This window comes from Mesoplodon bidens (genome assembly GCF_964165515.1).
Source record: "Mesoplodon bidens genome assembly, chromosome: 12".
Classification (NCBI taxonomy): domain Eukaryota; kingdom Metazoa; phylum Chordata; class Mammalia; order Artiodactyla; family Ziphiidae; genus Mesoplodon; species Mesoplodon bidens.
Window position 1 is genome coordinate 48,230,334 of NC_138168.1, and position 144,179 is coordinate 48,374,512.

At 39.9% G+C, this 144,179-nt stretch overlaps 2 protein-coding genes across 2 annotated transcripts; one reads left to right on the forward strand and one right to left on the reverse strand.

Moving 5' to 3' along the window:
* Window positions 1-2,586: 2,586 nt before the first annotated feature.
* MARCKS (myristoylated alanine rich protein kinase C substrate) lies at window positions 2,587-8,711 on the forward strand. Its single transcript, XM_081250664.1, has 2 exons — window positions 2,587-3,112; window positions 4,920-8,711. The coding sequence occupies exons 1-2, from the start codon at window positions 3,011-3,013 to the stop codon at window positions 5,820-5,822; spliced, it is 1,005 nt and encodes a 334-aa protein (XP_081106790.1). The 5' UTR covers window positions 2,587-3,010; the 3' UTR covers window positions 5,823-8,711.
* Window positions 8,712-69,180: 60,469 nt separating this feature from the next.
* Window positions 69,181-108,772, reverse strand: HDAC2 (histone deacetylase 2). Its single transcript, XM_081251131.1, has 14 exons — window positions 108,462-108,772; window positions 97,768-97,880; window positions 88,774-88,891; window positions 86,805-86,879; window positions 86,188-86,326; window positions 83,222-83,363; window positions 79,631-79,723; window positions 79,443-79,551; window positions 75,384-75,524; window positions 75,030-75,138; window positions 74,239-74,369; window positions 73,113-73,268; window positions 70,628-70,685; window positions 69,181-69,539 (listed from the first exon to the last, which is right to left on the reverse strand). Exons 1-14 carry the CDS (start codon window positions 108,511-108,513, stop codon window positions 69,509-69,511), a joined length of 1,467 nt encoding a protein of 488 aa, XP_081107257.1. The 5' UTR covers window positions 108,514-108,772; the 3' UTR covers window positions 69,181-69,508.
* Between the last annotated feature and the right edge of the window lie 35,407 nt (window positions 108,773-144,179).

Below are 144,179 nucleotides of genomic sequence, written 5' to 3' on the forward strand. Positions count from 1 at the left end.
AGTGACCTCTTCCCATTTCCCAGCCCCTTCCTTCCTCACCCATCCTCCGCCTTCACCCGCCTCACGCATTCGCGGCTTCCCCCCGGCTGGCTCGACGCCGGGAGAGTTTGAGGAGAGGTTGAACCAGCGCCCCCCGCCCCCGCTCCCACCCCCCGGCAGAGCCCCGCAAACCGCCTCCCCCTGCCAATTACTGGGGACTGTCGGCTTTCCAACCTACGCTAAAAATGCGCTCTCTTATCGAAAGAAAACCAACTTTACTACCCTAAACTAAGGACCGCTCGTTGGTAGTCAATCTAAGCGTTCACACTTGTTTTCTAGCCCCTGAGGAGCTGAGGGAATTGATTGGCTCCGTCGAGCTCGCGACGTCCACGCCCCGCCGGGACTCCGCCCCCTCGCGCGGCCATCTGCTTCGCTGTCTGTCTCCCTGTCTCTCGCTCTGCGTCTCTTTCCCTTCCACCACCTCCCTGCCCACCCCCCGTCGGCTCCGCCCCTTCCCGCTCCCCCCGGCCTGGGGCTCCGAATCGTCCCTGGCCGTTGCCAAGGAGACAAGCCGATACCAGGCAAATAGGCATTCGAGAAAGAAAAAGACGGGAAAGCTACACCGCAGCCTGGTAACAAAGGAGCAATAAAAGCAGCCCCCAAATGGAGGGCTAAGATCACGTCAGGAGAAAATCCAAAAGCGAGCTAGCAATCACCCCAAGTTTAACCGGGAGGGGGATGCAAAGGAAGGGGCATGATTCACGTTGGGGGTAGGGGGAAATCAACAGCTTAAAAGAGCTTCTGAGAATCGCCTGGATGGTGGTTTTGGATCAGCCCAGTTGGCTTTTCAAGTTGGAACGACGCTAATACAAGGGATTCGTAACCATCGCGGCGGCTGGGGTCTTGGGCCAGGCCAACGGGCTCCCTTAGGGTGATAACAAGTTTGGCAAGATACACTTCTACGGAAACGTCTTAACGTCGGCTCTGGGGAATATGACTTCGTGATTGAATAATGACGCATCTGAAGAAGTGGACAGTGAGAAGACGAAGCTTCATGTAACGATCTGCAGCTTGGTGATATTCAAAGCAGTACTTGAACAAAGAGTTATTGGCTTGAATCAACCGTCTTTTTCACTCAGAGTGTGACCCATTTCCCTACAATGAGCAGGAAAATAAAACTTTGAGAATTCAGAGCCAGCACCGGGAGAAGTGAACCATTCCTCCGACTGCTTCTCACCTCCATAAGCTAAAGATTATTCATTTGAGGATCACTAAATGTAAACGAGAAAAGGTAGTCTGATTTGGACACGAGTGAAAACTTCGGGAGGAAAAATGTAGGTGGTAGGAGAATGCTTATAAGGGTGTATCCTTGATTTTTGCCTCTCCCCCCTCCCCCTCCATTCTTTAAATCAGTGCGCTGTCTTTCACGCACAAGTAGCGTCTGGTACTTCGGTGGCAAGGGGTGCAGATGGAGGTACCCTGGGTTCCCTTATAGAAGCCTTTTCTCTAACCCAAGTTAGACTTGGAGCGTTCAGGGATGTTCTTGCTATCTCTCAATATGTAATTTCTCCTTAGAACCGTAATAGTCAATCCAGTTGTTCAGAGTTTCGTCGCGGCTGCCTCCCTCCCTTCCAGGAGCGCACTCGATTGCGTGCACATTCACACATGTTCAGGAAGAAAAGAGTCCCTCCGATCCTGGCAGTAGGCTGAAAAAGATTCATATCGACGCGAATTGCATCCCAACTGTAAATATGGATTCGTACACTCTAGGCTGTGTCTCATTTCACCACAGAGGAAAAACTGTCATTTCATACAATGATAAAATGCAGACCTTTTCGATCTTTTGTACATGGCCCTCACTTTATATTGTTGGGGGCAAAATCACTAATTGGGAATGGGGAGGGCGGGGGGTTGATGAGCGCCGCAGGACAATCTCGAAATATTTTATTTCATGCCAGTGTGGGATAGAGAAGGGAGTGTGGCTTCGTCTGCTTGCTGCTTTTGCATTTTCTACATCTGGCCTACAGACCTAATTCTAACTCGCGATCTCGTTTGATGAAATTCGATCTTCTTGGTTTAAATACCTTTCAATTTGGGGCTAATTCACATTTGCAACCGTTAGAAAAACAAACCCTGTGCAGTATCTGTGAAACCAATATGGAACACAGAGACAGAAAACATGCTGCACACATATCCCCACCATTGTCTTAAAAACTCGCATACATACACACATACACAGAAACACACGGGAAAGATGGGGGAGGGGAGGGAGACAGACACGGATATAGACCGACCAGAGTCAAAGCGAGTCAAGTTAATGCTTTCTCCGCCCCCATCCACAAGTACCACCCCTCCCGCGTTAATTAATTACAAACAAAGCAAGCCAATCAAGTAATGCACTATTATTTTCAAGCAGAGGGAGGCGAGAGGCATGTATTTTTTAATTGATTTATTTATTTGGAGGACATTAATTCTCGGTCTGAGGCTGATTTTCAAACCGTTTGCAAAGCGCGGCTCCATTGTTCGCCGGGCGCGCAGGCCCCGCCCCCTGCTTTGTGTGCGGCGCGCGGATTGGCCGGCGCGCGCGGGGGCCGCGTCAGCGCCCGCGAGCCCATTCATCTGTGCACTTGGGCGTTGGACCCCGCATCTTATTAGCAACCAGGGAGATTTCTCCATTTTCCTCTTGTCTACAGTGCGGCTACAAATCTGGGATTTTTTTATTACTTCTTTTTTTAAAAAACTACACTTGGGCTCCTTTTTTTGTGCTCGACTTTTCCACCCTTTTCCCCTCCCTCCTGCGCTGCTGCTTTTTGATCTCTTCGACTAAAATTTTTTTATCCGGAGTGTATTTAATCGGTTCTGTTCTGTCCTCTTCACCACCCCCACTCCCCCCTCCCTCCGGTGTGTGTGCCGCTGCTGTTGCCGCCGCTGCTGCTGCCGCCGCCGCTACTGCTTGCCCCGTCGTTACACCAACCCGAAGCTCTTTGTTCCCCCCTTGGATCTGTTGAGTTTCTTTGTTGAAGAAGCCAGCATGGGTGCCCAATTCTCCAAGACCGCTGCGAAGGGAGAAGCCGCCGCGGAGAGGCCTGGAGAGGCGGCTGTGGCCTCGTCGCCTTCTAAAGCAAATGGGCAGGTAAATTCTACCTGTGGTTCTGGTCATTTCTTTGGTGTCTTTCTCTAGTCCCGACTCTTCCCCTTCCCTTCTGGTCGTGCCCGAAGCGCCTTCGGCGGAGAGGACCGTGACCAGATTCCAGTCTGAAAGTTGAATGGAAATCGATAGCTTAAATTGTCAATTTCTCATAGGTGGGGTCTTCCCCCACCCCAAAGTAGTGGTTCCCGGAGAATCCTGGTGAATTCTTGTGTAGACGGGAGGAATGAAGGATAAATCGTCTAAAATGGCGTGTTTGGAGCTTGGCAGAACGTGACTAGCTAGGTGCTACCCCACACCCCTGCACCCAGCCAGGTTGCATTTGTGTTTAGTGGGCACAAAGGTATTTGAGAGTCTCTCGTGTTTGTTGTCGAGACTGGGTCGCCTTCAAGATTTCTGAACTGGTGTGATTGTGTATGTGGGTAGGGAAGGGCGGGGGAAGGGCGAATAGGGATGGCGGTGGAGAAAGGCGAGGAGGGAAGAAGGGCTGTCTTATTGTATGCCGAGGCGGCGTGCCCTGGGTTCTTGGAAAGGTTGCTGGCTGGCTGGCTGGCTGGCTGGAGCTGGGCAGAAGGGTTCACTACCTTTCGGTGGGCTTTTCCCACTGTTCTAAATCTTTATTCGTAGTTGTCTCTGGAATTACACACCCATCTGACTTTTAAATGGTCTCCCTAGGGTGGGAAGACTCTGTGGGTCCTTGAAGAACCTGTCCAGATGGTCAACAAGAGGCAGTTCTTGCGTTTCGGTCGAGATTGTTGCTGTGCGTGCCGCCTGGACCACTGCGGGGGCTGCCCCTGCGGTGCCCGAACCCAGGCGGATGGCTACGGTTGGGTGGGCCCGAGAGGTCGGCCAAGGGTGGCTGCTTCACAAACACCGGGCACCCACCACGCCTCTTTTCCTAGAGCAGAGGCCGTGTTGCTTCGGCGGCAAGCTCTGCCAAGAGGCTTTGAACCCGTTAAAAATGCAAAATGAGCCGCCTGGGCGCGCCCGGGCTTCGCAGAATCACTGGCGAAGGTGGGCGTGGAAGCAGAGGCGAGACCTCTGAAATAATCGGTTTCCCCCTGCCTTGTTAGTTTTATCCAGACCAGGATGCCACCTGAGCTTTGTTTGCGGACTCCGGGCTGCGCTATCCGGGCTTGGGGGCGCCTTGGCTAGCGGGCAGGGCTCGACCCGGCAGGGCGGGGTGGCCCGGCCGCCCCGCCCCTCCGCGCCCGCCTGCGCCCCGCTCCGCGCCGTGGAGCCGCAGCGCCCCCTGCCGACCCCAGGCCCTTGGCGGGCGTAGGGCCTTTGCGCGCGCAGCCCAGGCGCTTCTGGCTGGAACGCTGGGATCCCCGTGGGAGTTCTTGGTGCTTTGAAGGCGCCTTTAGAGTTTAGGGAGAAAGGGGGATGTGTAACCTAGGCGCAGATCACCCGCTCTGGCTTTGTGCCTCCTTCCAAAGGGCGTTTGGCGTATCATATATTACGTGACTCCTTTATCCCAAAGCCCTTGAGGCGAAGGTTGGAATGGGTTACCCTTTGCTTTCCACGTTTCAGACTCGGCCGTTTTAAGGCCTCTGGGGCATTTATTGCGTAGTCGAGGCTTCCTCAGTGCCTTTAGACATCCCAAACGGCACTGCCTCCAGGTCTTCGAGGAACTCCCCTCTGGGCATCCAATCCCGCCTCCCCATGAAGGAGAAGGTCTCCAAAACCAGAGGGCCCCCGGGGGACGCTAGTCCCTCCCGGTCCAGGAGTGGAGGCGGGGATGACAGGCCCAGGCCCCCTTCAGTGACCTCCCGCTTTCTCTGCCCCGCAGGAAAATGGCCATGTGAAGGTAAACGGCGACGCTTCTCCCGCGGCCGCCGAGCCCGGCGCCAAGGAGGAGCTGCAGGCTAACGGCAGCGCCCCGGCCGCCGAAAAGGAGGAGCCCGCGGCCGCCGGGAGCGGGGCGGCGTCGCCCGCCGTGGCCGAGAAAGATGAGCTGGCCGCGGCTGCCCCCGAGGCCGGGGCCAGCCCTGCAGAGAAGGAGGCCCCCGCGGAGGGCGAGGCCGCCGAGCCCGGCTCGCCCACGGCCGCGGAGGGGGAGGCCGCGTCAGCCGCCTCCTCGACGTCTTCGCCCAAGGCCGAGGACGGGGCCACGCCCTCGCCCAGCAACGAGACCCCGAAAAAAAAAAAGAAGCGCTTTTCCTTCAAGAAGTCTTTTAAGCTGAGCGGCTTCTCCTTCAAGAAGAACAAGAAGGAAGCGGGAGAGGGCGGTGAAGCCGAAGGCACCGCCGGCGCCTCCGCCGAAGGCGGCAAGGACGAGGCCGCCGGGGGCGCCGCTGCGGCCGCCGGCGAGGCTGCGGGCGCGGCCTCCGGGGAGCCGGCGGCGGCGCCAAGCGAGGAGGCGGCCGCGGGCGAGCAGGGGGCGGCGGGGGGCGACCCGCAGGAGGCCAAGCCCGAGGAGGCCGCCGTCGCGCCCGAGAAGCCGTCCGCTAGCGAGGAGGCCAAGGCTGCCGAGGAGCCCAGTAAGGCCGAGGAGAAGACCGAGGAGGCGGGGGCCAGCGCGGCCACCTGCGAGGCGCCCTCTGCCGCGGGGCCCGGCGCACCCCCGGAGCAGGAGGCGGCCCCCGCGGAGGAGGCGGCCCCCGCCGCGGCGTCTTCAGCCTGCGCAGCTCCCTCACAGGAGGCCCAGCCCGAGTGCAGTCCAGAAGCCCCCCCAGCGGAGGCGGCAGAGTAAAAGGGCAAGATTTTTTGAGATAATCGAAGAACTTTTCTCCCCCCCCGTTTGTTTGTTGGAGTGGTGCCAGGTACTGGTTTTGGAGAACTTGTCTACAACCAGGGATTGATTTTAAAGATGTCTTTTCTTATTTTACTTTTTTTTAAAGCAGCAAATTTTGATTTTAACCACCTACCCACAGATCCCATCTCAGATCATTCTGTTACCACCATTCCAACAGGTCGAGGAGAGCTTAGTTACCTTCCTCTGCCTTGTTTCTCTTTTATTTTTATTTTTTGCATCAGTATTAATGTTTTTTGCATACTTTGCATCTTTATTCAAAAATGTAAACTTTCTTTGTCAATCTATGGACATGCCCATATATGAAGGAGATGGGTGGGTCAAAAAGGGATATCCGATGAAGTGATAGGAGCCACGATGGAGAAATTTAGTGGTGCATAACATTGCCAAGATAATGTACCACTAGAAAGGATGGTGTAAAGGCTTAGTCTTTTTTTTTTTTAAAGAAAAGTTATTACGATGTATTTTGTGAGGCAGGTTTACAACACTACAAGTCTTGATTAAGAAGGAAAGAGAAAAAAAAAAAACACCAATACCCAGATTTTTAAAAAGATCATAGTCTTAGGAGTTCATTTAAACCATAGGAACTTTTCACTTATCTCATGTTAGCTGTACCAGTCAGTGATTAAGTAGAACTACAAGTTGTATAGGCTTTATTGTTTATTGCTGGTTTATGACCTTAATAAAGTGTAATTATGTATTACCAGCAGGGTGTTTTTAACTGTGACTATTGTATAAAAACAAATCTTGATATCCAGAAGCACATGAAGTTTGCAACTTTCCACCCTGCCCATTTTTGTAAAACTGCAGTCATCTTGGACCTTTTAAACACAAATTTTAAACTCAACCAAGCTGTGATAAGTGGAATGGTTACTGTTTATACTGTGGTATGTTTTTGATTACAGCAGACAATGCTTTCTTTTCCAGTCGTCTTTGAGAATAAGGAAAAAATCTTCAGATGCAATGGTTTTGTGTAGCATCTTGTCTATCATGTTTTGTAAATACTGGAGAAGCTTTGACCAATTTGACTTAGAGATGGAATGTAACTTTGCTTACAAAAATTGCTATTAAACTCCTGCTTAAGGTGTTCTAATTTTCTGTGAGCACACTAAAAGCGAAAAATAAATGTGAATAAAATGTACAAATTTGTTGTGTTTCTTTATGTTTTGATAAAATACTGAGACTTTGAGGTTCTAGTTTCATTTTGAAGAAGATCTCGCATGCCATCAAGAGTAAATTTTCTTGTGGTTTTTAATCTGAAGTTTTCAAACTCGGAAATTTGTAATCAGTAGTATCAGATTACGTACAGGAATATTTTACAACATTCCATGTCAAATCTGTTACCATTTATCTGCATTTAGTTTTCATTTAAAAATTGAACAATTATTTTTATTGTAGTTAATAGCATTTCAGGATGAATCACTTAATACAAAAGTGGTATGACCCAAAGACTCTTTAAATGTCTTATGTGAAAATGTCATAAAACTACATTTTTTTTTTGTCATGCAGATCCCAAAACAAATTTATACTGAGTGAGAGTCTATTTAATCCAAACTGCAGGTGGGTCATGAAAAGTGACCGAATGTGTTTCAAAAACCGATGGTGTATTACCTGCCATTGTAATTGCTTAGTGCTTGGCTAATTTCCAAATTATAGCTTAGAGTACGCATTATACTTAGGAAAACAAGCTTATGTAAAGAAGTAATGGTGGTGAATGGACGACTTTGTCAGTTTATGGGCCTTTAGTACTTGCCTCAATTCAATAGTTGCAAGCATTTTTTTGGTAATGAAAGTAGTGTGTTAGCATCTTGTTATTCAAAGGAAAAGATAGAGAATAAATTTCCTTGTATAGTAATAATCCTTACTAGTTTCCCTTCTTTGCTCTTTACCATCCGTAACTGGATTTATTTTCTTCACTGGACCCTAAACTGAATGGAATTTTAAGATAAAGATGGGTATCAAATATTATTTCACTAAATGCAAAGAAAAGCATTTATGCACACCTGCTTTGCTGTTTTTGAGCAGTGTGCCTTGTAGGGTTCACAATAAGTCAGTAGTGAACCACGTTTGTAATAACTGAATGTCAAATCTTAAACTCATTAGAAAAATAAATTAGCTTTTGACATACGGTTTTAATTGGAATAATGGATTATAAATAATAGTTCATGACCTCATTACCCTCCCCACTAATAAAATCAAATAACACTTGGAGGAGTGTGTAATTTTAGTTGGTGTTTCTTGATCTTGGAGGATGTTTGAAAGTTAAAAGTCAAATCTGGTAACCAAAGGACTGCTTTATGGGGTCTTCCACCTTACCAACTTCTCAAATACCCACTTGGACAAGTATAGCATTTGGTATGTGGTAGGGCTCAGAAAAAAAATAGATTTTAAAAAGTAACTCCTGAGTAGTCAAAAATACTATGTAGCAAACTATATTACTAGGTTTGTTTTTTTAACAGCTGGAATTTATTAAGATGCTTACTTTGACTTTAATCATTGCCTAAAACACTTTGGGTGGTATCGATGGAGTGGTGGGTTTTCCACCAAATGATTAAGTGAAATTTGACATATATCTTTTCATCCAAAGTTTTGTACATCACATTGTTTTCTAATGGAAAAATGTTAATATGGCTTTTTGTATTACTAAAATAGCTTTGAGATTAAGGAAAAATAAATAACTCTTGTACAGTTCAGTATTGTCTATTAAATCTGTTTTGGCAGTATGTATAATGGCATTTGCTATGGTTATAAAATAATTCCTCTGGATTATAATAATCATTTGATCCAATTCCTATTGCTTGTAAAATAAAGTTTTACCAGTTGATATAATCAAGCTTGCTAAAATAGGATTTTTTACAAATTTAATTTTAAAATGCAAGTTTTAGAGAAATTTTTAAAATCTTAAGTGTTGATGGTAAGTATAACTTACTCAATTTAAGGAATTTAGAAGGTATGCTTGACATCATACTTAGAATATAAAATTATATCCATTGAAGGTGAGTTACAATGCTCAAAAGTCAAATAAAAATTTTAATGATAGAAATTGATAATGTGTTTGAGAAACAATGTAATTTATTTATATTTCCCCTCATATGAATATAAACTTAATAAAACTCTGCAGTTAAGGTTAAGGATTTGGGGGAAGGGTGCTTTTTGCTTTTATATATTTTAGGTAGGTCCAACTGGGAGGGGCATGTAGTTTAACATAGCCCAAGTTAGCTTTGAAAATTAAAAAATTAGTTAAGTAACAGGGCTATTAGCTTTTATCTTTCCTTTAATCATTCACTGTGCAAATTGAGCATTTTTTTCCCTCTCCACTTCCCAGCTATATGAAAGTGCTTAAAGCACGGTGTAGCAAACAGGAATTTTAAAATGTTTTCAAATGCTCCAGTCCCTGCTGGGTATTCAAGTTCTAGCACTCCTTTAAATTACACCCAACAATGCTATTTTAAAAATGGAAAATAAATACTTCTAAAAGATGTGAATGTTAACCATGTTTTATGTTCCTGAAAAAGTGATAAATTCCTGATCCTGAAATACTCCTATCTATAGTTCTTCCTCTCAACTGTTCAACATCAACTTTAAAACAAACCAAAATTTCTATTCCATCATAAGATCTAGCAGCTGAAAGTATGTAAAATAACTCCTTCAAAATTTTTAGAAACCCTGATAATCTCAATTCTAGTTTTTTTTTTTCTTTTCTTTTAATAAATTTATTTATTTTACTTTTGGCTGCGTTGGGTCTTTGTTGCTGCGCGGGCTTTCTCTAGTTGCAGAGAGCGGGGGCTACTCTTTGTTGCGCTGCGCGGGCTTCTCTTATTGCAGTGGCTTCTCTCGTTGCAGAGCATGGGTTGTGGCACGAGGCTCAGTAGTTGTGGTTCGTGGGCTCTAGAGCGCAGTCTCAGTAGTTGTGGTGCACAGGCTTAGCTGCTCCGCGGCATGTGGGATCTTCCTGGACCAGGGCTCGAATCCGTGTCCCCTGCATTGGCAGGTGGATTCCTAACCACTGCGCCACCAGGGAAGTCCTCAGTTCTAGTGTTTTGATAAAATTAGAGCATAACACTTTTTCGTACTACTAGTAAATGCGAAATGAGAATATCTTTGTCAATTGATCCTTTTACAATTTCTCTCATTTCCAGGGAAAGGTGAAAGGCAACAGGATTACTCATCACTTAAAATTTCAATGACTAACATTTCAGTTGAATTTGTTAAGTTGGCATTACAGATTGTCTTCCTAACAAGTGGGCAAGTGTTCCTTAGGTTTGAAATGTGTGTTATGGACTGGATAAAGTGCTAGAATTCTGTACCTGTGTAAATTAGTGGGGGTGAGAAAAGGAAAGGGATCCTTGGGGAGAGTTATAACTCAGAAGTCTAAAAAAGCCCTCAAGTCTTAATTCAAATGACACATACCTGAATTTTGGGAAAGCACCATCCAATAAAAATATAATTCTAGCCACATATGTAATTTTAAACTTTTTCAGTAACCATAATTTTTTAAAAATGAGGAACAGATTAAATTAACTTCAATAATCTATATATCCAAGATATATGAACATGTAATAAATATAAAAATTACTGAGATAGTTTATATATTTTTTCTTACTGAGTCTGAAATTCAGTGATTTTAGATTAATAGCACATTTCAATTTGGACCAGCCACATTCCAAATGCTTACTGGCCACATGTGGCTACCATATTGGAGGGCACATGTCTGGAGAATTAAGGTGTGAGAGTCAAGGAATGATTAGAAGTGTTGGACTACAGACTATTTGCAAAGTGTAGCTTTGTAATTAATTCCATGAGTTTCAAGGGCTTAGCTTTTGAGTCAACATTTGTTTCTCTACTCAACATCAAGTTTTTTCTAGATTTCAAATCATTTTAAGCAGTTAATATGGCATTGATGTTACAAATAAACATGGTTAGATTTTTGAAAGAACTTGTTATGGGCTATATTGTCCCCCCAAAATTCATGTTGAAGCTCTAACCTCCAGTACCTTAGAATGTGACTGTATTTGGCGATAGGGTCTTTAAAGAGGTGATTAAGTTCAAATAAGGGTGTTAGGGTCAGCCCTAATTTAATGTGACTGATGTCCTTATAAGAAGAAAATAATTGGACATACTGAGAGACACCAGAGGTGCATGTGTATAGAAAAAAGACCGTGTGAGGACACAACAAAAGGTGGCCATCTGCAAGTCAAGGAGAGGGGCTTCAGAAGACGCCAGACCTCTCAGCTTCTTGATTTCAGACTTCTAGCCTCCAGAACTGTGAGAAAATAAATTTCTGTTGTTAAAACCACCCAGTCTGGTATTTGTTATGGCAGCCCTAGCAAACTAATACAGGACTCCAGGGTAAGAATGGAAAGATTGTCTGTCCTTAGCTGAAGTTGTAAAGAATTTTACAGGCTTGCTTTTTCTCCTCCTTCAGTGGAAGAGAGACTACTTTCTAGCTTGAGATTTTTATCATTATTATTATTGTTTTACCCTAGAAAAGAGAAACAATAGTTTCAAAATTAGAAAGATAGATTACATCTCTATGTTAATTCTTTATTAATAAGTTGATGGGAAAAATCTCTGAAACACGAATAGTAAAAAAAATATTGTCTAAAAATACAATGTAATGTTATGTCTGAATTTATCCATCTCTTTGTATTTTCCTTGCAATTTATTTGTGCAAGAAACTGAGTTATTTGTCCTATAATTTCCCGTGTGAATTTTGCCAATTGCACCTCATGCTGTCATTTAATACATTCCTTCCTCTTTTCTGTACTTCTTGTATTTTCTGTAAATTGATCAATAGATCTAGAGGCTTGATCAGATTCAGGTTCAAAGGACTATATCATAGGTGATGGTATACATTTCTATCAGAAGGCACATATGCCTGGTTGTTTCTCTTTTTGTGATGTTTGAAGTCATTGATCTTTGCTTAAATCCATTAATTTAACTTAGAGTTGTAAAATGGCATTACTCTAATTGTCTTTCCTTTTTCTATTATTTGTGCAGCTACTCTATAAAAAGAAACTTTCCTTCATCAACCATTTTGTTGTTCTGAGGTACATTTCTTTATGGAAAGGCAAAATAAATGTTTGATTCTTTCCCTCTATTTACCGATTTTCGGAATAATGAGTTGGTTCCTTAATATCCTCCAAAGGTGACCAATGATGGTATTTGTTGTTTAGTATCCTTACACATCCATCGATTTAAGCTTACTTGATATAAGCAATGTAAATGATGCTCTGATTGATTGACCCGTGGTAGATTATCTTTTAAATATCTTATCTTTTACAGAATTCAATAAATGAAATCAGTTTAAATTTTATTAAGATGCTACTTGGGAATGTGCAGAAAACAAATGGAACTCGATATTTACTCAAATGAATTGGATTTACATATTTAAATGTGGGCATGCCCCTAAATTTTAGCTGAGGTGTCAAGTCGAGAAGGCTTCTATAATTTCAAAGAAATAGGAAGCATTGCAATTTTTTCTCTTACCCAATAATTACTGCTGGGTAATCATTTTAAATGTCATCAAAATCTATGAACTTAACACTTTACTCCATGTAGTAAGAAAAATGTTCTGGAAATTTACAAGCTTGAGGAGCCTCAGCAATCACTAGTCACGGAGACATACATTTTAGCACTTGATGAAGCGGTACACTAAATAGAACATGTTGGTCAGCAGGAATTACTAATTTCCCTGGCAGAATACTAAAACATCTGTGATGGAGCATAGGTCAGTGAAACTGGCAATTTTCAAAGAAAAATTATACTCACTGTAGAGCCCAGAGCCCCCTATGGCAGGATTAATTGGCTGCTTTTATACAGAAGTTTTGAGGAAGTTGAATTTAAGTACCGTAAAGTAATATTCTCTTTTAAGGAAACTACCAACTAGAGCTACTTATTTTAAAGTTTTTAAAAAATTGGCAAGCGCTGGATGAAGCAATTGAGTATTTAAAATACATAACATTTCAACAGATATGAGAACAAGTGAAATTATAAAGGAAAAGAAGCCTATGGACTTGGTCAGGTCATATTACCAAATATTAATTTTTAACTAGAAAAATTAATTATCTTGACAATGTCATTTTCCTCCCATTTCTGGGGCACTATCATAGTTTAAGTATTGGAATAAACTGGTACAAATAATGTTATTTTCTTTTTAACATATATGTTTTGATATGTTAAAAACATAAGTTATTGGTGGAAATTTTGGAATGAGAATTTTTAAAAATTTTAATGAGTATTTAAAAAAATTATTGGTATATACCTTCTAAATTTAAAATTTCATTTGATCCAGAAGTGAAATTTATTAGTACTCCAATGATGTATTTATTTCAAACAAAAAAAAAATATGCAAATACTAGAGTTTCTTCTCAAAACTATAATGAAAGTTGTCATTCATATCTCTTGAGAAAATCTATATTTTCAACATTCTTACACAGAGCACAATGATTTTTCATGCTTATTTTTTAATTATTTTTTTATACAGCTGTTTCTGATTACTTATCTATTTTATACATATTAGTGTATATATGTCAACCCAATCTCCCAATTCATCCCACCACCACCCATCCACCCCCACTTTCCCCGCTTGGTGTTCATACATTTGTTCTCTACATCTGTGTCTATATTTCTGCTTTGTTCATCTGTACCATTTTTCTAGGTTCCACATATATGCATTAATATACGATATTTGTTTTTCTTTCTGACTTAGTTCACTCTGTATGACAGTCTCTAGGTCCATCCACATCCCTACAAATGACCCAATTTCATTCCTTTTTATGGCTGAGTAATATTCCATTGTATATATGTACCACATCTTCTTCATTCATTTGTCTGTCAATGGACATTTAGGTTGCTTCCATGACCTGACTATTGTAAATACTGCTGCAATGAACATTGGGGTGCATGTATCTTTTTGAATTATGGTTTTCTCTGGGTATATGCCCAGTAGTGGGATTGCTGGGTCATATGGTAATTCTATTTATAGATTTTTAAGGAATCTCCATACTGTTCTCCATAGTCCCTGTATCAATTTACATTACCACCAACAGTGCAAGAGGGTTCCCTTTTCTCCACACCCTCTCCAGCATTTGTTGTTTGTAGATTTTCTGATAATGCCCATTCTAACCAGTGTGAGGTGATACCTCATTGTAGTTTTGATTTGCACTTCTCTAATGATTAGTGATTCTGAGCAGCTTTTCATGTGCCTCTTGGCCATCTGTATGTCTTCTTTGGAGAGAAGTCTATTTAGGTCTTCTGCCCATTTTTTGATTGGGTTGTTTGTTTTTTTAATATTGAGCTGCATGAGCTGTTTATATATTTTGGAGATTAATCCTTTGTCCATCGATTTGTTTACAAATATTTTCTCCCATTCTGAGGGTTGTCTTTTCATCTGGTTTATAGTTTCCTTTGCTGTGCAAAAGCTTTTAAGTTTCATTAGGTCCCATTTGTTTATTTTTGTTTTTATTTCCATTACTCTAGGAGGTGGGTAAAATAACAATCTTGCTGTGGTTTATTGCAAAGTGTGTTCTTCCTATGTTTTATTCCAAGAGTTTTATAGTGCCAGGTCTTACATTTAGGTCTTTAATCTGTTTTGAGTTTCTTTTTGTGTATGGTGTTAGAGAGTATTTTAATTTCAGTCTTTTACATGTAGCTGTCCAGTTTTCCCAACATCACTTATTGAAGAGACTATCTTCTCTCCATTGTATATCCTTGCCTTCTCTGTCATAGATTAGCTAAGAATAGGTGCGTGGGTTTATCTTTGGGCTTTCTATCCTGTTCCATTGATCTATATTTCTGTTTTTTGTGCCAGTATCATATTGTCTTGATTACTGTAGCTTTGTAGTATAGTCTGATGTCAGGGAGTCTGATTCCTCCAGCTCCGTTTTTTCTCTCGATTGCTCTGCTATTCGGGGTCTTTTGTGTCTCCATACAAATTTTAAGATTTTTTGTTCTAGTTCTGTAAAAAATGCCATTGGTAATTTGATAGGGATTGCATTGAATCTGTAGATTGCTTTGAGTAGTAGAGTCATTTTCACAATATTGATACTTCCAATCCAAGAACATGGTATATCTCTCCATCTGTTTGTGTCATCTTTGATTTCTTTCGTCAGTGCCTTATAGTTTTCTGAGTATAGGTCTTTTACCTCCTTAGGTAGGTTTATTCCTAGGTATTTTATTCTTCTTGTTGCAATGGTGAATGGGATTGTTTCCTTAATTTCTCCTTCTGATCTTTCATTGTTAGTTTATAGGAATGCAAGAGATTTCTGTGCATTAGTTTTGTATCCTGCAAATTTACCAAATTCATTGATTAGCTCTAGTAGTTGACTGGTGGCATCTTAGGATTCTCTACGTATAGTATCATGTCATCTGCAAACAGTGATAGTTTTATGTCTTCTTTTCCAATTCGGATTCCTTTTTTTTCTTTCTTCTCTGAATGCTGTGGCTAGGACTTCCAAATCTATGTTGAATAATAGTGGCAAGAGTGGACATCCTTGTTTTGTTCCTGATCTTAGAGGTACTGCTTTCAAGTTTTCACCATTGAGAATGATGTTTGCTGTGGGTTTGTCATATATGGCCTTTATTATGTTGAAATAAGTTCCCTCTATGCCCACTTTTTGGATAGTTTTTACCATAAATAGGTGTTGGATTTTGTCAAAAGCTTTTTCTGCATCTATTGAGTTGATCATATGATTTTTATTCTTCAGTTTGTTAATATGGTGTATCACATTGATTGATTTGCATATATTGAAGAATCCTTGCATCCCTGGGATAAATCCCACTTGATCATGGTGTATGAGCCTCTTAATGTGTTGTTGGACTCTGTTTGCTAGTATTTTGTTGAGGGTTTTTTCATCTATATTCATCAGTGATATTGCTCTAATTTTCTTTTTTTGTAGTATCTTTGTCTGGTTTTGGTATCAGGGTGATGGTAGCCTTGTAGAATGAGTTTGGAAGTGTTCTTTCTGCTGCAATTTTTTGGAAGAGTTTGAGAAGGATGGGTGTTAGCTCTTCTCTAAAGTTTAGATAGAATTCACCTGTGAAGCCATCTGGTCCTGGACTTTTGTTTTTTGGAAAAATTTTAATCACAGTTCCAACTTCATTACTTGTGATTGGTCTGTTCATATTTTCTATTTCTTCCTGGTTCAGTCTTGGAAGGTTACACCTTTCTAAGAATTTGTCCATTTATTCCAGGTTGTCCATTTTATTGGCATAGAGTTGCTTGTAGTAGTCTCTTAGGATGCTTTGTATTTCTGCTGTAACTTCTCCTTTTTCATTTCTAATTTTATTGATTTGAGTCCTCTCCTTCTTTTTCTTGATGAGTCTGGCTAAAGGTTTATCAAATTTATTTATCTTCTCAAAGAACCAGCTTTTAGTTTTATTGATCTTTGCTATTGTTTTCTTTGTTTCTATTTCATTTATTTCTGCTCTGATCTTTATGATTTCTTTCCTTCTACTAACTTTGGATTTTGTTCTCCTTTCTCTAGCTCCTTTAGGTGTAAGGTTAGATTGTTTATTTGAGATTTTTCTTGTTTCTTGAGGTAGGATTGTATTGCTATAAAATTCCCTCTGAGAACTGCTTTTGCTGTATACCATAGGTTTTGGATCGTCATGCTTTTGTTGTCGTGTGTCTCTAGGTGTTTTTTTATTTCCTCTTTAATTTCTTCAGTGATCTTTTGATTATTTAGTAACATATTGTTTAGCCTCCATGTGTTTGTGTTTTTTAGGTTTTTTTCCTTGTCATTTATTTCTAATATCATAGTGTTGTGGTCGGAAAAGATGCTTGATATGATTTCAATATTCTTAAATTTACCAAGGCTTGATTTGTGACCCAAGATGTGATCTGTCCTGGAGAATGTTCCATGTGCACTTGAGAAGAAAGTGTAATCTGCTGTTTTTGAATGGAGTGTCCTATAAATATCAGTTAAGTCCATCTTGTTTAATGTGTCAGTTAAAGCTTGTGTTTCCTTATTAATTTTCCATCTGGATAATCTGTCCATTGGTGTAGGTGAGGTGTTAAAGTCCCCCACTATTACTGTGTTACTGTCTATTTCCTCTTTTATAGCTGTTAGCATTTGTCTTTTGTATTAAGGTGCTCCTATGTTGGTTGCATATATATTTATAATTGTTATATCTTCTTCTTGGATTGATCCCTTGATCATTATGTGGTGTCCTTCCTTGTCTCTTATAACATTCTTTATTTTAAAGTCCATTTTATCTGATATGAGTATTGCTACTCCAGCTTCCTTTTGATTTCCATTTGCATGGAATATCTTTTTCCATCCCCTCACTTTCAGTCTATATGTGTCCCTTGGTCTGAAGTGGGTCTCTTGTAGACAGCATATATATGGGTCTTGTTTTTGTATCCATTCAGCAAACGTGTGTCTTTTGGTTGGAGTGTTTAATCCATTCACATTTAAGGTAATTATTGATATGTATGTTCCTGTATTGTATATTACAATTTCCTTAATTGTTTTGGTTTTGTCTATGTATGTCTTTTTCTTCTCTTGTGTTTCCCACTTACAGAAGTTCCTTTAGCATTTGTTGTAGAGCTGGTTTGGTGATGCTGAATTCTCTTAGCTTTTGCTTATCTGAAAAGCTTTTGATTTCTCCATCAAATCTGAATGAGATCCTTGCTGAGTAGAGTAATGTTGGTTGTAGGTTCTTCCCTTTCATCACTTTAAATATATCATGCCAGTCCCTTCTGGCTTGTAGAGTTGCTGCTGAGAAATCAGCTGTTAACCTTATGGGAGTTCCCCTGTATATTATTTGTCATTTTTCCCTTGTTGCTTTTTTTTTTTTTAAATATTAAGTTTCCTAGTTCATACTCTTATTTATTTATGTATTTATTTTTGGCTGTGTTGGGTCTTCATTTCTGTGCGAGGGCTTTCTCTAGTTGCGGTGAGCGGGGGCCACTCTTCATCGTGGTGCGCGGGCCTCTCACTGTCGAGACCTCTCCCATTGCGGAGCACAGGCTCCACATGCACATAGTCGCTCTGCAGTATGTGGGATCTTCCCAGACCAGGGCTCGAACCCATGTCCCCCGCATTGGCAGGCAGATTCTTAACCACTGCACCACCAGGGAAGTCCCTCCCTTGTTGCTTTTAATAACTTTTCTTTGCCTTTAATTTTTGTCAGTTTGATTACTATGTGTCTTGGCATGTTTCTTCTCTGGGTTTATCCTGCGTGGGACTCTCTGCACTTCCTGGCCTTGGGTGGCTATTTCCTTTCCCATGTTAGGGAAGTTTTCAACTATAATCTCTTCAAATATTTTCTCAGACCCTTTCTCTCTCTCTCTTCTCCTTCTGGGACCCCTATAATGTGAATGTTGGTGTATTTAATGTTGTCACAGAGGTCTCTTAGGCTGTCTTCATTTCTTTTCATTCTTTTTTCTTTATTCTCTTCTGTGGCAGTGAACTCTACCATTCTGTCTTCCAGGTCACTTATCCATTCTTCTTCCTCAGTTATTCTGTTATTGATTCCTTCTAGAGTATTTTTCATTTCAGTTATTGTATTATTCATCTCTGTTTGTTTGTTCTTTAATTCTTCTAGGTCTTTGTTAAACATGTCTTACATCTTCTCGATCTTTGCCTCCATTCTTTTTCCGAGGTCCTGGATCATCTTCACTACCATTATTCTGAATTCTTTTTCTGGAAGGTTGCCTATCTCCACTTCATTTAATTGTTTTTATGGAGTTTTATCTTGTTCCTTCATCTGGTACATAGTCCTCTGCCTTTTCATTTTGTCTGTCTTTCTGTGAATGTGGTTTTCATTCCACAGGCTACAGGATTGTAGTTCTTCTTGCTTCTGATGTCTGCCCTCTGGTGGATGAGGCTATCTAAGAGGCTTGTGCAAGCTTCCTGATGGGAGGGACTGGTGATGGGTAGAGCTGAGCGTTGCTCTGGTGGGCACAGCTCAGTAAAACTTTAATCCATGGACTTCCCTGGTGGCACAGAGGTTAAGAATCTGCCTGCCAATGCAGGGGACATGGATTTGATCCCTGCTCTGATCCCACATGCTGTGGAGCAACTAAGCCTGTGCTCCACAACTACTGAGCCTGTGCTCTAGAGCCCAGAAGCCACAACTACTGAGTATGCTCGCTTAGAGCCCATGCTCCGCAACAAGAGAAGCCACCACAATGTGAAGCCCGCACACTGCAACAAAGAGTAGCCCCTGTTCGCCGCAACTAACGAAAGCCTGCGCACAACAAAAAAGACCCAACACAGGCAAAAATAAATAATAAGTAAATTAATTTAAAAAAAAAACTTTAATCCGCTTGTCTGCTGATGGGTGGGGCTGAGTTCTCTCCCTGTTGGTTGTTTGGCCTGAGGTGACCCAGCACTCAACCCTAGAAGCTCTTTGGTGGGGCTAATGGTGGACTCCAGGAGGGCTCAGGCCAAGGAGTATTTCCTAGAACTTCTGCTGCCAGTGTCCTTGTCCCTGTGGTGAGCCACAGCTGCCCACCCCGCCCCACTTCTGCAGGAGACCTTCCAACACTAGCAGGTAGGTCTGGTTCAGTCTCTTATGGCGTCACTGCTTCTTCCCCCTGGGTTGGTGCATGCACTACTTTGTGTGTGCCCTCCAAGAGTGGAGTCTCTGTTTCTCCCAGTCCTATCAAATCCTGCAACCAAATCCTGCTAGCCTTCACAGTCTGATTCTCTGGAAATTCCTCCTCCTGTTGCCGGACCCCCAGGTTGGGAAGCCTTATGTGGGGCTCAGAACCTTCAGTCCAGTGGGTGGACTTCTGTGGTATAGTTGTTCTCCAATTTGTGAGTCACCCACCCAGCAGTTATGGGATTTGATTTTATTGTGATCACACCCCTCCTACCATCTCATTGCAGCTTCTCCTTTGTCGTTGGATGTGGGGTATCTTCCTTTTGATGATTGTTCAGCAGTTAGTTGTGATTCCAGTGCTCTCGCAAGAGGGAGTGAGCGCACGTCCTTCTACTCTGCCATCTTGAACCAATCTGATTTTTCATGCTTATGAATGTTTAGTGGACAAAGAAGTATTTAGTACAGTTAGTAAAAAATATAGTCATAGTAACAGCAAATGAAGAATAGCTCTTTTGAAACATTTCTGCCATAACTTAAAACAAAGAATAAACATTTATTGAGAAAATAAAAAGTTTTGATATTTTTTGGTTGAAATCAAGAAGGCTCATTACAACTAGTTGCTCATAAAGCATACTTCCTCCCTAATTTCTTACTGTCCTGGATACCCATTTTGTTATCAAAAGTATATTTACAAGTAATACATATGTAGTCAATATATTAATTTATATACATATAATAAATTAATAATAGCAAGCATACAAATATGCTCACTATTATTAATAAGTCTAATATACATCTAATATATATATAAATCAGGCATGAATCTGAAAGTGTGCTTGCTAATATTAATATTAAATTTTTTAAACAAAATATCTCCTCTATATTTAATTTTTCATCTCCCTCATTTGCTACCTGAGGTCTTTGGAAAATATTATCATATCTTCTGAATGCTTCCTAAGATTATAGAGAACAATGATGGAATGAGGTTTAAGATTTGGTTAAAGGAAGACTTTTTTTCACCAGAAGTTGATTTCTCTAAAAATTCTTTGTGTGAGAATCTTTAATTTGGTTTTTACCATTGAGTAATCTTTCATAACATGCAATTGCAATAACCATCATGCACATCTGGCCTACAATAAAAAAGAAATGGGCAGAATAAAGATTATTGACTTTTCTTTCTTTTGTGTTCTTCTATAGGTCTTATCTTGTTGGTTAGACTTGTGGTCATAATGTTATTTTCTAATGAAGCACAAGAATGAAGTAGTGATTAGGCACTTAGGTTCTGGAGTCAAAAGGATCTGCCTTGGCCTCCCCTGGTGGTGCAGTGGTTGAGAGTCCGCCTGCCAATGCAGGGGACACGGGTTTGTGCCCTGGTCCGGGAAGATCCCACATGCCGCAGAGCGGCTGGGTCCATGAGCCATGGCCGCTGAGCCTGCGCACCTGGAGCCTGTGCTCCGCAACAGCAGAGGCCACAACAGTGAGAGGCCCACATACCTCAAAAATAAAAAAAATGTTAGTCACTTGGGGAGGGTACATGCAATCAATCACATCTTGGTAGAAGCTTGCTGATCTTTGTGAGGAACAGCTATATTAGTTAATGGTTTTAGAGCTTTTCTACGTATGGAACGATGCAAGAAACTGAGTTCTTAAAGTTTTCTCCTGAAAATCTCTTGCTGTCTGAAGGCCAGTTCTGCCAGTTTTCCCAGAGCACAGAGTGCCTCATCCTGATTGTCACTCTGAATTCTTTTCAGGGTGTATTATAGGTCAGCATCTGCAGTGGCTAATGACTTGATTCTTATAGAACTGGATAGTGGGCAACATTATTTTACAATTCCCTCCCTTTCAGTCTTAATTTCATCCAGGTTTGGGAGGCATTTCATGAGATGCTAGGAATGCTCGTTCCCACATCAGGTGAGGAGTTCATTGATAGGTAACTCAATGTGCTATTACTGGACTTGGCCCTGTTAACAGCAGCCAAAAGCCTCTGGACCGACTGTCTTATTAGTCTGTTATGGTTCAGGAGATGTTTCCCTTTTGTTGCCTCTTCTCATATCTCGAGTTTTACTATCATCATTGATCTCATAGAACTAAATATTTGCTCAATCATTTCAAGTCACCTAATTATGATTAATTTTATCAGAGGCTCAGTCACACATTTGGTAGTGCAAGAAACAATAAGCTTGTAAAATAGGCAGAATACAAGCAATATAGCAAGTATCACTAATAAGGACATAAATAAGAATTTAAGCTAAGAATTCCATTAGGTGAGGCCCAGTATCTCCCCAGGTCATCTGACCCAGTCTGTTCTGCACCAGTCACTAACTTTAAGGGAAATGATATATTGGGATTGTATATAAAAGTCACCAAAGACATCTGCATGTTTGAGGCAACTGTTGGGTCATCATAACCCCTCACAGGGGGGCTTCCCTGGTGGCGCAGTGGTTGGGAGTCCGCCTGCCGATGCAGGGGACACGGGTTCGTGCCCCGGTCCAGGAAGATCCCACATGCTGTGGAGCGGCTGGGCCCGTGAGCCATGGCTGCTGAGCCTGGGCGTCCGGAGCCTGTGCTCCACAACGGGAGAGGCCACAACAGTGAGAGGCCCGTGTACTGCAAAAAAATTAAAAAAATAAAATAAATAAAAAAATAACCCCTCACAGGATTGAGAAAGGAAGGTTACCTTTTAAGGAGTGACATGGCTGGCGCCAGAAGAAGAAAAATTGATCTTTATGGTTGAGCAGGTATCTCTGCCATTGGGGAGGTCTGGTTTATCATAATGCAGATGGACAATGCACACCAGAAGGGAGGGAGGAGGTCCAAATGGGCAGAGAAAAAAATTTCATGTTTAAATTTTTCTTGTCTTTCCTTAAAATATGATTTTTATTTCATCAGATATATTTAGTGGAGAGCAGGAAATTTAAAATCTATTCCTAAAAATCTATCATTTTGATAGTGATTATATTTGTAATGTGATTGAAGCTCAGAAAACAGAACTGACCACCTGCACTGAGAGAGAATGATCCGGGGTGGCTTTTATGCTAAGGCTTGAAGAGTGAAAAGGTGGCCTGAAAATATTGGTAGGCTGCAGTAAGAAGAAATTGAGAGGGGTCAATCCTGATGGTTTCTATTTTTTATGTGAAAGAGGAGGCAAGGTCATCTCTTGAATATGAATTTTTCAAGGTAAGAGGGAAGGCTTAGAGAGAATGAAAAAGTTTGGCAGCATTTCCATAGGAAATGAGTAGGACAAGCAAGAACAAGTGGATGAGCCAGGTCAAAAAAAGATCTGAGCTTGCAATCCTGCCATCAACACAGCGATGAGATTTTTCTCTGCTGACTCAGATACAGAGAAAACAGATAATGAACTGATCCAGGATTGAAGATGGATGAGACAGGTGTGGGAGAAGGACAAGAGAATATGGAAGGACTCTGGTGTGAGAGATGTAAAAGCAATGGACCCTGCAATCCTGGACAGGAATTCAGAAGAAATGGGAGACAATGAGAAATGAACAGCATGGAGAGGACCCAGAATGGGAGTAAGGGTGGTGAAATTAGACAAATAGAAGACAATTTGATTCATGGTTTGAAGTCAAAGATTTCAAACACAGGACGATTCTGGATAAAGGTACAATCCAAGGAATGACGGACTGTGGGGTTCTGCTTCTACTGTTGGTTGTTAGAAATGTATTGCCACTGTTTTATTTGGGGGTATTACTATGTGACTGATAAGTGTAAATTGGATAAGTCCACTTAGGACACTGATGCATGGTTAGAGTGACCATATTTTTTAAACTAAAAACCATATCTTTTAAACTAAAAACAAATGGTTTAACAATGGCCCCTACTTTTTGGTAATTTGTTAATAATATATTTACATGAAAAGACAACACAGTATACAACATACACAGTATTTGGGTACCATGTTAGAAAACCCAGGAATCACAGTTTATGTAGACACTACAGATGTAACGTTTATTTTTTTTAAAAAAATTATTGAATTATTTATTTACTTACTTATTTTTAGCTCTGTTGGGTCTTAGTTGCTGTGCATGGGCTTTCTCTAGTTGTGGCGAGTGAGGGCTACTCTTTGCTGCAGTGGATGTGCTTCTCATTGCGGTGGCTTCTCTTGCTGTGGAACACGGGCTCTAGGTGCGCGGACTTCAGTAGTTGTGGCACATGGGCTCAGTAGTTGTGGCTCGCGGGCTCTGGAGCACAGGCTCAGTAGTTGTGGCGCATGGGCTTAGTTGCTCCTTGGCATGTGAGATCTTCCCGGGCCAGGGCTCAAACCCATGTCCCCTGCATTGGCAGGTGGATTCTTCACCACTGTGCCACCAGGGAAGCCCTACAGATGTAACTTTTAAAATGACAAATGACGATGCAAGAAAATTAAATACTTCCAAACATGTTTAAAATGCAAAATTTTTGAGTTAAACTGTAAAAACTTCTTGAGAGAAGAGACCCTTTATTAACTCAGTGTATACTAATACTTCTTTTGAAACCTTGTTCCCCTCAAGCTCTACCACTGTGTAGAACTGTGCTGGTCAATAGTAAGAGATAAATAATACTTCTTGTTTATGGGTGTATTCTTTCTTGTTCTATGTCTAAAGAACAAGACTACTTCCCTGCTCAAATTCCAAATTCCTTAGGAAAACAGAAGCTGCAACAAAACCACACCAGTAACTTCCACTCACATGTCAGTTTAAAAACAACTTGGGAAAGGTCAGCCTATTCGACTTCCTTCTATTGTTGAGTTTACCCAGTTCCTGATTATATTACAGTGTGGTGGTGATTTTTAAAAGTGATTCCTTTATCTGTTTCAGTTTTCTGAGCAACATAAATTAGCCAGGAACATTCTTTTCATCCCGAATACTATATGTCTTGGAAAGAGATTCGCTGTGATAAAAGCCATTATCTCCAGTGGCCTTTGCAAGAACATCTATGGCATTTGAGTGGAAACCCATTCAAGAGGTGAGGTGCAAGGGGGCCCAGGAAAGGTCACCAGTGACACAAAGAGGCCACTGGTGTGCACTGTATCTCAATTCAAAGGCCAAAGACACTCCTGGGCAGTTTAAGCACTAACATTTAGACTTATTGTAAATATGGTTTTAGCCTTCAAACTGTGGTTTCAGTTTGTTCAGACTTCTATCACTTTGAAGTTATTAGCTTTGCCCAATTATCTGAAAATACACATTTATACCATGTAGTGGTTGAGTGAGAATGACATGTAGAAAATTGTTTCTAAGGAAGTCTTTTAGCCTATCTTACGAAAAATTCAGAATACTATATTATTTTTATATTTGTAATTTTATCGATTTTTTTTTTACTTTTCAACTACCAATTCTAGTCTAACATTTTCTATGCAATCTCTATGTTTTTAGTTCCTTTTAAAATGCTGCACAGACGATATCTCAGAGTTAAAGTGAAATTCAAAGTATTCAACATGAAAAAGGAATATCAAGGGCACCATTTGCAAAACAGACAATCAAACAAAAAAACAGGGTGGGAGCGGTCTGGGAGGCTGGTGCCAGTCTAGGAACGTTTAGAGCATCATTTCTTTCTCTGTTGATGAGTGTGTTAACAAGCCTGCTTTTAGACTTGCAATAACACTGCTTACCAGGAGAATGTTCTGAAGGCAATTAAGTTACATGCATCATCAGTGTTTAGAAATTTGGCTACCAAACAAGTAAGCTCAAATTGGGGATAGGAGTGGGGACCAGTGGTTAAGAGCACATGTTCTGTTCTGCTGAATTCTAATGGCATGACCTTGGGTAACCTACTAACCTCTCCGGGCCTCAGGTTCCTCACCTGTAAAATGAGAATAATGGAATTACCTCTTAGGGTTGTTGTGAGGATTAAATGAGGTAATAAAATATGTAAAAGTACAATATTACAAACAGTGCCTGGTACAGAGCAAGTGCTCAGATATCATGGGGAATTCTCTACCCAGTTTTAAAGTCAGGTTTGGTTTCTAGGCAAGCCCTTAAAATGGCGGAAGTTTTTTAAAAATGTCCTTTTCTAGAGGTAAAAAAAATAAGAAGACCAAAGAGTCTTGAATACTATGAAAGGATGGTGAAAAAGGAGAGTGATAATTAAGCATTTTGTTTTTAACAATAAGGAAACAGGTTTAATTTATATCAGGAATGGCTAGGCTTCCAGTATGTAGACTTCCTGGCACATTGCACTGTAAGATACTGCTGAGCTGGAAATTACAAAGCAACGCTACTTGATTTTAGTCATCATGGTATTAATACACTTTGAAGCTTCCCTGCATCCTTTTGATTGGATGTAGAGTATAGTGATTTGACATAAACATACTACTACCTGCAGGAAAAGAGCTCGATTCTAACACTGTTAGGACCGTTTAACGGGGAGAATCATTTCATCAAGGGAGTTTTGTTAGCAATTCAGTAACTAAACTCCCTTGGTTGGGTTCCAAGACCAATGATAAGGATAGGGAGGTTGGCTTTAGAGCACAGTGTTCATGGTGATGTTTAAGGCCTAGGAATATTCCATTTGAATTACAGTGGACAGCAACAGTATTTGACATCTAATAATCCATTTAATTTGTTAGCAATCTCAGTTTAAATCACTGTACAGATGACCTCTGTGGCATGCTATTTTTATTACAGAATTTTGTTTTTTATGGAGTTTGTAAAGTTTTAAGACATTAATTTTTTTTAATATTTACTAATTTCATTTTTTTACACAAAATATTACAAAACTTAAAACTATTTTCTAAACCAAATTTAGTCCAGAACATATGTTAAAAAGCACCGGTAAAAAATGATATTTTAAAAAGCAAACATGGGGCTTCCCTGGTGGCGCAGTGGTTGAGAGTCTGCCTGCCGATGCAGGGGACGCGGGTTTGTGCCCCGGTCCGGGAAGATCCCACATGCCGCGGAGCGGCTGGGCCCATGAGCCATGGCCGCTGAGCCTGTGAGTCCGGAGCCTGTGCTCCGCAATGGGAGAGGCCACAGCAGTTAGAGGCCCGCATACCGGAAAAAAAAAAAAAAAAAAAAAAGCAAACATGAAGAAAATCTAGAGAAAAGCTGGAATACCACATTGTCATAATGATTGTTTTAGCTCAAAGGGATTTTAAAGACCATTTAATTTGCTCACCCCTCCTCCTGTTATAGACAGACTGTCTTGCTGCTCAGTCATGATGTGAATGGTCTCCTTGAATTGTACGATGCAGACCTGTATGGCCATAGTGGTACCCTGGTAACAGATAAGAAAATAGAAGTGAAAGTACCCGTCCAGGTTCTTGAGAAGCTTGGTTTCTTATTGGCTTCTAGGGCTCTTTCCAAACTCTATAGTGTTGAAATAAAATTTGACCTGCGAACTCCAAATTCACATAATATATCAGGACACATTGTTCAGTTAAAATCAGTAGAGATAACAAACCTGATCTAAATCTTTACAAACTCATGTTTCACAGGCAGGGGACTGAATTTTTTGGAAACAATTGAAAAATGTACCCACAGGAAGAAGTTTGAACAGAGTAGAGAAAATAGTGTATAACTGTTTGGATAGCAGCAGTGTCAAACCTATTTAAAAAAATTAACAGTCCCCTCTGGGTAGAAGGTGGGCAGGGAATCACATGGCAGAAGCCCAGGCCTGGACCCCTTTGGCAGCACAAAGCTCCACTCAACTGCTAGGTGTCGTGGTGCATCGTGATGCTCTACGTGGTTTTCCATCTCACCATTTTAATTTTATGGGGTCATGGTTTAGGTGGTCTCACAGAAGCAGGGATTCTTCGGAGATCCTATAAAATATAGAAAAGAGAAGTCACTGAGGGAGAGCTGCAGGAATTGGGGGGAATTGGGAGAGTGTGTAGCCCAAGCAAGAATAAGACTAAGACGATCACTTTTGCATTGGGGGAAATGTATCTAACTCAGATGTTATGTCACTCACATCCTCTGGATATCAAAAGAGATAAAAGCACATGTGAGTAGACACTTTCAGCTTAATTTTTTTCTATCCTGGTAAATGATTCAAACCATAGTCATTGTGATTCAACCTTCTTATATTTGCCCTTGAAGGACAGGAAGTGTCACTTACTTCTTAGGTATTCCTCACAACATATAGCGTATGACAGGGGTAAGACAGAGTTTTATTAAATTTGTCCTGGATTACTAAGGGAAGGGAAGGAAGAAGAAGATCCCTAGTTTTCTAGGTTGTTATTCATTCTTGCCAATATGCCATGTATGTGCCTTCTGATTTGTCAAAGCATGTTAACTGGGTGTGAGCCTATATTTTCATTCAGTCCACAAAGACTCACTCTAAATCACAACGTATTCCAGTAGAAAAAAAAAACAAAACCAAAAAAACCCAAAACAAAACAAGCCCCCAGGCTGGCTGGCATTGAAAGTGCTGGCAGACAGAAGCAGTAATCTGTTGGTAATTTTATAAGGTTTCTGTGCTGATTGCCATTTGGGCGGTGTCCACAGTCACTGATGAGGCATTCACATACTCACAGCTGCCCTGGGCGCAAGACAACATCTGCACAAAAACAGACAAGGATTATTCTGACAATTAAAAGAGCTGTTTACTGCTAATGCTATTGTCACGATCTACTACAAGAATTTCAATTAAATGAAAATCAAATGCGGCTCTCAGAGGCCATATGGCGCAGTGAGGGAAGGACCCCACTCCCACAGTCAAGAAGCCCCCGTTCCTGCCCTGGCACTGCCAATGCCTCGCTATGAAAGACAATGCTCAGCTGACACGTGCCCAGGCCTAAGCCAGGGTCTTTAGACTCAGAAAGAAAGGACCTGCTGCTTCAGGAATGCAAGGAAACTGAGAAAAATAAAGCCCATCTTAGATGGAGAAGAACAGACACACCAGATAGGACAGAAAGGAAACACCAGGCTCAAAGAGAAAACTGCTAAAAATGGTGCCAAGTAAGGTAATAATAATTCTTATTATTTAGTGCCTACAGTATGCCAAGCACTTAAAAAAAAATTCTTCATATATTTATGGGAATGTGAAATGAGTTGACCACAATCCTTTCAAACTTCTTTCATGTACATCACTCAGCAGTTGCATTGCAATGCCAATGGGCGAAGCACTTTTCAAATATTATTTCCAGCTTATAAAACAAGCTTTAACCAGAAAGTATAAGTTGTGTTTGTTGAAGAAACTGACACTCAGAGGTTGAGTTACCTGGGGCCACACAGCTCGTGTGGCTCTTCCCTGTTATGAGAGATTTAGGCAAAGCTTTCAGATGACTCAAGCTGCCCAGGGTAAAAGGGGCCTAGGAAGTGGGGAGATTCCTAGTCTGCATTATAGTCTGAGATGTTCTCACTTGGTGGAAAACTGCCTCATAGTCTTAAAAAAGCTCACAGTGAGAAGAGTGCAAAAGAAAAGAAAGAAGAGAGGAGAAAAAGCAGGAATCTGAGAGAAGAAAGGTAACAAAGAAGGGGAAAGGTAGAAAGAAAAATATAAGAAAGTAAGAAATAAAGGGAAAAGCTAAGTGGGATCATCATAGTAAATGGGATCTGGATAAGGACTCTATTTTCTGCAAAGTCATAAAATGTCGATTCCCTATGTTTTGACACCAAGTACAGGGGCCTGTTTTCACCAGATGTGACAATTGCTTCAAAGAGAGCCTCAGACTGGGAGCAAGTGACTTTGCCAAGTCAAGGAAAATCAAAATGGACACTCCCCATGGCAGAAAACACATTTTTTTTTAAAGGCATAGATCTACTCTATATAGTTATTTTAACAAGTTCAGGCTAGTTTTGATCATACATTATTATAACCTTGACACTAGATGTATTATAAAATTTCATGTAAAACAAGTGTTTAATGGCAGGGGGGCCATAAAACAATTCTAGGATATTAAATTATTTGCAGAGAAGCAGGATGAGCATGTGAGTGTATGATTATCTTCTGTGTTTGCCATTAAGAGTGTCAGATTCATCCGCCTACTCACAAAGACTTGCAAATGGGATAAGTGAATGTGGAGTAATACGTTACAATTATAATAATAACTAATATTTAGTAAACCCATTCTTTCTTAGCATAGCCTTCCCTAATCAATTTACTTAAAATTGTACCCCTAATATTCTCTCCTCTATCCCCATTATTTTTTTCAATAGCATTCTTGGACACTCTAAAATTTCACCTTATTTGTTACTTCCTGTCTCCCCTCAGAGAACGTAAAATTCATGGGGCAAGGGTTGCTGTTTTGTTCACTGCTGTATCTCCAGTGCTGGGTTCAGGGCCTGCACAAGATACAGCCTGATTAGTATTAGTTGAATGGATGCATGAACAAACCAGTGTTATATTTCAAGAAGTATACTTTTGCTTTAAATTCATTATCTTGCTTGATTGTCATATAATTCTAAGGTAGGAAATGAGTCTTCAGAGAGTTTGAGTTAGTTGCCCAAAGTCCCACAGGTAGGAATTATCAGGTCAGAGCTTGAGCAAGGCCTTCTGATTCTAAAATCCTTAAACAAATACACTATGGAATGATAGCTCGTGTGTGTGTGTGTGTGTATGTGTGTGTTTGATCCCTGCAGTTAGATTGTTAAACAAGACTTTCTCATTTAAAAACTCAGTTGTATTCAACCAAAAGATGATGACAAGACAAAATGGAACAGTTAAACGATATAAATAAATGTTAAGCTTTCTCCAGTTTCTGCCAAAAAGAGAATTGCTTGTGGGAGCGAAAAAAAAAAAAAAAAGACCATAAATTTCAACATCAGTGAAATTCTCCTTTCTTCACATTTTTCATAGTATGTTATACACATAAAAATCCAACTCACCATCTTCCCTTAAATTAAGCTAAATATGTAGGCATCATCTTTTCTCAGAGTGCTACATAGCATCTTACATTATGAATCTTCGTTCATCACGCCCTTCTGAGTAAGAGAACATTTGATTTTCATTTCCCATCCAGACCAACTATTTTCAGCTCTCTGCTCCTAACTCCTTTCAAAGTTGGGACACACTATAAATATGTCCACTCTGGATTCTGAGATGGTGTCAAGCGTTCCTGGGCCACATACTGGAGACCTAAGGGTAGAGAAATGGAAACAATAAAGTGTAAAATACAGCATGTTCGAATTATGATGGTGTTGTCCATAGGGTAGTTATTTAAGTTTTTCTTTTCTTTTTCTAGTCTCTCAAGCTGAATTTAAACTTTCCATGTATGAATTCTGCCCTGAAATTAGAGGAAACATTATGGCACCATTCAGAGCCAGGAGAACTGGATTCAAATCCCAATTCTGCCACTGGCTGGCTCTGTGGCCTTGAACAAGTCAGAACTCATTTCCTCAGCTGGGAAGTGAAGAATTGTGCCTGGCTGCTTCTGTGAAGATTATAATTAGATAGAGCATGTGAAGGACTTTGCAAACATTAAAGTGCTTTATAAATGTTCACAGTTTACTCAAGAAATTTTTATTACACATTGGATGGAATAAGAAAGGATAATTGAAGGGATACAGTTCTTTGTTTATTGCTTTATTCTATAATGCAGATACGATACAACTCATATTTATGGTCATTTCAGTAAAAAGGAAAACTGATTTGTTGAAATTAACCTACATTAAACAAAATAAACCTATTATAATATTTTCTCTATGGTAAAGTCAGATTTAATTAGCAAGAAGTAATTTTTTTCCTGCAGATATATTTCTTATTTATTTTTGTATTATATTTTTATTGAATGGTTCAAAAACTAGAAGTTCAAAAATATATGCAACAAAGAGTATCCTTCCTATCTTTGTCCCCAAATTGTCCAGTGCCTACACCCCTCTAATAGGTAACCTCTATATGAGTGCCTCATATGTCATTTTGGACTGTCTTTATGAATATGTAAGCTTTAGGTCTTTTTTTTTTTTTTTGCAATAACATGAACTTCTTTTGGCTTAGGGTGGGAGGAGAGGCAATAGGAACTAACCCTTCTAAGCAATGCCATAATCTGCTCAGGGTTTCAGTGGCAGAGTCAGGTTAGATTTAATCTGTTTGATTACAAAGTTGGTATGTGGCCCAGTGTATCAGACTGGAGAGGGCTGGAGTTAGAGGTCACAGAAAAACAAAGTGAAGGTAGAAAAAAATTAAAAGGGGAGCAGGAAGAAGGTAGGAATCTATTTTGTCTCTATCCAGGGAAAGGGTCCCAGTCCAGGGGTGCCAGGAAGTGACTAATGAGTGTGTGCTCACCTGCAAAGAGGCTCCCATCCTCAGCCTGAGCTGAGGCACTATGTGTCCTGGGCTCCCCTAATATGCATCACTAGGGCTCACAATGAAGGCCCAAGGTCAGCAGGGGGGTGTGAGCTCACTGGACCATGTTTATTCACCTGAAGGCCAGGAGAGCAAGTGCTGCTTCCAGGAGAATTTTTCTTCCGGGTGAAACCGCACAGTCTATCTGACCCCTTTACTGTGCATGGCCTGAGACTGGAGAAAGGTCAGTAAGTGACCCTCAAATGAGAGGCCTCCTCTGCTATGGTTGCATTTTTGAGGAACCTGCTAAGGGGTGAACACCCAGAGGAGTGCAGAACACTGGGTGTTCAGACATCTATTTCCATCACTTTGCAATGCGCATTGGAAACACTTGGCCTACTGAGTAACCTCTGAGGTCAGCCTTCAGCTAATTAGCTTGGTCTTTGAGATTCTGAGATGACATATTTTGTCAGAAAGTTCTTGGAACTTGGGAAAATTTGTTTATAAATGGTTGGCCTGACTTTTTTTTTTTTCAAACACTGTATTTTATAAACACACACTTACAAATCACACACACACACACACAAACTATCTATTACAAACCAGCAACAGAATTGGAGGGGGGATTTGCATCTGAGATGTGTGATTCTTCCCATCGGCCCTCAGCCACTCCAAAATAACTCAAGAAATCTAGTTTGAATTTCAAAGACGTTTCTAAAGTTGTGTTTTTGCTGCATTTTGTTATCCTAAAATTTCTTTTAACTTTTCTTGATTTTTTTCCTGTGTAATTGTTTTCATGTGCTTCTATTGTCTTAAACCTGCAAAGTAACACTCAGAAAGCTCCATGTGGTTGATCTGTCCCAGAAGAGCTGCTCAACTGGAAATGCCTTGGAGTCACAGAGTCATGGCTTTATGTTTTCTCTTCTTTTCTTTCTTCGTTAATTTTATGCTGAGCTTCACTGCGTATCCTCACCAAAAATTGGATAAAGAGAAACGTCCACGGACGTTCAACTTGTTTGTATCTATCAAAGATATTTTAGGATTTAAACAATTAGTTCTATGAGGCATACATATGCAAAAGAAGAAAGAAAAATGCTAGAGTGTGCTACATAGTGAGAATTCAAAAGTTTATGATGTCTCAGCAAAACATAGAGCTTGAACAGAATCTCAGATATGATTCTTCCTTGCCTCTGAATTGTTGATCAAATATTCAATTCATGTGCAAAGTGATGTCAACACAATGATAATCATTGCAGCACCATCTTTCCAGCAAAAGATTAGAAAAACTTAAACACCTCTAGGTGACTGTTCAACAAACTATGGTACATCAGTAAAATGGAATAGCTTAGATAGCTGAAAAGAAGAAGCAACGATGTCCAAAGTACCTTGTTGAGAGGAAATTCAAGGTATCTACTGTGTGCCAGATACTCAGCAGAGGCCTGAAGAAGTGGAAGAAACGTGCTTGTGAGCTAGAGGATATCACGGTTTACTGGCGAGACGCAAAATGGTCGTGAAGAGGACGTGTGAGATATCGGGATGCCACAGTGGAAGGATGAAAAACCCTTCTGGACACAGGGAAAGGGGCTGGGTCTTTGTCTTAGCCAGTTCGAGCTGCAATAACAAAAATACCACAGACTGATGGCTTAAACAACAGAAATGGATATTCTCCTGGTTCTGGAGGCCAGAAAGTCAAGGCGCTGCGGATTGGGTTCTGGTGAGAGCCTTCTTCCTGGTTTCCTCATACCGCAGAGGGGAGAGAAGAAAGCTCGCTCGTGTCTCTTCTTATAGGAGCGCTAGTCTCATTCATAAGGGCTCCGTTCTTCTCCTGACCTAATCGTCTTCCGAAGACCCCGCATCCCAGGGAGTTAGGATTTCAACACAGGAATTTTGGAGGGACAAAACCATTCAGTCTCAACAGTAGTCAAAGAAGGCTTCACGGAGCAGAGGGCCCTTGAGCTGGATCCAGAAGAGCGAGAGGCACACCAGGTCGGCAAGGTGAGGCAGGACTTGGTCACGGCGCTGTTGAATGGCAGGCCAGGCAGATTTGCGAGCTGCATGGAGCGCACGGGGTTAGAGAGCGTGGTGTTCGGTGCAGTTCTCTGTTGCCTCAACAGCTCAAAGCTGCAGAGCAATGCCACAGATGGCACTGCTCCTACATCCTAGATCAGCTGTGAAGGATGAGATAGCTCATTGATCATAGGCTTTCCGCAATCATTTCTATTTTCTAAAACATTCCACTAAGATATTGTTTTTATCTTGATTATTGCATTTTAGGGGCACCCCTTTAAACTTTGTGCAGAGGGGAGTACCTCACTCTCCTCACCCTAGTCTTTCCCCGCCTCTGAGACAATCAGTGCTGAATGTTCATGGGGCCCAGAGAGCCCCGCTCCACACCAGACGGGAACTTCTTCCTACTAACCCCTTCTCCCCGCAGGCTAGACTCAGTCGAGGGCAGCCAGGGAGAGAAAAGCCAGCTAGCCTTGCCCCCGTCTTTCCCTGAAGGCTTCCAAGCCTAAAGCAGGCCTTAGCCAAGGGAAGGGTAAAGCTCTAAGTGTGAACTGAGTTTGGAGGTATTTCTGTTGCCTGGACTTTTTTTTTTTCTTTTCTTCTTTTTCTTTTTTTTTTTTCCATGATCATGGGAAGCCTGGACATTCTATTTACTGAAACTAGGCTCTGCTTGCATCTCAAAGTATGTGAGCTGCTCAGATCCCTCTTCCAGAAGGACTTTGAGCTCAGCTGTGGGGAGTGGGCTGCCCAGACAGCCTCCATCTGCTGAGTTCACCAGAGTCTACCTCAGGTTTCCAGTCTCTTCTCAGTGGCCCTGCCAAGGACTAAGGCGGTGGCCTGGGGGTTCCACCATTTTCGACCCACCTCTGACCACTCTAGATCCCGATGGGGCCGGAGAGACCCTGCCAGACCTGTTTCGTGGTCTGAACCCCTCCCCGCCCACCTTCCATCCCTTGCCCCTTCTCACCCCCATCCAGACCCACGGCCCTCTTGGTGTTCTCTAGCACCTCAGGGAAGCTGTTACCTCAGGGCCTTGGACTCACTGTTCTCCACCCGGAATCCTTTCCCCGGAGGTCTGCCTGCTCACAGGTCTCTTCTCCACTGAGCCCTTTTCTGAGTTCTCTTTACAAAAACAACAACGTCCTCCCCTGCAACTCCTGTACTCCCTGCTCCGTCCTGCTTTATTTTGTTCCTCAACACATACATCTCTAACTTCTATCATGTTTACTGTCTGACTCTTTCCATTAGGACATGAGATTCATGAAGGCGAGAACTTGCTTACATTGTTTCTGGGTTTTCCAGCTCCCAGAGCGGGGCCTGGAGCAGCGTAAGCATCCAGTAAACACCAGTAGCAGAAGTACCACAAAGTACCCCAAGTCCAGATGTTCCAAAACACCAAAATCGATTACAATTTAAACTTTCCATCAGGTATTTGTTATTGTGTGGATACTCTCATAAGCCCCAGTTCTTCATATACTCTGTGTTTACGGAATCACTTGACATAAACACTTGTATTAAACATATGGCCTGTGTGCGCACCGGGTGAGAGCACTTACAGCACAGCCACTTGACCGCTCAGCCCCGCTTCCCCATTCCATAAGTAGTATTGTTTGTCTTGTATCTACAGTCTCAATTCACGGAGTGTTTTCATTTCTCCACGGACACCAAATGTTCAAGTTGGCTCTAAAAACATTTTTGTTTATTTTCCTCCCAAATTAGTTAAATGACTGAGACATTATAGGTTTTTCTTTTCTTTCTCTCTCTTAGTTATCTAATTTTTTTCAAGAACATCACCCTCAAGGCTATTACACATAAAATGTTTTTATAAAGTCCATTGATTTGACTCATAAAATCGCACTGGCATTTCACTCAGAGGGTTGAAAACACTGTTGAAGGACTGTTGTGGCAGAATTCTTATTCTGTGGATTGAATTCATCTGTCATTCACATTCTGATTCTAAGCACTCAAGGAAGTCATGTAATATTTTATATATTTTATGTTAGGTATATTACATATTATATGCCATATATACATTAGATATATTAGATTCTTCTATATGTCATATGATAGTTTAAAAAGTGTTTTATTATAGAAAGTTACAGATATATATAAAGTAGACAAAATATCAATAGTGTAAGTAATGCCAGGGCTTCCCTGGTGGCGCAGTGGTTAAGACTCTGCCTGCCAATGCAGGTGACACGGGTTCGAGCCCTGGTCCAGGAAGATCCCACATGCCATGGAGCAACGAAGCCCGTGCACCACAACTACTGAACCTGTGCTCAAGAGGCCGCAAGCCACAACTACTGAGCCCACGTGCCACAACTACTGAAGTCCATGCGCCTAGAGCCCATGCTCCACAACAAGAGAAGCCACTGCAATGAGAAGCCCGTGCACCACAACGAAGAGTAGCCCCTGCTCGCCGCAACTAGAGAAAGCCACGCACAGCAGCAAAGAGCCAAAAAAAGCAGCCCAAAATAAATAAATAAATATATATATATATATATATATACATATATATATATATAAAAAGTAATGCCATGTATGCATCACCTAACTTTCATAATTATCAACTCCTGGCTAATCCTATTTCATCTATACCCTCACATACTTTCTCTCCTCCAGATTATTTTGAAGAAAATGCCAGACATCACATTATTTCATCTGTAAATACTTAAGTCTATATATTTAAAAGACAAAGCCTCTTATAAGGTAATTAGAAACCTTTAAACAAATTCAATTCCTGAAGGCCAAAGGGAAATTATTGATGGTCAGATTTTAACATTGAGAAAATCACAGCTTTACTGGATTTCTTTTTGTTTGCTATCTATATTAAAAAAATTTTTTTTTGGACAAAACCATGTAATATCTGACTGGAAATGTCTAGAAAGGGGTAATAATCATAACTTCCTTCTATGAAAATAAAAACATAGAAGCATCAGAGAAATAGGATTTTTGTTCTTTCTTTAGTTAATCTTCTGATTTTATCCTAGGATGAAAAATGTCTTACATTTCAAGTATCTATTCCTACTTCAGTAATGCACAGGCCTGAGAAAAGACATGGGAAGAGAATCAACCAAACAGGTCTTCCTTGGCTCACTTGTGTTTCCCTAGCTGTTATATATGCCATGTGCCTGGCAGGTAGCGGAGGCTTAATAAATATTTGTTGAATGAATAAATTACTTTAAAAGTGTAAGTTAAGGGCTGCTTATCATAGTTGCAACGCTTTAATAAAAGGTCCAAACCACTTGAGGGTGGCAGTATCGGTAGGTCTAACTGGGTGTCTACTCCAGCGGACGCCAGCCCCAGCTTCCTCTCCTCTTTCCTCCTTTCTCTTTGTTCTCTCCTCTCTTTTCTTTCAGCAATTTCACATCTCCTCATTAACATTGTCTTAGTCTTTTGAAATCTTTAATATTTTGCCTGACTTGGTATTTTGCATTCATTTTCTTATTTAAAAAACAGTTGAAAATAATAAGAAATTGCCACTTTATTGCCACTCATGTTTATTCCCATCAAAAGTCGAAGCAGGGCTTCCCTGGTGGTGCAGTGGTTGAGAGTCCGCCTGCCGATGCAGGGGACACGGGTTCGTGCCCCAGTCCGGGAAGATCCGACATGCCGTGGAGTGGCTGGGCCCGTGAGCCATGGTCGCTGAGCCTGCGCGTCTGGAGCCTGTGCTCCGCAACGGGAGAGGCCACAACAGTGAGAGGCCTGTGTACCTCAAAAAAAAAAAAAAAAAAAAGTGGAGGCAACAGTTTGATATAATTTTCTCTCAGAATAGCCAGCTGGAAATCCATGAACTTGAGCTTGAGCTGGCTAGTTACCTTCCCTTCCTAACTGCTTATCCTGTGGACTTGGGGCTTGCTTAGACAGCTCCCACAATTGTGTAAGGCAATTCTCTTTCTGTAGGCATACATATCCTACTGGTTCTGCTTCTCTGGATGAACCCTGACTGATACAGGCAGTTTCCACAACATAGGTCTTAACTGGAATATTCTGTATCCCTTCTCCTTTTAAAGTTCTGTTCACTCGGTGCTTTCTTGCTTTCTTCTTTGCAATTTCTGGGGCAAATCAACCCATAGCTGTCTGATGACCCTTCGTATTCTAGCTGTACATTAGATACCATAGTCCTGTTAAGTCTGAAAATCATGGGAATTTAGCCCATGTCTTTTAGTTATCCCAATATTGGCATCTTCATAACTAATATTTTCTAGCAAATGAGATTTCTGGTCATTCTTTAAATAACTCTCTTGTAGGCAGTGGTCTCACTTGTAGGGTCTCCTCCTCGTTAATCTGCAGTCCTTAACGCTGCCGGTTGGGTTTTTTTGACATGTGCACTTGACCATGTAACCCCCTGGCTTGCAAAAGCACCAAATACCTTTCACAGAATCAAACATGCAGGCCAGAATGGCATTCCAGAACCTTGTTTTTGAGACTCAGGTACCAGCATAATAATGAGGCACAGCACTAAACATAGGTCAAATTGAGTACTTCTATTAAATAATAAAAATGTTTGTTTTTCTGCACTTTCTCTCTCCCTGTAGAAGGTAAGGAATCTATACATTTTCCTTAAGTCAGTGTTCAACTCTTCTGCTTTTGTCTAAGGTGAGGTCTGCTGTTGAAGAGTTTACTTTCATTAGGAAGTCAGGAAGGCATATATACCTGGACAGAGGAAAAGACGGATTGATGGTGGGGTTCAGATTTATCAATAAATGAGACCAGGTAGCAAGAGGAAATTCTACCAAATTGCTCCTCACGGCTCCCAGGTCTCCAGGCTTAAAACCCTGTGAATCACTGCTCTCTCCCAAACTGCAATATTGCAGATACCGCAAGGTTTGAGATGAAGCTGACCAGAATGTTTGCTCCAAAGGAGATTTCCATTTTTTGCATTTCAGGCCTCTGCTGTTATCCAAAGTTGGCTAGAAGTTTTGGAGTCATGGTTACCCCTCTGCACAGCTGTTCTTTATTTTTTTTTATTACCACCATAGATTCAATCACAAGAGAAAAAGGAAGTTTATTATTTCAAATAGTTTCTTTAAATCTGAAAAACCAGGAAATAAGCCTGCAGTCAAAAAAAAAACATGTAAATTCAATCATAGCACCTCAGTCAGGCAAAACATTAGGCTTGTGAGCCAAGCAATCTTAGCCCCAGTCCCTGCTCAGCCACCCTCACCGAACACCCCATAGTATCCATGATTTAAAGCCAAACCGAGCTGAATCACTTACTTAGCTCTGCGCGCCAGAGTGAAGAGGAATTAGTGGTGGGTGGGCCGCGGAGGGTTTCAGCTGAGAGCAAAAACCCTTTCTCACATATGAATGCCAGCAAGATGGCTGCAGATCTTAGTTTTCAGACAAACTTTCTACCTGAAACAAAAAAGCGGGAAAATATTTTGGCTTCTAAAACTGACTGTTTTGTTTTGTTTTATTTTGTTTGGGTCGCCCCAGGCCACATGCGGGATCTTACTTCCCCCACCAGGGATGAACCCGTGCCCCCTGCAGTGGGAGTGCAGAGTTCTAATCACTGGACTGCCAGGGAAGGCCCAAAATTGATTGATTTTAATAATAAAGCCCTATGCTTAGATTTTTCTATAATAATATGAGATTCTCAGGGTAACTGACTTCAATTTCCTGGATGTCAATGCTCCTAACTCTGATTTCCCGGGTCACAGCATCAGGAGCAAGACCACATGGAGAAGAACGTCCTGTGGTTGCCGGTCTCCATCAGTCCCCGCTGGACCCCAACCCTGCAGCGCCCTGCTCCGCCTCCTGTGCGCTGACCTGGCTCCAGCGTGGCGTGCATCCTCTGGAAGCAACCCGAATGCTGCTGCCGCTGTGCCCGTGCCCATCCCCATCCCTGCTCTGCTGCTTTGTGGCTGTCACTGACGTGGTCACACTGCTGCCCCTAACCAGTTACGCAACCCTTTGCCTGTCCTTGGGATTTGTTACTGCCACCCTGACGGCCATTCCTAGGGGACTCCTTTTTTTTGATAAACTCATAGATTTAAACAGAGTTAATGTGCTTCCATTTTATTTCAGTTACTATTTTTATTGATATTCAAACGAGAGCCCCTGCAAGTTAGTTCCTGACTCCTTTTGACACAGTCATAGAGGTTGTCAATAGTGTCCCTCTTTTCCCATATGACCAGATGTTAAAGATTCATCTTGAGCAGACCTGCATCCAGGTATTTCTCTAAGGAGCCCTCCTCCTTCAGGGTTCCTAATCTCGGCGTTAGGGATGCATGTTCCTAATGGGTTGTTCATTGTTTCTAGGCCTCTTCAGGGAACAAAGCTAGGAGATTACAGATGGACAGATGATAGATGATAGGTAGATAAACAGGTAGATGTAGACGAAATATTGCAAGTTGATACTAATGTTTCCAATGCAAATTCTAGTTCAGGACCATAGGGCTTTGATCTGGTCTTGTCTATCTTACATCTGTATCTCCTTTCATACCCCAAATCCTGGTTCCCAGCAACACCTACATAATTACTCATTTGTTTTACCCCACAAAACATATCCAACAGTCTCAGAATAAAAATAGCAACAATATAATTGAAAATTTTGAAGTATTTTTTGTCTTTGTTTTTTCCGTAGTTCCTTCTGATCTAAGGATATATATATCCCACTTGGGATCTAGAGTTAATTCCCATGTTTTAAAGTCACTTGAAATATTTCCTCCCTGAGGGGATGTGCCATCAACCCCCAATACATAAGTTCAAATTTTCATACTGTTTTGTTTTAGTGATCATGTCTTAACATTTAATTCACTGACAATATATCCTGGAGATCTTCTCATAGGGTTATATAGAGATAATATTCTTCATTTCTTTTTATAGCTGTATAATATTCCATCGTATGGATGTAACCATAGCTGATTGTCCCCTTTCGATCAACATCTGAGTTGTTTCCAAAAAATAAATAGTGATCCAGTGAATAATCTTGTGCATACATCTTCCCATACTTGCCAGGGCATCTTTGGGATAGATTAGAAACTGGAATACTAAGTCAAAAAATGGTCAGTAGAACATCTTTTGACCTGAATAATCACAGCAGTACTCCTATGCTTTAAGGATAGAATGATGCTACCTATTCCCCAAGCTCAGGGAATGGAGAGATGAGCCTTTGGCTTCTGATATAAGTCAACAGTTGTCTCTCCCAGAAGACTCATTAAGTCTTCAAACCAGTAGAAGTTCTGGAAGTACATCCAAACATGCCCTGCTGGAACTAAATTCCTATTACTAGTACTCAGAACAGGCCTGGAACATCATCATGTACCCAGGTGGAAACACATCTTATACATGTATAAAAGAAATCATGAAGAGTCAAAATAGATCTCAAAATGTCTTTCCACCATACAAGTTCTAAGTATGTCACATGAAGTGACCTTTTCCTCCAACATTAGAACATATCACTGTTGGTTGAGCACCAGGTGGACAGTCAGTCTCCTGTTGGAAGCTCAGTCTAAGTAATCTGCCATTGAGAGAACTAAAAGGTACAATTACCAGCTCTTATCACTAATGGTTGAATTTGGGTAGCTGAAATGCACATTTTATGAGATTCCAATGATGTCAAATATAGGCATTTTTGTTGTTGCAGCTGTTATACTTAAATAATCACAACAGTGAACTCCACTTCTCAGCTTCTTGTAAGCCAATCACTGGGCAATAGTTACAACTTCTTTAGACTACTTTCTGCTGCAAGCACACAGTCAAAAATAGAAGAGATGCAGGGGAGAAAGAGGAATATTTTATTATTACATTGGAGAGGGAAATGCAGTAACATTTGTCACATTAAAACTGCATCTCTCTTATGCAGCTTTCTTAAACAGATATGAATATATCATATGTAGAGAGAGGTAGATACGTATTTCCATTTTATAACTAGATAGATCTTAAATTGTCTTAAATTTCAGTTGTAACTTCTACCACTTTGAAAAAGCACTGCCTTGACCATCGTCTTTGTAACAAAGGCTTCTACTACAAATAGTTCACTGGATTCCCCAAGAATCATTTCAGGACACTCCATTTAAAAGACCCATTTCTGGGGCTTCCCTGAAGGTCCAGTGGTTAGGGCTCCCTGTTTCCACTGCAGGGGGCACGGGTTCGATCCCTGGTCAGGGAACTAAGGTCCTGCATGCCGCATGGTGAGGCCAAAAAAGACGATAAAATAAAATTTAAAAAATAATAAATAAATAGAAGACACCTTTCTACCAATGTAAGAATCCAGTTGTGCCTAGTGATCCCTGAGTGATTTCTAGGACTAATCCTTGCCAGGTGATTGTTTCCAGAAAAAAATTCAAGTTAGAGTACCAGGTGGAGAAAACAATGTAAAGGAAAATGTTAAGACAGGTGGGCCCAAGCCTGGGTCCTCTCTGCAGCACGTGCAAGGAGCCTGCAGAGAAATCACCTCATTGCATCTTATTTAGACCCAGAAGCAACCTGTAAATTCCCTGGGATATAAAATTACCTGTTTAGATTGGCCAGCTGCCCATTCCCTTTGCTTTCCCATCCTGGGGCCATTGTTTTATAAAGGTGTCCCCACCTTCCCTTCCAGGGTCACACAGGTGACATGTGAGCTCACATGGCTGGTGTGACTTGTCATAGCCCAGAGTAGAAAGTGCCAGAGCAGATAGTAGTTATCAGGTGAGAGCAGCTGAATCCATTTAAAAAGTCCTTAGGAGAGGCTTTTTTTTTTTTTTTTTTAATCTGAGCATTTGATCTCCCCACTCCCACTTGTTAATGAATTCTGCTTATTTGGAGCTCTGGAAAACATGAACAAAATGAGTTAAGTCAAAAGAAAGTTACCACCTTTTGTAAAACAGTGGGAAATACCACCCAAGAGTGAAGGAGTCTTTACTTCTTGAAAGACTGAGCTACTGACCTTTTTGGATTCTTGATCTACGCTATCTTTTCTTCTTTCTCTCTAATACCTAAACTTATTTAGCTTTTGGTATGGAAGACCATGTGATAAGGCCAGGCTGATATTCTTTCACACCCTAAAGGTCCTAAAGTTGTCTCTAGAAACAAATGTTGAGCAAAACAGTCCATGGGAAAGTTCTTATTATCTACTGTTCAGCCAAAGTAACACCATGCATAAAGTTGACCATGAAAGGTCATAAAGTAAAAGTGCACTGTAGAAATGACTCCAGAAAATCAGTACAATCTGTTCAGGGAATGGAATTTTCATAAAAAGGAAACTCACTGAATACATCTAAGAATTCGTAAAAAATATTCTGTGTGTGTGCAGTAATATTTCCCTAGATAAATGGTTTTATGTAGATTTCAATCATATTCTAACTCAAATATCTGCATAAATATCAGCTTCAATATGAATTGTCACTGAGGTATTATTTTTTGCTTTTATTGCGGATTAGTCTATTAATCATGTATTAACCTTATTTATACTTTTTAAAGATAAAATATTAGCTGTTACCTTTGAAAATTGAGTTGATAATTAGACTCTGGCAATAAAATTAACCTGCAGTTGTGTCATAAAAAAAATATATATATATATATTCGGATCACAAAAGTTCTCCTAGGAACTCTCACTACCTCCCCTTCACCCCGGCAGCTCCCCAGGAAAGTAACTCTTGGTGTCGATCTTGCGATTAGAGGGATAGTAATTTTTTAATGACCTTGACAGATTTGGCGAGGGCTGTACAGCTGAGTGCTCAGCGGGCAGGGATGGCTGCTCTGCAATGTGCTGTAGGCAGGGCGGCCCAGGATCTGGAAGCTCTGACCGAATTCTGCACATTCACGCCACGGCCCCTCCCCCTCCCCCCACCCTCTCCTACAAAACAAGTGACCTCGCTCGGAGCCTGTTTGTGCTTTACTTCCTTCCTGCACCAAAGCAGTTTGCCCCTGAGCTTTCCCGCTGATCCCTTTGGAGTTGCCTAGCTGGCTTTTCCTCCTTCTTGTCCTTTTCTCTTGTGCATTTGTTTTCTCAGAGTGAGCACTCACTGAGGTCCCGGCTCCACTGACTGAATTACAGGAAACTGGCCAAGGCATTCTCTCCCTTCTGTTCCTAGAGAGTTAGAAAGCCTGGGAATGGGTTTGGCAAGAAGGTTCCTTGTACCCTCAACCTTGCTTGCTTCCAGTGCTGCCCACTTCTTCCCAGTGACAAGCACAAAAACCTGCATTTATTGCCCTCTGGGGAACTTCAGATTCACCTACGTCCCCCAGGCCAGAGGGCATCACCAGGAGCCTTGTTTCAGAAGGAGGGACTCAAAGGTTGTTGAAGAGGAGACCCGGAGATCCCCAGCCCAGGCTTCTCTTCCAGCTGTCCCTGCTTTGGTGGGGCCTGCCAGCCCCCTCCTCTACCTTTAGCTTCCTTCCTGCCAGCGCCTTTGTTTATCGGAGGCATCAAGTTCCCACTGGGAAGCCTGAAAGAGTGACCAGTGGTTCTAGCTCTTTATCTCTCAATGTCGTCTTCTTTCCTTCTCAAAGATAACTGGATGTTTGTTTGTTACTGATTTTCTTGGGATGAGGTCAGTGGACTTTATTCTCCCCGAGAATGTTTGACTGTGCTACAGAAACACAGGTAGCAGGGCAGGAGGATGAAAGCAATCAGTTCGGGACCCCTGGCACTGGTGTCCCTCCAAACTTAGCTTCACCCAAACATGCCAAAACCATTTCCTTCCAGGCTTTTCACACTTACAGGACCCATCGTAAGTCTTTAACTTTTAGGTGAAATGACCTTTAAAGAAATAAAAGAGGGCTTCCCTGGTGGTGCAGCGTGTAAGACTCTGCCTGCCAATGCAAGGGACATGGGTTCGATCCCTGGTCTGGGAAGATCCCACATGCTGCTGAGCAACTAAGCCCGCGAGCCACAACTTCTGAAGCCCGCCTGCCTACAGCCCGCGAGCCACAACTAGAGAAAGCCCGCGTGCAGCAACGAAGACCCAACACAGCCAAAAATAAATAAATAAATAAAAATTAAAAACAACAACAACAACAACAACAAACATGTAGCACTGTGAAGTACATAATGTGATAGGAAAGTGGTACAGCTACACTGGGATGTGCTAGTGGTTTAAAAAAAAAAAAAAGAAATAAAAGAGCTTCAAAAGCTGACCTAAAGGAAAGAACAGCACACTAAACACTTGGCCTAAAATAGGAGTGAAAAAGCAGAAGGTCCAAAGTTATTTGATGGGTATTCTGTACCCTACCCGCTTACAACTTTATACTTGCCCACCCCAAGTCTTAAATCAGCCTCCAATCTCATTTTAAAAGGGTCATCAGGGTTACAAAACCATGTCCTCCAGTGCCCCCATCCAATTCCTATGGTCCTCTGTTAAGCATCTGAGAATTTAAACATCTCTCCAGAGCAAGTACATCAGGAATTCCCAGCCCCCACTTTATATGACATCTAAATGATGACAGTAAATGAATGACAGTATGTTCCATATCCCACATGGACTAGTTTGGACTTCCTCACAACACGGCAGCCTCAGGAAGGCAGGCTGCTTATATAGAAGCTGAAGTTTACAAGAGCAAGTATTCCAGCAAGCAAGTTGGAAATATCGTCACTGCCTTTTTTTTTTTTTTCGTCACTGCCTTTTTTGAACTTGCCTTGGAAGTTACATAGCATCACAGTCAGAAAAGCCTGCCCAGTTTTAGAGGAAGGGAGCATAGCTCCCACCTCTTGATGAGAAGAGGGTAAAAGGATTTGTGGATGTACTAAACAATATTGACTGACCATCCCTTTTGTCTTGCAATTAAGTTTTTGTTACCCTGATCTTTTCCAGTTCTTCTGATTGGTCTAGCTTCAGGCGTTTTCCACATTGAAAATGTTAGCAGGTGAGGTAGTTGGTCTCCAGAGATGGCCCCTGAACCACTCCTCCCAGTATTGTGCTCCTGTACAGCCCCCTCCCACACTGAATCTGGGCTGCAACTCTGGGTGTGATTTCCCAAGAAACCTTGCTGCTTCTACCAGGGTCTTTTGAAATGCCCATTCTGGGGAAAGTCAGCCACCATGTAGGAAGTCTAACCTGAGACCACCATGCTTTGAGGAAGTCCCATGTAGTCACATGGAGGAACCGCATGAAGAGAACACAATGCTTGGCGAGCCCCTAGAGATTTCAGCTGTTCCAGCCTGGATGGCCAGACACGTAAGTGAGGATACCATCTTGGACGTCCAGCCTGGTTGAGCATTCAGATGACTCCAGCTGAGCCACCATCTGACTGCAAACGCACCTGAGACTCCAAGCAAGAACCATCCAGCTAGGTCTAGTCAACCCCCAGAAGCTTGAGAGATAATAATAAATTGTCACTTTAAGCCACTAAGTTTGAGATGGCTTTTTACATAGCAATAGAACACCAGGTTCTATTCATGCTGCCTCAGAATGTCTCCCCATTCTGATTCTCTTAGGCAGACCTTCAGCTTCATATATTTGCTAAGGCAAAGCTTGCTGTCTGGTCAGAACAAGGACTCATGCCTTTAAAGAAGTTGCTCTTGGATGTGATACCAGACGTGCTCTCAAGGAACCATAAAATAAAGGTCAGTACAGAGAAAAAGTGCCATGAGAACTTAGGAAAGAGAGGGAGGGAATTATTCCAGACTGGGACTGGTGGGTCTGAAGAGGAGGTGGTATTGAATAGGATCTTGAATGCTGCGTGGGAATGTGTGGCTTTGTTTTGTAGAAATAGGGAGCTACTAAAGGTTTCTGAGCAGAAAGGTGATGTGATAAAAAAATTTGTTTCATGAAAATTAGTCTGAGAGCCATGTATAAAGTAAATTGCGTTTAGGAGACACTAGACAGGAGTGGCCTGTGACGGTGGGGAGGCCAAGAAAAAAACTATCATGACCATCCAGGGGAGAACGAGCTCTTGCACTTGCCTGTGGCACTGAGCACTGGTAAAAGAAGTAGTTTTAGGGGACATTCCAGAGGTTGATATGACCCTGAAACACTACATATTTCATACATGTATCATATGTGAAATGGTAAAATTATGACACCAATTCTCCCATCCGTGAAAAAATGAAAACAAAATAAATAATTCTAAAACTTTCCTTTTGAATAAATGTGGTATTTAAAAGAAAGTACCTTTAAAAAATAGTTTATGTTCTGGAAAAAAAAATAAGGTAAATTAGATCCATAACTTTATGTGTCATCAGAGATTACACTTTTGGACATTTCTAGACAACATTGCTAATATATTCACACGGATTTACAATTCTTGTCACGTATCCATCCTTTTGGAACGTTAGCAATGAAAGAAGCCTCAAAGAACAAAGAAAAAAAAATCAGTGCAACATCATTAGGAGTTTTAAAACCACATTGGAGGCCTCCCTGGTGGCGCAGTGGTTAAGAATCCACCTGTCAATGCAGGAAACACGAATTCCAGCCCTGGTCTGGGAAGATCCCACATACCACGGAGCAACTAAGCCCACGTGCTGCAACTACTGAGCCTGGGCGACCTGGAGCCCCGTGCTCTGTAACAAGAGAAGCCACCGCAATGAGAAGCCCAGGCACCGCAACAAAGATTAGCCCCACGGCTTCCCTGGTGGCGCAGTGGTTGAGAGTCCGCCTGCCGATGCAGGGGACACGGGTTCGTGCCCCGGTCCGGGAAGATCCCACATGCCGCGGAGCGGCTGGGCCCGTGAGCCATGGCCGCTGAGCCTGTGCATCTGGAGCCTGTGCTCCGCAACGGGAGAGGCCACAACAGTGAGAGGCCCGCATACCGCAAAAAAAAAAAAAAAAAAAAAAAAAAGATTAGCCCCAGCTCGACGCAACTAGAGAAAACCCGCGCGCAACAACGAAGAACCAACACAGCCAAAAATAAATAAATAAATAAAGAAGTTTATTTTAAAAAAAACAAAAAAAAAACCCACATTGGCTGTTGGTGGCACAATGTGGTTGCTCCACTTTTTTAAAAGTATGAGCTCCCTCTAGTGGCCAAAATAGTCTTTACTGCCTGATCAAATCTGCACCAGGCATTTATATTTAAACAATTTTAATGGTAAAGTTCAACTTCTAGAACTGAATTTGCACTTTAAAATTTTTCTTTGCTTTGTGCTGAGTAGGCTCCATAATATTAGCAGTGAATCTCAACATCTACTATTATTGTTACAATTTATAATTATCAGTTTTCAATAATGTGTTTATTGAGTTTCAGACCACACCAAAATGCAATTATCACCTAATTAATGTACAAGCTAATTTACTATACATATCACTCTATAAAATGTCCTCATAGATGAACCTATATCCTCTTAAAACTAGTTCAAGTTGAAACTATTCCAGAAATATACATTTCCCAACCAAATCCCATCATGCCTTACAGGGAAGGATCACCCTCCGTGGATTCCACGGAATCACCTCTCCCACTAGGGGACAGAGTCAGACAAAAGCCTCCAAGAAGAGGGATTTGGAGGGGTTGGGGGAGTGAAAAGAAAGACTAATACTGAGTGTCTACTGTGTATCAGGTGTCAGGTTATATGCTTTACATCTGCTGTCTCATTTGAAGCCCTAGAAGGATGTCATTCCATTCCTCTCCTATTTAACACAAATTTTCCAAATTCTTACGTCAGAATAATGCATAGAAGCAAAGTAGACATCATCTCTGCCTTTATTGTATGCAGAGCCAAGTGGGAGGACCAAGAAGGAGGCAGATGAGTGTACTCACTGGAGAATCCTGCCGAGATAAAAGTGAGGCCTTGGTGATGGCACTGCTGCCTGCAGTTCACCTCTACCTTATGTATTGGGGGAACGTGACAGCCCCGATCAAGGTGATGCCAGGAGAAGTTAACACCAACAAAAGTAATTATGAGGCCAGCTCTGCAAATGCCTCCCTCTTTGAAGCTAACAATGGCTGGAGTTGTGTGTTTGAAGCAAAAGTGTGAACGCAGAAGTGGTTTGGTAGCCAGTTATGATAAGCATAACACAGCTCGCTTTGGGAGCGAGCCTTGGGAATGGGCAGAGTGGGTGGCTTTCCCATTCACAGGCTGCCCAGCCTTAGATCCCAACCTTAAGATCCAACCCCACTGCCTATCCTGGCACTATTACTCAGTGCAATTGCATCTTCTAGCCAGCTAGGACCTAAAGTGAACAGGAAAGACAAAAACTGTGTGTAGTCAAAATTACTCTCGAAAAATACTTTAAATTATCCGCAAAATGATCCATATAAACATGGTTTTGTATATACAACCCAGTATAGTGAATCTTATAAACCCTGCAGTGTGAGACCCACTGAGCTAACCTAGGAAAAGCACAAAATTAGAGCCTATAAGCAGAGGTCTGGGTGTTCAACCCATTCCTCCTTTAAAGTCATCTGAGTCCGACCCTCTCCTCCTGATTTCCATGATGCTTATTCCTCTCATGCTGTCTTTAAAGCTACTTTGTTTTTCTCCAGTTTTATTGAGGTATAATTTACACATAATAAAATTCACCCATTTTACGTGTATAGTTGATGAATGTTGAAATTGTACAGTCTTATAATCACCACCACAATCAGATATAAAACACTTCTGTCATCCCAGAAGCTTTCCTTGTGTCCTTTGAAGTCAACCGCCTCCTCCAAACCCTGGCCAAAGGCAACCTCTGGTCCTTTTGTTGCTATAGCTTTGCCCTTTCTAGCATTTCACATAAGTGGAATCATAGAATATGTAGTCTTTTTTTTTTTTTTTTTCTGTGGTACGTGGGCCTCTCACTGTTGTGGCCTCTCCCACTGTGGAGCACAGGCTCCAGACGCACAGGCTCAGTGGCCATGGCTCACGGGCCTAGCCGCTCCACGGCATGTGGGATCTTCCCGGACCGGGGCACGAACCCGTGTCCCCTGCATCGGCAGGTGGACTCTCAACCACTGCGCCACCAGGGAAGCCCCAATATGTAGTCATTTTATATGGCTTCTTTCAATTAGGATAAAGTTTTTGAGGTTCCTCCATGCTGTTTGTGTGTATCAGCAGTTTGTTCCTTTTTTTGTACTTAGTGTTGATCACTGCCCAGCTTCACAGAAGGGCAAATGACAATGAATTTTCAAAGACTCCTCAGCAGTCAATGAAAACACAAGGTATAACAGACCTCACTGGCCTTAATGAGGAGGCCTGAGATGAGTTTAATTACTGCGCCATGCAATGCCTATCCCAAATGCTCTATGAGATTCACAGCTTGTAAGAGACAACGTGAATATAGGTGAGTGTGGACATGGCATCAATAAGACATGTTGAAGCTATTCATCACTCTGAAGTTTCATTAAAGCTGTAAAGAAACTGCACCCTCCCTCATGACTGGTCAGGTATCTTGCTGTGCTCCCGAAAAGGCAGCTTCTACTGACCTGAAAGAGTAGGTAAGAGAGTGGCAGTGCGTCTTTTCTTCTGCTTCCAGCTCCCTGGCTGCCTGGATCGCTGCCTGGGTCATCTGTGGACCGAAGGTGTCACTGTTCTCCAGGAGGCTGGAGCACAGGTGGATAATGCCAAAGCCGGTAGGGACTCCCCTAGAATGAGGAAGGTGGAGGTGAGCTAAGGAGGAAAGGGAGCTTGAGGAGTGGGCCTAGGAGGAAGGGTGGGGGTTATTTATATAGAAGGTATGGATAGTAAAGTCATGATTAATGATTCTGAGAGAGAGACAGCCAGAGAGAAGCTACTGCAAGCACACCACCCAGGACGACCCAGGACCTATGTTGTGAAGGGTGTCCTCCCCATGTGCAGTGCATTTGTCAATAGGAAACTTTGTGCAAAGATCCCAAAGCAATTCCTTAGAAGTACTGTCTCATCTTGCATTTAGAAAGATCTAGACATGGAAATGTGGCAGTGACTGTAGTCGGTATAATGAATCCCATTGGGAGGCCTGGGTCTTAGCTCTCTGCAGCAGTGGTTCTCTTCAAATAAGAAGCCTTGAGCAATTTTCTCTCCCCTTAAGTGTTTGTTATTATCTTATAAAAGAAATAATAGCTTGCACAGTACAGAAAAGAACAGTGAAAGATGAATGCCCATCAGTAGTACCTTGCAGTGATTAAGGGCCCAAGATCTGGTAAAAATCCCAGCTCTGTCACTTTCTACCTTTAAGGTGACAAGCAAGTCACTTAATCACTTTGTGCCTCAATCTATGGAAATAATAATGATAATAATAGTATTTGCCTCTATAATGTTGTTGTGGAGGAGAAAGAATGTAAGTATATGCCATGCTTAGCCTAATGCTGAGCAACAGGAAGCTTTCAGTAAACTATAGTTGTGATTACCATTGTTGTTTCTATTATTATTATTGTTGCTCTTGTTGTTATAATGACTCTAGCCTTATCTTCCACTTCCTATATTAAGTCTGTTAACAAATCTTCCAGTGTAAAATCTAATCTCCTCCTTGGCCCAGACCTTTCTCATCTTGATTGAAAATATATACACCTGTTGGTCCCCAGCCTCATTATTTTGCATCCCAGAGCTTTGACGAGGTATATCCAAAGGTAAGTTAAGTGTGTAGTAAATATACCTGTCATTTACATTATCAGACAGAGTATTTGTTTCCTAGAGTCCTGATACTGAAAACACATAGCATTGCTAAAAACGTTAAATGTAATCAAACTCAATATAGCTGCTCTAATCTGTGCTTTCTAAGTTTACTGACAGAAGTGCAGAAAGTAGGCTGGCATGGCTTTTGTACAATTTCCGTATCACACTAACCTAAATTCAAACAGCGCGTTTAGATAAAAATATTGTTCCCTCCAAAGAGGTTCGCAACTTTGCAGAGAAAAACACTTCTGTGTGGTACATTACTTATGCAATGAATGCCTTGCTTTCTGGAGGAGAACTGATGCACGTACATCACCGCCATATTCTCCAGAAGTAAAGATTCTCTGGCACCAAGTCACAGCCAAGGAGGGGTCCCCAAGCCATGGAACAAATGGCACCAGCAGTTTAGCACCACCAGCCGCCTTGGTGGGGTCAGAAGATAGAGGGGTCCTTGTGTGATGGGTGTTGACTCCCTGTTGTGGCCAGGCTGGCTGCAATGGAGTGGTAGAAGGCAGGAGAGAAACCAGAAGCACAAATAACAGATGGCTGGCCAAAGCGTCAGGGACTGCGAAGAAAATATTTGCCTAGGAGGCTCTTCCTTAGAAAGATATTGAGGGTTGTTAAATGTATCCTGTTGTTAGGGAAATTAGAATTGTTTCCTTCTCTTAGTTGGAAAGAACAACCAAGAAGAAAAGCAGTACTCTTAAGAAGTACAGTTTATTAGGCTTCCCTGGTGGCGCAGTGGTTGAGAGTCCGCCTGCCGTTGTAGGGGACGTGGGTTCGTGCCCTGGTCCAGGAGGATCCCACATGCCACAGAGCGGCTGGGCCCGTGAGCCATGGCCGCTGAGCCTGCGCGTCCGGAGCCTGTGCTCTGCAATGGGAGAGACCACAACGGTGACAGGCCCGCGTACCACAAAAAAAAAAAAAAAAAAGAAGTACAGTTTATCAACTATAAGATTAGAAAACATGCTTCTTTCCAAAATTTACATTGAATTTCCTTCCTCATCCCATATGCAGCCTTGTGGACTTAAGGTGGTGAGTCCTCAGGGTCACCTGTATACCTCTCTGTCTGCTCCCCCTGCTAAGTAGGAAGATATTTGAAGTCACATCTGTGTCTGCTTCATTTCTGGAGTGCACAGGCCAGTGTCACACACTTTGTAGGTAACCCAGTAGATACTGATTGGATTAATGTTTAATAAAATGAAGCCATCAGCTCTGGTGTTATCATCATCCTTATTTCAATTCACTGACTTTTGCACCAAGGCCAACTACATTATCATCTTTACGCTTTGTTAAAGCCATCTATGTAAAGTTGGCAGAAATTGAAATCTTACAATAAACTAGAGTTAGCAATAATAGTCTCTATGTGTATTTTGTGTTTTCAACCCCAGATCTCAAAGCATTTTAGGAAGAAACATTACTATTACACGTTTTTTTTGTTTTGGTTTGGTTTTTTTAGTAAAAAAAATAAAATGATCATGAAAAATGAATGCAATCTATATAATAGTCAATAAGAAGTTAGTAAATAAATTCTGGAAATTGATGAAAAGACATACTATGCAGTCATTAAAATTATAATGTAGCTCTATATTTATTAACAACGCTATCCTTGGAAAAATTTTTATTTAAAAAAAAGCAGTTTAAAGTATGTATGATGGAATACCTTTTGTGGGTAAACTATGTATGACTATATGTGTAAAAATATGTATGAGTGTGTGTTTGTAAATAGGAAAATAATTTCCTCTAGGGTGGGGGGGGTTACATTTTATATATTACTATATTTTCTGTTTTTGTAATGATGGAAAAGTATTACTTTACACTCACAAAATGCTAGTTTAAAAGGATATGTAGAAAAAAATATTTTTAAAGAAGATATTTTTAATTACTCAAAATCTTAAAGAAAATATTTTTAATTACTCAAAATCTCATCACCAATAATTATTCAAAAACGTTTTTATACCATTTGTATTGATTAGCTAATATTTTGTTACAAAGTACTTCAAAACTCAGTGCCTTAAAATGCTAATCTATTATTACAGCACGTGAGTCTGTTGGACACCTGAGGACTGCCTGATCTAGGCTGAGTTTGGCTGATATTATGAGCCAAATCGTGTCCTCCAAAAATTCATATTTTGAAGTGCTAACCCCTAGTGCCTCCGAATGTGACTGTATTTGGAGACAGGGCCTTTAAAGTAGTAATCAAGTTAAAATTAGGCCATTAGGGTCCTAACAAGAAGAGGCGATTTGGACATAGATACACATAGAGAGAGAACACCACGTGAACGTGAAGACAGCCATCTACAAGCCCAGGAGAGAGGCCTCAGAAGAAACCAACCCTGCCAGCATCTGATTTCAGACTTCCAGCTTCCAGAACTGTGGGAAAATAAATTTCTGTTTAAGCCACCTGGACTGTGGTACTTAGTTATGACAGCCCTGGAAACTAATACAGCAGGTATGAGTTGGGCTCTAGGTACAAGTGAGCTGGGAGCTGTGCCCTGGTGGGCTGGGTTTGACAAGGGTACTTTAGCTGGGGCGATTCACCTCCACATGCCTAAATTCCTACTTCTGGCACCTGTGGCTAGCCCTGGGCATATCTTTCTCGTGGATGGCAGGAACACAAGAGAGAAAATGGAAATATGCAAAATCTTTTGAGGTCTAATCTTGGAGCTAGCAAACTATTGATGCTGCTTCATCCATTGACCAAAGAAATCCAAATGACTAAGCCCAGAGTAGAGAATGAATGCAATCTAGATAACTGTCAATAAGAAGTATGCCTACTGTGGGAGAGAACTGAAAAGAGGCACAGCAAAGTGCTCGGATATGGAGGAGGGAAAGTGGGGCAGGGGCAACTGGGGCCAATGATATAATCTATGTTAGTATCTTAGATGTTCACATATGTTTATATTGCAGCAGTCTTAGACCGTGTACTATATCTATATATTTCTAATTTTACTTACATTTAATCTTATTCCACATTTTTAATAGGATTGTTAATTTTAAACTTTATTAGATGCAAATACACCATATTAAACCCACTCTTTTTTTTTTTTTTGCAGTACGCGGGCCTCTCACTGTTGTGGCCTCTCCCGTTGCGGAGCACAGGCTCCGGACGCGCAGACTCAGCGGCCATGGCTCACGGGCCCAGCCGCTCCGCGGCATGTGGGATCTTCCCGGACCGGGGCACGAACCCGCGTCCCCTGCATCAGCAGGCGGACTCTCAACCACTGCGCCACTAGGGAAGCCCCACCACTATTTTTATTAATTGAGACTACAGAGGTACATAGTCAATTGCACAGTACACTAGTGAGGAAGTAGTATAAAAAAATCAGGTTGAAAATTTGTTTCTAAAAAATCAGTCAATAAAATTAACACATAAATTAACCAATATAAAAGTTTAATCCAAATGGAAAGTTTATAACAGCACAGTATAATGTTTCATATATAGGGAGTACTCTATATATTTGTTGAATAGATTCTATGTAAATTTATTTTGAATGTGAAAACCGTTGCTAAAACAACACATTCAAAATGTTAGAACTCTCATTTGTTGAAACAAAGAAAAAAAATACATACAAAATACTGACAACAGTATTGACTCTAAAATGTTACAATTTGGTATCCACCATCATCTTTCTAGTTAGAAACACATGGAAGTATTTTACAGACATGTTAAAACTTTTTTATTCACTTGGATGGAAGACTGGCTAAAATTTAGCCATCCTGATAGCCATTTTTTAAAAACTATGATCCTATTTTTGCACTCCAAAAACAATTTTACGTTTATGCAAAAGGAATGAGAGAAATCTTCGAGAATTTTGTTTTCTGAAGAGTGATAAGCCTCATTTTCCTAAAAGGATCAAAGGACGAGAAAGCTTTATTGAAGTTTCCTTTCTAAGAGAAAGTAAATCTTGGCTCCAAGTTCATTTTCCAAATCAGGAAGCAGAAAATTTTTCTTAGGATAGCATTGAACTTGAGAAATAGAAAAAAAATATATTTTCCAGTGGTTAATTATTTTTATAATTTGGTTCTAAAAACATTACCACTACACATATTTCTGAAAAGATTTTAGTGTCTTATGTAATCAGGAATGCAGTCACTTAAAAAACATGTGGAAATTGCAGAGCTAAATAGCGGACATATATTTATTACATTTGGTACATGCCCATACTCTAGGGATAGCTAAATGTGTGTATAGTACTCCTTTGTCTCCTCTTAGAAACCCCTCCAGAGCTCTGTTATGAATTATATTGTTTAAATATGTCCACATTCAGTTTCGGGGAGTTAATTCCCAAGCCGGTTTCAAATTGAACACATGTTGCATCTGTTTTCTGTTTGTGAATACTGAATGCTTGGCACTTTAATTGGGATATTTTTCTTTAGAATGAAATAATTTCAAATATTTGCTGAATCAAAACATCAGTTTCCTTTTCCAGTTTCCATCGTGGATTGTTGGTAAGTTTCCCAGACCTGGTCTCCTGTGCAGTAGGGAGGGACCCACCTCCCCTTGGCATGTAAGAGGGAACAGAGGAGAGAGCAGGCAATATCCAGACCACTGGATCATCCCTTCTGCACGTCCCATGCCTCTCCAGATCCCACCTAACCTGAGGGCACATATTCAAGTACTCTGGAAGGTTTTAACCATCTCACCTTCTTCTAGTAATTTATAATCTTTTTTTCTTTGAAAACTTTAATGGGTACAGAAGAATTTTCCCCACAGATACATTTCTGTGAAGCTACTAGAACCTCAGCTCCCTCCCTGCTTTGATTCAATCAAAAGCCTTTGGGATGGGTTCCCCTGGTGGCGCAGCGGTTGAGAGTCAGCCTGCCGATGCAGGGGACATGGGTTCAGGCCCTGGTCTGGGAAGATTCCACATGCCGTGGAGCGGTTAGGCCCGTCAGCCATGGCCGCTAAGCCTGCGTGTCCGGAGCCTGTGCTCCGCAACAGGAGAGGCCACAACAGTGAGAGGCCCGCGTACTGCAAAAAAAAAAAAAAAGCCTTTGGGGACCTCGATTTTGGGGGTATATGTGTTTAGGATAAATTAACCTGGTTGCAGGGTAGAGTATGGGACAGTGTGGATTGAAGCAGAAAGAGATTGGAGGGAAGGAAGGCAAACTAGGAAGCTGTTGGTGTTGTCCATGGGGAAAACGAGGAAGGTCACTGCAGGAGAAGTGAAAGAAAACAGCAGGTACTCCTGGGAAAAGCACAGACTTCAAAGTTAAAAAGGACTGGGTTTGAACAAAAGCTCAATCACGTATGAGCTCCGTGACCCCAAGCAAGGTACCTGACCCCTCTAAACCTCAGTTTCTCTACTTAGAAAATGGATGTGAAGTTAACATATATAATTCTTGTGAAGACTAAATGATAGTTTTTTAAATGCCTAGTATATAATGTTAATATGTGATATTAAATAGACACATTTGAAAGATATTATGAAGGAAGAAACAAAGGCCAATGGATTGAATACAGGAAATGAAAGAGAAAGATGTTCAAAGATCAGAAAGTATCTAGTCCACCAATACACAATTTCTCTAATTTACTGACCACAGGACATGTTTTTTTTCCCACAAAAAATTAAGTAATTAATCAATTAAGGAATAATGAGGTTAAATAACTTGCCTTAAATCAGGTACTAACAGTGGCAGAGACAAGACTCCAGTTTTTGCCTTTTGCTCTCCCTCTTCCCTTCCTTTACCTTCTCTTTCTGAAAAAAATTTGATCTGAAAAACTGTATATTAGACAAGGCAGAGCCAAGGCAGGTGCCTACACCTTGAGGAGCCTCAAAGTGGAGTGTCAGAGTCTGAGCAGGCTGAGGGGCATCCACGTGGAGATGAGCGACTCTTCTGCTGCTCAAGGGACACACTGAAGCCACCCCGGGGCACTCACTGGGCCTGGGCTGGGCTAGTCTTTCCACTTCTTAAATGTACTAGCTCTTTTCTGCCTCAGGACACTAGACAAGGTGCCCTTTCTGTCTGGAGTCTGTAATACTCAACTCCTCACTAGGTTTAATTCCTACTCATTTTTTAGATCCCAGATGAAAAGTCACTTCCTCAGATAGACCTTCCTGACACCCCCCTCCCGTTGTCCCCACTCTCCCACATCCCGATCTAACTTAATTTCCTCACTGTTTTCTTCATGCCACTCCTTCTTCTCTTTTATATAGCTAACTGACCAAAATCATAGCTACATAATTGTCTGCTTGTTTGCTATGCCTGCCTCTTTCATGAGACTAGAAGGTAGATTAGATTAGATTTAGGGCCAGTGCTATGAACCCTACAATAAGTACATCATTCAGGAGAGAGCCTAACATAAACATACACATTTTTTTGAGGCGAAATTCACATAACATAAAATTGAGCATTTTAAAGTGAACAATTCAGTGGTGTTTAGTGCATTCACAGTGTTGTACAACCAACACTTGTATCTAGTTCCAAAACATTTTCAGCACCTTCAAAATGAAATCTCATACCCATTTAGCACTTACTCCCCAATTCCCCCTCTGCCCTAGCCCCTGGCAACCACCAATTTGCATTCTCTTGCTAACAATTTACCTATTCTTGATATTTTATATAAATGGAATCATACAATATGGGACCCCTTGTGTCGGGCTTCTTTCACTTAGTGTAATGGTTTCAGGGTTCATTGATGTTGTAGCATGTATCAGTATTTCATTCCTATAACATTTCACTATTATATATTAGTCTGTAGTTTTTTTCTTGTGTCTTCATCTGGCTTTGGTATCAGGGAAAGACCAGCTTCATAGGATGAGATAGTAAGTGTTCCTCTTCTATTTTTTGGAAGAGTTTGAGAAGTATTGGCATAAATTCTTCTTCACTGGAATTTGCCAGTGAAGCCATCTGATCCTGGACTTTTTTTCTTTGTTGGGAGGTTGGTTGTTTTTTTTTTTCTTTTTAACGGATTCAATCCCCGTTACTTGTTATGTCTATTGAGATTTTCTATTTCTTCTTAAGTCAGTTTTGATAATTTGTGTATTTCTAGGAATTTCTCCATTTCATCTACATTACTAAATTCTTGGCACATAATTCTTCATATTATTCTTTTATAATCCTTGTTATTTCTGTAAGTTTGTTAGCAATGTCTTCACTTCCATTGCTGATTTTAGTTATTTATGTATTCTCTCTTTCTCTTAGTCAGCCTAGCTAAAAGTCTGTCAATTTTGTTGATCTTTTCAAATTTGATGAAATATATGAATCTACACATCTAAGAAGCTCAATGAACGCCAAGAATTATAAACACAAAAAATATACATTGAGACACAGTAGGGTCTCACAATTTAGCATGAAGGCTTTCATTTTTTCAGGGTGTCACCTCAGGTCTTGTGTCTCCAAGCCCAGAGTCAATCTGGTTCATCTTCTGCAGATGGCAAAGCTCTTCTACTGGGGAGGAGGAGTGGGGTGACTGCCAGGCTTCTCAGGGTAGGGAAAGGTATTTAGAGATCTAGTTGATCCTCTTAAAGACATCACCAATCATCCCACTTTCACTTCCAATTAGCACTGCAGATTTCAGTGATGCCTCCCATTCTATGCCTTTCTGGAGTTCTGACAAGGAACTGACTGCTTCCTGACTTTTACCCTTGTAGGAGTTGGTTCCAATCATCACTTTCTGTAACTTTCCAAAATGATCATTTTTCTTTTCTGCTATAATATCCACTTCCATTCTCCTTCTGGATTTAGTTTTTGCTCCTTTTTAATATATTAGTGGTTTTAAGAAGGACCAGAGATAAACTCATATCTCATTTAATCTTTATATCTATCTGAAATTGATATTATTCCCATTTTATAGATGAGGAAACTGAGGTTCAGAGGGTTTAGGAAACTTGTAAAAGGCCACAAAGATAGTAAGTGGTGATCTTTATACTACCTTATATAGCTTTACTAAGCATAAGTAGTCACAATTACTCCAATGTTACCTGGCTTCAGCAAGTGATCTAAAACAAGTTTTGTTTATAGAGTTCCCTCTGTTCCCTATGGCATAAATCAAGAAGTTCATTTTCCTGGTACTCGTACCCCAAGACTACACAGGTTCATTATTTTAAACTTTACTCATACTCAATGCTCCTAGAGACACAGGAATCTGTGTTAGGCAATTACTAGCAAAGGTTCAAGAAGCAGTAAAGAGGAAATCAAGTGGTAGTGATAGTGGCTCAGAGAGATATGGATAGTTGTGCAGGAAGGAAGAGTGGATTTGCTTCTAGGTGGGCAAGGCGACAGTGACTCAAGTCTAGCCTACCTGAGCCCAGAGAGAGAACAGTTGATGATTTATTACTCCATTGCACAAAACAGCTAACACCAGAGAGTCCTCTGGGAAGAGGAACAGGCCAGTTGTGAGTTTATTTCCTCTCAGTTCCAAATAGAGCCTTCTTTGCCTGCACTGTAATATTAGAGCTGATTCTTCTAAATACCTCTGCTTGGTCAACTGGCACGATACCAGGCTTTGTCAGTAGAGGGTGCTAAAGGAGGAGGGGCTTCTCTTCTCCGGTTCTGGTGTGCTCTCCTCAGCAGGTCCTTGCAGTGTGAATGGCTTCTCCAGCACCTGGCTCCTGCATCACCAGTCAGTTCTCTAGCGCCTGGCCCCATCACACAATGGACAGCAGCATCTCCCTAGCACCTTAGAGGGAGAATTTCCGGCAGGTGTTGCAGAGTGGGTTTCCACCCAGACAATCCCCGATGACTTCTCTGCTACCCTGAGAGCCATGCATGTTTCCTCTCCAGAGTCTGGATCTCAGTCTTGGGTTGGGGTGGTGGGCTCTTTGGACACGCTCTCTCAGCCCTAGGGGTAGTGGACTCTCCTGATATCTGTTATTTATTGCTGTTTTTTGGGGTTTGTTTTTTTTTTTTAGCATTCTCTTTATTTTTCACTAGGCAGTCCCTCATTACTCCAATCCTGTTACAATTAATGATTATATTAAACTTGTCATGTGCAAATTGTGGTTTTTCTCTCCTGATTAGGCTCTGGCACAGGGAATCTTTGGTCTCTGTGACCTTTATGATATTTTTCCAATAGAAATTTTTGGTATAATGAACTGATGTAAAATTTTAAAAATTAACCTCTATGGGTAAATGTTTAGATATGAGGGAAAGATTAAAAAAAAGAATTTCTAGTAAGTATATTATATTCAACAACCACAAATATATTGCATACCTATTATGCAAAAAGACATAAAGGCATACTGTTAATTTTGGACTTGAAAGATCTTTCAACACAGGGATGGCAAAAGCATTTCATCTTTAATGCCAACTCTGATTAACTATAATGGCTATCTGGGTTGAGAAGGATTTTAAGGTCAGAAAACAATGATCAATTTATGATATCTGCCACAGGTAAAAGAAAAGTGGTGGAAAAGCATGGTTATTTGTCAGCTGTTACCTGACCAGTTTTACAGATTAGTAAACTGAGGCATAGAGATTTAAATGACTTGGTCAAAGCAAAGCTATATAATATAAAGGTTGGGGCTAACTCCATATTTATGATTTCCAGTGCACTGCTCTTTACCTGTTGCTGCTCTAAGTGATGATGGAATTTTGAGCAGGCCAAGTAAGAAGCACAAACAAGCTAAAGATGAGGCTGTTTACCCTTAAATCACTTTTAGGATCTGTGGTGCATATCTGGGAAATCAGATTTATTACCCACCATAGTAATAAATAGATCTGAAATAAAACGAACTTACAGAGCTTTCTGTCTAACTCTAGAAATAAGATGGCATTGAGTGTCATTAAATTAAGAAACCCTAATGCTTTACCATTTACTTAAAGAGATGTCATATGTTAATTTGGTTTTCAGACAGATTTTAAAAACGTACTCACCGGGCTTCCCTGGTGGCGCAGTGGTTGAGAGTTTGCCTGCCCATGCAGGGGACACAGGTTCGTGCCCCGGTCCGGGAAGATCCCACATGCTGCGGAGCGGCTGGGCCCGTGAGCCATGGCCACTGGGCCTGCGCATCCAGAGCCTGTGCTCCGCAACGGGAGAGGCCACAACTGTGAGAAGCCCGCGTACCGCAAAAAAAAAAAAAAAAAAAGAAAAAAAGAAAGTACTCACCATCAAAAGGGAATAGCACAGAAATTGCACCTAAGCCTAGTACATGTAAACATTAACTATACAAGTTAATATGTCTAAAAATAATATTTTTTTAATTCACCAAAAAGAAATTTTATTTGCAATTGACTGATGGGGAGGATGATAGCTAGTAATAGTTTGGACTTCGGATTGTAGAGAAAATATTTTCCTGGAAAATACTGTATGTCCACTTCAGGTAGATCCTATGGAAATTCGAATTCAGCCCATTTAAGAGTATAACTTCTGCAAGGCCGATGAGATGTAGCTCTCCAGTTCTTGTACCTGGAAGGCTGTTATCCACCACAGGAGCACACAAGAGTGCCCTTAAGCAGCTCAATCCCACCTAGAATCTAATCAAAGGCAACCCAAGTTTGAATTTTCCTGCTAGACTACAGAATAAGGAGATTTTTGAAGTGCTTTTCTCACCTAGGGACACAGCAAAAGTGCAATTAAAAAAGGCAAAAGGAGAAACTCTTGTCTCTTAAGTCAAACATTCAGTTTACTAGTTGCCAGAACCCAATGACCTTTTGTTGGTATTTATTAAGCAGAAGCAATATTGAGAACGTTTTCTCTTTTAACTTAGGAACTGCTTCTCTATATTTGCCTGTTTATTGAAAAGTTTTACCTGCACATCAGGCAATTAAGTATATGCCACGTGATTGGAGGTCACCCTTGAAATGTTGATTTCTGAAGAAACAAAAAAAGCTAATTAGTTAAAGGATACATGAGAGAAGCTAGAAACTTCTGCTTTATCAATAGAACCAAAACTCGTAACTCGAGAGAGACTAGAGTCCTAGATTTCACTCATTACTTTGTTGAACTCACTCCTGAACACATACCATTGGTTATAAGGTGGACCTGGCAAAAACACTGACCAATTTGGAATTTTATTATTCACGTTATTTTAGAAATAATTAATTTGTACATATTTCCTCAACCTTTAAACATTCGTAAATTATTAAATAAAGAGCAAATAACAATTTAATCAAGGACTCAGCTCTCCTTTATAATTTTTTCCACCAGCACTTACTAGTAATCCTAATCACAACTCTGCAAAGTTTCATAATTTCAAAGATCAAAGAGGTTAGGTTCTTAGTTTAGTAACAGAAGATGTGGAAGAAGAGTCCAATGTCCCTGCATATGAACTTCACTCTACTGAGATGCATTTCTTTTTTTCTTTTAAAAAAATATTTATTTATTTGGTTGCACCAGGTCTTAGTTGCAGCAGGCAGCCTCCTTAGTTGAGACTTGCCAGCTCCTCAGTTGCAGCACGCAGGCCCCTTAGTTGCGGCATGCAAACTCTTAGTTGCGGCATGCATGTGGGATCTAGTTCCCTGACCAGGGATTGAACCCAGAACCCCTGCATTGGGAGAGTGGAGGCTTATCCACTGCGCCACCAGGGAAGTCCCTGAGATGCATTTCTTAGAAATAAATTTCAATTCTCCTTTTCTATTGTGTATTTTAAATGATTCCATTCCCAGCCAAAATAGAAAACTACTCTGGCTGTAATATTCATTTCCATTCTACTTTTGACTAGACAAGTCACAAGTAACATTTACTACCAGATACACTCTACTGTGTTTTATGGATGTAAAGCACAGGAATCAGTGTTATAATTTTTCTACCTAAAGAAAAATCCAAATCAATAAAACACATTGTAGTTTAATTCAAATAGTATTGAGTCCAATATTGCATGCAGAAGAACCTGTTAATGAGTGTTACTCTGCTTGTTAAATGGATCACCAAGTGATTACAGGAGAAAATGCACAAAGGGTAGAAAAAATTTTTAAACAATGGAACATCTGCCATCTTGTGGTAAGATGGAGGAAATGCAGCTACTGTTGAGTAGCTTGTAAATATTGTAACCCTTCTGAGCATTTATTTCTTCACATGAACATTGCAACGCATGTAAATAGCCAATAACAATTTAATAGTTTCATTTTTTCCATAACCCATTCACAACCATTTTGCTTGACAGATTATCCATGAGTAAATTGCAAGGGCATTGAGATCCCCTTAAATTTGCCAAACGTTAATATCTTCCTTGCTAAAACCAGTTGTCAAAAGATTGCTTCTCTATCCACCATGGCCTAGTAGTTTGATGCTAATAGGCATCGAACTGCAACAGAAGGCTCAAAAGCAATTCATCTGATGTCTAAATAACACTTGAAGATTTAAGACTTCCCTCAATTCTGGCCCCATCTATCTCCCTTTACCTGACATAGCAACAACAGTAGTAGTAAACACTTGCTGAGCATTAACTGTTTATCGACTCAATCCTTACAACAACCTTAATGAGGTGAGGACTATTATCATCTTCCTCATTTTAAATTAAGAAGCAATTGAGGCACAGAGAAGTTAGTAACTTGCACAAGATTGTGGAGAAGAAAAGGATCTTTAAGCTGCTGAAACTTATTACTTGTGATAGCATACAAATTGAAGTTTTCACTTAAAACCTTGAAATCCATGTCCTTTATACCACAATGTAAATAAGAAATGCTATGAACTCCAGGTATAAGAGAAGCTTCAGTAGTAATTTTACTGAAGCCAGGGAAACCAGAAGATGCAGGTAAATTACTTCAATATAAGGACTTCAAAGAATCTCCTATTGACAGAATGCTAGTAGGTTTGGTAATTATACAACTACCTTATAGTACCAATGGGATTTGGAAGCTTTCACCCATGCCACAAGGAAAATGAGAAAAATTGAGAACACAGCATCTTCATTAACTTAAAGGACTGGCCCCCACCCCCTTGCTGAATTGAGGTCTTAGTTTTAAAGTGCCATTTTTTAAAGAATGAAATGATAGTGATGGTTGCTAGCTACTATACCCTCGTCAGGACCACATGATTGTTCCCGATGACTTACATACCTTATTTTTTTGTGTTAGGCTTTTAGCCACATGGCAAAATCTTCCTTCTCCTGGGAAGAAATGAAACTAAGATAGTCATTAATGTCCCAGCAACACTGAACTGCATGAATCTGCAAGTCACTGCAAAAGATAATTTGAGAAAAGGAAAAGAAAGCTGTAAGGTTGTATAAAATTTCCATCCCTTTGACCAGAAATGATCTGTTCATATTTTTTAGTTAATTAAAAATTTAAAAATTTACACATTAAAAAATTGAATAAAAACCCCATGATAACGTCAATAGATGCAGAAAAAAACTTTTGATAAAATTCAACATCCATTTATGATAAAAATTCTTCAGAAAGTGGGCATAGAGGGGACATACCTCAACATAATAAAGGCCATATATGACAAACCCACAACTAGCATCATACTCAATGGTGAAAAAGCTGAAAGCATTTCCTCTAAGATCAGGAACAAGACAAGGATGCCCACTCTCACCACTTTTATTCAACATAGTTTTGGAAGTCCTAACCACAGCAATCAGAGAAGAAAAGGAGTCCAAATTGGAAAAGAAGTAAAACTGCCACTGTTTGCAGATGACATGATACTATACATAGAAAATCCTAAAGACACCACCAGAAAACTACTAGAGTTCATCAATGAATTTGGTAAAGTTGCTGGACAGGAAATTAATATACAGAAACCTGTTGCATTTCTATACACTAACAATGAAATATTAGAAGGAGAAGTTAAGGAAATAATTCCATTTACCATTGCATCAAAAAGAATAAAATACCTAGGAATAAACCTACCTAAGGAGGCAAAAGACCTGTACTCTGAAAATTATAAGACACTGATGAAAGAAATCGAAGACGACACAAACAGATGGAAAGATATACCATGCTCTTGGGTTGGAAGAATCAATATTGTTAAAATGACCATACTATCCAAGGCAATCTACAGATTCAGTTCAATCTCTATCAAATTACCATTGGCATTTTTCACAGAACTAGAATAACTTTAAATTTTGTATGGAAACATTAAAGACCCCAAGTAGCCAAAACAATGTTGAGAAAGAAGAATGAAGCCAGAGGAGTCAGGCTCCCTGACTTCAGACTATACTACAAAGCTACAGTAATCAAAACAGTATAGTACCGGCACAAAAACAGACATATAGACCAATGGAACTGGATAGAAAGCTCAGAATAAAACTCACGTACTTATGGTCAATTAATCTAGGACAAAGGAGATAAGAATATACAATGGAGAAAAGACAGTCTCTTCAGTAAGTGATGGTGGGTAAACTGGACAGCTACATGTAAAAAAATGAAATTACAATATTCTCTAACACCATATACAAAAATAAACCCAAAATGGATTAAAGATCTAAATGTAAGACCAGAAACTATAAAACTTCTGGAGGAAAACATAGGCAGAACACTCTTTGACATAAATTGCAGCATCTGCCTTCTAGAATAATGGAAACAAAAACAAATGGGACCTAAATAAACTTAAAAGCTTTTGCACAGCAAAGGAAACCATAAACAAAAGACAACCTATGGACTGGGAGAAAATATTTGCAAATGATAGTACTGACAAGGTATTAATTTCTGAAATATATAAACAGCTGATACAGCTCAACATCAAAAAGAAAACAAACAACTCAATCAAAAAATGGGCAGAAAATCTAGATAGACATTTCTCCAAAGACATAGAGATAGCCAACAGGCTCATGAAAAAATGCTCAACATCACTAATTATTAGAGAATGCAAATCAAAACTACAATGAGGTATCACTTCACACCCATGAGAATGGCCATCCTTAAAAGTCTACAAATAACAAACGCTGGAGTGGGTGTAGAGAGAAGGGAACACTCCTACACTGTTGGTGGGTATGTAAATTGGTACAGCCACTATGGAGAACAGTATGGAGCTTCCTTAAAAAATTAAAAATAGTTACCATATGATTCTGCAATCCCACTCCCGGGCATATATCCGGAGAAAACTCTAATTCAAAAAGATACGTGCACCCAAATGTTCACTGCAGCACTATTTACAATAGCAAAGACATGGAAGTAACTTAAATATCCATCAACAGATGAATGGATAAAGATGTGGTACATATATACAATGGAATATTACTCAACCATAAGAATGAAATAATTCTGTTTGCAGTGGCATGGATGGACCTAGATATTATCATACTAAGTGAAGTCAGACTGAGAAAGACAAATATCATGATACTTACATGCAGAATCTTAAAAAAAAAGATACAAATGAACTTATTTACAAAACAGAAACACATAGACGATAAATTTATGGTTACCAAAGGGGATAGTGGGGAATTAGGAGTTTGGGATTAACATATACACATTACTATATATAAAAATAGATAAACAAGGTCCTACTGTACAGCACAGGGTACTATATTCAATATTATCTAATAACCTATAATGGAAAAGAATCTGGAAAAGGATATATATATCTGAATCACTTTGCTGTACACCTGAAACTAACACATTGTAAATCAACTATACTCCAATAAACATTTTTTTAAATTTGTATATTCACATAGTCCAGCATTCAAATCCCCATGAAAGCAGCCAATGCTTCAATGCTACGTTTCATGATCACCTTTCCTAGATATTTGTATAATCAAGTAATTTTGCCTATTTTTTTCATTTTACACAAAAGGTATGTCACATGTCCCAGGTCTTCCTCTTTTCACTTAATGATGTGACTTGAAGGTATTTCCATATATACAGTACATAATTCTCATTATTGTTAATTATGGCTCTATAGTATTCTTTCTTAAGTGTCATTCAACACATCCTATATTGAACATTTAGGCCATTTTAATCTTTTATTACTTTAAGCAATGTTTCATAACGAAGACTTCTTAAAGTCATATTGCACATAAAGTATATTTTCCAAAGTGGCATTTTAAATCAGATTATTTTTGATATAGAATGTCAAATTAAGCTCGAGGTTATACTGACTTACACAACCTACTGCAAAACACAACTTCCTTAAATTTTGCCAACAGTTGTTCTTTATGATAGGTTTAAAAAATTAGGTAAAAAAATTTTAAAGTAACTTCATAGCTTTTAACTTTCATTTCCTAAATTAAGGTTAAAGATCTTTTCATACTTATTTGCATTTTTTCCCAGTTAACTCTCCACATCCTTCATGCCTTAAAAAAACCCTTTTAGATATTAGCCTCTTGAACTGTGACAAGTTGCAGTTCTGCACACTGCCCACCCCAATTGTCATTTTTCTCAATTAGAAGTTGCTAGCCTACAGAATCTTTTAAATATCATTTTGTTTACAGTTTGGGTTCAGTGTCATACTTAGAAAGGCCTAGTACTTTCTGAAAAGTCCCTTATGGTTTCTAGTACTTTTCATTTTCCCTTTCCAACTAATCTGATTCTTCTGATAGAGGGCATAAAACTTTTTCCCATTTGGCTACCCCTTATCCCAATACCACTTAAGGAATGATCTCTCTTCCCTCATCAACTTGAAATATTTTTATCCAATATTAATTTCCAAATGTATTAGGGTATTTATACATCCTGTATTACGATCTTCTTCACTATATACCAGAACCATAGCTTCTTTACACTTTTATTTCTAGAAATTTTTGTTATTGCTCTTGTAAATGGGATCATCCTTTTTCCAACAGATCTTCTGGTTATTGTTCAGATATATTAACAGCTGCTGGTTTCTGTATATTAATGTCGTACTCAGTCACTTGGCTGAACTTTGTTTCATACTCTCTTGAGGCTTCAGTTTTATATAAATGCTTCTATTTGTAAATAGGAAAACAAAACCTAAATGTGACCAAGCAGGCTCACCTCAGTACTGAAACAAATTTTTGGTATACCCTTGTAATCAAACATTAATACAGAGCAGTTAAAATGAGCTGTACTTGTTAAACAGGGTTAGATAATTAAAATGTAAAGAAGCAAGTTACAGAAGTGTACACATGCAATACCATTTGTTTCGCAAACACTAAATGCATGTCACTATTTCACTAATGAAAGACTGAATTCTGTAATTCCTAATGTCATAAGGGTTTATATGCTGACAGATGTGCAGCAAGAGTGAAAACATGGATAAGATATGGTTACTTCTGAAGAGTGGGAGGGAAATTAAATGGCAAAGTGATAAGGAGGGCTTCTTATGTGTAATTTATTTAAAGGAAAAAAAAAAAAGCTTGAACCAAATATGGCTAAAGTGAAACATCTGTTAAATACAGGTGGGAGAATGGCTGTTCATTACAAAAGTCCAGGTGCTTTTGTGAATGTCTGATAACACAGGCTTTTAGAGAAACATTTTTGACTGACCTGTTGTCTAGCATTCTATAATTTTTATATCAAAATAATCAATTTGGGCTTTGTGAGAGATTTCACTGATTTTGGCAAGTTTCTGAAATGTTTTACTTTCTCCTTTGCATATTTTAGTAGAAATTACCCCATTTGTCTGCTTTCTACTGCTAGAATGTAAGCTATAGGAGCAGGCATTTTCCCCTTTATGTCCAGATGCATACTCAAAGCCTTAATGGGTAGACACTCAATAAATTGAACCATAAATGACTTTTAAGTGTTGATTTCCTTGATTTGGAAACCTGGGTGTAATTGTGGAACCTGGATACCATGTAAATGCGGTACAAGAACCAGGTTTTGTCTAAACAGCAGGTTTTATTTTAGCCTTAATATAAACACAGGAAAGTTCTGGTAAAACACAACCATACAATTTCTTGTCTACTTGGTTTATTGTGGGGGTTGGCAAAAGAGTCACATATAGCTCAGTATGGAAGCTATAGTTTCCTTTTCTGATTATGGATTTCTTCTTTCAACTCAGAATCTCCATTTCCAGTTTTTGAGAATCTTTGGTTCAGCTCAAAGATAATTCCTATATCTCAATTGCATAGCTTGTATCATTAATTTCAGAGATAAATTATGATAATGAGATATCAATCTTCACCAACATTGACTGGTTAACCTATAGAGGACAAGACTGTAGAACTCCTATTACATTAAGAAATAATAATTACTGTAAATACAGTAATTTCCTGAAGAAATAGTTTATGGATGTCTTTGAAGTTGCAAGTCGGTATCTTCCACCTCTAGTGTATTCTATTTCTACAGAAACAGTCATGTCATTAGCCTATGAAAAAAGACTCCATGATGTAATAAACAGACAAAAGACAATCCAAGTACAATTTTTTAATAAAGATAATTACAAAAGATGGAAAAATCAGCTCAGAACGGCCAATTACTTCTTTAATAGAGCAGTTTTTTGACATATAACACATCAGTTTTAAATACTATCACATAAAGCATGGTGGAGAAAAGAAATTTTGCTTCATAATTAGAAAACTCACAATAAAACTTGCCAAGAAAAACAAAACCAAAAAAAGCCATTTTGAAAATAAATACAGTCCATGCCAAAGTAGTATAAAATGAAGCCAGAAGTCTTCAAAAACAAAACATTTTTCTTCCCAATATTTTCTCACTGAAAGTGATGAGACTCTCAAATTCAAGGGTTGCTGAGCTGTTCTGATTTGGTTCTGTTAAAAGAGGCAACATGAAATATTAAAAACAGCATAATCATCATTTAAATGCACCGACCAATGGATCACTCTTCATTGAGTCTTCATTCTTGGCTCCTACCAAGAAACATGTTAAGCTGGTAGTGCCTTGAGTGTTTTTGGAGTACTGACTGCCTTGATCTTTCTAGTGGTTTTACAATCTATTCCAAGTCATCCTATGAAGGCTAGCACAAAATTATGTGTGGCCAAGCATTTACATGCTTTCCAACAATAAAAACCTCAACTACAGTTTTTAAAAAACTTATGTACGGTTTAAAAAAAAATTATGTTATGCTAGCCCAGTGCTTCTTAAATTTACCTGTCTCACAACACTAAAAAATTATGTATACAGAAATAAGAGCACCATGAAAGATCACGAGTGCCTATATAAAAGTTAATAGCGGGCTTCCCTGGTAGCACAGTGGTTAAGAATCCACCTGCCAATGCAGGGGACACGGGTTTGAGCCCTGGTCTTGGAAGATACCACATGCCACGGAGCAACTAAGCCTGTGCACCACGACTACTGAGCCTGTGCTCTAGAGTCCATGAACCACAACTACTGAGCCCGCGCGCCTAGAGCCCATGCTCCGCAACAAGAGAAGCCACCATAATGAGAAGCCCGCGCACCGCAACGAAGAGTAGCCCCCGCTTGCCCCAACTAGAGAAAGCCCGCGCGCAGCAATGAAGACCCAACACAGCCAAAAATAAATACATTAATTAAAAAAAAAAAAGTTAATAGCAAAACAAGGCTCAGATAAATTATGTTCAAGAATATAAACTGATCTATATTCAGTTACAATACTGATTATTACCAGTCTTTGTAATTTTTTAAAAGCAAGCTACATAAATGAAAAATGAGAAAGTAGATGACATATAAACTAATAGTTAAGATACATATATTCTCTTATGTACCATTACAGACTAAAACTCAGAGCATCTCATAACAACTTACTGATATTCCAGGTTCAGTTCAGTACTTCTCAAAAGAACACATGTACACCCACCCCAACCCCAGTATGTGCTCACTTATAGTATATGAAAATTACTAGATAAAGAATATAGTTTACCCTTTGGTATCTGTTTTTTCACCACTATTGTCCTTGGACTTATCTTCTTCTTTAACATCTAAAAACAAAAATTGGGAAAAGATTAACACCTACTTTGAAATATAAAGTGTACACATTTTATTTTAAAATATATCTTACTTAAAATATTAAAAACTGCCATACACAATCTTACTATTCAGGAGATCAGTAACTAAATAAGCTTTGTGTTAGGTGCTGTACTAAATGACAGAGGTTTAAGGTGTCAGTATAACACTGCAGTCCTGCCTTTGGGAAGTTTTCTTCTATGGGATCACAGCACTACAGCCAGGATATGTGCTGTGAAGAAGTCCAGCCTACAGACGTGAGCATAGCACTGTGGGAGATTAGGAAAGGCTACGATGAAGAAGTGACATTTGAGAGACATTCAGAAGAATGAATAGCTTCTGGGTGGGAAACGGGGAGAAGTATCTTGAACAGAGGGAAAACTTAAAAGGACTGAGGCAAGAAGGAATCAGGCTGGAAGGAAGAACTGAAAGACCAATGTGGCTGGAGTACTGTGAGAAGGGGATAGAATTAGATGAAGCCAGAGACAAAACAGAAGCTAAATTCTATTGCTTATATAACCATTAGTTTTTAACCCTCACTATATAAGTACCAAAACTTTACCATTTAAAAAAAAATTAATGAAACATGAGGAGCAACACTACCTATTCAAGATCACTGAAACAAATTAGCCCAAATGTACTAAATTTTTTCTTTAGATAAGCAAATGAACCAAAGTTGTAAGGCACTGATTTTAATACAAACACATGGCAATATGGTTACTATGACATTTGTTTAGGCTTCTGGCTTAATTTAGGATGTGCAAACTTAAATAATTCAAAGTGCCAAATGGGATAGGGGGAGGGAGGTAGAGAAAAGAAACGTTCCTAACTTCAGTTTTTGAACTACAGATTTAAAAAAATGTTTTCTATGGTAATATTTCTTTTATCTGTAGGCTGTAAGATTTTAACAAACGCAAGACCCTATAAGAAGAATTTCATTACCAAATTTCATTACCGTATCAGTAACAAAAGTATTTAGGAACTACTATGAGATTAATCCACCACCAGGCCATTAAGCCAGATCAAAAAGTACTCTCATTTTTAGCTTAAATAGCAATGAAGGATAAGCACCATAGTGCACCCACTTTCCTGTTTGGAAGAAAAAGCACAGAAAAGATAAAAGATTTAAAAACAGGAAGAAACACCAAAAAGGAAAACAAACAAACAGAAAAACCAGACAAGACAAGTTAACAGTAAGAGAAAAAAATACTAGAAAAATCCTACAACTAAAGCTAAGTCCTTCTTACCTCCATCACAGCTGGAATTTCTGGATGTCAATCAGTACACAAGAGTAGACTGGAGCCATCATTGTAATACATTGGGAAGTTAAAATTATAAAATGGTAGATAGAGAACAGTAGTGTATAGAGGAGTCAGTCCACGAACAAGAACAGAACTAGATGCGTCAGGCATGCTACGGATTCCTAACTCTCTAGTAAAAAAGAACACGAGAGCCAGCTTACTCACATAACTTCAATATGATAGGAAAAGGATGTTGGACCAGTATCTCTGAATCAGTTTTCCACATGCTACAGGGTCAAAATTAACAGGTGAACTAAAACCTGTGCTCATCACCTTTACTTGCATATAGGTATCAGGTATCCATCAGGAAATGCACCAAGTGCAAGAATACAGATATTTAGCATATTGCATTCTCTAGCCATGAGCAGCTCTATCTAGCAGAGAGATATATAAAGTCCCTAGTGAGGTGATAATACAATGTGTTAAATAAAATAAAATGACCCAGGTATGTGTAAGTGCTCTGGAAACTCAGATAAAAGTAACACATTCTGGTAGCAAATTCAATGCCCTAAAGCATCTATTTTCTCAACAAACTGACACAGCATTTTTAAAATTAAGACAGCAGAAAGTATTATCTCCTCCCAACCCAGCCCCCAAATCCCTTCCCATCTTTCTGCAGCTTTTATGTTTCCTTCATATAATTTCTGAACAAAGTCTATTCTCTGAGCCTTTTCAAAATAGTGAAACTGGTCTAAGGATAGATAATGTGACTCTTCTGTGTTTTATTCCCATCACATAAAGTTATAGGTAGTTACAAATTATCTTAGAATTTCAGCTCTGCTCACAGGCTACATATGGATCTATAACCACTTTGTCCTCTCTCTTACCCAATCTATATCATAGTGCAATGTTCACTATTTTAAGCCTATGTCGTCAAGAAGAGATAGTTTCCTGTAATATAAAAACAAATGTGACTAATAACATTCAGAGAGCTCTAATTAAAAGAGCTTACTTACATGGGGGGAAGAAAAAAAGTCACCTACTGAGCACACTCACCCCCTCCAATACTTGTGTCATTGACTTCAGGATCTCATAAAAATTGCAGTATAGCTCACTTTCAAAAACTTACAATTAAAACATTAATCAAAAAATATATCTGACCTGTTTTTTTGTCCTCCGTTTCCTTCTTGTCTTCTTCAATTCTAGCTTTCTTTGCTCCTTTCTTATGATCAGCCACATTTCTACGACCTCCCTCTCCTTCGTCCTCAGAATCTGAGAATTCTTCATCACAAGCTATCCGTTTGTCTGATGCTCGAACTGATACATTAAAGATTTTTAATAAAAGTTTTGACAAAAGCAGTCACAGGTTTTACAATTGTTAAGTGCACCCCTCTACAAAAGAACTAGCCAGTCACCACATTTAAAAGTAAGGGTAACAGATTTTAAGATTAGAACTGAATGCATGGCTTGCTAAATATTGAAAATTTAGCTTTAGGAAGAAATAATTCAAAGAAACATGAAAAACATTTGCAGATCTCATTAAAAAAACAAACAACTTTGGAGGAAAAAAAACTGTGTTTTCCTGATAGGTAGTGGGAATGATGTCTTCAAATAAAAAGTAATCCTTTATTTCAAAGCTGAGAGGGGAAGTAGAGAAAATAAAAAATATCATTAACACCAAGTATGTTAGAATGTCTATACCGTGAGAGTATACCATTATGCTATAAACCTACGAATCATATTAAGTGGAATTAGACTGTAGAATCAAACAGAAGGTGCTTAATGTTATTCAACTCACTCTACATAAGTGGTTAATTTGTGGAAACTTTTGATCATATATGTAGTCAAATAAACTGAAATGGCTGATACTCCAATCAAGCTTTGAGACATAGGAAATTAAATCCACGTAAGATTAAAAAAATAGTAAAAATAAAGTCAAGTAATGATAGTGTGCTCATGAACAGGGGTCCCCAATGCCCCGGTCCATGGGCTGGTACTGGTCTGCAGCCTGTTAGGAACCAGGCCGCACAGCAGGGGCTGAGCGGTGGGCAAGCGAATCAGTGAAGCTCCATCTGCCACTCCCCATCGCCTTCATTACCGCCTGAACCATCCCCACCCCCGGTGTGGAAAAACTGTCTTCCACGAAACCAGTCCCTGCTGCCAAAAAGGTTGGGGACTGCTGCTCATGAAAACATGTGAAGTTCTTGGGCCACCAAAACCTTCAATTTATAGTATTCTTTTAATAAACCAGAAAAATGTAACAATACACATTAAGGGACTTTCTTACTAGAAATTCTCTTGTCTGGATCTTCTCCATCTTCATCTCCACTGTCTTCATGAACTGCATCTTCTGGAATAGCTTGCATTTGGACGCCAGGTGCATGTGGCAACATGCGTAAATTTTCAAATAAACGCTGTCTAAATTACAACATGCGCAGTTATTAGAAAAAAATATTTTCTTTCAAGTTCCTTTTAAATGTAAGAGGAAACATTATGCAAAAAAATTGCATCTTTTATCTAGCTTAACCTATGAATTAAAATAGTAACATTTACTGAGCACTGATACTTTACATATTATTAACCCGTTTAATCCTCAAAATTTACAAGATAGATACTATTTCATCCCCCATTTCAAGGATGAGGAAATATAAGCGCAAAGGCAAATTAACTTGCCAAAAGTCACAGAACTAGTGTGTGGTAAAGCGAGGACACAAACCCAGGTCTGTGTACTACAATGTCTCTCTAAACACCCCGCTCTTAGATAAAGCTTTATCAAAATGTTTCAATGAAAATAAATTTCACTTTCATGTAAGGTAAGAAAATATAAAATTTATAGTGCCCCTTTCAATTGAAAAATCCATTTTAACTAATAGAATATGGAAATATTTTTGAGCTATGAATCCCATACATTTTCCATTATTATATAAAATTAATCAATAACCTTAAGGTTTCAAATACTTTTGACAAAGGAAATACCTATGTATAAAGCTAAAATGACCTACTGCATTTGGCCCTCTAAAAACTCTTAATGCTGTATCAAGATGAAATGTTTATCAAATCAATTCAATGATGTCTTACTTTATCTTTTCCATATATTCTGGAGTGTTCTGATTTGTCATGTTTGAAGGACTAATATGCAGTTTGAAGTCTGGTCCAAAATACTCAAAGTAATCATTATATGGCAATTCTATCAAAAGCAATGAAATAAAGTTACATATTAAAAGCTCAATTTTCACACAAATCCATGCACAAAATCCAGATTCAAGTTGTGAAATATTTCCAGAGAAAATGTTTAAAAGTGAATGCAAAATGAATTCATTAAGTGACTGCTCTCCTATTTACATGGTTTTGGAATCAACTGTAATCACCTCAACATCTTTTTCTATGAATTGACAGTTCATCCAATAAAGACATCAAAATAAGAACACTTACCATTGGGAATCTCACAATCAAGGGCAACAGCAGTCTCATATGTCCAACATCGAGCAACATTGCGGATTGTGTATCCACCTCCCCCAAGCATCAGTAATGGTAAATTGAAAGTTTTTACAACTTCTACACATTTAGCATGACCTAAAACAAAGAAAATTTGTGTAACAATACATCTGCACATTGTAACAGTTGGAAAAATAAATTTTAAAAAGATAATATAAACAATACTTTACTCAACCAAAATAGCTTTAATATGTGAAAATTTCTAGTTTAAAACTTTTATCAATAAAACACCTTTTATGCAATGATATACAAAACACAATAAGACATAACTGGCTATGTTAGCAAGTGTCCCTGATTAAATATACAACTATATTAATATTAAAATATGAATATAACATTTTATTAACGTGATATGAAGATATTATGTTCCTGTGAGGTTACCTGGGGGAAAAAATAAGTGAGGTTGCAATGAAACATTGTATAATCTAATCTAAACTGTCTTTTTGTTACCACTCTCCTCCATAGACATATACAGAAAAATTATGTAAGGCTATACAGGTTTAACTATAGGTTATCATTAGGCAGTGGTATTATGGACATTTTTCTTAACTTATCTAAAATTATAAAATTTATATCTATTACTATTATAAAAAACTTTAACCAATTTCTATGTGTAGAAATTTCAGTATAAAGTAAACCTAACATGAAAACAGAATCTTTCCTTTGGATGTCATAGTTTAAAAATCAGTTACGAGTTACTAGTAACTTCTTATATTATCATCATCATTCAGGAACACAAGTCAATGTTTAAAGCAAGAAAAAAATCCTTCAATTACAGAAGAAATTGATGTATGTTGAATAATATTTTGGAAAAATCAAAATAGTACAAAGAAAAAACTACCTAAAATTCTATCATCCAAAGAGTTTTTTGAATATTCCTTTCCAATTCTTTTTTAGTTAATTTTTAAAAGCTTAATGGTATGTTTTCTTCATGTAACTATACTGTGAGCATTTTCATTAAGTACTCTTCAATAGTTACATTATATGCTTTGTGACCACCTAAAGGGGTGGGATAGGGAGGGTGGGAGGGAGGGAGATGCAAGAGGGAAGAGATATGGGGACATATGTATAACTGATTCACTTTGTTATAAAGCAGAAACTGACACACCACTGTAAAGCAATTATACTCCAATAAAGATTTTTTTAAAAAAGGGTATACAAATATGTATAAATACTTGAAATTATGTATAAGGACATAAAAAGTGTAAACACATAAACATATAACATATATAAAAACATATATGTATATAAAAACAGTTATATTATATGATTCATAACCCAACTGTTATTACTGCAATTATGAAAATTCAGGCTTCTTATAATAGAGGAAAACCGTTTGGGTATTTTTTAAAGATGAAATAAACAAACAGTTAACTTAAAGATAACAGTAAAGATAGCTGGCTAAACAAAGACATTTACTTTTCTTCCATCTCAAAACCTGATAAAAATGATTATAAAGGAATTTTTTAAAGGCTAAAATTTATAAAAATGAAGAATGGGAGAGCATACACAGTATCAATATAAAGTAAGATAGAAAGGAGACAGACAGGAGGTAAACTGACTTTAGCAGTTTGAATTGAAGCTGGCAGTGGAGAAAGCTTGGAATCAAGTTTAACATTTGGGATTGCAAACATCTTTACATGCTTTATACAACGGACATTCTATCAGTCAGTTGAAATATAGATTTATAGTAAGAGTAAAATAAAATACTGTAGTTTGTGATTATGAAAGCTATTGCTTTTAAGTACAAAGGCATTAATAACTTTCAAAAAGTTAAGAAAACTGACAAGTTAATACATATCTTAAGAGTACATTAAGTAGATTTTAAGAAGATTGTATCCATTTTGAGGAAACAGATGGTTATCTGCACATTATTTTCAAGAATACGAAACTGCTGCTTTTTGGCCACTTTTGACCTAGCAAGAAAAGGGGCAATTAATTTCAAATTATTCAACCTAATATAAGCAGAATAGATTGATTACATCATAATTTTAATGCTGGCTGGCATAGGAGCTATCATAACATCAAATAAAATAGCCTTTAATACCTGTATTTAGTTATTAAATTGCATTTAGGCCAAGAGTTGTTCTGGAAAAAGTTCTACTTGAGAATTCTTCACATTTTGAGAGAATTCAAAGCAGAACATGAACTTGTTAGCTAAAAGTTCACAAGGAAAACAACTCCAAAATCATGTACAATATCTGTGATAAATCACAACTAATCCACACATATAAATTTTAAGAACTTATTAAATAAAATTTCAGATTTATTCTTATACCCTAGCAGTTCATTCCATAATGGTGATCTTTACTTTGGTCTGGACCTCTATCATATGTTGATCTCAACACTTATAAGCAAAGAACAGCTCGATGTTCTACCAGATCTACAGAGGAAATTCACCCAAACAGGAACAAGTCAGAAGGCTGTTCTTCATGGAGGTAAAGCTGATAGAACACTTGATCCATCTGAATATAATGTACTATTTATAAATACTGGCAATATATTAATGAGTAAGGAGAAAACTAAGGAAATGACAAAATTGTATGGGGAGAAACAAGTTATGCAAAAGGGAAATTGAATAAGCTGAAACATGCTTTAATGTTGCTGGTGATGCCATTAACACTGAATACCATGACCAAAATTCTGGTCTAAATACCAGATTTAAATGGTAAAAATGGAAATATTGGAAGGGTGTATGCATGTGTTGGGGACAAAGTGGTGGCTCCCTCTTCTTTCACAATGGAAAGTGAATATACAAGGTTAAAATTAGAAGTTAAAAATAACAAAGCTTGGGCAATTCCCCTGTGGTCCAGTGGTTAGGACTCTACACTTGCACTGACAAGGACCTGGGTTCAATCCCTGGTCAGGGAACTAAGATCCCACATGCTGCATGGTGCAGTCAAAAAAAAAAAAAAGAAAGAAAATCTTGCATGTTATTTAAAGAAAGGTAAGCACCAAAAGAATCAACAAAAATTGTTGAAAATTATGCTAAGTGTAATATGTAGAATCAAAAAAACAAATGAACAAACATAACTAAACAGAAACAGTCACAGATATAGAGAACAAACAGATGGTTGCCAGAGCGGAGGAGAGAAATATATGAGGGAGATTAAGAGGTACAAACACTGAGTTACAAAATAAATGAGTCACAGGTATGAAATGTACAGAGTGGGGAATATAGTCAATAGTAATATAATATTTTTGTATGATGACAGATGACAACTAGACTTAGCATGGCGATCACTTTGAAATGTATAGAAATATCAAACCACAATGTTGTGGACCAGGAACTAACATAGTGTTGTAGGTCAGTATATTTTGAAAACAAACAACAAACTCATAGAAAAAGAGATCAGATTTGTGATTAGCAGAGGCAAGGAGTCGGGGGAGGGGAGATTAGATGAAGATAGAAGGTACAAACTTCCAGTTAAAAGATAAATAAGTATTAGGGATGAAATGTATAACACGATAAAGATAATCAGCACTGCTGTATGTTATAAATGAAAGCTGTTAAAGAGAGTAAATCCTAAGAGTTTGCATCACAAAGAAAAATATACATATTTTTAATGTATTTCTTTAATGCTGTACCTATAGGAGATAAGTGTTCACTAAACCTACTGTGTTAATCATTTCATGATGCTGAAATCATGATATTGAAGTCAAATCATTATGTTGTACATCTTACGCTCACATGGTGCTGTATGCCAACAACATCTCAATAAAACTGGAATAAATAAATAAACATAAATACAAGTTAAAAAAAAGAAGAAAATCACTGCCTTGGTTGGTATTGCAACAAGCCTTATAAAACTACTCATGTATGAATATATACATAAATTTGACAAAATAAAAGATATATACATATGACAAAAACCCATAAAAAACACACGGTTCCCTGTTAAAATAACAGGTAAAAATTAAATGACAACTTTTATGGGAAGTTCTTAGGAAGAAAAAAAAATTTTTCCCTGGAATATCACCCTTCAAATTGCTTACCTTTGACTGTCAAATTGAAGCAACCAAGTCTATCACCAGATAGTGAGTCTGCACCACACTGTAGCACCACAGCACTAGGTTGATACATCTCCATCACTTTTGAGATAATCTATGTACAAGGTAACAAATGTTAATGTCTCTAAAAAACATTTTAAAACCTTTTCATTTTTGAAAATAGTAATACTTACAGGCTTAAATATCTGCCCATATGATTCATCATCTATACCATCTCTCATTGGAAAATTGACAGCATAGTATTTGCCTTTTCCTGCACCAATATCCTAAAATACATAGTTAAATAGATCTCAGAGAATATATCATAATAAAAAGTCTGACATATTTAATTATTAAAATATTTTTAAAAGATTAAAAGACTAGGTAACAAAACCCAATTCTTAATTCATCTAGAAGGCTGAGAAAGGAAATAATACAGAAAAAGTACATATTACAACATTTATGGATGGCTTATAAAGCTGAAAAGAACCAATTCCACTTAATCTGTAATGATTATTTTGGGGAGAAAAGAAATTTAACACAGTTAAAGGCAATTTGAAGTTAAATATTACCCAAGAAATTTGTCATAAACAAAATACACAAGACAACTTTATAGGTAAAACTGTAGGAAATATAAACTCTGAGCCAAAGAACCCTGCAGGACAATTGTCTCTAAAGTAGAATCCTTCTTGTGGCTCACAATCTAGTATGAGTTTACTTATAAGACTTTCTTGAAGCTTTAACAGTTGCAGACTAAAGCACTGAAATCTGTTCTTTAATTGGGCTTGAAATAAATTTTGTTTCTACTTGTTGAATAAGTACCACTCTAGGCATTAATACCTCCCAAAAGAAGCAAAGGAGAGAAATTGAGAGCTGGGTTCCAGCTACACACACACACACACACTTACTTAAAACATACATACATGTATTATATATACTTATTTATTTTTATATGTTATGCATGTGTATATCTATGTATGTGTATGTTCATACAGATATATACACACAAAAACAGTTGACCTTTGAACAACACCAGGGTTAGGGGTACAGACCCCTGTATAGTTGAAAACCTGAATTTAACTTTACAGTCTGTCCTCAATCTCCATGATTCTGCATCTGCAGATCAACCAACTGTGAGTTGTGTAGCACTATAGTAATTATTTATTGAAAAAAATCTACATAGAAGTTCAAACCTGTGTTGTTCAAGGGTCAACTGTATATTCCTAGAAGATATGGCTGAGACATTTCTACAAAACAGTGCTTTAACTACAACATCAAAGGATTGGGGGTAACTGATTCTTACATGTTTTAAATTACAGTTGACCCTTAAACAACAGGGTTTGAATTGTGGGTCCACTTACATGCAGATTTTTTTCAATAAATGTATTGGAAAATTTTTCTGGAGATTTGCAACAACCTGAAAAAACTTGCACATGACTGCAGTCTAGAAATATTTTTAAAAATTAAGAAAAAGTTAGGTATGTTATGAATGCATAAAATACATGTAGATATACCTATACAGAATATGTTAATTGATTTTATATCATCACGAAGGCTATTAGTATTTATGCTTTTGGGGAGTCAGAGTCATATGCAGATTTTCAACTGCACAGGAGTCAGTGCCCTGACCTTCTCATTCTTCAAAGGTCAACTGTAGAATGTCTCAATATATATGAATCTTTAGAATTACTAATACAAATACATGTTCTTCCCTTATCTCTCATGGAACGATCTCAGCTTGAATTCATTTTTTTAAAAAAGTATAGCCTACCCTTCAATATTAGAGTTATTATGATCCAACTTTCAATGAAAAAGCATGAAATTACACTCGCTCCTACAATTTTTCTTAAAGAATCTAAATTTTTATATAACTAAATACAAACTATACACATGTAGACAAACTTAAAGAACTGTAAATCCCTAGACTTCTGCACTAAAAACACAGTTAGAATACATGTTGACACTAAGATTTCACAATACAGAAAGTTGGTCAGCACTTCTCACTCTAGCTAAAGGCTGGTAACTCAGAACTGTGGCCTTTGTTGGACCAAGTTTTATACCTTCCATTTCTTATTCCACAACTACTACTTTATCTCACCTTTGGTTTTTTTCTTCCACCTAGACTACTGATCTAATAAATGCAAGCATAGTTCTAACAACAATCTAAGCTTAGAGTATCCTTCTTTTCTGATTTAGAATGAATCGTCAGGTAGAAAAGGTAATGTTTATTAAGTTATACTTGAGTTTCACGAAAGTCCAAATACAACTACACATATAATGAAGCAGTTGATTTTAGTTTCCTAAATTTGGGGTACACCTTTATAATATGCAAAAGGAAAAAATTTTGGCATTTTATACAGGGAGTATAAAATCCTAAGAAAAGAGATACTGAAAGTCATTCTCAATCTTTTTAAAACACATATTCTCCAATATTTTCTAACAACTTCAAGTACACTGTCAGAAATTAAAACAGAGGCTTCCATTTGCTATTTCTGAGATTATTAGAATTGTATTGCAAAGACATTATCTTTCTTTAAGCTTAAAGCTGGAAAGCTTTTGTTTAATTTCTACCAGAGTGCAATGGTTATACACAAACAAATTCTACTGGTTTAGAACAGTGGTTCTCAAACTTTAGTGTGCAGAAAAGAATCATCCAGAGTTCCTAAAGTCTGAGAATATGTGCTTCTAAGTTCTCAGGTGATAGTGATTCTGCTAGTTTAAGGATCAATCTTTGGGAATCACTGGTCTGTAAGATAAGACCAAGTGGGGAAAGTCACTGAATGAGCTAACACGGCAAGAAAGAACTGGAAATATAAATTATTTTAAAAGCCACACAATTTAAACTGAAATAAATGAAACAAATGACCTCTTACCCACTTATAGATAAAGGTTTCACCATCTGAATTCTTACTGAAAGAGCACAACCTTGTGATCAAATAATTAAGTCATACATTTGAAGACTACTTTAAGGTCGCTCTAAACTTTTGGTTGTTAAACTATAAAGACATACCACAGATCTGAAAAACAACCTTAATGAAACAGCTTAGAACCAATGCTGAATGCCATGCCAAAAGAAATCTCCCATATAATACAGCTAAACTAAAAATAGCTGTTTAAATTTCAGAATAAACTTCAACATGTTTGTAGCTTGGTTCAAAAAACCAAACCTACAGTGGAGCAAAAAAAAAAAACAACTTCAAGAGCACCAAATGAAAGAAGATAACAGAAATATAGAAGTAAATGCACTTAATGTAATAGGCAGGCAGGATAAGCTATGATATTCTTTCTCTCCCCAAGGTAGGGGAGGGGGGGAGAGAGAGAATATACATACATTACAAATTTCAGAAGCCTAAAGAAAAAAAGGGATTAAAATTAGACCAATTAAATAAAGACCAATCATAAAAGGAGGGCAGTACAAGAAACTTAAAAAGACTCAATTATTTTATTCCACCAATCTTTATATTCAACAGCAATACAGGCTACCATCAAGTAGGTTTTGAAGATTCAAACTGAACATCAGAAAACTGCTTCATGCTTTGTGGATGTTCAAAAATATTTAGTCAACCAAAGAAAAAAGCTCAGCAAAAGAAAGCCCTTTAAGTTCTCATTGAATGTTTGCTTGTAGTCAGCAAAAGTGAATTCCAACAAATGTTATAGCATATAAAATGACTAATCCTTCATACAAGATTCAAATTAATGACTCAGAAAAACATCAGTTCAGGTGTAAGATTACTAACCTCCTAGGTTAATCTCATAATATTTATTCAGACAGAATTCAGTCTTACCCTCAAGTCTCCCGTTCCAGGAAAGTATTCCCCATATTTATGGAATGATACAGTCATTACACGATCTGTTGTATAAAAAGCTTCTTCAACACCATCACCATGATGGATATCAATATCAATATATAAGACTCTCTGATGATACCTGAAAACAAAACCTTAAGTAAGTTTTCAAAAAGGTTTTAAGATGGGAAAAACCACCATGGATTCAGGAAACCTATTTTTGAGCTCCTGCATTCCAGAATGTTTAATCCCCTTTCTTTTCTTTACTTCCAGCCTAAGACACCATTCAAAGAGACCATCCTGAAGTTACAGTTTGAGCCCCAGACCTTTAAATCTTCCCTTTACAACCAATCTAGGTGAGAAAATGTATTTACCCTGTGAAATCTGCCCTATTCTGCTTTAAAAACATAGTATATGTTTCTGTACATTAATAACTGAAGATTATACCTTACTTAAGATTGTTACTTTAAAACATCTCTCTAGCATATCTTTAGTATTATAAAATAGGGTTTGGCAATCTATGGTCCATAGTCCAAATTTGGACAATGGCCTCTTTCTGTATAGCCTTTGAGATAAGAATAGTTTTTAACATTTTTAAATGGCTGAAAAACAAAATCAAAATAATAACTTTGTGATATGTGACAATTAAATGAAATTCGAATTTCAATGTCCGTAAGTAAAGTGTTACTGAAACATGGCCATGCTTGTTTGTTCACGTATTGTCTATGGCTTCTTTTTTATTTCAACTGAATGCTTGTGACAGAAACTACAAGTGGTATTCTCATCACTTCACAGTGCTGCTTGGAGAACTACATATTGCAGCAAAATTCGAATGCATTATAGGAGCCACGTGTATCACCATACTGGACATCTTATAACCAGTGCATACCCATGTCAAAACAAGAAAAAAGGAAAGTGAATTTCATATATCATCCTTTCAAGGCACAACGAAGTGAGATTAGGGAATTAGATGGCAGAGCACTGTGTTTATTTTACAATACTACCACAGCCATGTCAAAAGAATACAATACAGGCTGACGTTACCGACTAAGCACTCACAAGAATATCCTACACTTGCAGGAAAGCAACATTCAGAAACTTGGAAAATAAAAACCAGAATGTCTCATCATAGACTTTCTTAAAAAAAGAAAAAAAAAAGTGTGAACGAAGTTAAGTGTCTGAGTGGCTCATAAGCTTGTTTCCAATAGTCAATTAATTAAATCAAGTTTGCACTAGTTGAAGAAGTGTGTCCAGAGAAACTACATTAAACCTGTTAAGACTGTTAGCATGCAGGCAAGAACTGCTGCTCAGAGATGAAGACACAGCAACCAACATCAACAGTGAATTAAAAAATAAGGCAGGTGATTTCAAGGGGTTTTGCTTGGCTCTCAATTAGTCAATTGACAGAGGTCAGTTGTTTATTGAAGGAGTCAATACCTAATTTTAAGTAACTGAAAAATTAGCCTTTATAAATAGTATGCATGGAATAACTTCAGGCAAGAACATTTTCGAAGTTAAGAAAACACCAATTTGTTACAATCTGAAGTAGGATCTGCTAAGATGTGTTATAACTAATGAGGGTAAAGAATCTAACTTTGTAAATCTCCAAAATCACAAATACCACTATAGATATTGCTCTCAAACTGCAGTCAAGAATAATTTTAAAAATCTACAAACAATAAATGCTGGAGAGGGTGTGGAAAAAAAGGAACACTCTTGCACTGCTGGTGGGAATGTGAATTGGTACAGCCACTATGGAAAACGGTATGGAGGTTCCTTAAAAAACTACAAATAGAACTACCATATGACCCAGCAATCCCACTACTGGGCATATACCCTGAGAAAACCATAATTCAAAAAGAGACATGTACCAAAATGTTCATAGCAGCCCTATTTACAATAGCCCGGAGATGGAAACAACCTAAGTGTCCATCATCGGATGAATGGGTAAAGAAGATGTGGCACATATATACAATGGAATATTACTCAGCCATAAAAAGAAATGAAATTGAGCTATTTGTAATGAGGTGGATGGACCTAGAGTCTGTCATACAGAGTGAAGTCAGTCAGAAAGAGAAAAACAAATACTCTATGCTGACACATATATATAGAATTTAAGAAAAAAAAATGTCATGAAGAACATAGGGGTAAGACAGGAATACAGACACAGACCTACTAGAGAATGGACTTGAGGGTATGGGGAGGGGGAAGGGTAAGCTGTGACAAAGTGAAAGAGCGGCATGGACATATATACACTACCAAACGTAAGGTAGATAGCTAGTGGGAAGCAGCCGCATAGCACAGGGAGATCAGCTCGGTGCTTTGTGACCGCCTGGAGGGGTGGGATAGGGAGGGTGGGAGAGAGATGCAAAAGGGAGGGGATATGGGAACATATGTATATGTATAACTGATTAAATTTGTTATAAAGCAAAAAATAAAAAAAAAATAAATAAAAATAAAAATTTTTTTTTAAAAAAAGAATAATTTTAACTCCTTTAGCAATTTAGATAATTATATCCATTAGCACAAAACCCCATTCTGTGTGGAAGCTAGGCAGTTAGCTGGTCTCATTCAACAGGTAAACAAATTTCCTTTAACATAGGTTTCAAATTTTTGCCTTCAAAAGTTAAAATTACAAAATGTTAGAACATAAACTTCTAGGGTCATGTCATTTTTCATTAATTAAAACTATACCTCCAATCTAAATTGTCAAACTACTTCTAATATATTTTAGATAGGTACTTAATGGAGCCTCAAACATTGATATGTACTTCTCATTCTTAATAATCCAAGGACTGGGCAAATTTCCTGTATTTTTACAATGGTTTGGAATGAATCCACAGATGATGATTCACCATTAACTATTTTCAACCCACTGTTCACTTTTGTTTTTTTAAGCCATAGATTTTTATTGTTTTAAATAAAACACTTTTTCATAGGAAAAACATCAACACAAATTAACTTACTTTAGTAATTCAAGGATGGCAAGCACAATATCATTAACATAACAGAATCCTGATGCTTCTGATTTCTTAGCATGATGTAATCCTCCAGCCCAGTTAACAGCCATATCAGTCTGTTGTCGGTTTAACTTCACAGCCCCAGCTAACAAACAAGACAGGGGAGACTTTTAAATGTTTAAGATAAAAAATTAGTATAACTAGACAAAAGCCCTAGTGGAGAGAGTATGCCATGCATAAGCAAATAAGCAAAAGAGTATAAAACCATAAAAGGATCATTATCAAGAGCACTAACAGTTTCTCCTTAGGTAACTATTTTCTTATAGTTGTGATCCGATTAAATAAGAGCACATAGATGGAAAGGAGTAGTGACAATGGTAGCTAGAAGAAGCCTCTAAGTGAAAATGCAAATGAAGTAAAAAACTGAAAATTAAAAAAAAAAGTTTGAGACATTATGATCCCAAAACATGGAGGGGGGCCCAGTTAAAGAAAACTGTACTCTGCTAAACACACTTTTTGTTATTAAAATCCGCCACTATTAAAACTTGTTCTAAGCAAATAACTCAAAAGATACATACCAAGTTTAAATCAACTTTCAAATTTGACCAAATCAGGACACTTACCAACTGAACCACCAGTTGAAAGCTGACAAAACTCAAAGAGCCCATCAAACACTGGACAATCCTCTCCAACATTAACTGTGGAAGATGGATTTCATTAATTTCAATTCATTCTGTGAATTAATGAAAGCCTTTTCTTACAAAAACTATTTCCTACAAATAACGTTTGTTTGATGCAATCATAAAACATACACAGCACAGCAGTAATCTAAAGTTTGCAATTTTATCCAAGGCAGTTAAAGTGTTATATGTGAAATACCACCACCAATTCTTAACATGATTATTTGTGGAATATGTCTGCTTTATTAACAAGAAATCAATAGCTATCAAAATATAAAAGGTATTTGGTGTTATTTAATTAAAACATGGGCTTAAATTTTCCAGGCATTTCTCCTTAAATATATGACAGTAAATTAATCAAAATTCTAAAAACTTTAAATAAGTAACTTCAGTTGCTTTATCATTTACATTCTTTAAAACTCCTTAAGTACACAGAACATCCAAAACTTTGAAATGTATTTTAGTGATTACCAAAAAGATGTAACAGTTGGTTCCCTACGTCCATGGTTAGCATTGATCTTGAAAGATGGTAAGAATTAACTAAGCTCATGACAGCCAAGATATAGAAGAAATATTTAAGGCACAAGCAGACAACACATGTAGATATACCACACATCAAGACACATTTAGTTCCTTAGTATTGAATGAAAGAGGAACCAATATGTCGTAATGCATATAACCCATTCTCAGTTTCTCCTCATCCCTTAATTTATATCCTCTTCAAAAAAAGGGTCATTATTTTATGTAGCTTTGCACATCCTTAATTTATTGACACTATAATAAATAAATTTTAGCTTCCTGCTATTCAGATATGATCACAGTCTTAATACAATTCAGTATTATGTAAATTTTAAACCAATCCTGTTCATTCATTTACCTTAGGGCTACCCATGACTTAATCTAAGCCTGAATCCCCACTGAAAAAACAGGGACAAATAATGTCTATTTATATTACAGCATTTTATTGAATCAAATGAGATAATCTATGGTAGAAATGTACATGAAGTTCTATGAATTTATGAGATGTCTAGCAACTACACTTAATTTAGTATTATTGAAACTGTTCTTTTTTTTTAAAAAAATCATTACTGAAGTCCATCAATAAAAACATCGATGAGAATGAATTCCAGTATCAAGCTTTAAAAGACACTCTTCCAGTCATTTTAGAATGACATTTTGCATTCCATCTTCAAGCCAACCAATCTCTAATAATAAAATACCTTTTATCTATAAAAGAGAACACTATGTAGAAGAGAACCAAAAGCTTCACTAATACAACAAAGGGAAGTACAAATTATATGTATAATTGTCCCTTGGTATCCAGAAGGGAGTGGTTCCAAGACCCTGAGGATACCAAAATCAGGGGATGCTCAAATCCCTTATATACTATTTGCATACAACCCATGCAACATCCTCCCATGTATTTAAATCAGCTCTAGATTACTTACAATACCTAATACAATGTAAGCATGTAGCTGTAAATTCAATGTAAAGAGTTGCCTACAGGAGGCAAATTCAGTTTTGTTTTTTGGAACTTTCTGGTATCGTCCAGATTAACTAAAGCACCCAAACAGAAGAGGTATACACACCAAGCTAAGGCCAAAGTACAATCATTTTTTTTTTTTTTTTAAAGCAGGAGAGTGAGGTCTCCCCACCAATATCCATTATCCCAAAGTTAACAAGGAACCAAAACAAAATGCAAAGAAGATCCAAATAGCCCTTTGGCAGTTTGGCAGACCAATAAGCTTCAAGTAGGTGTGTTTTTTTTTTCCGGACTTTTTAAATCAGTAAATAATTAAAACAATATTTTAGATCAGGAAAACACCTAGATTTGGATAACTAATTACAAGCTTCTAAAAGTACTCATTTATATTTATCACTACTAATATATACTTTTAACATAGAAACGTACATCTCTGCATCTGCTTACTATACTCGGACATGTTATCTGGTCTTATTGAACGTAGAAATTTGATGTACTCATCGCTGTGGTATTTTGTCATTTCTTCAGCAGTGGCTTTATGGGGCCTCTGTGAAGAAAAATAAATGTCAGAATTGTGGAATTATAACTGGTTACATCAGGGTTACCAAACACGAAGTATACAATTTCCCCTAACAATACTCTCAAAAGAACTAGGTCTGCCAGAACAAAATAGATAAATTCCAAAGCAAATCCAAATTTATACGTTTTAGAAAACAGAAATCAAATCCAAAGATAATTCACATTCCTTTAAAAAGGATTAGGCAGGCCTAACACCAACTATGAATTAATCACTCTTTTTATTTTAGTGGAAATAGGTCAACCCTTCTAAAGACTAATCCACGTTCATAAACTCTACTTTCTCTTATTTTCTATCACAAACCTCCTGCTCTATATCCAGTAATTTCAATGACCAAAAAGCTTCAGGAAGGATGAGTGAGACTCATTCAGGTAGAATGAGATTCATTCTCTACTAGTTCATGATCTCTCTTTCTTTTCCTCTGACTATCCAAATCATCCTTGTTCCTAGGATCTTTTCATTTATGACACACTTCTGCCACAAGGCTTCCTGACTGAAAGTCTTATCCAACTCCTCTTCTCTAAATGTCTATAAGCTGAAACAAAGAAGCTCACATATATTACCCAACATTGTTAACTGCTTCAAGTCTTTCTTTTCTCCCCAAGTGGATAAGAATTGTTGCATCTTATATCTGTTTATCTATATTCCCACGTCTTCTACAAAATAGACACTTTGCTTGCTCACTAATACAGTGTTCCTATATGCTGACAAATATTGGTAGGATTAATTTTCTGCATAATTCTTTTTTTTTTTTTAAAGTTTATTTATTTTTTTAATTAGTTTCTGCTTTATAACAAAGTGAATCAGTCATACATATACATCTGTTCCCACATCCCTTCCCTCATGCATCTCCCTCCCTCCCACCCTCCCCATCCCACCCCTCCAGGCGGTCACAAAGCACCGAGCTGATCTCCCTGTGCTCTGCGGCTGCTTCCCACTATCTATCTACCTTACGTTTGGTAGTGTATACACGTCCATGCCTCTCTTTCGCCTTGTCACAGCCCACCCTTCCCCCTCCCCATATCCTCAAGTCCATTCTCAAGTAGGTCTGCGTCTTCATTCCCGTTTTGCCCCTAGGTTCTTCATGACATTTTTTTTTTAAATTCCGTATATATGTGTTAGCATACGGTATTTGTCTTTCTCTTTCTGACTAACTTCACTCTGTATGACAGACTCTAGGTCTATCCACCTCATTACAAATAGCTCAGTTTCGTTTCTTTTTATGGCTGAGTAATATTCCATTGTATATATGTGCCACATCTTCTTTATCCATTCATCCGATGATGGACACTTAGGTTGTTTCCAGCTCCGGGCTATTGTGAATAGAGCTGCAATGAACATTTTGGTACATGTCTCTTTTTGAATTATGGTTTTCTCAGGGTATATGCCCAGTAGTGGGATTGCTGGGTCATATGGTAGTTCTATTTGTAGTTTTTTAAGGAACCTCCATACCGTTCTCCATAGTGGCTGTACCAATTCACATTCCCACCAGCAGTGCAAGAGTGTTCCCTTTTCTCCACACCCTCTCCAGCATTTATTGTTTCTAGATTTCTTGATGATGGCCATTCTGACTGGTGTGAGATGATATCTCATTGTAGTTTTGATTTGCATTTCTCTAATGATTAATGATGTTGAGCATTCTTTCATGTGTTTGTTGGCAGTCTGTATATCTTCTTTGGAGAAATGCCTATTTAAGTCTTCTGCCCATTTTTGGATTGGGTTGTCTGTTTTTTTGCTATTGAGCTGCATGAGCTGTTTATAAATTTTGGAGATTAATCCTTTGTCAGTTGCTTCATTTGCAAATATTTTCTCCCATTCTGAGGGTTGTCTTTTGGTCTTCTTTATGGTTTCCTTTGCTGTGCAAAAGCTTTGAAGTTTCATTAGGTCCCATTTGTTTATCTTTGTTTTTATTTCCATTTCTCTAGGAGGTGGGTCCAAAAGGATCTTGCTGTGATTTATGTCATAGAGTGTTCTACCTATGTTTTCCTCTAAGAGTTTGATAGTTTCTGGCCTTACATTTAAGTCTTTAATCCATTTTGAGCTTATTTTTGTGTATGGTGCTAGGGAATGATCTAATCTCAAACTTTTACATGTCCCTGTCCAGTTTTCCCAGCACCACTTATTGAAGAGGCTGTCCTTTCTCCACTGTACATTCCTGCCTCCTTTATCAAAGATAAGTTGGCCATATGTGCGTGGGTTTATCTCTGGGCTTTCTATCCTGATCCACTGATCTATCTTTCTGTTTTTATGCCAGTACCAGACTGTCTTAATTACTGTAGCTTTGTAGTATAGTCTGAAGTCAGGGAGCCTGATTCCTCCAGCTCCGTTTTTCGTTCTCAAGATTGCTTTAGCTATTCGGGGCCTTTTGTTTTTCCAAACAAATTTTGAAATTTTTTGTTCTAGTTCTGTGAAAAATGCCATTGGTAGTTTGATAGGGATTGCATTGAATCTGTAGATTGCTTTCGGTAGTAGAGTCATTTTCACAATATTGATTCTTCCAATCCAGGAGCATGGTATATCTCTCCATCTATTTGTATCATCTTTAATTTCTTTCATCAGTGTCTTATAGTTTTCTGCATACAGGTCTTTTGTCTCCTTAGGTAGGTTTATTCCTAGATATTTTATTCTTTTTGTTGCGATGGTAAATGGGAGTGTTTTCTTGATTTCATTTTCAGATTTTTCATCATTAGTGTACAGGAATGCCAGAGATTTCTGTACATTAATTTTATATCCTGCTACTTTACCAAATTCATTGATTAGCTCTAGTAGTTTTTCGGTAGCATCTTTAGGATTCTCTATGTATAGTATCATGTCATCTGCAAACAGTGACAGCTTTACTTCTTCTTTTCCAATTTGGATTCCTTTTATTTCCTTTTCTTCTCTGATTGCTGTGGCTAAAACTTCCAAAACTATGTTGAATAAGAGTGGTGAGAGTGGGCAGCCTTGTCTTGTTCCTGATCTTAGTGGAAATGGTTTCAGTTTTTCACCATTGAGGACAATGTTGGCTGTGGGTTTGTCATATATGGCCTTTATTATGTTGAGGAAAGATCCCTCTATACCTACTTTCTGCAGGGTTTTTATCATAAATGGGTGTTGAATTTTGTCGAAAGCTTTCTCTGCATCTATTGAGATGATCATATGGTTTTTCTCCTTCAACTTGTTAATATGGTGTATTACATTGATTGATTTGTGTATATTGAAGAATCCTTGCATTCCTGGGATAAACCCCACTTGATCATGGTGTATGATCCTTTTAATGTGCTCTTGGATTCTGTTTGCTAGTATTTTGTTGAGGATTTTTGCATCTATGTTCATCAGTGATATTGGCCTGTAGTTTTCTTTCTTTGTGACATCCTTGCCTGGTTTTGGTATCAAGGTGATGTCGGCCTCATAGAATGAGTTTGGGAGTGTTCCTCCCTCTGCTATATTTTGGAAGAGTTTGAGAAGGATAGGTGTTAGCTCTTCTCTAAATGTTTGATAGAATTCACCTGTGAAGCCATCTGGTCCTGGGCTTTTGTTTGATGGAAGATTTTTAATCACAGTTTCAATTTCAGTGCTTGTGATTGGTCTATTCATATTTTCTATTTCTTCCTGAGTCAGTCTTGGCAGGTTGTGCATTTCTAAGAATGTGTCCATTTCTTCCAGGTTGTCCATTTTATTGGAATAGAGTTGCTTATAGTAATCTCTCATAATCTTTTGTATTTCTGCAGTGTCAGTTGTTACTTCTCCTTTTTCATTTCTAATTCTATTGATTTGAGTCTTCTCCCTTTTTTTCTTGATGAGTCTGGCTAATGGTTTGTCAATTTTGTTTATCTTCTCAAAGAACCAGCTTTTAGTTTGGTTGATCTTTGCTATCGTTTCCTTCATTTCTTTTTCATTTATTTCTGATCTGATCTTTATGATTTCTTTCCTTCTGCTAGCTTTGGGGTATTTTTGTTCTTCTTTCTCTAATTGCTTTAGGTGCAGGGTCAGGTTGTTTACTCGAAATGCTTCCTGTTTCTTAAGGTGGGATTGTATTGCTATAAACTTCCCCCTTAGAACTGCTTTTGCTGCGTCCCATAGGTTTTGGGTCGTCGTGTCTCCATTGTCATTTGTTTCTAGGTATTTTTTAATTTCCTCTTTGATTTCTTCAGTGATCACTTCGTTATTGAGTAGTGTATTGTTTAGCCTCCATGTGTTTGTATTTTTTACACATCTTTTCCTGTAATTGATGTCTAGTCTCATAGCATTGTGGTCGGAGAAGATACTTGATACAATTTCAATTTTCTTAAAATTACCGAGGCTTGATTTGTGACCCAAGATATGATCTATCCTGGAGAATGTTCCATGAGCACTTGAGAAAAATGTGTATTCTGTTGTTTTTGGATGGAATGTCCTATAAATATCAACTAAGTCCATCTCGTTTAATGTATCATTTAAAGCTTGTGTTTCCTTATTTATTTTCATTTTGGATGATCTGTCCATTGGTGAAAGTGGGGTGTTAAAGTCCCCTACTATGAGTGTGTTACTGTCGATTTCCCCTTTTATGGCTGTTAGTATTTGCCTTATGTATTGAGGTGCTCCTATGTTGGGTGCATAAATATTTACAATTGTTATATCTTCTTCTTGGATCGATCCCTTTATCGTTATGTAGTGTCCTTCCTTGTCTCTTCTAATAGTCTTTATTTTAAAGTCTATTTTGTCTGATATAAGAATTGCTACTCCAGCTTTCTTTTGATTTCCATTTGCATGGAATATCTTTTTCCATCCCTTTACTTTCAATCTGTATGTGTCTCTAGGTCTGAAGTGGGTCTCTTGTAGACAGCATATATATGGGTCTTGTTTTTGTATCCATTCAGCCACTCTGTGTCTTTTGGTGGGAGCATTTAGTCCATTTACATTTAAGGTAATTATTGATATGTATGTTCCTATTCCCATTTCCTTAATTGCTTTGGGTTCGTTATTGTAGGTATATTCCTTCTGTTGTGTTTCTTGCCTAGAGAAGTTCCTTTAGCATTTGTTGTAAAGCTGGTTTGGTGGTGCTGAACTCTCTCAGCTTTTGCTTGTCTGTAAAGGTTTTAATTTCTCCATCAAATCTGAATGAGATCCTTGCTGGGTAGAGTAATCTAGGTTGCAGGTTTCTCTCCTTCATCACTTTAATTATGTCCTGCCACTCCCTTCTGGCTTGTAGGGTTTCTGCTGAGAGATCAGCTGTTAACCTGATGGGGATTCCCTTGTGTGTTATTTGTTGTTTTTGCCTTGCTGCTTTTAATATGATTTCTTTGTGTTTAATTTTTGACAGTTTGATTAATATGTGTCTTGGTGTATTTCTCCTTGGATTTATTCTGTATGGGACTCTCTGTGCCTCCTGGACTTGATTAACTATTTCCTTTCCCATATTGGGGAAGTTTTCAACTATAATCTCTTCAAATATTTTCTCAGTCCCTTTCTTTTTCTCTTCTTCTTCTGGAACCCCTATAATTCGAATGTTGGTGCGTTTAATGTTGTCCCAGAGATCTCTGAGACTCTCCTCTGTTCTTTTCATTCTTTTTTCTTTATTTTGCTCTGCATCAGTTATTTCCACTATTTTATCTTCCACCTCACTTATCCGTTCTTCTGCCTCAGTTATTCTGCTATTGATCCCATCTAGAGTATTTTTCATTTCATTTATTGTGTTTTTAATCGATGCTTGATTCATCTTTAGTTCTTCTAGGTCCTTGTTAACTGTTTCTTGCATGTTGTCTATTCTATTTCCAAGATTATGGATCATGGAAATAGAATCTTGGATCAGCTTTACTATCATTATTCTGAATTCTTTTTCAGGTAGACTGCCTATTACCTCTTCATTTGTTAGGTCTGGTAGGTGTTTATCTTGCTCCTTCACCTGCTGTGTGTTTTTCTGCCTTCTCATTTTGCTTATGTTACTGTGTTTGGGGTCTCCTTTTTGCCGGCTGCAGATTCGTAGTTCCCGTTGTTTTTGGTGTCTGACCCCAGTGGCTAAGGTTGTTTCAGTAGGTTGTGTAGGCTTCCTGGTGGGGGGGACTAATTCCTGTGCTCTGGTGGTTGAGGCTCGATCTTGTCTTTCTGGTGGACAGGTCCACGTCTGGTGGTGTGTTTTGGGGTGCCTATGGCCTTATTATGTTTTTAGGTAGCCTCTCTGCTAATGGGTGGGGTTGTGTTCCTGCCTTGCTAGTTGCTTGGCATAGGGTGACCTGCACTGTAGCTTGCTGGTCGTTGACTGAAGCTGGGTGCTGGTGTTGGGATGGAGATCTCTGGGAGATTTTCGCTGCTTGATATTATGTGGAGCTGGGAGGTCTCTTGTGGACCCGTGTCCTGAAGTTGGCTCTCCCACTTCAGAGGCACAGCACTGGCTCCTGGCTGCAGCACCAAGAGCCTTTCATCCACCCGGCTCAGAGTAACAGGGAGAAAAAGTAGAAAGAAAGAATTAGTAGAAGAAAGAAAGAGAGAGGGAAAGAAAGGAAGAAGGGAAGAAAGGAAGGAAGGAAGGAAGGAAGAAAGAAAGGAGGGAGGGAGGGAGGAAGGATGGAAAGAAAGAAGGAAAGAAAGGAGGGAGGGAGGGAGGAAGGAAAGGAAGAAAGACAGGAGGGAGGGAGGAAGGAAAGAAAAAGAAAGTGGAAAGAAGAAGGGTGGGAGGGAGGAAAGAAAAAGAAAGAAGGAAAGGAGGAGCGGAGGGAGGGAGGGAGGAAGGGAGAGTAGGAAAAAAAGAAAGAGCAGGTAAAGTAAAATAGAATAAAGTATGAAATATAGTAGCGTTATTAAAATTAGAAAGTAATTATTGAAAAAAAAAAACAAAAAACCAGACCGATAGAACCCTGAGACATATGGTGGAAGCAAAGCTATACAGAGAGAATGTTACACAGAAGATTACACATACACATTCACAAAAAGAGAGCAGGGGGAAAAATCAAAAATCTTGCTCTCCAAGTCCACCTCCTCAATTTGGGATAATTCGTTGTAAAAAGAGGAAAAGGGCGAGAAGTCTGAAATCTTGCTCTCTAAGTCCACCTCCTTAATTTGGAATAATTCGTTGTAAAAAGAGGAAAAGGGGGGAAAGTCTTAAATCTTGTCCTCAAAGTCCACTTCCTCAATTTGGGATGATTTGCTGTCCATTCATGCACTCCACAGACGCAGGGCACATCAAATGGACCGTGGAGCTTTAATCCGCTGCCTCCGAGGCTGCACAGAGAGATTTCCCTGCCTCTGCTCTCACAGCTCCCGGGTCTCAGCCTTGGACCTGGCCCCGCCTCTGCGCGTAGGTCGCCGGAGGGCGTCCGTTCTTCGCTCAGACAGGACGGGTTTAAAGGAGCCGCTGATTCGGGGGCTCTGGCTCACTCAGGCAGAGGGGAGGGAGGGGCGCGCAGTGTGGGGCGGGCCTGCGGCGGCAGAGGCCGGCGTGACGTTGCAGCAGCCCGTGGCGCTCCGTGCGCTTTCCCGGGAAAGCCGTCCCCGGGTCTCGGGGACCCCGGCAGTGGCGGGGTGCACAGGCCCCCCGGAAGGCGGGGCGGACAGTGACCCGCGCTCGCACACAGGCCCCGCGGCGGCGGCAGCAGCGGCGGCGGGCGGCGGCGGCCCACGCCCGTCTCCGAGGTCCGTGCCTTACCCGCGGCTCGTGCCTGTCTCCGGCGCTTCCCCAAGCAGCCCTCTTAATGCCCTCTCCTCGCGCACCAGGAAACAAAAGGGAAAAAAGTCTCTTGCCTCTTCAGCAGCTCCAGACCCTTTCCCCGGACTCCCTCCGGGCTAGCCGTGGTGCACTAACCCCTTCAGGCTCTCTTCCTGCCGCCAGCCCCAGTCCTCTCCCTGCGCTCCGACTGAAAGCCGATACCCGAGCCTCAGCTCCCAGCCCCGCCCGCCACGGCGGCCGAGCAGACAAGCCTCTCGGGCTGGTGTGTGCCTGAGGGCACCGGTCCTCTGTGCCAGAATCTCTCCGCTTTGCCCTCCGCACCCCTGTTGCTGTGCTCTCCTCCGCTACTCCGAAGCTTTCCCCCTCCGCCACCTACAGTCTCCGCCTGCGAAGGGGCTTGTAGTGTGTAGAAACCTTCCCCCCTTCACGGCTCCCTCCCACTGGTGCAGGTCCCGTCCCTATCCTATTGTCTCTGTTTATTCTTTTTTTCTTTTGCCCTACCCAGGTATGTGGGGAGCTTCTTGCCTTTTGGGGGGTCTGAGGTCTTCTGTCAGCGTTCAGTAGGTGTTCTGTAGGAGTTGTTCCACGTGTAGATGAATTTCTGATGTATCTGTGGGGAGGAAGGTGATCTCCGCATCTTACTCTTCCGCCATCTTCCTCCGGGGTCCTGAAGCATGTCCTTGCCTCCTATCACACTGGAATCCCATCAAGCCTTCAGGCTTCCTACCAGCTTACAGGATGGAATCTGCTGGCGTCTCCCCGCTTTTCCCCTCCATTAATGGCAGGGTCCCAATGTGTACTTGCGACCCATGCTTTTCTCAAACCAGTGCTTCTCCCGTTTAGCGCGCGCCAACCCCCCTCGCGGGCTCCTTGCAAAAGTGCATAATTCTTTTGTAACAGTCCCAGGTCAACTCTTCAGCAGCAGACAGGTCAATAATTATCATAACAAAAATATTTAGTATATGCTAAATTGAGTTGGTCTCCAGTTATGTGAAAGCCTGGGGAAGGGAAACTATTTTTTAAAATGGTTGAAGGAATAGGGGAAAAAAAAGAGGCCACAGCTCCCACACTCTCAAGTTTTCTCTGAAGAATAAAACAAAAAGAGGAGTTTCTGTTTTCTTCCACACCTTTTCATCTGCTAAATGCCCTCCAACTTTGAAAACAAAGTTTCAAAGTAGTGGTTTAAACAAACAAAGAGTGAATATTTACCGAAAGGTATACTCACATATATTTCCATTTTTCTATACAAGCCATAATTTAGCAGCAAGTTATGGGTCATGCGGATCCTATGAGGTTTCATGGGATGACCCTGTCCGTAATAATAATTTCCAATATCACCTAAAAGAGGAAAGAGACAAAATGAACAATAGAGACAAGAGAATCTTCATGAACTATTTAAATTTATGTGTTCACTATTAGACGACATTTATCACCTAAATAAGCTTTATTTGAAATCTTAAATAATAATTTTAGATTTTGCAACTTTCAAACTGTATTAGAAAACCAAGATCCTATGCACACTTTTACATACTGATGACTCCATCAATACATTATGTTTGTTCAAAGATTAAAGCTTTTCTGATTTTTAGTTTACTGAACTTTCTTATTTAGGATTAGCCCGAATAAAACACTCTTTACTCACTTACAAAAGTTTCTGTTCCTCGGAGTGATACCTGCTTTTAGTATTTACTGGCAAATTTAGATGCTTAAGGTACATTCTCTGAGTTTCACCAGTATGACTTAAAAATTTTATAGCAAATATTGCTTCTTGGATGATTCACTGGCATGCCAAAAATCCTTTATAGTTGGTATTATCGTGGCTACAATGTTTTATATATCCATATCACAGTCAATAAAAATTTTGGTAACTGAAATTTGGATCCTAAATAAAGTTTTACTATGATTACATACTTATTACATTTTTCAAGGTAATAAGGATATTTTTTCTTATTCTTCACGATTAAAAAGTTATAATTCCTAACCTATCTTTTTATGATATATTACATCCCAAGGTCTTAAAACTGACACGTAAGATTTACTTTAAATAAAATAACACCAGGGCTTCCCTGGTGGCGCAGTGGTTGAGAGTCCGCCTGCCGATGCAGGGGACACGGGTTTGTGCCCTGGTCTGGGAAGATCCCACATGCCGCGGAGTGGCTGGGCCCATGAGCCATGGCCGCTGAGCCTGCGCTCCGCAGCGGGAGAGGCCACAACAGTGAGAGGCCCACGTACCGCAAAAAACAACAACAAAAAAAACCCCACCAAAATCCCAGATTTTTGTCTACCAAATTTCAACAATACTTTTAGATAAAGATCCAGTGTTTCTATAATAAAGTGTTAAGGATGCCACTTAAATATATACCATTTTTCTAATGTAATGGGTAATTTTTACAACAGCCTTTATTAGAAATTACCTTCAGTACTAATTCTAGTTTTTAAATAATCAATTCTAAAATTTTGTTAGGATAGCCAAGCTGATTTTAATGGTTTGAAGTTAATCATTTAAACATGGGTTCATATAATAAAAACTAGGGATAAAGAATGCCATTTACTCCCCTTCTAGATCAAAAAAATCTTTCAAAATCCTGCCTAAATACACACCTTTTTTTGTTTGTTTAATGAAAACTAAGAATTCAAAAACTTTTGCTTCTCTCTTCCATATTTTTGATAACAGTCCAGGATGAACATTCACTTTTATAACATACCCGTTTCTAATACTACTACTAATTGATTTTGTTGGTACCGCACCTCTAATTTACTTAACTCTTCATTTTCAACACAAGCTCTCTTCTGAAAACAATTCATATATACCCATGGTCATTTAAAAGGAAAGTAACCTTTCTTAATCTGTACCAACAGTAAAGCTAAGACAATACAGACAAGTAGCAAAGCAGAGATATGGGGATACTCCTCTGCATTTATCACAGTTCAGTCTATGAATGCAGGAAACAAACTACCTCCCAAGCTATAAAGCTCCGCTCTACATCATGGTAGTACACATAAAGTTCCTTGAAAGCAGCCTGGTCTCAATGAATTCTTAGATGTAGAAAGCCCACTAGAGACACAAAGCATCACTGAGCTAAGGTTAATGCAAGGAAGGTATTTCTAAGTTATCATCACTACCAAAGGAGATAACGAGAATAAGAATAAAGAAACTAGTCTTCACATAACTTCCATCTACCCCTGTGTAAGAATTATCAAGATGAAATGTCTCTAATATCTACCATATCTTAAGATCAAATACTCTAGTTATGTACATACTGAGAATCCAGTGAAAAGTAATCACTAATCTAATAATGGGAAAGACCACAATAATCTATAGAAGGGAAAGTACAGTTGCAATTTCTCAGCAAGAGTGCTTGATAAAAAAAGATGTTAGCAATAATTAACATTTATTGACAGCTTACTAGAAGGCACTATTCTAAGCACTTCATGTGCATTATCTGTTAATCTTCTCAACAACCCTATGATGTAGGTATCATTACTACTTTCCTATTTTATAATAGTGAAGATAGATGAGATGCAGACAAGTCAGGTGACATTGTCAAAGTCACATAGCAATAGAGGAGCTAGATTCAAGCTCAGGCAAGGCAACTCTGCCAATCTTCTTAAGCAGTAGCTACTGGGAAAGAAACGGCACTTATAGAACCTAGAAAGAAATGGTAGGGGGAAGCCTGACAAGAAAAGGACATAATACAGGATACAAACATTTTAATAAAGACTTAAGGTCTTTGTTGGGCTACCCTGGTGGTACAGTGGTTAAGAATCCACCCGCCAATGCAGGGCACACGGGTTCAATCCCTGGTCCGGGAAGATCCCACATGCCGCAGAACAACCAAGCCCATGCACCACAACTACTAAGCCTGCGTGCCCCAACTACCAAGACTGCGTGCCACAACTACTGAAGCCTGTGCACCTAGAGCCTATGCTCTTTAACGAGAGAAGCCACCGCAATGAGAAGCCCGTGTGCACGCTGCAAGGAAGAGTAGCCCCCCATCTCTGCAACTAGAGAAAGCCCGTGTGCAGCAACAAAGACCCAATGCACACAAAAATTAATTATTTTTTTTAAAAAAAGAAGAATATGCACACTACTTAAATGACACATGTCCACAAGGGCAGCTACAGATAACTGCTATTTGGCTTATGAAGAATTCTTCCAAAATGTAAGGGGGGGTCTAAAAGAACCATCCCCAACTTTTTTCCTGCTTAATCCCCTATCACAAAATTCTCTACATGGGTGCTTTACAGCCATCCACTTTTTCAAAAAGATAAAATAGCTTTTCTTAGTTTTAAAAACCTATGGATTTCATTCATCTGATTTAAATGGTCAGTAATGTAATTTGGGCATTTAAAATGTTACCCTGATTTTCATCAAAATACTTTAAGACTTGAAGCTTCAAGTCTTTCTTCAAAATACTTTAAAATGCTTTACCAATGAAATAAGTATCCAGGAAAATTAGCTCAAAGTGGCTCCTTGAATACAACAAACTTTGTCAATGTGAAGTAATTACCAAAAAGACTTAGTTATCTGCAAAATTCTCAAAACTGCTCACTCTTCAAGAAGCTATCAGAAGAGAAGTGGCTACTAAGGTCTACAATCTCTTTTATATAAAGTCCTCTAAAGTCCTTGAGACTAGATACATTTCAGACTTTTTCAGATTTTATAAATGTAAAATGATACATCTGCCAGATATTATGTGATAACCTGGAGACTGGGCAGCATTCTGTAATCAAACATTAATATTTCTGCAGCAAAAATGTATGAATATTTAGAATAAGAGGAATAAGATGATAAACATTAATTCAGGTTAAGCTTTTGATTCCAAATGAGTTACAAAAATTTTTTTTCATCTTTCAGATAATTTTGGACGTCAGGACTATGAAATATAAAATACACCCCTGAAGAAAAGCTGACTAAAAAATGATTCAGGAGAAAAACAGAGAGCTACTGTATTATTTTTGTCTTCCACAGACTAGTTAGTCCACTAGCGGCTTTAACACACTGGCCACTTCTTGAAACATTCACTCTTGGCTTCCACAATACCACGTTCCTGGACTTTACTACCACCCCACAGCCACTCCTCCACCAACCTTGAAGTATCAGGGGTTTCTCAAGTTCACTCATTCACTGAACAGACTGAGAGCCTACCGTGTGCCAGGCAGGTGCTTGGGTAAGTCCGTGAATCAAGAGTGCTGCCCTAAATCCTCTTCTCTCAGGAATAAGTCACCTAACTGCTCAATTCAGAAATTTAGGAGCCATCCTTTATTCAGTCATCACAAAGCCCCCACTCCATTTCCAATCCATCAACAAGTTCTATAGGTTTTATTCCCAAAACCTCTCTTAAATATGTCCATGTCTATCAGTTGCAATTATTATCTTGTACGTGGACCAATATATACTCAATCCTTGCTTTCAGTGTTCACATTCTATTACTCTTTACCATTCTTTATACACTTTCCAGAGTTTTCTCTACTTAAGAAACCTTCAATGGCTTTCTGCTTCCTGAATATTCAAGTCCAAATCTCTTACCACAAAGTCTTGTGTGGTCTGGCCCTTTACTACTTGGCCTGGCACCCTACAGTTCCCCCATGTCTTCCTCTTGGCTTCCTTTCTATTAAGTGTACCAGGTTCTTTCTAACTACCCAGGCTTTGCAATGTCTTATGTAGGAAAAACTCTTTTAAGGAGGCTGGCCCACTCTCTGCCTTCAGGCCTTCCCTCGTCCAATTTACCCTACAAAGGTCCCCTCTCTTACTATCTAACAGTCTTATTTTTTTTCTCCTTAAAGACATTTTAAAAAAATCTTTTAGATTTTTATTTTACATTGGAGTATAGTTGATTTACAACGCTGTGTTAGTTTCACATGTACAGCAAAGTGATTCAGTTATACATATACATATATCTATTCTTTCTGATTCTTTTCTCACATAGGTTATCACATAGTACTGAGTAGAGTTCCCTGTGCTATACAGTATTATACAGATTAACTATTTTATATATAGTAGTGTGTATATGTTAATCCCAAATTCCTAATTTATCCCTCCCTCCCACCTTTCCCCTTTGGTAATAACCATAAATTTGTTTCCTAAGTCTGTGAGTCTTGTTTCTGTTTTGTAAGTTCATTTGCATCATTTTTTTAGGTTCCACGCATGTATAGTAAGTTCATTTGCATCATTTTTTTAGGTTCCATGTATAAGTGATATCATATGATATTTGCCTTTCTCTGTCTGACTTACTTTACTTAGTATAATCTCTAAGTCCATCCATGTGGTTGCAAATGGCATTATTTTATTCTTTTTTATGGTTGAGTAATAGTCCATTGTATATATGTACCACACCTTTACCCATTCCTCTGTCGCTGGCAATCTAGGTTGCTTCCATGTCTTGGCTGTTGTAAACAGTGCTGCAATGAACACTGAGGTGCATGTATCCTTTTTTCTTTTTTAATCAATTTATTTATTTAATTTTGGCTGCATTGGGTCTCTGTTGCTGCACGCGGGCTGTCTCTAGTTGCGGTGAGCGGGAGCTACTCTTTGTTGTGGTGCGCGGGCTTCTCAATGAGGTGGCTTCGCTTGTTGCGGAGCATGGGCTCTAGGCGTGCGGGCTTCAGTAGTTGTGGCGCAAGGGTTCAGGAGTTGTGGCCCATGGGCTCTAGAGTGCAGTCTCAGTAGTTGTGGCGCACAGGCTTAGTTGCTCCGCGGCACGTGGGATCTTCCCAGACCAGGGCTTGAACCTGTGACCCCTGCATTGGCAGGCAGATTCTTAACCACTGTGCCATCAGGGAAGTCCTGGGGTGCATGTATCTTTTTGAATTAGAGTTTTCTCCAGATATATGACCAGGAGTGGGATTGCTGGATAATTTGGTAGCTCTATTTTCAGTTTTTTAAGGAACCTCCACACTGTTCTCCATAGAGGCTGTACCAATTTACATCTCCGCCAACAGTGTAGGAGGGTTCCCTTTTTTCCACACCCTTACAAGCATTTATTTCTAATATGGTCTTATATTTTCTTCTTAGGACTTCAATCTTTTCTCTACCTGGCACACAGTAGGGACTTTAAGCCCATTTGATATTTCTGAACCCAAAGCTGACTTCACCCTTACACTTGAACTTTTAAATCTTATCTCAGCCATGTTTCAGTGCTGTTATTATTCCCTAAGAGATAACTACCCTTCCTCCCCAATTCCAACTGTTTCCTTTAAGGATTTGTCAACACAAGCATTTAAAATTTTTGTTAATGGAAAGACATAATTACTAATACTTTTTTTTTTTTTTGGTAGCAGAGAAACCTCCTTTTTTTTTTTTTGTAGCAGTGGCAATAGTTCCACTCTTGGGTCACCAAAGGAAAAAAGAAAAATATTTTAGGTACCAGATGTTGATCTCTCCTTGGACATTAAAACTAGACAATGTAGAAAAGGATTAAGTGGTGGACTGAGTCAAACAGAGATACGAATCTCTTTTCATGGGGAAAATAAATAAAACGCCACTCATCCTACCTGTCTGTAACTAGAGTGGGTGTAAGAATTAGAGAGAATATTACATGAAAGTGCTCCAGCTATAAAAATATAAGGTGTTAATCATTTACTCATCAATAACGTAAAAAGGGGCTTCCCTGGTGGCGCAGTGGTTGAGAGTCCGCCTGCCGATGCAGGGGACACGGGTTCGTGCCCTGGTCTGGGAAGATCCCACATGCCGCGGAGCGGCTGGGCCTGTGAGCCATGGCCACTGAGCCTGTGCGTCTGGAGCCTGTGCTCTGCAACGGGAGAGGCCACAACAGTGGCCACGTACTGCAAAAAAAAAAAAAAAAAAAAAAAAAAAAAGTAATAAAAATAATGTAAAAAATGTTTGTTTGCTTATTTATTTATATTTAGGCTGGTGAAAGTATAGACATCAGCAAAACAGGTTCTGTCCTCATGAAGTTTATATTCTAGTGGGAAGAGAGACAAAAATTATGTGGTATAATTGATAGGGAGAAAAGCAATAACAGGGATTAAGGTAACAGGGAAAAGCTTCTCTGAAAAGGTGAAATTTGAAGGAAGTAAATGGTAAAAAAAAATCTGGGGGAAGAGAATCCAAGTATATGAAAATCTCAGTCTTATGTCCTACTATGTTTAAATTAATGATGTGCAATTAAAACCATTGGTATTTGTGAACTGCTGCTATAATTCATACAGCACCCTGATTTGCCTCCAAAGAAACGATTACCTATTTTACGGATAATAACTATTTTATGGATTTATACTATAGCTAAGAACCCATGCAATTACATTAAAGACTACCTGGCAAAAGGCTTTGGCATCACAGTTATAAGTAAACGTCTAAGGAAATCTGTCAATAGTTGGCTGCCAAGCAGAATTCTTATAATGTGCTACAGTAAACTAGGAGTATATTGGGAGACATGATCTTGGTAACTCTTTGTACAGTGTTGAGTGCTTTTCTCTGAACCACTTGTCTCCAAATAGTTTGATGTATCCTATCAGAGAAGGGAAGAATACAACACAGAGCAATGCATATAACCATATAAATTATGTATATATACAACCCTATTATATTGTATATACAGTAGAAGACACTAAATGTAATTGGCCTCAAGCTTAAAAGAAAGTACACTTAACATTTCTAGGTAAAGTATTAATAATGTGAGTATTTAATCAGAGCCTAACAAAGCTTGGTTTGCTAATTACATTTAAGTACAGAATCACATCATTTTATTTTTTACTTTTTATTTTTTTCTCTTTTGGCCGCTGTGTGGCGTGTGGGATTTCAGTTCCCCGATCAGGGACAGAACCCATGGCCCCTGCAGTGGAAGCTCAGAGCCCTAACCACCACATTGCCAGGGAATGCCCGGAAGTCACATTATTTTAAAGCCAGAAGGGATCTAACTATATCGTTTACAGATTATTGACAATCTTGCAGTATATACTAGAAGATCAAGATTTAGATATACGTTTTTGGAAATGAGTCATGAGTCAATAGCTGCAATAAGAGAAGTAAAAACTTCTCTTACTTGTCCTCAAAGGTTTAAGAATACTTTATCCATCAGTGCCTGAAGGTTCACTTGAAACCATCATTCCAGTGATCTAAAGGGTATGATACTGAAGACTGTAATGTGTACAGAGAAAAGAACATATGTCTTTTAGAAGCCCCTTTCATTTGCTAGACATTCTCTCTGTGTCACCGAGAGTAGTCCTAATGGTCCCAGTAAGCCTAAAGGTAGGATTCCTATGGTTACAGAATTTGCTACTTCACTCCTTTCCTCTTTCTTTCTTCCTTCTACTTCCTTTACTAACAAGTTAAAACCAGCTATTCTAGTCTAATAGATTAAGGCCCTATTGTCATTGACACCATACACTCCCAATCCAATCCATGTTGTGTATCTTAGAGTCAGTTCCCTGTGCACAAGCTCCTTTACTTGCATCCCCTTTCCTCACAATTAAAAAAAGAAAAAACTACTATTGCTACCTTTATAAGCTGACAAAATAGGGTTTTTCTGGTGATGAAAATGTAAGCTTTGGAATTAACTATGCACAGCTTAACATACTATCACATACAAAGAATTAGCATAATAATACCCCTTCAATTTAATAACCTCTGCAAAATATTTTATTAGCCCCACGCCCAAGAAAAGAACTCAAAGCATATTCCAAATGTAAGCAACTACAAATTCCATTCTAAAAATTAGTCAAGGAAGAGCCATAGACAAAAGACAGATAACCTAACCAGAGATACCCAAACATTCAGTTATACACCTGCTGTTGGCCATCAGATAATGCAGTTGTATGGTCCACTATAAAGTACTTAAGTCACAATCAAAGATTACTCTTCCTATCAAGTCTGCATCCCACCTTTGGGACCAGTACTTGCTCCCATTCCCTCAACAAAGGCTCATCATAAACGGGCCCAGGAACAAATAGCTGATAAAACTGCAACTTAAGTGTACCTCCTGGTTCTACGGTTCAAGCCTGGTAACAAGAAGTTTCAAGCAGCTTACTTTATCAGAGCCTATCACTGTCAACAGCAACTAACAGCACCAGGAAGAGCCTTAGCACCAGTTACCCCAACCTTTTAAAACCTTTCTTCTCTACCCAAAGCCCTGACAACAACAACCTCTAAACCTTAGAGAAACAATGTTTTAAAAATTAACTTACATACATGGTTATTTACTTTCCAATTTGGTCATGGAATGCAAGACCAGGCCAGTGACCCAAAATATGCGTGAATTCTTCAAGAATTAACTTTAAGAAACGTTAATAATTCACGGTAAAATTAAAATGTACTCCCATCTCCACCCGCCCATGATGGCATAATTTCAAATCAATTTGTATCACACATACATGCAGTTCTCTCAAAAAATATTTTAAAAACATGGCTGTGACTATTTAGCACTAGCTACCAAATATCAAACAATTTAGATTTCTTCTGTAAGATTTTAGATTTTTCCACAGATGACACAAGTGGTTATTTTATATAAATAGGCATTAAAATGATTCATCCTTGCTAACTCAAGAGATATGATATGGCCATTTTAAAATTAAAGTCAGATTTATTCTGACTTAGTCCTGTAAGATCTTTCCACCGCTCTAAGATTTTACGGTTTACAATACATTGAATGTAGTAAGCAGCTTCCAAATTTTGTGTTGCTTCTCACAAATCAGATGGACGTTCAGGTCTCTGAACCTAGTTTCTTTGTTAAATTTTAGAACTTCTTCTCTGGAGAGTAACCTACTAGGAACTATTTACCAAGTTAACGTCTTTGTGCAATCTGTAAAAAAGGTAACTGCTCCTTTCATTGTATTTTGACTGGCCCAAGAAACAGGATTCAAGAAGACTTACTGCTCAAATTGCAAATGAGAAGAACCCCTAAATTGAAATTATCTTACTTTTATAATTTACTGTTCCACGAGCTCAAGCTTTCTGATTATTTAGCACTTCCTGCACTGCTCCTCAAAGTTTTCCTGCACCAGGACTCCCATCGCCTAGAAACAGCCTTCGCAAGCCAAATGCCAATGCTATCTGTCCCACACCTCCAAAGCACGGTATTTCCTGATCGAACAAAGCAACAAAGAAGTGGGTGGTAACCACCTCTCAGAGAGGCAAGCCAGGACCCATCGAGTCTGATCGACAACACAAGCAGCAACAGCTCTACGATGCCCTACCACAGTCTTATTTCCCGTGAAGCCTGACTACCTCAAACTCGAAAACCCTCATTTTTATTGAGGAAGTGAAGCCTTTTCATTTGAATGCTGAGAAAGTGGCGCTCAAAGCACCCGGCAAACAAAGGAGAGGGATGGAGCCCACGCAAAACAGGGGTGTGAGCGCGCCTCAAGGCGAACGTGGGCCCCCACCCTCAAGGGGTACTCTCCAGCACCCACCCGGGTCGAGGGGTGCGGGGAGAGGCCGGCCGCAGAGAAAGGAGAAGACGCTCGGGCCAGCCGGGGACAGAGGGGAGCGGAGGAGGGGAGAGGAGGGATGGGGGCTCGAGGGGCGGAGCTCTCGCGGCCGTGGGGCTTTGTGTGGAGTCTGGGCCGGGGTAGCTGTTTTGACCCGGGGGGAGAAATCGGGTGTAGGCGGCCGGAGCAGGGGACCCCAAACCTCCCTCCCACGAGCGGCGGACGGGAGAGGCGTGAGGGAGGGCCGTCTCCCTCGCACCAGCACGAAGCCAGGGTAGGCCGGCGGCGGACGGCACTGCGGGAGGGAGAGGGGCCGGACGGAAAAGTGGGGCGTCCACTTAGCTCCCCGCGGAGGCTGCCAGACAGCGTCGGGTCGCGAATGGGTTAAGATGCGGCCAAACGTCGGTCCCTCCTCCTGACCCCTCAGCACCGGCGACCACTCGCGACGGCTGCCGCAGAGCCAGATGCGGCTCCGGGCCCGGCGCCGCAGCCCTGCCCGCCCACCCACCCGCCGGCCGGCCTGCCTCTCACCATCGTAGTAGTAGCAGACTTTCTTCTTGCCGCCTCCCTGACTGTACGCCATGGGCTCCCCGGCCACCGCCGCCTCCGGCTCCTCCTCTGGCTGCTGCTGCTGCTGTCGCCGCGGCTCGGCGGGGAGAGAAGAGGGCTGAGGCGAAGGTGGGGGGGTGGCAGTGCCGCGGGGAAAGGCAGGCCGGAGGGCCGGAGGGAGGAGAGGAGGGGAGTGCCGGGAGGGCTCGGTACCGCCCGGCCGAGTGGCCGAGAGCGCGGACCAGGGGGTGGCAGCGGCGCCAACTCGCGACACTGGGGAGGGGGAGGGGGCAGCCAAACCACCTCCGGAGGCCGAGGGGAGGTGGGGCGCGTCCACTGTGACTCCACGGGGGAGGAGGGGGCACGACTAGAGAAAGAGGCTTCTTCATTTCTGGGGAAGGAGGCCTTCTAATGATGAACAACTTGCGCAGGGCGGCTACAAATATAGTCGGAAAATGATTTTTTGAAAGAGTCAGGCTTTCGCTCCGTAAGTAAAGAGAGCGTGGAGCCAGGTGAACGCTCCACCCCTTCGTATCTTCCCACAGTGGTTGCGTCTATCTTGAGCCTGCGCAGTCGGCGCCTCCCCAACCGGAGCCGGGGCTGCCTAGACCCCCTCCGCGATGTCCCACGCCGCTCCCCTCCCCCACTGTGGCTAAGCTCCCGCCCGGGCGGACCACGTGCTCCGAGCCGGGCGGGGAGAGACCACTCTCCCACCCCTTCGACCGCATGGAACCCGCCGAGCTGCAGCCCGCGGCCGCTATACTGGGTCGTCGTGGATTTCATTTATTTTTTCATTTTCTGCTGATAATTGCTCGGAGGTTCTGACCTGTTAAGGGGACCTACTGCAGACGTTAAGGAGCCCCTGGGTTTGAATGGGCATTTATGGAATGCATTTATGTGTTGGATAGGGTTCTGAGTGTTTGCATTTATGATGTATTTCATTGATACCTATTTGTAATAGATAACCTGTTAACTTAACTCAGTTGAGACTCCCAACAACGCTGGTATGTAAGTATTACTTCTAGTTCTTCTTTATAAATGGGGAGATTAAGGAACTTGATCCTCTCAAATGTTGATGGTCTGGAGTTTGATTTCAGTCTTTCTCCAAAATCCACACACCCTAGCTACTCCATTATGACTGCTTCTGATAGCTGGGCACTGAAAGGTTGTTGCAGAAGTTCAGAGAAAGGACTTTCATAACTCTTGGAAGTTATAAATACCTTTGTCCCTGTGTTCAACAAGTCAACAAACATCGAGCACCTACCTACTCTAAGCCAGCCACCTTGCAGGTGACTGGGGTGAGGCGGAGGCTGACAATCCGCTACATAGAACTCTTATTCCCCTATACCATTTGCCACTTACAGTTTTCCCAAAATACACACTCTCCCTCACTCCCATTAAAAAAAAAAAAAGGCCTTATTGAAGCAGGAATTATTCAGAGCCACTACCAAAAATATCCTCTTCATTTTGCTATTTGACTTCAAAATCCCCAAGTAGTTCATACTTAAAGCAGCAATTTTCCTGGACCTCATCCCCAAGAAATTTAGAAAAAGTCCAGGGTAGCCTCCATCGCCCTCTACCCAAGTCTGTATTTTTAGCAAGCACCCTAGGTAACTGATGCAGTTGGTACAGGAACCAGAGTGAGAAACTTTGACTCAGAGGTAAAAATTGCATGGTATTGACTTTAAAAGTTTTACTCTATCAAGTCCAAAATCAACTTGGTACATTCTGAGAACAGAATAAGTTAATTTAGTAGAAACTAATGTTCTTCTCAGAGCCAGCATAGTGGAATCTGAAGTGAGGCTTTGTTTACTTCTGGAACACTTCCCTGATTACTTCTTCCCCACCCCAGAGTCTGTTTTTTTGGCCCCTCACTGCCTGGATGTGACTTGTACCCCTCTAGCTCCATACTCACCATGTTGCAGTTGCCTACAACTTCTCTGAACTTTTCATTAGAACAGAGCGCCATGAGAGGAGCGACTGTGTCTGTCTTGCATATAAGTATATGTGTATGCCTATAACCTGGGCAAGTCAAGTCACTCGATTGTCTGAATTGCCTTATCTGTAAAATGGGGCAGTATTACTTGGAGAGTAATTCCTCATATGAATATAGAGTACCTCAAATAAGAAAATTAATACAGAATAGTTTTTAAACAATAAAGAACTATATGAATATAAGGGACTATTAGGATTATTGTTATAATACTAGTAATAATTATTATTGTTGGCATCCACAGCACCTAGCCTTGAACATGTGAAAAGAGTCCGGACATATATATTTTGACTGGTTGAGGAACTTGTTATATTAATTATTACTTAATAATTTTATTTATTTATTTTTAGTTTTTTAATTGAAATAGAGTTGATTTACAATGTTATGTTAGTTTCTGGTGTACAGCAAAGTGATTCAGTTATATATATATGTATACTTTTTAAAGTATACGTGTGTACCTTTTTATATTCTTTTCCATTATGGCTACTACAGGATATTGAATATAGTTCCCTGTGCTATACAGTAGGACCTTGTTGTTTATTTTATATATAGTAGCTTGTTTCTGCTAATTCCAAACTCCTAAATTATCCTTCCCCCATCCCCTTTCCCCTTTAGTAACCATAAGTTTGTTTGTTATGTCTGTGAATCTGTTTCTGTTCTGTAAATAAGTCATTTGTATCATATTTTAGATTCCACATATAAGTGGTATCATACGGTACTTGTCCTTCTCTTTTGGTTTACTTCACTTGGTACGATAATCTCCATCCATGTTGCTGCAAATAGCATTATTTCACTCTTTCTTATGGCTGAGTAATATTCCACTGCGTAATAAAAACAAAAAACTTTAAAAACTTTTTAATGATGATGATGGCCATTCTGACCAGTGCGAGGTGATGCCTCATTGTAGTTTTGATTTGCATTTCTCTGATAGTTAACGATGTTGAGCATCTTTTCATGTGCCTATTGCCCATCTGTATGTCTTTAGAGAAATGTTTATTTAGGTCTTCTGCCCATTTTCTGACTGGGTTGTTTAGTTTTTTGTTCCATTTTTGTTTAGTTTTTAGTTTTTTGTTATTGAGTTGTATGAGCTGTTTGTATATTTTGGAAATTAAGCCCTTGTTGGTTGCATTGTTTGCAAATATTTTCTCCCAGTCCGTATGTTGTCTTTTCGTTTGGTTTGTTTCCTTTGCTCTGCAAAAGCATATAAGTTTAATTAGATCCCATTTGTTTATTTTTGCCTTTATTTCTGTTGCCTTGGGAGACTAACCTAAGAAAACATTGCTACAATTTATGTCAGAGAATGTTTTGCCTGTGTTCTCTTCTAGGAGTTTTAGAGTATCATATCTTATATTTAAGGCTTTAAGCCATTTAAGTTTATTTTTGTGTATGGTGTGAGGGAGTGTTCTAACTTCCTTGATTTATATGTGGCTGTCGAGCTTTCCCAACATCACTTGGCTGAAGAGACTGTCTTTTCTCCATTTTATATTCTTGCCTCCTTTGTCAAAGATTACTCAACTGTAGGTGTGTGAGTTTATTTCTGGGATCTCTGTTCTGTTCCATGGATGCATATGTCTGTTTTCATGCCAATACCATGCTGTTTTGATTACTGTAGATTTGTAGTATTGTCTGAAGTCTGGGAGGGTTATGCCTCCAGCTTTATATTCTTTTTCCTCAGGATTACTTTGGCAATTCTAGGGGTTTTTTTAGTTTTTTGTTTTTTTGATTCCATATAAATTTTAGTATTATTTGTTCTAGTTCTGTGAAAAATGTCATAGGTAATTTGACAGAGATTGCATTAAATCTGGAGATTGCTTTGGGTAGTATGGCCATTTTAACAATATAAATTCTTCCAATTAATGGGGCTTCTATGGCAGACCTGGGCTAGGTCCTGTGTACCCCCCACACACACCCCGATTGCAGCTCAGACCACACTCCACCCCTGCAGGCTGTCTCCACAAGGCCAACCTCAGTCCTCTCCGGGGACTGTCTGCTGAAGCCCGAGTTTCAGCACCCAGCCCCCACGCACACCAGCAGAGGTGTTCTTGGGCTAGGGAGTGCACGGAGATGGCCAGGACCCTCTGTGCTGGTCTCTCTCTGTTCTGCCCACTACAATCCAGCTGCTGCGCTCTCCTCTGAGCCTCTGAAGCTCCTTTTCAGTTCAGCTGATCTCCCAGCTGGTGAAGGGGGTTCCCAGGGTGAGGGAACCTTTCGTCTTTCACAGCTCCCTCCCAGGGGCGCAGGTCCACCCTGATTCCTTTCTTTTCTTTCATCCTACCTGGTTACATAAAGATCTTTCTTGCAATTTGGATTGTATGAGATCTGCCAGCATTCAGTAGGTATTCTGTGAGAATTATTCCACAGAATTTTGGTGTATTTGTGGGAGGAGGTGAACTCCATGTCCTTCTGTTCTGCCATCTTGATCTCCACCCGATTATTTAATGGTTTTAAATCAACCGAGCAAATTATTTTAGCCCTAGAAACTGGTATTGGAGAAGGAGTCTTGTCCAGTGATAATTATGGTCATGAGAATTATGTGCCTAAACATCTGTAGTGAACTTTAGATCATTAGAGCTAAACCTGGAATCAGTTATTGAAACCTGTTGACAAGTTCATTTCCATATTCAAACTCGTCTCTATCAAACCTTTTTACCATTAGAAAAAGGGGAGTTTTAGACAATAATCAGTAGAAGGAAACAAATTGAATGCATGGATAATTCATAGAATGCATAATTGAGGATTGTCTTTATTCTTAAACTATTTTTCTTTAGCTCCTGCTCTGTCTACATGGACTTATTTTTTTCAATCTTGAAGATGTTTAGTGCTTTGAGATTATTCAATTAAATGATCTGTTAAACATAAATGGGTTATTTAGAAACATGACTATTTAAAAACTGATTGCTTCAGCTTATGCTGAAAATTAAACCTTGCTATCAACTGCAGCAGATAGTTTAATTTTGGTTGCTATAAAATTATTCATATAAGCTTGTTTCTACTCTAAGGAAATTTAGATTTCTTGGTATTAAATTCTATGTAGCAATTCCATAAGGTAATACAGAAAGTAAAGTATAGTGACTAACACTAGGGTGTTATCGCAAACTAAAACAGCCTCAAGCTGAATTCTGATCTCCTTGGAAGCATGGTGCCTATTTTTACACAGTACTGTAAACTGTAGCTCATAAATCTAAACAGTAGTACCAAAACAATGAAATATTATAATGCTATTTGAACTGTGTATTTGCGTAATAAAATTTAAAATCACCGGGCCTCCCTGGTGGCGCAGTGGTTGAGAGTCCGCCTGCCGATGCAGGGGATACGGGTTCGTGCCCCGGTCTGGGAGGATCCCATATGCCGCGGAGCGGCTGGGCCCGTGAGCCATGGCCGCTGGGCCTGCGCATCCGGAGCCTGTGCTCTGCAACGGGAGAGGCCACAAGAGTGAGAGGCCCGCATACCGCAAAAAGAAAAAAAAAAAAAAAAAATTTAAAATCATCCATTTTCATTAAAAATATTTTTGAGTAATAGCTTATCTACTAAATTATTCAGTTACATTAAACCTTTCAAGTCACCTCTGTTAACTTGTTAATTATTACTTTGCCCATGAACCTCAAAACATAGTATTACTTTTTTTTTTTTTTTTTTAATTTATTTATTTATTTATTTATTTATTTATGGCCGTGTTGGGTCTTCGTTTCTGTGCGAGGGCTTTCTCCAGTTGCGGCAAGTGGGGGCCACTCTTCATCGCGGTGCACGGGGCCTCTCACTGTTGCGGCCTCTCTTGTTGCGGAGCACAGGCTCCAGACGTGCAGGCTCAGTAATTGTGGCTCACGGGCCTAGTTGCTCCGCGGCATGTGGGATCTTCCCAGACCAGGGCTCGAACCCGTGTCCCCTGCATTGGCAGGCAGATTCTCAACCACTGCGCCACCAGGGAAGCCCCCATAGTATTACTTTGATCCAATCCATCTACTTGCACAAATTTTCTAGTAAAATTCTACACCCACACTGTTTCTACGGAAATCTACTTGCTAGTATCTCCTAATCACTCTACATTTGTATCTTAATTCTTCCTCTTTCATATCTCAGTTTTTTAAGCTTTCCTTCAAATCTGATAATCGGAGTGCTAGAACTATACAAATGGGGGTGGAATATGCTGTTACTCCACCCATCAAGTGGAAAGCCAAATGGTGAGGATGGTAGAGCAGGAGAATAGGGACCTGGTCCTTGAAGAATTCATTTAGTTTTGTACCAGACCTGGACTGCCCACCTCTGGACTGCTGGTTACATGCAGGGAAAAAGCCAAACAAAACAAACAATATTTGGTTAAGCCACTGTACTCAGGATTTTGTTATACACAGCTGAATACAATAGCTCATGCAAAATATGAATTAGAAGTTAGTGGCTTCTGGTAACTTCTACTAAGAAACTATGGATTTCTGTTAGGAAACGGCTCTCCATGAGTTTCTGAATATCTTGAGAGCAGAGGTACTGAATGCCTTTTGTTCTGAACAGTCCATTCAAGGATGTTTGTTTCAAGGATGTTTGTATAGTGAACAGCTCTGGAAGGTAGAGACGATGATTCCCCCTGGAGCAAAGGATGGGCATGCTTACTACCCATTATAAAATATTCAGGTTCCCTAAATTCAGGGTTCCTCTCCTTTTTTTTTTTTCAGTACGCGGGCCTCTCACTGTTGTGGCCTCTCCCGTTGCGGAGCACAGGCTCCGGACGCACAGGCTCAGCGGCCATGGCTCACGGGCCCAGCCGCTCCGCGGCATGTGGGATCCTCCCAGACCAGGGCACGAACCCGTGTCCCCTGCATTGGCAGGCGGACTCCCAACCACTGCGCCACCAGGGAAGCCCAGGGTTCCTCTCCTTAATGCAATCCACTGCAAGTGTAGGTAGCATCTGGGCCTCTTCCTCATGGCCTGTAGGAACTGGGGCCTCAGGGCAGCATCACGAAAAAATAATATCGATGCACTGGTCACTGCTATGGTCATGAATAATAACTTATCCTTTGTCTTTAACACAGGTTTTTTGTGTCTTATACTAGCATCTGTGAAACTGTGTTGGCTAGCTTGTTAGCTTGCAAATAGGGTAAAATCTCAGATCCTTCCCATTTCTTAACAGTTTTTGGTGATCAGGCTTGGATGCTGAGAGAGACATAGCTTTCTGAAAAAGGAAAGATGAAGGCCTTATCAACCAACAGAATTTGAGGAAAGTCCATGGGAATTGGTAGCAAACGTATCAGCCAGATTGTATGGTCACCTGGGAATTAGATGGCACTCCACTGTATTGCCTGTTAATGAGGAGCAAGTGAGGAGGGGGTTTCAGGATGAATACCAGAAAGTAGGTTTACAGACAGATGCTTGAACAGTGTCCTGGTTCTTATAACTTTCCCCCAGGTGTTGGAACTTCTTCACCATGTTGGAGGCACTGTCCATCTGCGATCTCAGACTTATGTTGGTTCCACTGGAGAGCCCCAATAATTATAATCAACACTTTCTTTCAAGGGACACCCTGTTCACCCCCAGGACTGTACTTCTTGTGTGGAAGCCATACATTAATTTTTCTACTTCCAAGATCACAATAATTTGTACCCCAGGCATGGTCATAAGAGACTCAGATAATTATGGAGATCTCTCTGAAACAGGACCATCCTTAGTTACTTGGAAGGACTTCCCAGAGGGATAACTGACTCATTTATGCACACTCTGCGATTGGTAATCCCAACGATGTGAGTCAATTAATCAGAAAAAGTGGTAAGATATGTATCCCTGAGTTTAGCAAAAGTGATCAGTGATGCCACCCGAGCCTTAGAAGGCAGTCAGGTCTGCCTCAACTCACTGGCCAGAGTTGTTATAGATGATAGAATTGCCCTAGATGGCAGATTCTGAACTATCCTTAATACATCCAGATGTACCTGGATTAATGCCTCAGACCGAGTAGAAAGGTCAAATCAGAGCCTTAAGGAGAAAGCTGCTGGCTTTCTAAGGTAGACCCTGATGGGGACTTCCCTGAGGGTCCAGTGGTTAAGACTCCATGCTTCCAATGCAGGGGGCACAGGTTCGATCCCTGGTAGGGGAACTAAGATCCCACATGCCACACATGGCATGGCCAAAAAAAATCAAGACAAAAAAACAAAGCAAAAAAGATTACAAGAGACAAAGAAGGACATTATATATTAATAAAAGATTCAAAACAGCAGGAAGATATAACAGTTATAAGGTAGACCCTGATGGTTTATGGGATTTCAGGAACCTGGGGGCCACGATTGAAGTCACTACTGCAGATTGGCCTCACCCTGCTGTTCGGCTATTGGTGACAGTGCCTCAATTAAATGCTGTATGAGACAAATTGAATGACACCTCTGTCAGATTAATCATAGTGGTCAACAGAATCATATATCCATGTAAACATTTCAGTTCTGCCAAGAACGTGTGGAGTGGATTTTTAGAAGAGGCAAGTCTGCCGTAGCTCTGAGTGTCCTTGCACATCCTTGCTGAGTATGCCAGATTGTGAGGCTTCTCTGTCTCCTGAGACTGAGCAGTTTCTGTGGCTGGTCACACAGACAACTAAGTAGGTCAAGGTGACCATATCATGGCTATCGTGTAACTGCCTGCTCTCAGGGGAAGGGAGACTGGCTTGCTGCTGCTTGCTCAGGAAGCCTGGATTCTTGGTCTTTAGTTCCTCTTTTGCAGTGCAACCCACTCGGTGTACAGATGTCATCTGAGTCCATCACATATTCCCCCCCGTGGGGCTTGGGGGAAAAAGCAACTGACACAAATATGTTGATGCTCATGCCACTCGCTGTGCTGTGAACAGTAAAGTACTTTGTCTCTGATCCAGGAGTCTCTTGACTTCAGCCAGAGCCCATGAAACTGTAACAGGTTAATTTGTTACATTGCAAGAAGGAATAAAATCTCAAATGCTTCACAGTTCGTAACCATATTAACGCCAAAACATTGTTAACAATGAGAAAATTTTCCTTTTACTGTGAGCCTGTAGATATTTTACATCCAACTCGAGATGAATCCTAGATTCTTCTTTCTGATCATAGGGGAAAAAATGTAAAAATTCCCAGGAAACTGCACATTAGCTTTGGATGGGTTTAATTGGAAAACTCCATCAGATTGGTAGTTAGCAAAGAAAACTGGATATGCTCTTGTATCATATCCCATTTGTGCTAATGTTAATACAAAAAAGGTTGAGGTATTAATCAAAAGCACTTGAATAGAATCACAAATTATCCAAGATTCAGTATCTTCATGAGCTTGTACAGAGAATGCTGATAATCCGGACTAGATATTACTCAGCAGCAGGGGAGATTAGATTATGCCAACTGACATTTTCTTCACCTTCTCTTTTTCTCTTCTAATTGACCTTGTTTTCTTTTTTCCAGTTTTATTGATATACAATTGACATATGACCTTGTTTTCTTTTTCATCCAAATTTTCCATTGTGGTGCCCAGAGAGATTACCACACCTTCCTTAATATAACGACTTCCACCTGGGTGCACACAATCATAGGGGCTGCGTTCTTTGCTGCTGCTAACTTTTCTTTTTCTATAACAAAGTTTCATCATTTTCTAAAGCATTACACTTTTCACTGTGGACCCTGGCTTAGTTGTGCTAGTAGCAGTCTTTCTTCACAGGATGGTCAGTTGCTGTCCTGGTATAATTTAGCCACCTTGCTTTGTGGGAATAGTTTGATATTAGTTATATATTCTATCTGTTCACATAATAAATGTGTACAGTGGTTAATATATTAGTATGCTCGAAAGCATCTTTCAGGAAAAACTTTAAAAATAAGATGTTATGGCTTGAATTTTTTTTTCTCCATCAGTTACTTTATAGTTTGCGTTTACTGCATTTCTTTTGTGATTGTAGGTTAATTAGCCAAACATTTTCATTTTCTTCTTAAGCTTAAACAACTAGTACTTGAACTAATGAGGTTCAAGAAAAGATCATGTTTAAAAATAAGACAAGTAATATCTAAAGCCATATAGCATTTTCCTAACCCTCTTCCCTAACTCTTCATGCTTATCCTCCACCATCCTCTATTTAATTTATATCTTAGCATCTATATTTTTTCTTATGCTTATTTATATTTATCACCCTTTACAAAGTTTTAAGATCCTTGCAAACATGTGTGTTATTTCACTAGGGCTGCCATAACAAAATACCATAGACTAGGTGGCTTAAATCATAAAAATGTATTTTCTCACAATTCTGGAGGCTAGAAGTTCAAAATTAAGGTGTTGGCAGGTTTGGTTTCTTCTGAGGCCATTCTCTTTGGCTTGCAGATGGCTCCCTCTTACTGTGTCCTCACAAGGTCATCCTTTTGTGTTGTCTGTGCCCTAATCTCCTGTTCTTATAAGGACACAAGTCATATTGGATTAAGACCACTCTAAGAACCCCATTTAAACTTAATCACCTCTTTACAGGCCCTGTCTCCAAGTACAATCACACTCAGAGGTCCTGGGGGTTAGGGCTTCAACATATGACACAATTCAACCCATAATAAGAGGGAAACTTGTCTTATTTCTCTTTGGATTTTGGGTGACTAATATAAATGTACACAAGTTATGTCGTAAAATTAATCCAGGCTTTGTAACATATCAAAATAGCCCCACTTATGCTATAACTACTTTATAAACTATATCAAAAGAACTTCCCTTGAAACTTCCTAGACAAAAGTGCTACACTAGTCAGTGTTCTTGGTTGCCAATTCTGGTTACCATAAGCATAAAAGGAATGTATTAGAAGGGTACAGGTTGCTCACAAAGCTGATGGGAAAGCCAGAGGTACGGGCTTGGAAAACTGACAGGAATCAACCAATGTAAGACAGAGCACAGCTAAATATTTCACCTGATGGGTCTGTTTATGATGTTGCTTCCTCATTGGCACTGAAAACTGTCATTGATAGCACCACCATCCCCACCCCCAGCTCCAGACCAGCTATCACTGGTCACACCAGTCACAAATTGTCCCTCCCTTCTCTGTGTGTTCACTTCAGGTTAAAAGTACTGGGCATTGGAGCATCCAAGCATATGTCTTATGCTCCAGTCATCAGGAATTCATGGGAGCACGTGTCTGGTGTTTTTGGTGGGAGATGGGAGCTTGGCTGCTATAAAAATAAACCAGTGGAAGACTGCCCAAACGTAAGAAGAGAGTCAAAATGGTGGTCAGCCAAGAAATGTCCACCTCAGATCTTAGCCTCTTGATACAAATGACATATAATTAACTTTGATGGTTCTTCTATGTTATTATACTGATATACAGACTCATCTTTCTTTTCATAAAGTAACTTGAAAACCTTAATTTTTATTATAAAATATTCAACTGGAAAATGAACCATTTCTGTAAAAAGTAAAGAAAAATTACTGTTAATCTCATAGACATCAGATCCAACTTAGGTCACTGTGATGGTTAATTTTATGTATCAAGTTGGCTGGGCCACAGGGTGCCCAGATATTGGGTTAAACATTATTCTGGGCGTTTCTGTGTGATGATTAATTTAATGTGTCAACTTAATTGGGCCACAGGGTGCCTAGATGTTGGGTTAAATATCATTTTGAATGTTTCTGTGAGGGTGTTTCTAGGTGGGGTTAACATTTGAATCTGTAGGTTGACTAAGGCAGGTTGACTATTCAGTTGAAGGCCTGAATAGAACATAAGACTGACCTCCTCCTGAGCAAGAAGGAATTCTGCCAGTGGATGGCCTTCAGACTTTAACTACAATATTGAACCTTCCTGGGTCTCCAGCCTGCTGGCCCACCCTGCATATTTTAGATGTACTAGCCTCCATATTTACAGGAGCTAATTCCTCAAAATAAATCTCTTTCTATAGTTACACACACATTATTGGTTCTGTTTCTCTGCAGAACCCTGACTAATACAATCATATTAGAATACAATAGAATGAGTACTATGTCCCTAAGAATAAGTTGTGTGCTGCATAACTGAAATCTGGTGCACAACAGCTCTCCTATAGTAAAGCTTTCTTTAAGCTATTAGGAAACTGTAGAATTATAGAAAAAAATAACTGAATGGGTAATTTAACTTATATATTTTGCTGAGTTTCCCTCTACACTGTATTTCCAAATACAGACATTTTATTGTGCTTTGCTTTATTGTGCTTTGCAGATACTGCGTTATTTACGAATTGAAGGTTTGTGGCAACCCTGCATGGAGCAAGTCTATTGGCATCATTTTTTCCAAACAGCATTTGTTCACTTCGTGTCTCTTTGTTACATTTTGTTACTTCTTGCAATATTTCAAACTTGTCCATTATTATAATGTTTATTATTATGGTCTGTGATTGGTGATCTTTGATATTACTACTGTGACTTGCAGAAGGCTCAGATGATGGTTAACATTTTTAGCAATAAAGTATTTTTAAATTAAGGTATTTACATTGTTTCTTTAGACATAATCCTATTGCATATTTAATAGACTATAGTATAGTATAAATATAACTTTTGTACGTACTGGGAAACCAGAAAAATTCATGTGACTCACTTTAGCATGGTGGTCTGGAACCAAACTCGCAATGTCTCCATGGTATCCCTGTACTTTAAAACTACTTATAGCAGCCAATAAAGATTTTTGCTACTCCCAATGGAAAATTATTCAGTATATTCATAATAAAGATTTACCAGAATTTAGCTTAACTCATTTTATTCTATTAAACAAAACTTTTCCATTAAATTACTTCCCTTATTACTCACTGCTTTCCATTATATTACTTATGTATACTCATTTACTAGGTAGAGTTGAAGCAGTCTTAATTATTCAACTTACTTTTATTTCTTCATTTAATTATCATTCTACTAAAGTTTTAGGATAATAAGAAACACCTAAAATTGTAGATTCCCTAAAAGTTAATCTGCAAATTCAACTTTGGTGTAATAAAATTATAATTTAAATCATTTAGAAAATAACCTTGATGGAGTTTTCTGATTATAAAAGTGCTTGTCCTAAGTATAATACTTAATTGGTGCCTAGCAAAATGCTAATGAATTTTTCTTTCCTTCCTTCTCCCATCCTCCTCCCTCCTTCCTTTCCTTTTCTGTTTCTTTCAGGACTATCTATACTTTCAATACTACTTTGCTAACAACATAGGTATGATCCTAGAATCGTTTCTATAATGTGAATTTTTGAAGATTTTATGAATTTTGATCCCTAAAAATTTGGAATGTATTCTACTGGGAAAAAATGTAGTAAAATGATTCTACTTTTCAAATCAAAGAAAGTTTGATGACAACTGTATAATTTTCTGATTAATGTTCATAGGTGAAATGTTAGACAAAAGAACTGTGCAGTTGATGATAGTGGGAATATAAAGGCACTGGGGTGTACAGTGGTCCCTTCTTGGCAGTGCAGTCACTTTCTTCTCACACTGCTCCTTATGATCTCTGAAACAGGTGTTCTCATGCTTCAGTGTACATAAAAATTCCCTGGGGGACCTACTGAAAATGCCAGTTCTTTGGCCCCCTGCCTAAATTTCTGAATCAGAAAGTCTGGAATAAGACCAGGGAATCTGCATTTTAGCAAACTCCTCAGAAATGATTCTGATATAGGTGACCCAAGACCCACACATTGGGAAACATTACCAATACTTGGTATCTAAATATTTTCCTGCAGGTCATTGCAATCCACTGAGACTTTTGGCCCAATTTTTCTTATTGACCAAATCATTTAGTTAGCTAGGTAAGTTAGTGGGGCCAACACCTGCCTGTTGCCACCATTGTGAAACTGACTAGGTTACTTGCAAGTAACATTTAATGCATAAAATTTTACATAGAATTTGAGTTTTATTTTATAGGAAAATAAAAACTATAAATAGGCCAAAATTTTTAAAAATCATCTATCATCCATTTCTTTCCAGCTTGAAATATCCCTTGGTAACATTCTATTGTATGTACTTCCCTACTTTTTATTTATTTATTTATTTATTTATTTATTTATTTATTTGGTTGTGCTGGGTCTTAGTTGCGGCAGGCAGGCTCCTTAGTTGCATCTTGCCTGTGGGATCTAGTTCCCTGGTCAGTGATCGAACCCGGGCCCCCTGCATGAGCTCAGAGTCTTAACCAGTGTGCCACCAGGGAAGCCCCATTCCCTATTTTTTAAATGCATATGTATCTATGTAAGCAGGTAAGAAAATACATTATAAGATGAAAAGAGAGACTTAGTGTTTATATACTGCTTTATAAATACATACAGTTTTTAAATTTCTATATATATTCAAAACCATTTCATGAATAACATAAGATTTGTTTAACTGAACCTCTAGTCGATTAAATAAAAATCTTTAGCTCTTATAAAACAGTGTTTTCTTTAAATCTATGATAATAGATTTTTATGTTTTTGTCCAATATTTACCTTAAAAAGCTTTTGACATATAGTTATCTATGTTTAGGTTCATTAGAGTTATATCATAAAACTGTGCCTTTATGAAGCATAGGGGAAAATTGTAGCTATGGTTTTTGTCTGTCTACCAGTTTTTCCTTCTCTCTTCTGGTTCTTTAGGTGAACTGCACCTTGTAACATCCTATTCTGCCTCCACCCCGCCACCTTGGATCATGATCCTGGAAGCATTGTTAATCACCTTGCCTCCCTTCTCCCATCCCAGGCATGTGCTTGTGATCCAAATTGGACCAGAGTATTCCCCCAGACATTGCTGATAAAGCAAATTAAGAGACTTATTTTATCTGCTCTTGGCTGTCTTCCCTGGCCTTAAGGAGAAGGCTGTTTGTACAAAGAGCAACTGAGAGAAATATGGAGGGAAGTAGAAAATGATAGATGATTGATGTTTAGGTAGATAGGCAGATAGATAGCTGGATGGCTGGAAGGGTGGATGGATGATAGATAGATAGACAGATAGATAGATAGATAGGAAAGATTTGAACCTCTGTATCTAGCCATGCCTGAAAGTTACAGCTACCTTTGGACGCCCTAGTAATAGAGGCCAATAAATTCCCATTTTTTGCTTAAACTTGTTGATTTGGATCTCTGTCACTTATAACCGTAACAGCCTTGATAATACATGAAGAAATTCATTTTAATATCTACATATACATTTATTTCCTATCATATGGTTCATTAATTTAAAACAAAGGATTTTTGCTCTTAAGCTTACATGATTTATCGCTAGCCTCTACCTATCTAAACATCCAACTTTGCAGGAATACTGCACTTTAAGGAGAGATGTTTGTTTTAGACACTGAAAATTTGGATTAAAGAACTAAAAAGTTTGTATGTCTCACATTTCAAAAGTTTGTATGTCTCACATTTCAAAATATTCTTTTAAATGCTTCTCATGTGCAATGAAAATATGGTTTCAATTATAAAAATACAAATTATTCATAGCTTTTTATGAACACATATTCTGCAAAAGACTATTACATAATTCTGTTTGGCAGTTGCACTTTTACCTTTTGTGAGAACTTACCCGGTTGTATTTTCACCATCTTCTCTTAGCACTTGCATCGTTTTTGACACAACTGTTGTGCAGGAGCGTATAAAGCTCAGGAAGTAGGATTGGCATCACTTTATAACCTCAGGATACAAATACTGTTACATCTCTTATTTTTCTACTTTCTAGTTTGAAAACTCACATGCCATATTTAACAGGAAGCATAGTGTCCCCTCCTAACATCTTTCCCCCCGAATCATCCAAGAACTCTGAGAGATGACCAAGTTCAAAGGTTAATCCTGACAAATAGATGGCACTGAAGTCTGCAATAGCTCATTATTGTCACAAAGTGTCATGGAAAAGTTTGCATGGACTGACCACCCTCTGCCACAAAGCAATACTTGCTGGTCCAAGCCCCTGCCCAGAATCCAGGGCATCCCTCTGTACTGTATTCCCATTTTCTGAGGATCGCTCATTGCTTCCCAAAGCACAACCAGCCTATGAGCATTGCGGGATTCAGAGAGTCTTCTAGGAGTAAGAAGATTGCCTGTGCCCAAACCAGCCCTATCCCATGAACGCGTAGGTCCCTCTCTTTTTTTAGGTGGTTAGGGAGAGCTATTTACTTTGACATAACTTTTAACTTTCAGAATAGTTATAAGGATAGTACTAGAAACTTCTGTATACTGTTTTGCCAGATTTGCCAATTATTCACATACACTTCTTTTTTCCTGAACCATTTAAAAGTAGGTTGAAAACATTTCAGTGTGTATTTCCTGAGAACTAAGACATTCGCTTACATAAGCAGAGTAGCATTATAAGAATTACGAGGTATAATACTTGTAGAATACTATTATCTAATTCAGAGTCTATGTTAACATTTCTCAACTATCCCAATAATATTTTTATAGCTATTTTCACCCCCAGTTTAAGATCTCATCCAGGATCATGTGTTGCATTTAGCTGTGATGTCTCTTTAGTCGCCTTTAATCTGTAAGAGTTCCTCAGTCTTTCTCTGTGTTTATTTTTTTCTTTTATTTATTTATTTGTTTGTTTATTTATGGCTGTGTTGGGTCTTCGTTGCTGCACGCAGGCTTTCTCTAGTTGCGGCAAGCGGGGGCTACCCTTCGTTGCTGTGCATGGGCTTCTCATTGCGGTGGCTTCTCTTGTTGTGGAGCACAGGCTCTAGAGCACAGGCTCAGTAGTTGTGGCCCACGGTTTTAGTTGCTCCGCGGCATATGGGATCTTCCCAGACCAGGGCTTGAACCCATGTCCCCTGCACTGGCAGGCGGATTCTTTTTTTTTTTTTTTTTTTTTTTTTCCGGTACTCGAGCCTCTCACTGTTGCGGCCCCTCCCGTTACGGAGCACAGGCTCCGGACGCGCAGGCTCAGCGGCCATGGCTCACGGGCCCAGCCGCTCCGCGGCATGTGGGATCTTCCCGGACCCGGGGCACAAACCCGTATCCCCTGCATCGGCAGGTGGACTCTCAACCACTGCGCCACCAGGGAAGCCCTGTTTTTGTTTTTGTTTTTGTTTTGAGGGAAGGGTCTGACTAACTCTACAATCAATGTTTGTTGTTCTCTACAATCCTTAAAATCCTAGGTTGTAGCATCTGTCACAGATTTAAGGTGACCTCAAACTAATCTCTGAAAACAATGGATGGTTACTAGCTTTATCTTTGTATAAGTAATCCCATTAAGTTTTACAAAACAAAGGGCGGCAAGCTCAAATAATATGATGGCTTCATATCTAGGGACTGAAACTACTATTAACTGTGCAAAAGGCCATTTCTTTGCTATAAAATACTTTAACACTTTTTCCTCAAAGAAGCATCACACACTCCAGGGACAGGAATTGGAAGTAGCCTTGGGACTAGTGGAAGATCAGGCTCTCTAGACCTTCAAGTGATGGGAATTCAGAGATCCTCCTGAGGGAGTCCCCCAGAACCCATCCTGTCCCAGTCACCCTTCCCCAAGGGAAGTCGCTCTGTGTATGCTAAATTCAAAGCACTAAGTCAGGAGTGGTGCATAATCTAGTTAGTGGGTAAGTAGAGTCCAGTGGTCAGTAGTCAAAACTCGTCAGCTCCTTAATGTTTCTACCATGAAAAACAAAAACAAACAAAGCAATAGGAGGAGTAAGAATGAGCTAGCCATTCCAGTGAGCCCTGCTCATGCTTTGGTGGGCTGCTTCTAGATGGGCTGCTTCAAGTGGCAGAGAGGAGGGAAGGAATTCCTCTTAAGTGATTGCAGGGCTGAAGATGTGTGTTTGCCACTATTTGTCATCCAAAGTTGCCTAAAAATGCAGAGACGGTGTGAACTCTGCTTCAAAAACTGCTTCATTACTGTTCCAACCACTCTTCAGGGTTCTGTGAGGGTCCATTCCTCCCCTCTGCCACACACTTACCTGCTGAGGCAGGTGCAGGAGCTGGAACCTATCTCTCATCCTCTGTCACATGTGAGAGGCTTTACAATGGTGACTGTAAAGGGAGCTCTCAGGAGTTCCCAGGCTGCTCACTCCATGGATGCATCTTCCATTTCTGCCAATACATTTAGAAAATGATGTCAGGCAGCAGCCAGAAGAAGAGCTGGGAGAGCAATGAGCAGCTTAAGAAGATGCTCCAAGTGCCTGCCCTAGCCTTTCCTATCTGCAGTAGCTGTAAGCTTTTGACACCTTCAAGATGGTAAGAGGAAGCGCAATCAGTCATGGGCCATCTAGAAGGCATGGGGTTCTTGTGTCCTCACAGGTATTGAGTTCCATGAACTTAAGTCTTTTTACACAGATATGGAAATTGCCATGACAGAGTTCCCCACAGGCCACCCAAAGAAGCAATTGCACAGAATGGTGGCACTGTGGCTTCCAGCAGTTTAAATCCTGAAATTATCCAGATTTATGAAAGTGCATCAAATCCACCAAAATGCAGGAAAATCTAAATGAGGTGCAATGGATTAAACAGTCTCTAGTTAGCAGAAACCTTTGCCATGGAAGGGTTATCGAAAATCTCAGAAGAACTCGAAACTCCAAATTTAAACACTTGTGATTGTTTGTGTTCTGTGGCCCATAACACTGATTGCTAAAGTTGTGTGTAATACTTTCTATTTCATGGTACAGTATTATTCTATAAATTATAGTGTTGAAAAATCTATAAAATAGAACAAGACACTGAATCAGTTAGATACTTTGGGCTGAATGTAATTGAAATCATCACTCAAAATGGCTTAAACAATAATAACATTTATTATCCCCCTAACAGAGAATCTAGAATAAGATAGGCTTCAGGGTTGGTTGATTCAGCAGCTCATCCACTTTGTTGGAGACGAGCTTCCTTAGATCACTTTTTCTGCCATCACAGAGTCAGCCCCATCCTAAGGCTGGCATCAACTTGGGCAATGGGCTTCCTTTTCCTCATCCAGTAGGAGATAGGAAGGCACAGTGGAGTGTAAATCCTTCTCACCAGTCTCCTTGGCTAGCCTTGGTTACAGGCCCACCCTGAACTGGTAACTGACCTTGGGAAAGACTGCGCCTATTGGTTTAGAGTCTAGAGTTTCTCATCTTGTGCTAAGAATGGGTCAAATGTAGAGATATTGACTCCTTTACGCCTTAAAACTGTCATTTATTCCTGTCCAGAAGCCACTGTCACATCTGGTTAGTCACCTCCAGCCAGAGTGGCCTGTTCCCTTTACCCCATGGTTCCAAAAAACACTATCATTTTCTGTATTTGTCACATCATGAAAAAGGTGAAACAATCTGATAAATTTGTCTATTTCCATATTATATACAGTATGTCTATATGTGGATATCCATCATGTACTCCCACAATTTGGTATCTTTAATAGAGTATTTATATATTTCATTGTTTAAGAATAGTTAATGCTTGGAAAGCACTCACCCATGTCAAGCAATACTGTATTAATTCATTTAATCTTCACAATAGGTCCATGAGGAGGTACCATTTTTACACTCATTTAACAGATGAGAAAATTGAGAGGTAGAGAGGTTAAGTAATTTGTTCAAGAAAACACAGCTAATACCCAGGTAATTTAATTCCTGAATTAATTCCTGAATCCTTCCTTTTACAGTTTGATTGGGGGTGCTCTTGAATAGATAGTGGTCTAATCCAGTAAGTATTCAACTTTTGTCAATGACCCACAGTAAAAAAAAAAAATAGAATTTTTATTATGACCCAGTGCACACACACTGAAAACAAAAAAATCTTAAAGCAATACTTACTTTTACCAGGGAGACAAGCAGTGGGCTATTTCTATTCCATTCTATTCCATGTTCCATTCTTGAGAAAACTAGCTGTAACTCCCCAAATGAATTCTAGTCCCAATAATGGGTCGTGATCCACAGCTTTAAAAACCCTGGTAATATAATGAGAATGATTACAGTGATGATTAGATGCTCAGTAATCATTTTTGAGCCAGGGCTCTAGTTCTTCAGGAAAAGCAGGGGGTAAAGGGATAACTGTAGTTACAGTGCAAATTAATCTCAGGGTTACGAGAGCCCTGAGGGGTTTTGAATTGTGAGTGAGTCGCTGGAGATGCAGATCTGGGAGTCAGCAGCAGATAGTTGAAAATCAATCAAAGGCATGAGGATGAGATCCCTGGGGAAGAGTGTGCAAAGTGAGAAGAGACGAGGCCTGGGACAGCACCGTGAAGAGCACCACTATTTGTAAGACAAGGCTAAGAAGCTCCTGCAGCAGTGGTAGGAGAAGCAAGAGGCCAGCCGCTCCCCACCACTCAGCTTCCCTTCGTAGGGTAGCGATGTCACGGGAGGCTGCTGCCCGGCTGGGACTGCATCCTCTAGTCCTTCCTGCATCCAGATGTGGCCACAGGGCTAGTTCTCACCAATGGAATGAGGAGGAGATTTATGTCACTTCCCAAAAGTGCTTTTAAAAAGAATCTGTGCCTTCCCTGCTCCCTTACGCCTGTCTGAATGGGAAAGCTTCTTCAGCCTTGGGGGTTGGCAGAGTCATAAGATGGAAGGAGCTTAGGTCTCTGAGCTCCTCTATAGAGAAAGGTGTAGCCAGTGCAGAATATCTGCTCTGGACTGTTAACCTGGATATGAGAGAACTAGCCACTGAAAAATTGGTGCTTATTTGTTTAAGCATTTGTCTAGTGTTACCATAACTGGTACCTAATTAGCCTTCTTACACCCTCAACCTTCTCACCTTAAATTCCATCTTCTGCTATTCCTTCCAGGTCTAATTCTCCTGTAATCTCTGTAAGAGGCTGCTGTTTCTCTCGCAGTCCAGAAACCACGGGGCTTAAACTCCTCATTGCACGTTTCAGACCACCTCACCTTTGAAATCAATGCTGTCCAACTTTTCCTAGCCAGTGCTCAGTAAACAGGGTTAGTATTGTCATTGTTATACAGTCTGCAGGTGCTTAGGGAGAGAATTTACAGATAAAAGAGAATATCAGCCCCAGGTCAGTGTCTATGGCAACCATAAGAAATGTATGAAGTTGTGCACATCAAATTCTCTGATTACCAAGAGGAAAACACCCATTTCCTCCCAGTCTGCCACCTCTTATTTGTCTCACTCCTTCTCTCCCTACCCACCAATTGCCTCAGCTCTACCATTGCTACAGAGGGTGTGGGCAGCAGAGGGAGATGCAGCATAAGACATCACTGTTGAAAATCCTGCCAGGAAGGACCAAAGACCCAATGAGATCCTGTAGCCGACATTCTAATGCTTACATAACCAAGGTATAAGGCTCCAGTTTGCTTAAACCTCTCAATGATATGATAATTTACTGATGATTCAGTTTAGAGCTTTGAAAAAAACAAAACAAAACAAAAAAACTCTTGTATTTCTGAAAATAGTCCTAAAATTCAGTAGTCTTCTTGCATAGCTCGGATATTACCCTGTAACTGGTGATTTAAGGTAAGCACATTTTTGCAGTCTATCTAAAAGAACTTACTTTTCCATAAAAACCGTCTGTTTCTTTGCCACTTATTACATTTATAGCTGGTTCTTTCAACGCTGACTTCACCTTGACCTGTAGACAATAGCAGAATATGAATTCCGGGAGTAGGCCGTAAGCACTGTCTTTCTCAGACAAAGACTGAGAATCCTATGAAGAAGAACTAAGAATGTTGCCAATCTTAATGCATATGATTAAAGTCACTCCCCCACGACCCTTCTTTTCCTTTTGATTTATTTCTCTAGGTTTACTGCACTTGCCTCTGGAAGTTATTGAGTCTTGTGCCACTCAAATCCTCCACCAGATTGCAAAACTGTGATCATAAGATGGTGCTTTTGTGCTGTGGTGAAAACCGTCTTCACGCAGACACTCTGGGGCCCATGATGCAGCAACGGATAGAATGGATGCCAATAAAGAACCAGCAGAGCGCAGCCTTCCTGAGCAACAGAACCCTTGTGGGAAATGGCAATGTAAACAGCTGGCCTTTTTTTTTTTTTTTTGCGGCACGTGGGCCTCTCACCGCTGTGGCCTCTCCCATTGCGGAGCACAGGCTCCGGACGCGCAGGCTAAGCGGCCATGGCTCACGGGCCCAGCCGCTCCGCGGCATGTGGGATCTTCCCGGACCGGGGCACGAACCCGTGTCTCCTGCATCGGCGGGCAGACTCCCAACCACTGCGCCACCAGGGAAGCCCCAGCTGGCCTTTTTTGAGAACAATTATTCCTTCAAGGCCCTGCGCAGGCATTCCAACAAGTGGCTCCCAGGCAGGCTTGGCATAGCTTAGGATCAGTGATAGCCAGGATTATTTTATTTCTGAGTGACTGAGAGAAGTAGTACTTGGGTATCCCACTTCATGTGAGTTTTATTTTTTAAGAACAAAATAGCAACAAACATAAATAACTGTTAACAGCAAAGATCATAGTTCTTTCTAAAATGAGGATCATATTTATTTATTTTTCTTCTTTTAGGTGTTTTTATATTGAAGTAGAGTTGATGTACAATATTATATAAGTTACAGGTGTACAATATAGTGATTCACAATTTTTAAAGATTATACTCCACTTATAGTTATTACAAAATATTGGCTATATTCCTTGTGCTGTACAATACATGAGGATCACATTTAGAATGTCCCAGATTGGGATACATTGTCTGACAAGATGTCAGAATATCAGAAGATGGAAGTGTCTTAATTAAATAGTCCCTAAATAATTTAATTTCATGGGTAAGATTTTTTTAAGGGCTAAAAGAAAGCACAATCTCTAAGAGAAAAAGTCCTACCACCCGCATAATCATCATACTGTTTGTATTTTATAGTCAGAGATGCTGCACCCTGGCCAGGGATTTTTAAAGTGTAGTTCCTGGCACAGCTGCATCAGAATCACCCGTGTTGATGAGTTAAAATAAAGAGTCCCAGGCCCCAAGACTCTGGAGGTGAGACTGGCGATCTGAATTTGTAAGCAGTTGACCTGATTCGTCTGCTCACCAGTGTCTGGGAAGCCCTGCCCTCTGCTCTTTCAGTAAAGGTAACAATAGTTTTAAGAGCCCTGCACCTCAGCTCTCCGCTGGAGAGACTCTCCTTCCTCCCAGCTGAGGTCGTCCTCAGCCTGCTACTTCTAACTGCTGGCTTCCCGCCTGCCTGCTGCCTGCCAGAGAGAGGGGCTGTGGGCTCGTGTGGGCTCCGCCCCCTCTCCCTCCAAGCCCAGGATTTGGTCCTTCATCTAAACTTTACGAGGACACCCTCTTTTTCTTAAAAGGGGGCAACCATTTCAAATCTCATCTTAAACAAAACAAAAAATCACCACCACTAAGCTATACAAAAGCAGGTTTTTAGCAGGCTTTCAAGCCGCTGATTCAGACCAAAAAAAAAGGAGGTCAGTGGCAGCTAGGTCCTATGCCAGTGGGGCTTTCTTATCCTTTCATGCTTAGAGAGAAATACCATCAAGCTAAGATGTCAATTTACTTCTTTTTCAAATTAAAATAATGAGAGTTATATCTTATTAAGCAAAGTACCTTTCTTCTTGCAGTTTTATTTTTGTAGCATTTACAGAAATCTATTAAAAACTTCTTACTCAGTAGTAAGGTTTAGCAATTGCTTATCATCATGGATGAAATAACTTTGTCATAAATTTACAACCCAGAAACCCGATCTGATTTTGGCTCCAGAAAATAATTAAGGGCATTGGATTTTGAATCTTGCCCATGTCTTACGTGGTTCCCAGCAAACAGACCACAGCCTAGGAATTAGGATTCCTGGACCAGCTTCCACTTACTACTCACCTCTTGATATTTATAGAACTGGTCGTCACTTTCCATATATTTCAGCTCCACTCTTCCAGTCTTTAGAAGAAAAAAGAAAATAGCGATAACAGTGAGAGAATCTCATCTCCTCCAGAGAATTAGTGAGGAAATAAGAGAGGGAAGAAAGCAAATGAAATGTTAGAATTGGGGATATGTATGAAGAGCCAAATATGAGAGGCGATAGCAGCTGGCAAGAGGGGCAAAGGTGGTGTAGAGAACAAATTCATTATTAGAGAACCTGTAAACTGACCAGCATGCAACCTCTTAAGAAATAAATGTTTTGTCAGTGGTTGTGATAGTGGAAAAGACAAGGATATTGGCTGATTACAAATAGGGACATGCCAAGACTGTGAATAAATTTTAATGAAAATAGAAATGGATCACCTTCTATTGTCATATCAGAGGCCACAAAGCTACAGGAAGTAGATGCTTCACTAGAAGAATATTCTTCACAGCCTCTTTCAAATGACATACACCTACGTCATTCTACATTACATTTTAGACACAAAAATAAGTTAGAATGGAATCGTTTTTCACACTCACAACCTGACACCCTTAGAAACCTGAATCTTATGCCAACTTAGAGCAGAAAGCAAAATTGGAAAATGAGAGCATGAGGAAAGAAGACCAAATAGAGTCCACATAAGGACATAGAGACTTCTGGTCTGTATATGTCAACACAGTTTAGTCCCTAGTCTATGTTAGTCACCATCTGTAAGTGGAGACCCCGGTCTGCATGACTTGGTGGTAAAAATTCTTTTCTCTGGCAGCAGTTTTCATGGTTTTTTTTTGTTGTTGGGAGTTTCATCTCTTTTCCTTCCTGTTATAGAGTGACATGGAAGCCCGCTAACAGAACACATCCATCCACATGATTCTGACAAAGTAGCCTGTATTTCCCAGTTTATACCACCTTCCTTTACGAGACTTATTTTTCACTGTGTTCTGAAGACATAAGAACCTTGGTGATGATCGATCGGCAAAGATCCTAACAGCGTGGCAGGCAGTCTTCCAGGGAGCTTGCAATTCCATCTCCATCAGCCACAAGGTGGTTCAAACAAAACACTTGGCCACCATTGGGAAGGACCCTGTGGGCGTATCTTTCTCTTTTCCATTGTGTTTCATTGCCTATCGTCACTCATAGAATATGAGCATGGCAGGATGCAGACACCACGGTCTGGTGTTCCTGCCAGCGGGAAAAGGTTGGGGTTTGAGCCTAGATCCCCAATTTATGTCACTGTACATCCCTCTACTGTTATCTCAGTTTTGCCACCTGGAGGGGAGAGCAGTGTTTGCTAAGAAGGAGGTAGCTGTTGCAACCCTGTGAAAGTAGCCAGGGGCCATTAGGAATTCATCCATCTGTCAAGTCTGTGGAAGGAAGGAATGTGAATGGAAGCAGGACTACAAGTGTGCCTTAGAACAGATGTTTGGATTGCCAAGTCTGTGAGGTGGTGTAGCATGGACCAGGGCAGTGTTAGTACCAAGTGAGAGTGGGGCTTTGTCTTTGCAGCTGTTTCAGTTGCAGACTTGTTGCAGTGGTTTGAACAACATGGATTTTATTTTTTAAAGGGAATTTAGCAATTTGTGGAATTTCTCCAGAATCAAGCCCTTTAATAATAGCTCCTCTACAAAAAGAAAGTTCCGCTGTGAGTTTTGTTTTGTTTTGTAAGAAAGCACGGCAGCATCCATTTATTATTTCGCTCTATTTAGGGATACTCCCTCTTTAGAGATTCATTTTTAGGTGTTGTGCTTTCCCTCTCTTCCTCTCTCTTGGGTGTGAGGGAAGCTTTGCAATAGGCTCCTATGAGACTTCTCAAAAGTGATAAATGAGATGTTCAATCTTCTCATTCAATAGTAACTGCCTGAAAAGCCAAGAAGTGGAGTGGGGGTGGAGCTGAAGGTGACAGATTGGTGAAGAGAAGGAGAAATGAACTTGGAAAGGGACGGAGGAACAAACCAATGAGTTGTAAAAACCAGAAAAGCAATTCTAAATTAGATTTAGAAATGGCAGAATGACAAGGTGAAGTTTTCTATAGGGAGAAAGTTGCTAGGCTGCCAACATTTGAGATAGCCTGGAATTTTTGAAAAGTGAGAATGCAAATAAAAGCTAGAAAACAGTGATCCTTTCATACAAGACAGGAATTGATCAGAGTATCTGCAGAGGCAAGCTTAGGGCAGCTTCTCTGGAGACATTCACTTGATTCTGGGTTGTGATTTGATCAAAATGGCTTGTTTTGTTTATAGAGAATTAATGGCACATCGGATATGTGAGTCATAGAGACCTGACTACAGGAGCTTTGGCATGAATCTTGAATTTTGCAAGACTCCTCACTTTTAGCTCTGTGGCTTGTGTTACTGTCTCGGTCTCTGCTGGCTCCTGAAAAGTGCCTAGAAAGGAATGATCCAAATGACACACCCACTTCAAATCTCACTGCATTCAAATGCATCCTTCTCCTCACCCAAACCTAGATGTTGGCAAGGTTAAAGGAAAAGCAATTGGAGGGCTTCCCTGGTGGCTCAGTGGTTGGGAATCCACCTGCCAAGGCAGGGGACATGGGTTCGAGCCCTGGGCCGGGAGGATCCCACATGCCGCGGAGCAACGAAGCCCATGAGCCACAGCTGCTGACCCTGCGTGCCACAACTACTGAAGCCCGTGTGCCACAACTACTGAAGCCCGCGTGCCTAGAGCCCGTGCTCCGCCACAAGAGAGGCCACCACAATGAGAAGCCCGCGCACTGCGGCAAAGAGTAGCGCCCGCTTGCCGCAACCAGAGGAAAGCCCATGCGCAGCAACAAAGACCCAACACAGCCAAAAATAAAATAAATAAAAATTTAAAAAAAGAAAGAAAGAAAAGCAATTGGAAATCTCCTTTGGGACCTGATAAGGAACACTGCTGTTCAGGTTCAGTGGCTTTCTGGGCTTCCATGGGGTCTCTCCCTTTGTCTCCATCGGGAAACTGTTGATATACTTGCCTTCTCACCCCCCAAGCTCTTTTGTCCTCTGGAAAGTCTGATTGCCTTTGAATCTTATAGTGCCCAGGACCAGAGAGCTAGACAAGCCTCACTTTCCCACCTAGCTCCAAGGTTTCTAGTGAGAACCAAAGGAAATAAGGTATTCAAAGGTGATTTATAAAGCAATACAAGCACAAACCATATATAGATAGGTATGATCATAGCATTATTCTTGAGTCTTACTCCATAGCTCCTTTTCTTGCTTTGTCTCTCTCTCTCTCATGTATGTATATATAACTGCATGAGTACATGAGTGCTAGGTGAGCACATTTGCAAAGTTTATGATGCCTTATTTAAAAAAGTTCTTCCTGGGCTTCCCTGGTGGCGCAGTGGTTGAGAGTCCGCCTGCTGATGCAGGGGACACGGGTTCATGCCCCGGTCCAGGAAGATCCCACATGTTGCGGAGTGGCTGGGCCTGTGAGCCATGGCCGCTGAGCCTGCGCGTCCGGAGCCTGTGCTCTGCAATGGGAGACGCCACAACGGTGAGAGGCCCGCGTACCGCAAAAAAAAAAAAAAAAAGTTCTTCCTATGTCACTGTAAAATTTTTATAAGGTTCAGATTCCAAATAGTACCATTGTACATTTACAAATGATGCTCAACTCTTCAGTATAAACCAAGTTAAGAGCAACACATATTGAACAGAACTGGAACTGGAGAAAGTGCTTTTATAATGAGCATCTTTTTTCATCAACCTCAGCATTCTCAGAACAAATTGAATTCAGTAATCCCCATAAGACCTAAAGATGAACTATCTTATTTTTTTAAGGCAAAGATGAACTCAGTGACAGGGTTCTTCAAGAATATGATTGCTATTTCTTTTATTATCATATATAGTACCTTTCCATTGAAAAGCCAAAGGCATTTTACAAAATTTGACAGTGATCCTCACAATGTCCCTCTGGGTCCAGTAAGCTTCATTACAAACAATAAATAATAAACTGGGGAGGAGCTTCAAGATGGCGGAAGAGTAAGATGTGGAGATCACCTTCCTCCCCACAAATACATCAGAAATCCATCTACATGTGGGACAACTCCTACAGAACACCTACTGAACGCTGGCAGAAGACCTCAGACCTCCCAAAAGGCAAGAAACTCCCCACGTACCTGGGTAGGGCAAAATGAAAAAGAATAAACAGAGACAAAAGAATAGGGACGGGACCTGCACCAGTGGGAGGGGAGCCGTGAAGGAGGAAAGGTTTCCACACACTAGGAAGCCCCCTCGCGGGCGGAGACTGCGGGTAGCGGAGGGGGAAGCTTCGGAGTAGCGGAGGAGAGCACAGCAACAGGGGTGTGGAGGGCAAAGCGGAGAGATTCCCACACAGAGGATCGGTGCCGACCGGCACTCACCAGCCCGAGAGGCTTGTCTGCTCGCCCGCAGGGGCGGGCGGGGCTGGGAGCTGAGGCTCGGGCTTCGGTCGGAGCGGAGGGAGAGGACTGGGGTTGGCGGCGTGAACACAGCTGCAGGGGGTTAGTGTGCCACGGCTAGCCGGGAGGGAGTCCGGGAAAAGTCTGGAGCTGCCGAAGAGGCAAGAGACTTTTTCTTGCCTCTGTTTCCTGGTGCGCGAGGAGAGGGGATTAAGAGCGCTGCTTAAAGGAGCTCCAGAGACAGGCGCGAGCCGCGCCTATCAGTGCAGACCCCAGAGACGGGCATGAGACGCTAAGGCTGCTACTGCTGCCACCAAGAAGCCTGTGTGTGAGCCCAGGTCACTATCCACACCTCCCCTCCCGGGAGACTGTGCAGCCCGCCACTGCCAGGGCCCCGGGATCCAGGGACAACTTCCCTGGGAGAACGCACCGTGTGCTTCAGGCTGGTGCAACATCACGCCAGCCTCTGCCGCCACAGGCTCGCCCCGCATCCATACCCCTCCCTCCCCCCAGCCTGAGTGAGCCAGAGCCCCTGAATCAGCTGCTCCTTTAACCCCGTCTTGTCTGAGCGAAGAACAGACGCCCTCAGGCGACCTACACGCAGAGGCGGGTCCAAATCCAAAGCTGAACCCCAGGAGCTGTGCGAACACAGAAGAGAAAGGGAAATCTCTCCCAGCAGCCTCAGGAGCAGCGGATTAAATCTCCACAATCAACTTGATGTACCCTGCACCTGTGGAATACCTGAATAGACAACGAATCATCCCAAATTGAGGCGGTGGACTTCGGGAGCAACAATATATATATATTTTTTTCCTTTTTCTCTTTTTTCTGAGTGTGTATGTATATGCTTCTATGTGTGATTTTTTTCTGTATAGCTTTGCTTTTACCATTTGTCCTAGGGTTCTGTCCGTTTTTTGTTTTTTGTTTTTTTCAGTATAGTTTTTAGTGCTTGTTATCATTGTTGGATTTGTTTTTTCATTTGGTTGCTCTCTTTCTTTTTCTTTATTACTTTTTAAAATTAAAAAAATTTTTAATAATTATTTTTTACTTTAATAACTTTATTTAATTTATTTATTTATTTTTTCTCCCCTTTATTCTGAACTGCGTGGATGACAGTGTCTTGGTGCTCTGGCTGGGCATCAGGCCTTGGCCTCTGAGGTGGGAGAGCCAAGTTCAGGGCACTGGTCCACAAGAGACCTCCCAGCTCCATGTAATATCAAACGGTGAAAATCTCCCAGAGATCTCCATCTCAATGCCAAGACCCAGCTCCACTCAACGACCAGTGAGCTACAGTGCTGAATACCCTATGCCAAACAACTAGCAAGACAGGAACACAACCCCACCCATTAGCAGAGAGGCTGCCTAAAATCATAATAAGGTCACAGACACCCCAAAACAAACCACCAGACACGGACCTGCCCACCAGAAAGACAAGATCCAGCCTCATCCACCAGAACACAGGCACTAGTCCCCTGCACCAGGAAGTCTACACAACCCACTGAACCAACCTTAGCCACTGGGGGCAGACACCAAAAACAACGGGAGCTACGAACCTACAGCCTGCGAAAAGGAGACCCCAAACACAGCAAGTTAAGCAAAATGAGAAGACAGAGGGCTTCCCTGGTGGCACAGTGGTTGAGAGTCCGCCTGCCGATGCAGGGGACGTGGGTTCGTGCCCCGATCCGGGAAGATCCCACGTGCCACGGAGCGGCTGGGCCCGTGAGCCATGGCCGCTGAGCCTGCGCGTCCGGAGCCTGTGCTCCGCAACGGGAGAGGCCACAGCAGTGAGAGGCCCATGTACCGCAAAAAAAAAAAAAAGAGAAGACAGAGAAGCACACAGCAGATGAAGAAGCAAGGTAAAAACCCACCAAACCAAATAAATGAAGAGGAAATAGGCAGTCTACCTGAAAAAGAATTCAGAATAATGATAGTGAAGTTGATCCAAAATCTTAAAAATAGAATGGAGAAAATACAAGAAACGTTTAACAAGGACATAGAAGAACTAAAGAGCAAACAAACAATGAGGAACAACACAATAAATGAAATTTAAAATTCTCTGGAAGGAATCAATAGCAGAATAACTGAGGCAGAAGAACGGATAAGTGACCTGGAAGATAAAACAGTGGAAATAACTACTGCAGAGCAGAATAAAGAAAAAAGAATGAAAAGAATTGAGAACAGTCTCAGAGACCTCTGGGACAACATTAAATGCACCAACATTCGAATTATAGGGGTCCCAGAAGAAGAGAGAAAGAAAGGGACTGAGAAAATATTTGAAGAGATTATAGTTGAAAACTTCCCTAATATGGGGAAAAAATTAGTCAATCAAGTCCAGGAAGTGCAGAGAGTCCCATATAGGATAAATCCAAGGAGAAACACGCCAAGACACATATTAATCAAACTATCAAAAATTAAATACAAAGAAAAAATATTAAAAGCAGCAAGGGGAAAACAACAAATAACATACAAGGGAATCCCCATGAGGTTAACAGCTGATCTTTCAGCAGAAACTCTGCAAGCCAGAAGGGAGTGGCAGGACATATTTAAAGTGATGAAAGGGAAAAACCTACAACCAAGATTACTCTACTCAGCAAGGATGTCATTCAGATTCGATGGAGAAATTAAAACCTTTACAGACTAGCAAAAGCTAAGAGAATTCAGCACCACCAAACCAGCTTTACAACAAATGCTAAAGGAACTGCTCTAGTCAGGAGACACAAGAGAAGGAAAAGACCTACATTAACAAACCCAAAACAATTAAGAAAATGGTAATAGGAACATACATATCGATAATTACCTTAAATGTAAATGGATTAAACGCTCCAACCAAAAGACATAGAATGGCTAAATGGATACAAAAACAAGATCCATATATATGCTGTCTACAAGAGACCCAGTTCAGACCTAGGGACACATACAGACTGAAAGTGAGGGCATGGAAAAAGATATTCCATGCAAATGGAAATCAGAAGAAAGCTGGAGTAGCAATTCTCACATCAGACAAAATAGACTTTAAAATAAAGACTATTACAAGAGACAAAGAAGGACACTACATAATAATCAAGGGATCGATCCAAGAAGAAGATATAACAATCGTAAATATCTATGCACCCAACATAGGAACACCTCAATATTAAGGCAAATACTAACAGCCATAAAAGGGGAAATTGACAGTAACACAATCATAGTAGGGGACTTTAACACCCCACTTTCACCAATGGACAGATCATACAAAATGAAAGTAAATAAGGAAATACATACAAGCTTTAAATGATACATTAAACAAGATGGACTTCATTGGTATTTATAGGACATTCCAGCCAAAAACAACAGAATACACTTTCTTCTCAAGTGCTCATGGAACATTCTCCAGGATAGATCATATCTTGGATCACAAATCAAGCCTTGGTAAATTTCAGAAAATTGAAATCGTATCAAGTATTTTTTCCGACCACAACGCTATGAGACTAGATATCAATTACAGGGAAAAATCTATAAAAAATACAAAGACATGGAGACTAAACTATACACTACTTAATAACCAAGAGAGCACTGAAGAAATCAAAGAAGAAATCAAAAAATACCTAGAAACAAATGACAATGAAAACATGATGACCCAAAACCTATGGGATGCAGCAAAAGCAGTTCTAAGAGGGAAGTTTATAGCAATACAATCCTACCTTAAGAAACAAGAAACATTTCAAATAAACAAACTTACATAAACTCAAATAAACTAAACTTACACCTAAAGCAATTAGAGAAAGAAGAACAACAAAACCCCAACGTGGGCTTCCCTGGTGGCGCAGTGGTTGAGAGTCCGCCTGCCGATGCAGGGGACACAGATTCGTGCCCCGGTCTGTGAAGATCCCACATGCCGTGGAGCGGCTGGGCCCGTGAGCCATGGCCGCTGAGCCTGCGCGTCCAGAGCCTGTGTTCCGCAATGGGAGAGGCCACAACAGTGAGGGGCCCGTGTACCGCAAAAAAAAAAAAATTCATTTCTACAGTCAGGTCTGATTTGGGATTTTATTAATGTGGTTGTTGTATCTGTAACCAACAGATGTTCCTGTCCTTTATCCTTGCTAAAGGAACCTTGATTTGGTAACTCTTTTCCAAGAGGCAACTGCTTTAGAGAAAGCTGACCCCATGGAAGACTCATAATTGGTTTCCTTTTCCTAATTTGCCTTTGATTGATGTGGCATGTATGCTACTTGGTTTTATGAAAGAGAAGTGAGGGGAAGTCTGCTAATTTAAACCAGTCATGGTAAGTACATGACAAAAGTTTGACCAGTGAGAAGCCTAATAGGGAAGCTTTATTAAAGGCTTTCTTCATTCTTAAAAAAAATGGAAGGAAGCAAAGATGTTTCCCTTTTCCTTGTCTTGCCTGTGGAGGTGCTGTGTAGTGATATTATACATTATACTTGATGTTATACCTGCTGCAGTCATTTTGTGACCATGGGATAAATGCTGAAACATTGACAACTGGCAGGCTAGAATGAAGAAAAAATTCTTGGCCCTGTTGATTTATTAATCAACGTTTTAAACTAACCCTGGAACTTCTCTGTTTCTGGATTTTTTATGTGATGTGGTTAAAGTCAATTTTAGCCACATTTTTTTAAAAAGATATTTGTATTTCTTGAGGCTGGAAGTAATTCAACTTGTATATCATATAAATAATTATAATTTTAAAAATATTAACAATAAACAAATGTGCTCATAGAATTTCAGAGTTGGGAGGGTCTTTAAACTTCATCTAGTCTAACCATCTGATTATATTATGCAAACTGAAAATTTGATGGGCAACCTATAGTCACTATTAGAAAATGTTGTGAGACAGATGTAGAGAACAAACGTATGGACACTAAGGGGGGAAAGTGGTGGGATGGGGGGTGGTTGTGGTGGGATGAATTGGGAGATTGGCATTGACATATATACACTAATATGAATAAAATAGATAACTAATAAGAAGTTGCTGTATAAAATGAAAGAAAAGAAAAGAAAAGAAAATTCAAAAATTAAAAAAAAAAGAAAATGTTGTGAGAATTGGTTTTCACTGACACTCTAAAATTTTCACAATCACCTAAGAGATAGTATATTATCTATAAGAGGAGACCCGTTATGAACAGTTATAGTGTCCTTCCCAAATTCATATGTGGTTCATACATGAATATATGAACCACATATGAATTTGGAGATAGGGCCTTTAAAGAGATAATTAAAGTTAACTAAGGTCATAAGGATAAGGCCTTAATCCAATATAGCCTATGTTTTTATAAGAAGAGGAAGGGATACCAGGGATGCACTCACAGAGGAAGGACCATATAAGGGCACAGTAAGAAGGCGATCAACTACAAGCTAAGGAGAGAGGCCTCAGGAGACACCAAACCTGCCAACATCTTGATCTTGGACTTCGAGCTTCCAGAACTGTGAGAAAATAAATTTCAGTTGTTTAACCCACCTAGTCTGTGGTATATTATTATGACAGCTCTAACAAACTGATATAAGATCCAAACAAAATTGCTTTAAATATAAGCAAATTTATCACTTCATATAATATAGAGAGTTCCAGAGTTAGGACATTCCCAGGGTTGATTAATTAGTAGCTCAATAATGTGAACAAGGACCCAGGCTCTTTTCATTTTCCTGTCCTGCCATCCTTAGCATATAGACTTTTAACCCTTAGGCTTGTCCATGCATGGATACAAGAGAGCTAATAGCCCCAAGTGTTACCTCTGCACACAGCTGTATAAGAAGCAGAAAAGCAGGCTTCTCCTTATGCAAATCCACTTAAGAGTGAAAAAAAAGTTCTCCAGGAGTCCCATCCCATCCTCTAAAATCCTCTCCTCAGTCTTAGTCAAAATGGTGTCATGGCTTTTGCCTAAGTAATCCCTTCAAGGAAAATGGGATTACTGTGATTGGTTTAGATCAATTGTGAGTCACTTTTTGAGACTGTGATGGGGCCCAGCCCCGCCTTGAAGCAGGTAACCCCTGGGTATCTGTTAGCCAGGAACTATGGGGTAGGGATGAGTCTTGGATAGGCAACCAACAAGATCCCTTTCGTGTGCTTATTCCATTTCCTGCTTTGATCCAATTTACTAGCCTGGCATGTCTTCTGATATGTAAAATTGCCAGGGCAGGGAAGACAGGACTGCACGTAACATCCCTTAAGACTCTCCAGCTTTCTTTGACCTTATTCCACGCTTATTAAGCAGTATTCTCTTGATTAATTATGCTACCTAACTACCTTGATATCTGGTAGGAAGTGCCCTAGTTAGCTGACTGACATAATTAGTATATTCAAGAGGTGTATCACATGTTATAAATTAATAACTTCATGTTCTGACCTCACATAGCAGTCCCATGTGTGTAATTGGAGTAATTTGTTCATCATTCATTCAGCACTTTCTTTGGGCACTACCGCAGGTGCTAGAAATTCAAAAGTGTATAGGATGTGATTCCCACTCTGAGGGCTTCTCTCATTTTTAGGAGCTCAGTCCCAAGGGTAACTATTATAGTTACCATTTAGGGAGTATTTTGCCTGGCATTGGGTTAAGAGATTTCCATGTTTCACAATCTTGCTCTCTGTTATCTTTCTGAGCTCGTTTCTTGGAGTCCTTCCTCTCACTCACTCAGTCTGCTCCAGCCGATCTGGCCCATGAAGCCTTGAAGCAGCACTTTTGGGAACAATCCCTAACCTAGAATACTTTCCCCCGGTTATTCTCTCATCTCTTTCAGATGTTGACTCAAATGTTATATTTATGGAGAAGCATTCCCCAATCATTCTATTTACACTTTCAACTTCCCAATGCTTCCTATCCTCTTCCCTGCCTAATTTTTTCCCATAGAACTTATGTCCATGTAACATACTATGTATTTCATATATTGCTTTTATTTATTGCCAGTCTTCCCCTACCAAAATATAAGCTCCTTGAGGGCAGGGATTTTTGTCAATATCCTTAATGTCTACCATGGTACCTGATACATGGTAGGATTCTCAATAAACATATGTATTGAATGAATGAATCATTGCCTATAAGTAGAACTGTTATTTATACAAGTTGCTCTTGATTACAAAGCTAGGAAGTGGTGGAACCAGGATTGAAATTCAAGTCATTCCAGTGATAAAGTATGCTCTAAATTCTTCATATTCTTTGAGTTTCCAGATCTGCAAAGCCAAGTACCAGACCCTGGACCATGGTAACCCTTGGAGGCTTTATCTCCATGCAGACCTCATGGAGACAGAAATCACACCAATAATTGAAAAGGGAAAATTTAACACGAAGAATTGTTAACTTGCAACAGACAGTTAACTAAAGGGAGTGAAAAAGGACTCCGAGAGGTAAAGCAGAATCTATGCCTAGGCAGAAAGAGAGTGAACAAGAAGGAACTAGAAACTTAGAGGAAGCTCCTCCCTCAACCCCAGGTTGAGCTTCAGAACCTCTGAGAAGAGGGTACATGTGGCCCACTGGTGCTGGAGAACCTTGCTGGAGGGTGTAGGTTGACCATGCATGCCAAATCTGCCAACTGCTGAGTGGAAACGTCCCACCAGAAGAAGGAAGGAAAATCCCTGCCTCCTGTTCTGTCCTTGAAGTCTCTCTAGTGCCCTCTATTGGCAAAGCCTTACATGATCCAGTCAGCAATGAAGATAATTTGATAAGATAAGCCTTATATGATCCAGCCAGCAATGAAGGCAGGGCAAAGAAG

Coding starts and splice junctions, on each gene's coding strand:
- MARCKS (XM_081250664.1), top strand. CDS start 3,011: ATGGGTGCCCAATTCTCCAAGACCGCTGCGAAGGGAGAAGCCGCCGCG. Junction 3,113..4,919: donor CTTCTAAAGCAAATGGGCAG/GTAAATTCTACC, acceptor TCTGCCCCGCAG/GAAAATGGCCATGTGAAGGT.
- HDAC2 (XM_081251131.1), bottom strand. CDS start 108,513: ATGGCGTACAGTCAGGGAGGCGGCAAGAAGAAAGTCTGCTACTACTAC. Junction 74,370..75,029: donor GAATATATGGAAAAGATAAA/GTAAGACATCAT, acceptor GTTGTAATTTAG/ACAGCGTTTATTTGAAAATT. Junction 73,269..74,238: donor TCCAGACAAGAGAATTTCTA/GTAAGAAAGTCC, acceptor TTAATGTATCAG/TTCGAGCATCAGACAAACGG.